The sequence below is a fragment of the Coenobita brevimanus genome, chromosome 40, assembly GCF_032717465.1.
Source record: "Coenobita brevimanus isolate Jiangsu-jjx chromosome 40, ASM3271746v2, whole genome shotgun sequence".
NCBI classification, from domain to species: Eukaryota; Metazoa; Arthropoda; class Malacostraca; order Decapoda; family Coenobitidae; genus Coenobita; species Coenobita brevimanus.
Genome location: NC_136993.1, coordinates 59,849,228 through 59,993,406, shown reverse-complemented (window position 1 = coordinate 59,993,406; position 144,179 = coordinate 59,849,228). Strand labels below are relative to the sequence as shown.

The following is a 144,179-nucleotide window of genomic DNA, read 5'->3' as shown; positions in this document are numbered from 1 at the left end:
TAGAGGACAAGATTTAAATGCTGTATATAAAAAATTTTGTGAATTTTATGAAATAGGAGTCCAGAATTACATCCCACAGCACAAAGAAGCAGATAAGAAAATACAGAAATGGTTCAATACAGAATGTAAAAAATCTAAAGAAAGAAGAGATTTGTTGTGGAATAGATACAGAAGACACAATAGTGAAAGGGCATATAATAATTACAAACAGGCAAAAAACGACTATACAAGAATAAGGAGGGAAGCCCAAAAACAGTTTGAGGAGGATATAATAAATAAAAGTAGTGATCAACCAAAGCTGTTTTACAGCTATATCAGAAGCAAAACCAAAGTAAAAGATATAATACAATCCATCACGGACGAGGGAATCACTTATACACAAGAGAGAGATATTTGCGAAGCACTAAATAAGAATTTCCAATTAGTTTTTACAGAAGAAAAAAATTTTGAGAGAGACTATGTGGAACACGCATGTCCACACATACTACCAGATATACAAATAGCAGAAAAAGTAATACAAGAGGAGTTAAATGGATTAGACAGAGGAAAAGCAAGTGGTCCTGATGAAATTTCATGTTGGGTGTTACGAGAATGTGCAAATGAGTTAAGTAAACCATTATTTTTAATTTTCAAGAAATCTTTGAGTCAAGGGAAACTACCTGATATTTGGAAAAAAGCAAATACAGTCCCCTTATTCAAGAAAGGAAATAGACAAAATCCTCTCAACTACCGACCAGTATCACTGACTAGTGTTGTAAGCAAGGTATTAGAAAAACTTATAAGAAAAGCTTGGGTAAATCATCTAGAAAAACACAGTATGATAACAGAAAGACAGTTTGGTTTCAGAAAAGGAAAATCATGTGTTACTAATCTGTTGAGCTACTATGACAGAGTAACAAACACAATACAGGAAAGGGAAGGATGGGTGGACAGTATCTATTTAGATTTCAAGAAAGCTTTTGACACAGTACCACACCAAAGACTTTTATGGAAGCTGTACCATCAAGGAGGAATTCGAGGCAAACTGTTTTGTTGGATGCAAGACTTTCTCATAAAAAGAGAAATGAGGACAGTACTAAGAGGAAACTACTCATCATGGAAAGAAGTGACTAGTGGAGTACCACAGGGTTCGGTGCTGGCACCAATCATGTTTTTAGTGTACATAAATGATATAAACAGTAACACTGGAAATGAGAGCTATCTGAATATGTTTGCAGATGATGCAAAAATACAAAGGAGAATTACTAGCACAGACTCTTGTAGGGAGCTACAAGAAGAATTAAATAAACTTCATGAATGGAGTAGTACATGGCAAATGGAATTCAATGTGGACAAGTGTCATGCAATCAAGTTTGGTAAAAGTGGAAAAAGACCTGATTGGGATTATAAGTTAGGAAATAAAACCCTATACACATCAGAAAGAGAGAAAGACCTAAGTGTGATTATCAATAACAGACTATCTCCGGCTGACCACATCAGCGAGAAGGTACGGAACATGTATACACTGCTTGCAAATATGAAAATAGCATTCACATACATAAATGAAGACATGCTAAAAAGGATAATAACATCATTCATTAGACCAACCCTGGAATATGCATCAGTAGTCTGGAGTCCTCATCTCAAAAAGCATATAGACAAGATTGAAAAAGTTCAAAGGGCCGCTACAAGATGGATACCAAGCTTAAGGGACCTAAGCTATGAAGAAAGACTAAATAAACTGAATCTACCAACACTACAGGAGAGAAGGAAAAGAGGTGACATGATAATGCTATATAAGTGCATATCAGGAAAGGAGAAAATAGACATAAATGATTACTTAACATATGGAGAAGCATCAGCAAGAGGACACTGCAAAAAACTGCATAAGAAGAGAGGTGATAAAGACTTAAGGAAATTCAGTTTCCCAAACAGAGCAATTGATCAATGGAATGCACTACCGAATGAAATAGTGTGTGCCAAAACAATTCACAAATTTAAGGATATGTACGATAAATATGGTCTAAGACACGGGACAATACGAGCTTGACTCATTCCTGTAAAGATACAATTAGGTAAGAACAATTAGGTAAGGTAAGAACACACACACACGAGCGCTCTTCCTCAATCTTGCCAATGACGCCCTACAAGACGCACAACGTTGGAAGTACGTCGACGGCTCCACCATAGATACAGCCATCAATAATATGCACCAGACTACACTCTCCTTCAGAACAACCTCGACACTCCTCAGGGCTGGACACGTGACAACCACATTACCATGAACGGACACAATACAAAAGTCATGCACTTTGACCTAGCCATAGCACCAACACCACCTCAAACACTCAAACGCGTTGATGATAAGCCTTGCAGGGACAGCCACACGAATTCAACTGTCTCTGTTTGCTTCATACAGACTACACATGCTTCGCACGCTGAAGAAATCTGATGTCCTCGCGCTGGACCTTACACATCTGTACGCTACGTTCATTCTTCCCATGCTGAGCTATGCCTCCCCATTCTGGTCCTAGTCCCTCAACATTACTAAAAGAAACAAATTCACAAGAGTTAAGAAAGAAGTGATGAGAATCATCCCCGGTTCGAACTTCATCGACAACAATGAAGCTCTCACCCAGCTGAATCGTTTGACACTCGCAGATCTTCATGCTCACCGACGCCAACAGTTCGAATTAAATTAGTGATCCACGCCATAAACACCTGCCTTCCCCTGAGGCTCCCAGTCCCCACCCAGCCGTTTGCCAAAGGCTTCAATGTACTGGTACCCATCAGAGCCAGAACGGACCGTTAAAAACATAGCACAAGCCAACATTAGTTAACTTCCTTAATATCTAGCTTTTATATATATGTAATTTACCTGCAGATATCACCCTACCTATTTCACTTTTAATTAGTTCGTTTTCTACAAACACTTAGCCCATTAGCTTTTCGTAAATGTATAAATTGTATTTTTATGTATATTTTCAGCCCCGGCCTGCATGTCTGTATCAATTAACCGTTTATTATTACAATTATCATTTTGTTAGTAAACACACAGAGTATCGCAAACATTCACACATAAATTTAAAAAAAATTCACACACCAATAAACACACAGACACAGACACACACACACACACACACACACACACAGACACACACACACACACACACACACACACACACACACACACACACACACACACACACACACGCACGCACAACTAAACGCAAAAAATATAAAAACAAACGCATAAACAAATAAACACAAATACAAACAAACTGTCAAAAAACACACACATACACAAACAAACAATGACAGACACAAATAAGCACAAACACACAGTACTAAACACACATACACATTGTCTTCTCCTTCATCGTCTTCCACTTCATGTCTTCTTCTTCTTCGGTTTCTTCAACATCATCATCATCAACTTCATCTTCATCTTCTTTTTCTTCTTCATCGTCTTCTTCTCCTTCTCCTTCTTCTTCTTCTTCATCGTCTTCTTCTTCTTCATCATATTCTTCATCGTCTTCTCCATCGTTCTTCCCCTTCTTCTTCTCCATCGTCTTCTTTTCCATAGTCTTCTTCTTCTTCGCTATCGTCTTCCTCTTCTTTTTCTTATATTTCAGCTTCATCTTTTTTTCTCTTCATCGTCTTCATCTTCATCCTCTTTTTCTTCCTCTTCTCCATCGTCTTCCCCTTCTCTACAATCTTATACCTCATCATCGTCTTCTTCTTCTTCTTCTTCTTCTTCTTCCTATTCTTCTTCTCCTTCTTCTTGTTTCCTTAGATGTTGTTTTTAATTACTGGGTGGCTACAACAGAAGCTCATAATGTAAGCTTCAATAATAAAATATAGTAAACACACTTCTGTATACATTCTTTTAGCCCTTTGAACCCGAAGACGCCATGTGTAGCAGGCATAAAAAATCCTGTTGTCTCTCCTCTTCTTCTTTTCCCCTCCATGCTCTGTGAAAGTCAGTGCGGTGAATCTGCAGCCACTAACACTGATGACTTCATTTGGCCTCAGATCAGTGTCATAAGCGTCGTTTGTTGCAGGTCCACCACGCTGATTTTCAAAGACCATGGGAAGAGAGAGAGAGAGAGAGAGAGAGAGAGAGAGAGGGAGGGGGGGAGGCAGGAGAAGAGAAAGGACTTAGATGCTGACTGTATACCCTCTAAACAATTATTCGGTACCCATGTGATGTGATACATCATGATATGTGGACCAAGCATTCCGAATTACCTACACTGTCATATGAAGAATATTTCACGTCTGCAGTTAAATTCAAAGCTCATCCCACTTAACGGAGCCGAATAATTTTCTAATGCACGTGCGTAACAATCTGACCAAACGTTTTTATGATGAGAGTCTTTTTGAAATAGAATTTTTGAATGCAGGTCTCATCAACTGCCTTACTATACTCCATTTCACCAAGTTTGGCGCCATCAGTGATGTCCTGAACGCCTGTAGAGTTGGTGCAAATCGTCGGCACTAGGTGCACGTCTATGTTTTACCTTGAGGACCAATATATAATGGCAATACAAAAAGGTATATCCGGTTCTGAGGACCATTATTAATGCTACAGGTATTTAGGACATCACTGATGGTGCCAGAATCGGTGAAATGGAGTATAGTATAGGTCTACTTGTTGTTCCTGGGCTCTATCTTGGCATACATTATCTTGCTAGCGGAGACCCTGATATATACTCGCTCGTAGAGATGGTGAAACACTTCCTAATTCGCCTAAGTGGTGTGACGGTGTTTGTACAGTATTTCTAAGCATAATAATGTCGCATAATTTTATATATATATATATATATATATATATATATATATATATATATATATATATATATATATATATATATATCATCATCAGCCGTTTGAGTATCCACTGCAGGACCGGCCTATCCCGACCGAAGTTGGGACGATGCAGCCAATGTATCTCTACCAAGTGGCTTAGGCTGTCTGGTATTGTGTGTAGGGTGAGAAGTGCTTGTAAGAGTAATTGTAGTGTTGGAGTGCCTTTGGATGTGTGTGAGGGTCTGTGAATCAAGTGTAATCGGCCCGCACAAGCCGACTGGGTGCAAGCATACTTTATAGTGAGCGACACTGGTTCAACCACAGCACCCCTTGTGTCCTCCAATGCAGTACGCGGCCAGGTGAACACTCCCAAAGTTTATTACCCTGGCGGGGCACGAACTCTGACTCACCTGTGTACAAAACGCACTCAACCACTGTACCACAGAGGCTCCATATATATAATAAATGTACTCTACCATATGATGGTATTAGGGATTCTGCATAATTACCGAGATACTAGACATTATATATATATATATATATATATATATATATATATATATATATATATATATATATATATATATATATATATATATATATATCCCATTGGAGCCCAGTGTCCGGAATATTGGACAGAACTGGGATTTTTCAACTCTTTATAAAGTAGGGAAACCCCGGGTAGGGACCTATGAGCTTCACGACTATGAGCCGATAGGCAGAGGGCGGTACGCTTGGTACCCACCCGGTGCCATCCTCGCCCAGCAGCCCTGGGATCCAACGGGTTAAATATATATATATATATATATATATATATATATATATATATATATATATATATATATATATATATATATATATATATAGAGGGTGGTGCAGAAATACCTTTTAATAATCTCAGAACGAATAAGTCTAACAATAATAAATGTACTCTACCATATGATGCTATGAGGGATTCTGCATAAATACCGAGATATTAGACATCCTACATTAAATAAGTAAGTCTAGGGGATGAAAACGATAAAACTATCATCACCTCAATTACTTTATTCTGACATGGATTTAATGACATCTGGACTGTATTTACAATAGGTGCTCGAAGTTTCTCCCTCCCACGTTAATACAAGCTTGGGCACGGCGCACAAGCGACTGACATACTCATTCAAATACCCCTGGTGTGTTACGGACCTTCCCGCAACCATCTTGAACTTGATGCCACAGTGCCTCACAGGTGTTGATTCATGTTGCGTACACCCTGCTCTTGAGATGATCCCAAAGACAGAAGTCAAGTGGATTTAGGTCAGGTGATCTATGTAGCCAGGTGACGGGACCACCACGCCCAATCCACTTGTCAGGGTACCGAACATTAAGATAGTCCCGCATAGCACGTGCGAAGTGAGCTGGAGCACCATCATGCATAAACCACAATTGGTTACGGGTTCTGAGGGGCACATCCTCAAGCAGTATGGGTAGATCATCCTGAAGGAACCTGGTGAACTCATTGGCTGTCAGTCGTTCAGGTAGCAGAAAAGGTCCAATTAAATGGTCACTAAGAATACCTTCCCAGACACTGATCGAAAATCGTTCCTGATGTCCCCTAGTTGTTGCTGCATGTGGATTTTGCGCTGCCCATGTGTGTGTGTGTTATGAACGTTTACCATGCCGTCTCTTGTGACTGTACCCATCAGTAAACATTACCAGTGCAGTAAAACCGTTGTTCTCTCTCTCTTTACCAAGGAGCCATCAGCAGAACACCATTCGCGGGAAGCAATCAAATTCACTGAGTGAATGGATATTTTGGTGATGGTATGGGTGCAGGCCATTCCTGTGTACGATCCACCACACAGTTGCATGATCAATGCCAAATCTTGCACCAAGTCGACGAGTGTTTGTAGACAGATCTTCTGCACTGGCATCAAGAATATCCTCTTCTGCATCAAGTAGTTGCCCATCACGTGGCCTTCCTCTGTCTAATGGACGTGCGTTCAGTATGCCGTTTTCCCGTAGTCAGTTTTCAACATAAAGGAATGTAGGTCTTGATGGCATTCTCCAGATGGGATAGCGTTCTCCATAAACCCTTACTGCTTCGGGTGCATTTCCTCCCTAAGGTAAGAAGCATGTTCATGTACCCAGCAAATGTGTATGTTTCCATGTCTGATGCTTCCTCTACACTGCTGGTACTTTGCCGTGATCTCTCCCCTTCTCGCGTCTGCTACTCTTGGTGTATCTTTATCCGGTTTCAAAAGCATGAAGCACCTTGATCTCCTGGTCCAGGTTCATCATTCATCTTATTCAAGGTAGTGTAGGGCTCCAAATGTCATAAATCCACGTCAGAATGAAATAACTGAGGTGATGGTAGTTTTCTCATTTTTATCCCCAAGACTTACTTATTTAGTGTAAAATGTCTAATATCTCGGTATTTATGCAGAATCTCTCATACCATCATAAAGTATAGTATAGTGCATTTATTATTGGTAGATCTATTCGTTCTGAGATTACTGAAAGGCATTTCTGCAACACCTTGTATATATATACCCTATATATATATATATATATATATATATATATATATATATATATATATATATATATATATATATATATATATATATATATATATATATATATATATATATATGTGTATATATACATAATATATAGATAGATAGATACAGATATATAAATATATATATATAGATAGATATAGATAGATAGATAGATATAGATATAGACAGATAGATAGATACAGATAGATAGATAGATATAGATAGATAGATATGTAATTTCGCGCATATATATATATATATATATATATATATATATATATATATATATATATATATATATATATATATACTGTATATATATATATATATATATATATATATATATATATATATATATAGTTATAGAGAAGGGGGGGAGTAGAGGGTGGTCTAAAAAAGTTACCAATTCTAAATTGTTGGTATTGCTGGGAAAGTTAATATTTTTCTTATAATTTCAGGGTGAACTATAGGTGGGGCCTTAACTTTCTATAAATCAGCATCAATGGATCCAAACTCTCGATATTCAGTGCAGGAGAGGGTCAATATTGTCGAGGCCTATTAAGAGACAAAATCAACACTCCTCACTCAACGGCAATTTATGAGGGTCTTTCTTGGAAGAACTGCTACTAGTAGACTCATAGTTAGAGGCCTGTCTCTAGAGAGTCAGGAAATCAGGATGGTTCCTTGTGAAATGTTGGACAGGATTATCACAAACTTTAACGAGCGAGTAGGAACTGTGATTCAGTGATGCGGCGCTTGTATTGAACATGTTATTAATTAATGGCCTGTGTTCAGAAACTGTGATGTGACTGAAGACAGACTGCATCAAACAAAACTTTCATCCCTCTGTGACAGATTTCTTACAGTAATTTCAAAAGTATCCACCCAGAATAAAATGTGTTTCATTAGAAGTGGTAACATTTTTTGATCCACCCTATAGAGCTGTAAGCATGCTACCAAATCACACAAAATTCAATACAAGAATTACCCCGCTAAAGTGGTTTCTGATGCCAGTGAGAGAGTTTGGGTGTTTACATAATCGAGCCGCTGTATGGGGAGTGACATTACCTTTGCGGCCGCGTGTTGACTTCCTCCCCCGTCTGCAGTGCTTATAAGACGCTCCACAACACCAGAGACATTCACTCCATACCTGAGTCCCACGGTGTCTGCAGTTCTGGCCTCTGCAATATACATAAGGTAAGGGGAGTTACTCGTGAGCCATGGTACTTTCTATGCCTGCACTTTTATCCTTCTATAAGAGGCGCTCCACAGTACACAAAATCAGCCACTCAAGACGTAACTTACCTGATAAGTGGCGTTTTGTTCACTGCATTATAAAAGGTGAGAAGAGTTGCTAGACGGAAGCATACTGGCGAAGTAATTAACAGCTATCCCTCGAATTTTACCCTTCTACCGCCAACATAATAGACGCTTCGTCAAACCAATGACTAGCCACTGTAGACGTAACTCTCGTGTTAACTGTTGTTCTAACTACTGCAGTATACAAAGTAAGTTGAGTTACCAGATAAAATTGCAGACGTACACTCGTGTGTCAAAGTATTTAGTAACCCTCTGCCTCCTTCATAAAAGGCTCCTGCCAGACCTCAAGATCAGTCACTCTTGACATAACTCTCGTGGTGACTGCTGGTCTGTCCACTACAACATGTAAGGTAATGGGTGCCTACAGACATACTATACATATATACGCTAGTCATATGTTCTGTTTACCCTCAAATCTCTGGCTGAAAGTCACACTCATCATTTCCCACAGAACAAAGATCTGTTTTTGGTTGTCTGAAGCAAGTGCAGACTATGGAGGTGACACTGTCGTCACGAAATACTCCTCGGATGGTCTAGGAAGGCTTCTAACAACCACCTAATATTGCATAACAAGTTGTAATTCGACGTGACCTGTCGGCACGACTTTCTTTTAGCCAGTGGTACTGCATACTGTACCCCTGGTCTATCTGACCGAGCAGGCTCGTCGAAAACAGTTAAGCTACTGCCTCTGTGGCACCATCCACTGTATAGGTATACTACAATATAAATACCGTGAAGGGATCCGGCTCCCCCTTGTGGTAGACAGTACTTTACCAGTGTAGGACCAGAGTATTTTCCACGGCGGCGTGAATGGAAATATGAGGAACATTGTCTGCCGGATGGGACACCGCAGCTGCTCCACTACAAGTGCAGAGCGACAGTGTGTGTGTGTGTGTGTGTGTGTGTGCTCCTCCCCAGCAATTAACAGGTCTCAATAGGGGTTGTGACTATCACAGTTAATTTTATTTGATAATGTTTTTCCGCTTCAGTATTCACTCTGATTCTCAACTACTAAGCAGGTGTATTAGTCAAGGTAAAGGAACAAACAGGCAACCTCATGCACAGTATAAGCTCTAGAAACTATATATGATACACACACTGTACATGACGTAGACGTAACTTTGATTTGTTTTTACAGTAAAGGGAAAAAGGGAAAGTGTTAGACGTGCCTTTGCTTTGTCTTTGATTTAATTACATTAGTTTACTGTACAATCCACTGTCTGTCGTAATCAAGATTTAAACCGTGTACTATAAGGGCTATTTCATTAAGCTTAAGAGAGTCTTATAAAGTGGTGGATTACTTGTATAATTAACCCATTGATTACCTCGACCAATGAAGTTGGAGGTATTGTATTCACCTATGTTTGTCTGTCTGTTTGTTTGTCCACAAGACATAAAAAAGTTACCAGTAGATTTCAATGAAATTATGTGAATATTTGGGTGATGGCCCGAGGAAGACTAGATTAAATTTTGGTGGTGATCTGAGTTGTCTAGTATACAGTAGATGTTGGTGGGGGTATGCACTCCCTCAGTGCAATGTATTAGTTCCAACTGTTTTGTTCAGTAAGGCACAGCGTCCCTATATTGAAAGATCATGGAATGTATACGTAACTACTACAGTTCGATGTGGCTCCCTTAAATCGAGTAAATTATCTGCAAGTAGCTAGAACATGGTGAGAAAATGCATCATCGGATTCAAGGGACTGAACAGGAAAGCCACTGAAACAAAGTACAGGAAAGTGCAGTCCCTATGTAAGAAAAGACCACCATATGCTGATGTTTATGAATCACAGGGCATTGATGGGTTGTGCAAGAAGTCTATTTTATTATGAATAAAATCATCTTGAGGCAACAACAATATACTGAAAACCACATTGACTAGGAGAGTAAGGGAGAAAAGGAATATCAATATGGTATGAAAGGACATGCGGCAAATGAGTGAGGGGGTGCGAGTTGGAGAAAAGGCAGCCAGATGACGGAGGATAGAATGACATGGTAATTCGTTTGTGGCCACCCTTTTTGGGATAAAGCGCCTTGATGTCGATAGACAGACATGTTACTGAACTGAAAGGTTTGTTTCTAATCCGCCTGGTGGAGAAGCCTTTTCTACGATATTTATATTGTTATACTGATGTAACAAGAAAGTATGAAAAAAAAAATGCCTGTGTGTACCGGAAAGGTTAATGGAGACAGTTTCTAACCTTTTTTTTTTACTAAACGAGAGCTATTATTACCTCCCTCAAATGGAGGGCAAATTATACCCTGTTCGTCATTATCCAGCTTATTACCTTCAGCTAAGTGGATATATATATATATATATATATATATATATATATATATATATATATATATATATATATATATGTATATAGAGAGATAGATAGATAGATAGATAGATAAATATATAGATAGATAGATAGATAGATAGATAGATAGATAACAGCTGTTCATCCTTTTCTGAGCTTTGTTCGTGACTATCATCATATTCTGCTGCTGATTTACTGTTAAAACTCACCACTGAACATGGAGGGTTGACAATTTTTGGCCAACTTATAGAAAAAGTATAGTTTACTATACTTTTGCTCACCCGTGTCCATCTTATTAAGGTTGGTAGAACATCATAAAGAGTGATAGTGATAACAGAGTTTAAATCAACCCTCATTGGGAAAAGTGTCTGTAAATCTACAAATTGTTATCTAAAGAAAACAGAAATGGAAAAAAAAAAAAGGTCATACTAAACGGGATGTTGTGTATGAAACAGTTTGTGGACAAGAGGAGTAGCCCAAATTACGAGATCACTGCTCTATATGGGTGGTATTGAAAGGGTCTTTCATAAGGTTAGTTTTAAGTGGTGTACTTGTGATGGCTAGTACTCTCGTCGAGTAAGGAGGCTTCCTAGCACCTCTTCCATATAAACTAATTTTTTGTTATATCTGGTTAACATCCTTTGTATGTCACTTATGCTGTGTATGGCGATGCTTGAGTAATTCATATTACAGAATAGGACGGCAATGTGTAATAATTATAATGTATCATTTAGGAAAAGGTGTTAGGGAGCTTCCTTAATCGATAAGAATACGGGCTATAGTCGCAGAGATATATTTTTACCTGCTAATTGTCTGTCTAGCAATTATTCTTTGTTATGTTTGTGCCTTATTGTGGTAAAGATGACATTCTATCACACACTCTTGCCCCCAACCCAGCTATTTTAATTTAATCGGGAAGCGCTGGTGATTTATGTATAATTCATCTCAGGCTGACGTATAGTGCCATGCCCCGTTCTTTTTTTTATTTTATTCTGTTTTCCTGCCACAAGGTCTTTCTATTTAGCTTCAGAAAGGCCATTCGCAGTGACTGAGTTAGGTATGGTACTGTTATCTCCTTGGCTGAATGGCATTTTGATTTTATTCTTACTGCCGCAAGACTAGTATATTTAGAACTAGTACGGTATGTTTAGAAATCCCAAATGCATTTCGATAGCTGCCGTAGCAAGTTGAAGTTTGGATTTTTCTTAGAGTAATTCATTAGATTGGGCATCCGTATAAAAACAAAATTTGTCACTTCGGTGATGAAAATTGGTACATAAATTTCGATAATATTATGAGACATTATGTGTGACCGATTTTGTTTGGTGGTCTGGTACCGCTTTCGCCACACGAAAAGCAAGCAGATTGGAGCAGCAGGTACTGGCCTTCTGCTTATACGGCAGCTGTTCTTTCCTTTATCTCATTGCTGGTGTTGCGAATTTTTATTAAACAACTTCTTATCTAATCACACATATCACAGAGTCCCATATAAGATATTTCAGTTGACTGAACATACAGGACGTTCACAGCACTAAGCAACCTAATCAGGATTTACATTTATTTATCATTTAGTACTAGTATGTTAAGATCCAGTAAAACAACGGTAATGCTAGCATATATAAGTATTGAATATATATATATATATATATATATATATATATATATATATATATATATATATATATATATATATATATATATATATATATATATTGTCCGCGGACAACACTTCTTCCTTTATATATATATATATATATATATATATATATATATATATATATATATATATATATATATATATTACTTATCAACATCAGATTACTGCAAGTTACTTTGATAACTGATTTTCCCGTGTAAATGTCTCCTTTTTGCCTGAATTTTATAGATGTCCCAGAAAAATGACATTTAGTTCTGCTATGTTGGTAAAGAGTTTGGGAATTATGAGCTTAAAATCAGTATGCCACTCTTCCAATACATATATTTCCTTCTCACTCTTACTCAGTTGCAGCATACAAAAACAACAACAACAACATTCACATACGTTGGGAACAGCAATGAGCCTCACTTAATATTTAATACATTGAGTTTTGTTATTCGACCCACATCGTACATCGTATGTGGTAAACAGAGTTATTCAAACAATATTCGAGGCTCCAGTAAACAGGTTATTAAATATACCAACCTAATTTTGATAAGGTTTTGCCTGTTTAGAATTCAGGCAGTGGAGATGGCCCATTTCACGGAGATCAGGAGAAAAACATCTAAATTTTGACGAGGTCACAGATTACGGTAAGATGCAACAATGTATGTTAACTATTCATGTGATCATATATTCATTGTTTTAGATAATGTTTACTCATGTATTTCAATCAATTGCCCTTTACTGAAATCCTGTTGTTTCGTTCTGTTGATACGTACAGGTGAAGGGTAATATCAAGTCCCATATTACCCATTCCGAGGGGCTGAGGCCCAGAGCTAGACTACAAAGAGGACATAAAGGGAAAAATGGAAAAGAAACCAGTGAGCAATCAGATCGTTCCAGCTGATCGAGCGAAAATTGTGTGGTTGTGGCTGAATGGCTTTTCCGCCAGAGAGATATCAAAGAAATCTCGAGCGAGTGTATCAACAGTGTACCGGTGGGTCAGGCGGTGGCAGGAGGAGGGCACGGTGGAAACCAGATCTTCACGTGGCCGTCCCAGAACCAGACTTCATCATAGACTTCCATACCACCTTCTACAGCGCGATCGCCAGTCAGTTCTTAGCACTGCGTTCCTTCCGCACATACGAAGTTTGGGAGCCACTGACTACGCGGAACACTGCAGCGATACATCACTTATGCCTCACTTATATCCTCCATTATTTCCTCAGCAAAAGGTTCCTGATGACAGAATGGAAAGGTATGTGGATATCTACACGAGAGACCTGTGGTCACTGCCAGTCTGACACTGCTACACTCTGATGACATCATTAATATCTTGTTTCCCCTACCTTCAAGATATTTTATTCAACTTACGAACTTCGTAGTGGAGGGGTTAAAAGCATACATTGCTTTTGACGGTGACTGTGTTGCAAGATTATATTATGCTCTACCAAAGAGAGATAATAGGGTATGAATATAGAATGCAAAAAAAAAACACTGACATAGATATATGGAGTATTAGCTCTAACATAATACTCTCAGGGTCTCCTCACTGTTATTTTCCAGGGCTGATGCTCTGGAGTCAGCTGTCAGGTAATTGAATCTCAATGAGTATCTTTCAGTTATGTTTACCACTCAGGAGTTGATGTGACAAAAGTGACAACCAAATCTCAAGTAAATAAACCACATTTTATTCGTTAAATTTATGAAAACGTAAGTTTAGTCTTCCGAACCTGAGGCAAAGGGTTGTACAACTGTAAATGAAGCACCAGGCGGTGTTCCTCCTTTCTGAATGTGTAAAGGCTGTTTCTCGGTTTCTCCTTCCGACCGATATACTCGTGTGTGTGTGTGTGTGTGTGTGTGTGTGTGTGTATATATATATATATATATATATATATATATATATATATATATATATATATATATATATATATATATATATATATATATATATATATATATATATATATATATATATATATATATATATATATATATATATATATATATATATATATATATATCACATTAGCCTGAGTACTTTTTTTTTCCTATAAGAGGGATATCTCACACTGGATTAGTTAGAAATTCCTTATATAAGATTTTTGAATTTTACTTTGTAAGTTAATGTAACAAGAAATTTTATCCTTTATACTTGGTCTTGTGTTTCTTATCAGCTCTGAGTTATGCTGTATTGAAATAATATGATAAACAACAAATAAAATTCTCATTCATTGATGTTTCATTAATATTATCCTTTCTATGAAAAAAATGCAGCACCCTAGCACCTCATCTTTGGCCACGATGGTTCTTAGGCAATTGTTTTATAGTTAGTCTTAAGGTAGTGCTGAAAAATTTCCTGGAAATCCTGAATCGATTTTTTTGAATAATCAGTGCAATGACAGGACATTAATGGTAAACACATTCGAGGGTAGGACCTAAAATAACTCGTTTGGGCTTGACTCGATCTGACAAAGTTTAAGGGAAGTAAAGGGACGTGAAAACCATTAACTGTTATTTTTTATTAAGTAGAGGTCAATTTTGGTACACGAATTCAAAGTATGACCTGGCGATCAGTAGTGCACAAAATCGACTTCATAGGACAAATATGGAGTGAATTCTGAGCATCACCATCCAGCCAACTTTGGAAATGAAATTCAGGAACATGCAATGCTTGAACGTTTCCTGTGGAAGGCAGATTAGCTGTTCTTAAATACCTCTGCGATGGGAAATGGGGCCCGTATTCTCGATGGTAATGGAAGCTCCATGACACGTCTTCCTTAGCGATTTGATTTTGGATGTGGCAAGTTAATATCCTTTTGCGCGTTATTTATGCAGAATATGGCAATGCTGAAAGGAATTTTGTATCGCACAAAAGGGCAGTGAGGTGTAACAAAAAGAAATCGCTTAGGAAAAAGTGGTCTGGAGCTTCCTCAGCCAACAAGTATATGGGTCTGGGGTACCATAGGTTACAGTGTGCAGAAGGTACAGTTAGATGCTTTAAAATTTGTCTGAGGATCACCAACTATACTACAGAGGTACACAGGAAGAGACCGATCAAGTTTGATGTAGTATTATTTTAGAGTATATGAGAGTATAACGCCTTAAAGTAAGTCTGACTAATAAATACTAGATGGATTTAATCTAGATAATAAGACTCAGCACTATCATGTGAGAAGGAAACAACAGAAAAGTTTTCTGAGTACGTAAGAGAGAGAGAGAGAGAGAGAGAGAGCATGTTTGTCACAGGAATATTTAGTAAACAAGTGGCAAGAGTAAAGTGTGTAAGATTCGAAGAGTTTTTGCAATGAGGAATTTGAATACTAGCAAGGAAATGTTAGTAGAATTTGCAGAAAAGAACTGCCACTGGGTAAAGAATCATTTCTTCCCAAACTAGAATGGCATTCAGTAGAGTGCATACCTCCGCCAAGGCCCAACATGTGGTTCCTTTTAATCCTGTCAAGTCTAATAGAGTATGAAGAAAGACTACCCCCTCTATAAAAGCATACTTAAATCCGCTAGATCCGAAATTTTATATGGATCCGCGCCAAACTGTACACATTCGTAGACACCAACATCCTAAATATCCCCGATTTTTTTTTTTTTTTTTTTCATCAAGATCCACGCAATATTCACTGAAAAATATACGAAAATATCGAAAAACGCCCTATTTCTCAGTGTTAAAGAAAAAAAAAAAATCCTGGATCAGCACCTTTATACGGATCCGTAGCAAAATTTAATGGAGTCCATTCTGGGTCAAGGCTCATTCTTCTACCAGGTTTCGTGGAAATCCGTCCTGTAGTTTTCTGTAATCTTGCTCACAAACCAACCAACCAACCAACAAACGGACAGGCGGGGAAACATTACCTCCTTCGCAGAGGTAATTAAACAAGAAAAAAAAAAAAAAGGAAAAATCACATAGAAGCCAATGGTGAAAGTGACAAAGTAGGGATCGGACCAGGAAGGGGCCAAATGGTGGAACATTGAAGGAAATTAATATCACTCTCACTGACAAAACACACATCGATACAGTGAAATGCAACTGTACTGAACGCAGTAAATGTAGAAAGTAACCACCACATGGACAGAAGCCAGGTGGTACTTGATCACAGAAATAGAAGTGACAGGCTAGGTCGAAGGAAACAGTCAAACGCTGTATCGTAAAAGAAAAGGCATTGCAGGTATCGTAGTTGAGATATATATTAAATTAATATTAATTAACAGTAAGCAAAGATGATAAAAAAGAAAGAAGTAGGCAACCCCAAAAGAACTACCATAAAATTCCCATTATTAAAGAATGAACGTACATAATCATAAGGATAAGGAGAGATCAAACAGAAGCAGCCGAACTAAAAAAATCCACATACAAGTAAAAGCAACGATATCTGACAATGTTACCCGGGCTTCAAAAGGATTGAATGCAGTTATGTGAAGGCTTAGTGTAGGAAGAAACAAACATGTTTGCTTTAACTTAATAATAAATGAAGTGATAAAATAACAGTCAGTAAAACTTCAGTCACAGCATCATGATCGGAGAATCACTTGAGGCTCAGGAAATGAGAAGATAAAGATGATTCTTAGCATTATTACTGGGAGAAATGAACAGTGGTAAAGAAGGGGGTAAATTGATGGTCTCATCATCAGCCCTATTTAGGATGTATGTGACTTTTCATTGAGAGAGAGAGAGAGAGAGAGAGAGAGAGAGAGAGAGAGAGAGAGAGAGAGAATTTGCCTGTCTGTCTGTCCTTTTTGGAAAGGGTGATGCATATAGAAGTCTTACTACATAGCCAGAAAATATGACTGGAACGAGGTGTTAGACAATGGGGCGCAATATTACTCTTCACAATAACTACATACCAAAAGAGGATACTTTCAGAATTTTAGGATGTGATGACACATGTCTTCATATAACAGTGAGATAGTCAGCAGTCTGCGAGAAGACTTCAAGGGAAAAAAGTCGAGCTGTACAGGGCATATCTGAAAAAAAAAAAAAAAAAATGAAAAAAGTAAGAGCAATATGACGAACACAAGGATACCCTTAACAAATGTTCAGTTGCTTCCACTTACAAAGTGTGAAGAACTATTACTTATTATAGAACATACATATCTATAGCAGGCAATTCAGGCAGCTCAGATTTTTTATAAGGGAGTTAAGCGAAATACTGAAGTGGGATGGAGGATTAATGTTAAACAAATGAACATAATGGTCCATAAAATAAAAAAAAATGTACAAAAAAAAGATGGATATATACTTAGTGCGTCCTTCTTGTTCTGATTTATGGAAGCGAATCCTTGAGTACAGCAAAGTGGGAAGGACTGTGTTATGTATCAAATGGGGAGATAAGAGAGCTTCTTGAACAATGGAATAATAACAAATGGATTTAATCACCACAATCAAAACGCGGGTGGGCAGGACACAGACTCTGCAGCTCAGACAATACATGGAGAAAGGAAGGAGAGCAAGGGAATACCAAGTGCAAAGACGAGATTTCCTGTTTTACTAAGACTGGTTGGAACAGGTTGGCAGCCATGACTTCATAGGACAGATCGATGAGACAGGTCTTCGTCCATCAAAATACTTGTTATTAACAGAAGTACATAGCTTCTCAACACTCAGCCTCGGAGTCCCCAGGGGGGGAGGGACCATAAATACCCCCACCTTCAGCCCCTCTCCCGGTGATGACTAGAGCTGCCTGGAACCGCTGTCTGACTCACTTCTTCTTCAAATCTGCAACATTCGCGGCCTTTCCTCTAACTTTCGCTCTGTTGAGCACCACCTCTTCTCCTCTAAACCTCACCTTCTCTTTCTAACTGAGACTCAGCTGCCTGAGGCAACTGACAGCAAACCCTTTTCTGTATCCTCCTACTTTCTCTGTACCCATTTCAAAGCCAAAGATGGATGTTGTGATGAAAGGATGCGAAGATGTGTAATGGATGCAAGAGCTCATAGAGGTTGGGGGAGTGGACTTTCTGACCACTACTTGGCGGTGGCCAGAATTAGAATTCAAGTAAGATGGAGGAATAGAAGAAGGGAAAGACGAGAGGAAGGAGTAGTTGCAAGGATAGTGGAAAGGTTACAAGAGGATGAGAAAAAGGCAGAGTATAAGAGAGAAGTGGAGGAACGATTGGGCAAATATGAATTGGAGCAGATGGGAGACGTGGAAGGTGTGTGTAGGATATTTACAGAAGAAATATGTGCAGCATGTGATGTGGTGTGTGGAAGGAAGAGAAGACGGAGGGGGGTGCAAGGAACAGCGTGGTGGACTGAAGAGGTGAGACAGGCTGTGGCACAAAAGAAGAAAGCATACAATAAATGGATGAGAAATAGGGGCGTGGAAGAAGTTGAGAGGCGGAAGAGAGAGTTATATGTAGAAAGAAAGAGAGAGGTGAAAAGATTAGTAAGAGAGAGTAAGAAGAGAGTGGATGAGGAATTTGGAAGGAATTTGAGTGTAAAGTGGAGGGACTGTAAGAAAATGTTCTGGAAAGAGGTGAAAAGAGTAAGACAGGGTGGAAGTGAAGTTAGCAGGGGAGTGAAAGATAAAAATGGTAAATTACTAGTGGAGAAGGGAGAAAAAGTGAGCAGATGGAGAGAACACTTTAAGGAATTGTTGAACATAGAGGATGGAAGTAATGCGAGTATAATGGCTGAGGAATGGCTGGGAGAAGGAGGGAGGTGAGAAGACAGGAAGAAATCAGTAGGATAGAAGTTGTGGAAGCAATGAAGAAAGTTAAATTTCGGGGAAAGCCCCAGGAATTGATGGAGTGTGTGGTGAAATGCTGAAGCCTGGGGGAGAGATAGTAGTAGAATGGATGTGGAAGATGTGCAGATTGGCCTAGGAGGAAGGTAGAGTCCCGGAAGATTGGAAGTCAGGTATAATTATTCCCTTGTACAAAGGAAAAGGGGAAAAAGAAGTGTGTGGTAATCATAGGGGCATTTGTCTTCTTACTATGATTGGAAAAGTGTATGGTAGGATACTTATTGACAGAGTTAGAGAAAGAACAGAGAAATTAGTTGGAGAAGAACAGGGAGGCTTTAGGAAGGGAAAAGGTTGTGTAGATCAGATATTCATTCTTAGATCTTTAGTGGAAAAGTTTCTAGAGAAGGGAAAGAAGTTGTATGCGGCTTTCATGGATTTGGAGAAAGCATATGACAGGGTGGATAGATAAGGATTGTGGAAAGGGTTAAGAATATATGGAGTAGATGGGAAGTTGCTGAATGCTGCAAAGAGTACGTACGATGGTGCGAAGGCTGCAGTGCGTGTGGATAGTGAACTAAGTGAATTTTTCTCTTTGAAAGTTGGGTTGAAACAGGGATGTGTCGTGTCTCCATGGTTGTTCAATCTGTACATGGATGGGGTAATAAAAGAGGTACAAGGTAGGGTAGTGGATGTTGGAGTGGATCTGGTGAGAGAGGATAGTGTTTGGAAACTCCCTGTACTGTTGTTTGCAGATGATACTGTGTTGTTGAGTGAAGACGAAGGGGAGCTGCAAGGCTTGGTGGATGAGTTTGGGAAAGTGTGTAAGAAACGGAATCTAAAGGTGAATGTAGGGAAGAGTAAAGTGATGGTCTTTGAGAGAGGTGAAGTCAGTGAATGTACAGCGAGGTTGGATGGTGAGGAATTGGAAAATGTGAGTACGTTTAAGTACTTGGGTAGTGTGATGAGTAAGGATGGAGGTTTGGGGGGTGAAGTGCGTGAAAGGGTACAGCAGGGAAGAAAGGTTGCTGGTTCTTTGAAAGCAGTGATAAGAAGCAGGGAAGTGAGCATGGAAGTGAAAAAGTTACTACATGACAGTATTGTGATACCAACTCTAACGTACAGAAGTGAAGCTTGGACGTTGTTGGAAGGACACAAGTCAAGAGTGAGAGCAGTGGAAATGAGTTATTTAAGAGGAGCCTGTGGAGTCACATGGAGAGACAGGCTGACGAATGAGGATATAAAGGAGCGTTGTGGTGTGGATGTGGATGTGATAGGAAGCGTTATGAGGAACACACTGAGGTGGTTTGGCCATGTGGAGAGGATGGAGGGTGAAAGACTGACGAAGAGAGTGTATATACGTGAGTGAGGTGGAGGGGGGAAGAGGGAGGGGGAGGCCGGGGATGAGATGGAGGGATGGGGTGGAGAGGTATATGAGAGAGGGGGGTGTGAGTTGGGAGCAGGGCAGTGAGATGGCGGGGGACAGGGCGACTTGGAGGCGATTTGTTTGTGGCCACCCCAAACGGGATTGAGGCATCTGGCAATAGATAGATAGATAGACTTATCTTGCTCTCGTGTTCCTGAACTTGATTCGTCTGAATTATCTACACTCTGGCTTTGGTTTTCCTGTCATTCTCTGATTAAATATATCTGTGCTGGTTACTTATCCCCTAATTCTACTGACTATCAAAAATTCTTCGACTATCTTACTTCTGCGATGGAACACATTCTATCCATTTCTCCTTTCTCTGAAATCTCCATTCTAGGAGATTTCAATGTTCACCACCACCTTTGGCTCTCCTCTCCTTTCACTGATCCACCTGGTGAACAAGCCTACATCTTTTCTATCCTTAATGACCTAGAGTAGCTTGTACAGCACCCTTCCCGTATCCTAGACCGCCTTGGAGAGAGCTCCAACATACTTGACCTCTTCCTTACAACTAATCCTTCTGCTTACACTGTTAATCTTTTCTCTCTGTTGGGCTCCTCCGATCACAACCTTATCACCTTAACCTGCCCTATCACTCCGGTATGGCCTGTGGACCCTCCAGGGAAACGTCATCTGTGGAACTTTGGAGCCGCGGATTGGGAGGCCCTCAGGCAGTACTTCTTTGATTTTCCCTGGAATGATTATTGCTTCCATGGCCAGGAGCCATCTGAGTGTGTCTTGCGCATTACGGAGGTTATTCTCTCAGGCATGGAAGCATACATTCCTTTCTCGTATCCTTTGTCTAACGCAAGAGAGCCTTGGTTTAATCACGCTTGTTCTAATGCTGTCCGCAACAAGGAGAGGGCCTACAAAAGGTACCGGAGCCAACCCACCCCGGAATCTCATCATCTTTACCCTTCTGCCCAGATTCACGCTCTACTAAAAATAATTTCATCCATACTAAATGCTCTCAATTCTCCAACTCGAATTCTTCCCGCTCCTTCTGGCACCTTGCCAATAACCTTTCTAACAACTTTACCTCACCATCCTTCCCTTCTCTTTTCTACTCTGATGGTTCTGTAGCTATTTCTTCTACTGATAAAGCAGATCTCTTCGCACAGACTTTCTCCTCCAATTCCACCTTAGACGATACCGGTGCTGTTCCTCCATCACTTCCTCCCTCTGACTTCCTCATGGCTAACATTAAAATTTCTTCAACTGATGTATTTTCTGCCATCGCTGGGCTCAATACTAACAAGGCATATGGGTCTGATGGGGTCCCTCCTGTTGTTCTCAAGAACTGTGCTTCTGTGCTTACACCCTGTCTAGGTAAACTCTTTCGTCTTTTTCTGTCAACTTGTTCCTTTCCTTCTTGCTGGAAGTTTGCTCTCATTCAGCCAGTTCCAAAGAAGGGTGACCATTCCCAACCCTCTAACTATCGTCTAATTGCTTTAACGTCCTGAATTTCAAAAGTTTTCGAGTCAATTTTCAATAGAAAAATTTTAAGGCATCTTTCCTATCACAACCTTGTTTCTGATCGTCAGTACGGGTTCCGTCAGGGACGTTCCACTGGTGATCTTCTCACCTACTTTTCAGACTCCTGGTCATCCTCCTTTCGGGACTTTGGAGAAAGCTATGCCATTGCATTTGACATCTCAAAGGCTTTTGGTCGAGTCTGGCATAAATCTTTAATTTCCAAACTGCCCTCTTACGGTTTCTATCCCTCTATCTGTGCCTTCATCGCTAGCTTCCTTTCTGGTCGTTCTATAGCCGCTGTTGTAGACGGCCATCATTCTTCTCCTAGATTTATCGACAGTGGTGTTCCTCAGGGCTCCGTCCTATCACCAACTCTCTTCCTTTTATTCATCAAAGGCCTTCTAAGCTGTATATCTAACCCTATCCACTCATAAGCTGATGACTCCACCCTTCACCTTTCCATTCAGTTCCCACAATGCCCATCTCAGTAGTTACTTCAACAAACAAGGGATGAGGCTATGGCACACCTAATGTCTGACTTGGCTTGTATCTCTGACTGGGGTAAAAATAATATGGTTGTTTTTCATGCATCTGAGACTCAGTTCTTACACCTATCAACCCGACAAAATCTTCCACAGGTATACCCACTAATGTTTAATAATATTCAGCTTAATACTGCATCATCCTTGAACATGCTTTGGGTTTCACTTACTCGGGACTTATCTTGGTAAGATCATATAACATCTCTTGTAAAATCTGCTTCCAAGAGATTGGGTGTGCTAAGCCGACTCCGCTCTTTCTTTACCCCTGCACAATTGTTGACTCTAGACAGGGGTTTTATCCGCCCCTGTGTGGAGTACAACTCTCATGTGTGGGGAGGCTCCCCATATACAGCTCTTCTCAATAAGGTGGAGTCAAAGGCTTTTCGTCTCATTAACTCTCCTCCTCTTACTGACTCCCTTCAACGTCTTTGTCTTTGCCACACTGTTGTATCTTTGCATCTTTTCTATCTCTGCTTTAATGGTCACTGCTCCTCTGAACTGTCTGCATGCATTCCTCCACCTCTACGACAGGTGCGTAGCACTCGTCTAGCAACAAACTATCATCTCTTTTCTGTCCAACTCTCTAATGCAAGAGTTAACCGTTACTCCCAGTCCTTCATTTATGCAACAGGTCAACTCTGGAACTGTCTCCCTCTGTCTGTATTTCCTGCTACCTATGATCTCCAGTCTTTCAAACGCAGTGTGTCCAGGCATCTCGAAATGATCGGATCTTGAATTTGGCTCTCTCTGGTATTTTGTTTTTCTCTTGCAGGGAACTATTATTGCGGGCTCACGGCCTTTGGTTCCTTCTTCCTCGCATTTAAAAAAAACATTATTATAATGTGTAAAACTCTAAGCATGGGCTTCACAGCCCATTACCATGGCCTAGTAGTCCTCCTACGTCCATACACCACCACAAGTCATCACTTCGGCACTAACACCCACCGTCCAAACTGAATACATTCTAGGACTGCCTCGTACGGGACTGGTGTACTGGTATTAGTGGGGGTATTTTTACGACATGGTAGATCAGTAAAGTCTGCTTTAATGGCATTCAAATTCTTAAAACTGTTCCCTGCCCCAGCGGGGATTCGAACCTGGGTCCATTAAGACTGCAGGCCAGCATCTAAAGCGTGCGTGTGTGTAAGAATTAGTTGTGCATGAAAAAGCCATGGTATCATTCCACATAAATCACGTGATGCATAGCACATCAAACACTCTTTATTCATGATGGTGACAAGACTCCAATTTCCACTGCCATGTCGCATGGCACAGGTCGCATGGCGCAGGTTTGTCCATTTGCACAAGGAGACAGTAAAGTATCAGGAATTTCTGGTGTTGATAGGTCCATCACTAAGTTACTCATTTTATCTCCATGTTTCGTAACAGTATTTTTACCTCCGCCAAGAAGGTTATGTTTTCGTCCCTGTCCGTTTCTTTGTTTATTTGTTGGTTGGTTTGTGAGCAAGATTACACAAAAACTACTGGACGGATTTCCACGAAACTTGGTAGAACAATGGGCCTTGGCCCAGAATACACCCCATTAAATTTTGGTGCGTATCTGGATAAAGGTGCGGATCCAGGACTTTTGTTTTTTCACTTTAACATTGTGAGCTAGGGAGTTGGCGGAGGTATGCGCTCCTCTGAGTGCCATTCTAATTTGTGCTGTGATTATTTTTTACATGGAGGGTCTATTAAAAAAAAAATACTGTGACTCATGTCCATTCATTGGTACCTTTCGCAATTATATTTTTGAACATTTATTTATTTTTTTCAGACAAACATGGAATGCTGTCGTAATGGAATGTGGTGGCATATGGTAGCGATGGCTATTATGGCGGTGAAGGCAATGAACGTGAGTGAGCAGGAGGTGGGCATGGGTATTGATGAGGTGGGCGTGGAACAAGTGAGCGAGGTGGTGGGTCAGGTGGTGGAGCAGCACCTCGCCAGCTGTCACCTGATGCTCCTTACCACCACACCACACTCACCTATCGTATCCACAGTTGTCAGGTAAATGTTATGTTACGCTAGTAAAGTTTACACATACAAGAAATCAGAGGAACTGGCAGAGAATTTGTTGCCGGTTGATGATGTTTACCTGGCTTGGGGATGGGGATAACTACAGGAGCACCCCAACAAGCCAGAACCTCACCAATACACCAAACCTTATTAAACAATGACAGCAAAAACGAAAGGGGACCAGTAAGCATGTGATGTCAAAAGGCAAAAGGATTATCATCAAAGCCAGGAGAGGAATCACGGCAATGCAACAAAATTGCCTGACATTCAGGTATAGAAAAAGGGACATTATAAGACTCCCTTACCCCCAGACAGAAGAGGCAAAACTAAGACCATGAGATTCTAAGTGTGGATAATGGCATGCCGAAGGTGAATCTGTATCTATCTGTGATGCGCTGGCAAAATGACTGAGAAGAAACTCTGCAACAGCAAAAAGATCAGCCAATGTTCCACCTAATGAAGATACCCAGTTCCACCAAAGAATTGGATCTTTAGGAAACTGATCTTTCGTTCTTGGAATAGGTAACAGTGTCGCTGAGCACAACACTCAATGAAGTAAGACACTGCCTAATTAACAGAGCCAAATGGAACTTGATTCCATGAAAAGGGGCACATCTGCCCTATTCAGATGTCAGAAAGGAAGTGTTTTGCCAAATCTGGCAAAACACCCCAGATAAAATCTAAAAAAAAAAACGCTGGGCCCAGGTACAAATCAATATCAGTAAAAGCTCCAGTCTGGCTATGGAAATGCATCATCTCACTGAAATTCAAAACACCCAACTTCTCATCAGCCATTGAAGGACGCCAGCATAGCACCCTGATGATTTGCCTCATTTTCACCACACAGTGGATGATGACCATTCAAATCACCTAGAAAGAGAGAGAAAGAAGACTATGAAGCTTGTGTTCCAGATCTACACTTTCGACAGTAGCACTTGGGGGAAGATAAAGACTACAAACTTTATATCAACAGCATTGAAAAATCGTGACGGCAATGCCTTGCAGATGAGTAAAAAGGTCCAAATGAGTGAATGGAACATCATGACGAAGGAAGATAACAGCACTTCCATGATGACCTTGGCTTGGAATAGGACCAGAATAAAAGGCACAGAACCAAAAGGACCTAAAGGAGCAGATCACAAATCACGGTCTCCTAGACGGACATGCATACTGGTGAAAATCATGCAACAACATGACGTGATTCCTCCCAGCTGGCACGGTATCCTTGACAATTTCACTGAATGATAGAACATATACTGGAGGGAGGATCAGGAAAAGATGCAGAACTGCATAGCCTCTGTCGAGCAAGCAAGTTTGGATTGATGCTTAGGAAGGCTCTCAGAAATAGCTTGCCTAGTACAATGAACCCATACATTGTGCCGACAGTCAGAAGGGAAACGTAAGGAAGAGGATTACAATAGCTTTACAATACTTCTCTTTTGAACTGGAAGAATAGGTCATGGGAGGCGGCTTGCAGGCAGCCCTAGGTGAATTCGGGTTGCCAGGTCCACAAGCAGAAGCTTCAAAAGTTGAAGCAGATTCCACAAGAGAAGATACCTACGAAGAGAATATCCTATGTAGCAGAAATGAAGCACCAACAATCTGTGCATCACCATTCCCAAGTCGAAGCTGGAACACCAGTGAAACACCATCTTCAGCCTGCACCTGGCTGGACTCCAGAGCAGCAGAGAGGTCCACACAAGGCTCGACAATAGAGACTTTCAGCAGACACTTCCCAGGCTCAGAGAACTCTGAAGAACCATGGTGACTCTCACCAGGTACTGATGGTCCTTTGGGGAGGCTGGACATGGCAGTACAAGGAGATACATCAACGTGGCCATCTGCCACCACCACAGATGTAAACAAACTTTCAGCCACCCAAGTGGAGGCAGAAACAGTCAGACAAGAGGGTGGTCAAACACCAGTCTAACAAGCACTGCTAACCTGGGGAATGGCATCCTGCAAATCATCAGGTGGAGAAGTGGGCAAGGGTATAGATCGAGTCAGTTTCTGAGACACAGGACAGGACACAGGAGCACCAGAAATGATAGAAGCATAAGTAACCCCATGCTGGAATAAACGAGCCTGGACCCTCCTCTTTGCTTCAGGAAATGAAACCTTATCATGTACAAATGAACAGAATCTCCTTCAGGCAGTGAGTACAGCTTCAAGAAGATACATCATGGGGACCCCCACAATGATAGCATTTGAGGGATCCTGGACAGCCACCAGCATGGCTTGAGCCACCACAAGAGACATGGAAGGTCAGCCTGTGAATTGCGGCAAAAGCAGCTAACATGTACATACCCTTGTCAGTGAAAACTCAACTTTGGTCGGCACATATGGCTTCACAGGAAGTGATAACCAAGCGAGTTTCACAGAATCAGGCAACGTTAACTTGGAATAAGGTGAAATTTGGGGTCAGACTCCTATCTGTTTTCCTCTACAGGCACTCAACAGTCATCACACCAAAAGATTGCAGTTCCTCCAACAACCACGGTCTGAGTATCGAAGTAGGTCAAAGGAAACAATGACACCTTTACCATGGTTATAGGTATCATCAGGAACACAGGAAACATTACCAGAAACAAAGGTCAGAGTTGGTAGACAGGAGGTCTCCTCTGGAGAGGGCACCTCTACATTGCTGCTTCCATCCCTCTGAGAGGAATTTTAGGTCCAAGACCACAAGCAGAAACAATCACATGATGCAATCCAAAAATGTCAAATTTTAACACGAATCCATCCACACAGAATATCATCACTAGATATTTCACATATGAAGCAGGCATTGTTTCGTCAAAGTCTGACTCCAAAGCTGCACCAACCCGATGTGAGCACCTCCAAGTCCCGGATGGATGGTAGGGTAAAAGAGGGCAGACCCCCAACTTTTTTTTTTTTTTTTTATGCAAGGAAGAAGGAACCAAAGGCCATGAGCCCACAGTAACAGTTCCCTCAAAGGGAAAAACGAAATACAATAGAGAGCCAAATTCAAGATCCGATCATTTTGAGATGCCTGGACACACTGCGTTTGAAAGACTGGAGATCATAGGCAGCAGGAAATACAGACAGAGGGAGACAGTTCCAGAGCTGACCTATTGCATAAATGAAAGACTGGGAGTAACGGTTAACTCTTGCATTAAAGAGTTGGACAGAAAAGGGATGAGAGTTTGCTGCCAGATGGGTGCTACGCGCCCGTCGTAGAGGTGGAGGAATGCAAGCAGACAGTTCAGAGGAGCAGTGACCATTAAAGTAGCGATAGAAAAGAGATAGAGATGCAACAGTGCGGCAAAAAGACAGAGGTTGAAGGGAGTCAGTAAGAGGAGGAGAGTTAATGAGACGAAAAGCCTTTGACTCCACCCTATTGAGAAGAGCTGTATGTGGGGAGCCTCCCCACACATGAGAGTTGTACTCCACACGGGCGGATAGAACCCCTGTATAGAGTCAACAATTGTGCAGGGGTAAAGAAAGAGCAGAGTCGGCTTAGCATACCCAATCTCTTGGAAGCAGATTTTACAAGAGATGTAATATGATCTTTCCAAGATAAGTCCCGAGTAAATGAAACCCCAAGCATGTTCAAGGATGATGCAGGATTAAGCTGAATATTATTAAACATTAGTGGGTATACCTGTGGAAGATTTTGTCGGGTTGATAGGTGTAAGAACTGAGTCTTAGATGAATTAAAAACAACCATATTATTTTTACTCCAGTCAGAGATACGAGCCAAGTCAGACATTAGGTGTGCCATAGCCTCATCCCTTGTTTGTTGAAGTAACTGTTGAGATGGGCGTTGCGGGAACCGAATGGAAAGGTGAAGGGTGGAGTCATCAGCTTATGAGTGGATAGGGTTAGATGTACAGCTTAGAAGATCATTAATGAATAAAAGGAAGAGAGTTGGTGATAGGACAGAGCCCTGAGGAACACCACTGTTGATAGATCTAGGAGAAGAACGATGGCCATCTACAACAGCGGCTATAGAACGACCAGAAAGGAAGCTAGCGATGAAGGCACAGATAGAAGGTTAGAAACCGTAGGAGGGCAGTTTGGAAATTAAAGATTTATGCCAGACTCGATCGAAAGCCTTTTAGATGTCAAGTGCAATAGCAAAGCTTTCGCCAAAGTCCTGAAAAGAGGATGACCAGGAGTCTGAAAGGTAGGTGAGAAGATCGCCAGTGGAGCGTCCCTGACGGAACCCATACTGACGATCGGAAAGAAGGTTATGATAGGAAAGATGCCTTAAAATTTTTCTATTGAGAATTGACTCGAACACTTTTGAAATACAGGACGTTAAAGCAATTGGATGATAGTTGGAGGGTTGGGAGTGGTCATCCTTCTTTGGAACTGGCTGAATGAGAGCAAACTTCCAGCAAGAAGGAAAGGTACAAGTTGACAGACAAAGGCGAAAGAGTTTGCCTAGGCAGGGTGTAAGCACAGAAGCACAGTTCTTGAGAACAACAGGAGGGACCCCATCAGACCCATATGCCTTGTTAGTACTGAGGCCAGTGATGGCAGAAAATACATCAACTGAAGAAATTTTAATTTCAGCCATGAGGAAGTCAGAGGGGGGAATTGATGGAGGAACAGCACCGGAATTGTCTAAGGCGGAATTGGAGGAGAAAGTCTGTGTGAAGAGATCTGCTTTATCAGTAGAAGAAATAGCTACAGAACCATTAGAGTAGAAAAGAGGAGGGAAGGATGATGAGGTAAAGTTGTTAGAAAGATTTTTGGCAAGGTGCCAGAAGGAGCAGGAAGAATTCGAGTTGGAGAGTTGAGAGCATTTAGTATGGATGAAATTATTTTTAGTAGAGCGAAGAACAGACTTAGCACGATTCCGGGCAGAAACGTAAAGATGATGTGATTCCGGGGTGGGTTGGCTCCGGTACCTTTTGTAGGCCCTCTCCTTGTTGCAGACAGCATTAGAACAAGAGTGATTAAACCAAGGCTTTCTTGCGTTAGTCAAAGGATATGAGAAAGGAATGTATGCTTCCATGCCCGAGAGAATAACCTCCGTAATGCGCAAGGCACACTCAGATGGCTCACGGCCATGGAAGCAATAATCATTCCAGGGAAAATCAAAGAAGTATTGCCTGAGGGCATCCCAGTCCGCGGCTCCAAAATGCCACAGATGACGTTTCCCTGGAGGGTCCAAAGGCCATACCGGAGTGATAGGACAGGTTAAGGTAATAAGGTTGTGATCAGAGGAGCCCAACGAAGAGAAAAGATTAACAGAGTAAGCAGAAGGATTAGTTGTGAGGGAGAGGTCAAGTATGTTGGAGCTCTCACCAAGGCGGTCAGGGATACGGGTAGGGTGCTGTACAAGCTGCTCTAGGTCGTTAAGGATAGAAAAGATGTAGGCTTGTTCACCAGGTGGATCCGTGAAAGGAGAGGAGAGCCAAAGGTGGTGGTGAACATTGAAATCTCCAAGAATGGAGATTTCAGAGAAAGGAGAAATGGATAGAATGTGGTCCATCGCAGAAGTAAGATAGTCGATGAATTTTTGATAGTCAGTATCCAAAGTGGCCATCAAAGATGGAGTGTCTGCAAGTCCAGGGTCGCATACAAAGTCCTCAACAGAATCAGCATGCACACACAGCAAAAAATACATTGTTCCCCACCCCTCCACCCACAATGAATCCCAACGAAGGGAGCCAATATCCTATGGATAGCACTCTAGGCAACCCCAGAGACAGTGACCGAGTATACGCAAGTAACCACCGGGGAAACCACACAAGGGTGATTCCTGGACGATAGGAATCACCAAGCTCCCCAGTGCCCACTTAACTCTAGCCAACAAATGACCGATTGACTGACCTGGTTGAGCCCGACCAGGCTGATTATCTAACCAGAACAGAAACCAAAGAGGTTAGCTGGTAGCTGCAGGGTGCATCGTGCAGCATCACTCAGTGCCCAGGACTTCCGTTTCCTACCATAATGGGATGCCATGTGTGGCAAACAGGTGGGGAAGCAAAAACCCTGCCACGATGGCTGATGGGCCTGAATGAACAAGATCACCAGGAGGTCACCTCTACCAGTAATGCAAGGGGAGGGAGGGGTGCTTGGTCCATCAGACCAACAGATGCTGAACCCTAGAAATGTAAGCAGGCCACTAGAGCAGGTGGCATTGCAAGTCACATTTCAAGCCCAGCCACCATGTTAAGGTGACCTCCCAGAGTGTGTGTGTGTGTGTGTGTGTGTGTGTGTGTGTGTGTGTGTCTATGCGCAGTCAAAACTGGAAATATATTTTCAATGAAAATTGGCAGGATGGTTGAAACTGGGTCACAGGTGGGCCTGCTTCAACATCATGTTGATTGATTGATTTTTTTTTTTTTTTTTTTTTTACCCCCTAATAACTGTTCCCACTGGTGTTACATTACGCTGAAATTACGACGAGGCATTTCTGTGGGGTTTCATGCATTTGTGCAGCTTCAAATGCTTCATGCACCAGCACATAAACTGCTGGGTTTGAAGAAAGGAAAGCATGGTTTGGAAATGGCTCTAATTTCTGCACGTCCTGAGCTGCCCGATAGGGCCTCAAGGTGCTAATTGTCCCTTAAGAGTAGCGCTGTAACTGTTCAGTTCTATTAAGGCTTTTGCTATACAGTATGCAGGGAAAGAGGAATTACTACCTGAGTGAAACTAATCTTTACAGTACGGGAAAAGGAGATAAAGAGGAAAGAACATAATTATGTAGAACAAAGAAAGGGACTGCACTAGCCTACTGCTAAAAGGCATGTTGTGGGACTTTGTGTGGGCTTGTGCAAAGAGGTTGTATGCAGAATTTATGTACTGTAGGCTATGATAACAGTAATCAGTGAGGTGGAACATAACCAGTTTCTCTGGGCAATGAAGTGAATAAATTTTCGAACAAGTGATAAAATACGGAGGGGAATGATGGAAGTGAACGTAAATTGCTTTTGGTAAAAAGAGTGGGTAATGGTTGTGAGGGACTTGAATGCAAGGTGATAAAATAGGACAATGAAAATGGTTTCTCAGGTAAATGAAACAATACATAGTGCATGGATTGGATGGGCAGAAGTCACTGATTGACTTTATGTTGATAGACAGGTGCTTGAATTAGTTGAAATTAGGAATTAATTTAAATGCATAGTGGTTTTAGATGAAGAAAAGGACATCAGTGGGGGAAAAGCAGTATAAGTAAGCAAAATTTCCAAAGAGGTCTGTATGTTGATATGCTCTGAAAAAATTGAGAAAAGAAAAAATAATATTTTATGTCCTTTGGATGAAAAGCTAAGTGGAGCAAGGTGTAAATAAAGTCGTTTGACCTTGTGTAACATTCTCTGTTCCAGGCGTGTGGGTGTTGGAGTGGTGGTGGTGGCAGGGCCAGTGGAACAACAGAGCCTCCCCCATACACTGTGGGGGGACACCAGGACAATCTGTCGGGCACTCATCATACACATCAACAATGATAATGACAACTCCACCAACATGGCACTTAGGTAAAACACCTTAGCTGTATATAATATTACATAAGGGTGGTGTAAGTGTACATTATATTTTAATCCTGGCAATGTATAATTTTTCAATATCTTGTTTGTAAGTAGGACCTCCCTTAGTGTATCAGATACAATCTCCATTAAACCCTTCAGTATTTGTATTAGAGCAAGAAAACCTACACAAAACTATTATATGAAGAACAACCCTGTTCTCCACCTCTCCTTCACTATGTAACTCCCAACACCATGTCGACCAGCTTGCTTCGACACCAGAATAACCAACCTAAGGCCCCAGCTGCACTTCAGGTACGACTTATCGCAAACCACCCGTGACCTGCAAGTTGTGGGTGGTTTTGGTGAGGTTTATGACTGGTCTTCATATGTCTCAGTCTAGCTGCAGGCCATCATGGCGACCAAAAAATCCTCGTGAGGTTATTCGTGCTCCACGAAAAACCTCCCCGCAACCACCGATGTTGTGGCACAGAAGCCGCCCAGTGGGCGCCTGGACTGCATCTGGCTGGCTACCGGACTGTGACTGGTCGGCAACACCTGATTTTTAAGCGGTGGTTGCCATCCGGATGGAGGCCGGTCGCTGCCCGCTCTCTGCGGTGGCTGTCTGCACTCCGTCAAGGTGATGACTGGTCTGCGGTGGCCACCGTCCACAAGCCTCCTGTCCAGGATGGTGGCTGAAGTCTGGCCGCCGTCCAGCCGGCGAATGGTCGAGCGACAGGTGGTGGGCTGGACCGAGACCAGCCGCCGGCCAATCTGTGCCAGGTGTTGGTCTAGTGGTAGCGGTCTAAACTGCGACAGGATGCAGACCGGCCGCCGTTTGTCGACGGCATGCCAACGACCGGCTGGCCACCCATCGGTGTCTTGACCTGTGTGTACCTGGCCATGATTGCCATTCGGCTGCCTACTGGACAGACGCTGGACGGACACTGGACGACCACTGGTAGCTAATCGGTGTGGCATGATTGCTCGGAGAACTCTGTGGTTGGGGACTGGTTTCGCTATTTTCAGGTTTGCGACAAGTTGTACCTGCAGTGTGACTGGGGCTTAAACACAGATAACAGCTCTGCTCACGAATCTTCCTGTACTTCCACTGAAGCAAGCACCAATAGTCCTGCCTTAAGATCAAAAGAGGTATAAACTTTTATAAAAGAGAAAGCTACTGATGCAATTATTCAATCCAAGATAATAACTTTCAATGGAACTGGGATATGGCAGCTTACATGGGGCTTATTGAGCATCCCACGGAGTGGACAGGCATAATATTTGCACAAGGTAAACCTTCCTGCAAAGAATGAGCAGCCAGAAATCATAATAAGGGATTGTCTTCTGCAGGTGGTAGGATGGTATAAAATCTTGGGTAGCCACAGCTCTCACCGCTGATGCAACCAATATGGTTTTAGTGATCCACTGAGTCATTTATTGTACACTCCAAAATTCACTACAGTTCACCTGGCCGCAAAGACAACATGTCTGTTGTAATCTCCAATTCATGAAGACAGTGAGGGCCAAGCATCATCAGGTCAACCTCACTTGCAATCAGTCTGGAGACCTCCTCCTTCAGCAATGTCATATACTAACATCTGAACCATGACCAGGGCTGGAGTAATTGTAATTGTAATTTAATTGAAATTTAATAAATTACAGAAATGTAATAATTGTAATTATAATTGTAATTGAAAATAAAACTGAAATAATTGTAACTGTAATTAAATAATTGATAAGTTAATTGTAACAATAGTAACTGTGAAAGGAGAGGAAAATGGTACTGGTAAGGTAACCCTGTACCAAGCTGTCATTATGGGATTAAGATGCCTCGGGATTAACCCACCTAAGCCGTGTTTTGACAGTCCTACTGACTTTGTCCCGAACACCTGTTCTCTCATGGGACCTGACCCAGCTCCTTGTCCCCCGTAGATTGGATATGCCGAGGCCCAGGATCTCGTGGTGCAAGAGGGGTATGGTCCAGAGCCCTTGCTTCTCCCAAATCCTTAGATTTTACCAGTCACTGATGCCAACATCACTAGAGAACTCCTCCTATTCAGGTTGCTTGGGAGAGGCTGGACTGAATAAAAGGCGCAGAGAGAGAGAAGGCCTGACGCACTCGTTCACACTCTCTCCTAGACACACATTCCTCACAGCCCACACACAGAGACTGGGAACTGAAGTCTCATGCCCTTGGTTGTGATAATTCAGTATCCCGACACACAGCATTTAACACTGCATCTGCCTGTGAGGAAACTGTCAATCGGTTCAGTATTCAAAGGAAAGTAATTTGTAGCTGATAATGCATCTTAATAGTGAATGATGACATTTCCTTGCCAAGTTTCTACATAGATCAGGAAGAAGAAGGGGCTGGAAATTCATGTGACCCCAACATCATTGCTGAGGATATTTGCTTAGAAGATGTTCTGACTTACCTCCCTCAAAGAATGGGATGTTTCACACATACTCAGTAACTGTGTGTGAGGTATGGGTTTACCTACCCAAATGTAAAAAATTCACTACTCTCATCAATGCTTCAGAAAATTGCATCCTTGATCAACTCAATGAGGATATCAACAGTAACTGCTCCATACCTTCGATCTAAAGAGACTGTTCTCCAGACACAAAATGTGAGAAGATACAGTAGAATTCACAGCTGAAAATGGTGAAATCTACTCAAGAACCCTGTTGAGGTGAATAATGCAATTGATCTTCTGTCCCAGAGAAAGCACATGAGTAAGAAAATCATGCCAGTGGAGATTTCTGCCTTAAAGGAGCTTGTGATTGTCCTCATACCTTTCCCCTCCAGGCCTTGGAAGTTGTGGAGGGACAGAAGAGAGTGACCATGACCGCTACTGGACCGGTGATTCTGGGAATTATTCACTCTCTGGAGAATCTAATTCATAATACCAAATTACAATACTGTGAACAACTGGCTAAAATGCTATTGGACTCTGTGAAGAAAAGGTTGGATCGATACTTGGAAATGAGAGATGTTCAAGTGGCGGCTTTTTTGTATCCTAGGTTCAGATTGGACTGGCTTTCACTACAAGAGCAGAAGGACCAAGTGCTGGCATATGTCAAGGAAATGCTTGAAGAATTGGAGGTGGTTCACGAGGGGTCAACAATGGATAAAGAGTGTGAGAAGGATGACCTAGCAGAAGGATTACCGGAATCAAAAAGACCCCGACTGTTCTCCTTTATACCAAAATGTTCATCAAAGCTCCAAAATCACCAGGGATCAGAGGGAACCACAGTTCCAGTGAGTCCTTTGTTAAAGCAATATGTAGAGGAAGGAACTTTGCTATTTTCCAGTGGTCCAGTGCTGTACTGGAAAGAAGTGTCACAAGCTTTGCATCCACTGAAGAACCTTGCAAGAGAGGTAATTGGATGTACTGCTGGATCTGCTCCATCAGAGCGAGTTTTCAGCATTGCCGGAAATTATTTCACTGCAAACAGATCTCAGGTTGGTGTCACTTCTTTCCATTCAATGTTATTACTTAAATGCAAAAGTGAATTGCTTGAAAAACTAGAGGCTCTTTACTTACTTCTGCAACTTGTACAAAAATAAAATCTTGATTTTTATTTTCAAATTAGTTTGTGCCATTGTAAATAAAGGACAACCTTTCAATGCCAAATATGTATCTTTCTTTACCATAAAGATTTTTTTTCCAAAATCGGGAACTTGTAATTATAATTGATTTTGTTTTCCAGTAATTTTAATTGTAATGTAATTGGTATTCTCAAATGTATTTATAATTATAATTGTAATTTTACAACAAAGAAAGTAGTTTTAATTGTAATTGTAATTACATTTTTTAATTGTAAATGCTCCAACCCTGACCATGACTGACTACCAGTGGGAAAGGTGTCATCGCAAAAGAACAAGAGCTTCAGCTCCTCTTCCAGTAACACGTGAAAGAGGAAAGTTTGTATACAACATTAGAACTCGATGTTTACACTTGCCTTCACACTGCCTTTCAGGTGGTGTTTCTCAGGCAAAAGTTTCAATTACTATATTTAACTTACGCTCACAGTATATTCCAAGCGACCGCATATTCACTTATCACACCTTTAATTTAACACATGTTGTGTACTAAGTCTTTATGGCAACACTAGCAATTTCGAAAGCTGACTTCCCTTCCACACTGTGCGGTTATTTAGACCCACTACATGGAATAGTATCGTCGGACAGATGGCATTTCCATCTTGCAGAAGTCCTGCCTGCTTAACTGAGAGCCCTTGTAGGTCTGTACATACATATTTTCTTGGCTTCAGCTGCCCTTGTGTTTTCAATAATAACATCCCTGTGTGCAACAAAGTTACAGGTGAACCTCACCACTGTCCATAGATATAACTTCCATACACCTTAAATTTTCTTTCTGCCACCAAGCCATTATATTTTTTTGGTAAGGAGTACTTAGAAATGGGCGGTTAAAACACTATCCCAGGTATAAGATTACAATAAAACAGTCACTTTTCCCAAACATTGTGCAGTATCCATTCCGTCTCCATCTTTGACTCACCTTATCATGCACAGATTGGCCCATATACTCAGCTTAAGAATATTATGTGTGTTGTGGAACGGTTTAGTCAGTGTTGCCCGCGTTTATCCTGCATCATTTGCTGCTTTCCATAACCTTTCATTCTTTAGAGTGTCTCATTTTTTTTTAAAGCCAATGCATCGTTTACTAAATTATTGAGATAGCGTTGTCGTTTTGATGTTGTTGTTGTTAACCCCAGAATGTCTGGCCGAGCAGGCACGTCGACCACAGGTAAGCAACTGCCTCACTGGGGCTGTCCTTCAGATATACTACAGTACATACACGAGTAAGGATCCGGAGTCCCGTTGTGGTAGGTAGACAGCGCCCTACCAGGGTTGGTCCAGCGTCCTTGTCACGACAAGTTACAGGGATATATGACTGGGTTTACTCCCAGGTGGACGCTGCAGCCGTTTCCACCCAGGATACACAGCGCCACCATGTGTAGGCTACTCGTCAACACCATGACAGAGGGCAAACACTGGTAACAGAGACATTTCCATCCCTCAGCACATTACAATCCGACAGTTGGGTGACAGGGTATGGGCAATACGAGTATATGGACCATCGTATGTGTTTGCAATACATACACTACTTTCGCTTCACACTGCCAGGGTAATCGAAATGGCCCATTTTCCCTCAGCACCCCATACTCTGTGTTGATTCTGTAGTCATAAATTCTCTAAGCCTTCCTTATACTGCCACCTGAAATAAATAATTTCGCACCTCGTTCTTTCAGATATTATAACCATATATTTACAAGTATTTGTAGTAAACACACAAAGTTCCGTGCGCCTGGGGTTCAGTATGTATGATCCATTAACCTAGTACATTAGACTATACAGCAATTTTATTGTTCCGATTACTTAATCAGGAACGAGCACACACACACACACACACACACAAAGCCAAGGATGTTATTTGCAAAAATATCAATCACAGAGTTCCCCTAGTTATATAACCATGGCTCGCCCACGTATCAGATTTTAGTGGCGCAATATGTCCCGCGATACTTGTGTTTATTGCATATATAGTTTCCCAGTCTTCACCTAGAAATTTAATAGTACTCTCGTCATACGCGCATTATTTGATGCCAGACATTCTTACTGCTCTTTCATTTAGGTTGGTGGAGCATAGTGGTTTGTGGAAGCTGCCTGAGACGCGAGTGGTGGTGGTGGGTGGGAAGGCAGGAGTGGAGGCCGTCCTGCTCCACCCAAGCCTGCGCAACACCATCCACGCCATATACCTCGCAATACACCTCCCAGTTTATGAACCACACCCTTCCTTTCCTCTCCGAAACCATACTAAATTAGGTATGTTATCTTTGTTTGTTTAGGGCTTAAGGAACTTTTTGTGCGTAACATAAGATGGGAAAGTAATAACGCACTGTCAGGTAAAGGCTTAGCCCACACTTCATACAAGTCTATAGTTGTTGCAGTGTCTTGCCGTACATGATATATTAATGTTAACTCGTTTCGTTGCCAACTGTCATAGAACCTCAGTGACAGTTCATCTCACTATCACGGTAAGGAAGTGACCAAAAGGATGAGAAAATATGTAAATGCATTTAGACAAAATTGATCCTAACCTACCTAGTGAGGTCATTATTTTTACTGACAATTTTTCAAAACACTCAGGCAGACATGTTATAACTTTTCCGTATTACTTAGAACAGCGATGAGCCAAGAGGTACTAGTGTACTGTAAGTGTCTACACTGCAGCCGTGGAGATCTAAGTGTCCAAATAACAGGCCACTGGAATGACAACACATACAAAACAGTGTTCAACATTCCCAAAGGTATGTATTATCATTGGTTTTTCTTATTTCCTCCCATAAGATGAGAAAGATAATTACTCTTCATTCTCAAGTTAAAATAACGCTAAACCAAATAGATATTGCATCATACAGAGGTTATATTACCCTTTTCATTTTGTACATGCAGGACAAAATATATTGCACCCGCCACATCCCATTATTATATTCGTACCGAAGTATGGATAATTTTACACCCAAAGTATACTTCATTCATTATTTGCTGCATAAATGTAGAATTAGGTATTAAAAAAAAAATCGTCCTTTTAGCTGCATTTAACACAATGTGACCATTATTTAATCCTAGCATAGAAAGGTTCTCAAGATTTCTGACTTAGTATGTTATTGAGCATACTGACAACCTAAGTGGCTGACATATCACGGTCTGTTAAAAAAAATCTGTTGCTTCCAGCTAGAGCTGATGTGTGGAACCTAATGGGTCGGACGCTTAGGGTTGTGTCGGTACCGTATTTTCCTTACATGGATTACGTCCGCAGACCCGACGTGAAAATCAACTCCAGTGTGGTCGCCAGAGACTCTTTGGACTGGAGGCTCATTACAGAGTTTTCAAAGAGGCTCAACTTTACGTACGTTATCTGTATATATTGTTAATAGGCACCATTCTCTTTATAATGTAGACTGCTAAATTATATGAAATCCGTATATGAAACAATTGGGTTCTTATAGGTCACATGATGTAAGGTAAGCTCTTCCTCTTTTGGAAATGCCATATCAAGTTGGACGACCTAGAAGTGTTCGAAAAATATGTGTTGAAGGCTTTAATATAAATTTAAGCATTTTTAATAAACTATTTCCCGATGGTTGTAAGAGCTCTAATAAATGTATAATCCAAGGGGTACTTAGGATCGTTAGGCTGAGATGGGGGGGATGGTTCCAAAGGATAAACATCTTCGGATTAGGATGTTAAGAAGGTTGTGAGGGAATGACGTAAGGATATATATATATATATATATATATATATATATATATATATATATATATATATATATATATATATATATATATATATATATATATATGGAGCCTCTGTGGTAGAGTGTGCGTTTTGTACACGGGTGGACCAGGGTTCGCGCCCCGCCAGGGTAATAAACTTTGGGAGTGTTCACCCTGCCACGGACTGCATTGGCGGACACCAGGGGTGCTGTGGTTGAACCAGTGTCGCTTACTGTAAAGTATGCTTGCACCCAGTCGGCTTGCACGGGCCGATTATACTTGGTTCACAGACTACACATACATCCAAAGCCACTCCAACACTACAATTACACCAACAAGCACTTCTCACCCTACATACAATCTCTACTAGACAACCTAAGCCACTTGGTAGAGATACATTGGCTGTATCGCCCCGACTTCAGTTGGGATAGGCCGGTCCTGCAGTGGATACTCAAACGGCTGATTATATATATATATATATATATATATATATATATATATATATATATATATATATATATATATAAACAAATCGCCTCCACGTCCCCCTGTCCCCCGCCATTTCAATGCCCTGCTCCCAACTCACACCCCTCTCTCATATACTATATATATATATATATATCTATATATATATATATATATATATATATATATATATATATATCTATCTATATCTGTGGTAGAGTGTGCGTTTTGTACACGGGTGGACCAGGGTTCGCGCCCCGCCAGGGTAATAAACTTTGGGAGTGTTCACCCTGCCACGGACTGCATTGGCGGACACCAGGGGTGCTGTGGTTGAACCAGTGTCGCTTACTGTAAAGTATGCTTGCACCCAGTCGGCTTGCACGGGCCGATTATACTTGGTTCACAGACTACACATACATCCAAAGCCACTCCAACACAATTACACCAACAAGCACTTCTCACCCTACATACAATCTCTACTAGACAGCCTAAGCCACTTGGTAGAGATACAGTGGCTGTATCATCCTGACTTCAGTTGGGATAGGCTGGTCCTGCGGTGGATATTCAAACGGCTGCTGATATATATATATATATATATATATATATATATATATATATATATATATATATATAAACAAATCGCCTCCACGTCCCCCTGTCCCCCGCCATTTCAATGCCCTGCTCCCAACTCACACCCCTCTCTCATATACTATATATATATATATATATATATATATATATATATATATTATCTATCTATCATCTATCTATCTATCTATCTATCTATCTATATAGATATAGATAGATAGATAGATAGATATAGATAGATATATTTATATATAGATAGATAGATAGATAGATATAGATATAGATAGATAGATAGATAGATAGATACTGTAGATATATTTCATTGTGCAGGAACCCTCTCTAAACCGATGTTAGGATTTGGAATCAAACTGAAAGTAGTATATACGGTTAGTTGTATGATATTCTCATAGAGATGCAAGCGAAGGGTGATTCCTGACCAAAAATATGGAAACGAACAAATCCCGGCATACACCCGTGCAGCCAAGAAAAGAATTTTTGCCACAGGTTCAATAAAGCTGAAGCTGAACGATATTATTCTACGTGTTGCTGTGTGTGAAGACATCCAAGTAACTGAGTCAGATCTTTCTTTGTTACTACAATGAATGATAGACTATTGTATGTAATTACTGAAATGTAACATCCAGGCCAACAGCTTCTTTATAAGGTCCACGTCTTGTATTACCACAATAGCGCCCCTTTTTTCACATATCGCAGGCATAAAACAGACGCAAGCCCACAGCTGGGTTTAGGTATTGTGGGGTAGGTGAATGAATTTTGTCTGGCATTGTTTTCAAGATACTGCTGCTTAGGATATGTTTTAATAGGTCAATAGTAGCCTATATATGTTAACAGAAGATGTTTGTGGCGTTTCATAATTAAAAGCAGTTCTTCACTGTTTATGAAAAAATAAAAATAAAAATTACATGACTACAGTTCACCTTACATTCATGAAAAGGGGAGGCCTGGGACCCTCGTCCCCCCCATCACCCCTCCCTCCCGGCCTGACCCCAAGAACAGACGGTGTTTCATTCAGGTCAGCACAAGAGAGGTTTGTGTACTGAACTTAAGTTCTACAAATGGTCAATGGAAAATGTTTGTAATCCCTTTCCTGCGAGGTGTCTCAGCCACGCTGAACCAAATATTAGGTCTGCACACCGTAGTGTGAATACCTGCCGTATTTGGTGTGTCTCTTTTTTTTTTTTTTTTTTTTCCCAAACATTTTTCACTTTGGTGCCATTCCTTTATAGACTCCTGAAATCGATTCAAACTTGGTACAATGTTCCTTGGGCAAATATCCGCAGTCCATTCTTTTTTACTTTTTTTTTAAAGTGATTTATTGGGTCAAAGGTCAAACGACACAAAGAAACAAATTTGGGGATAGTGTGTTTTTGCATATTCATTAACTCGCATTGTAACTTTAGCTGTATGGAGACCATCCTGGGTTTCCTTCCGAATGCTGGCAAACTTTATCGTGATTTAGGATATTTGCCATACTGCAGTGTTTATTAGAAATCACTTTAACCCCATTACACAAGTTGCAACCAAAGTAGATAATCATTCAGAGGCAGTATCAAGCCATAGGGAAGTCAGGTTCTTTACAACGATGACATAATACCCAGAAAGGGTTCTTCACCTAATAAGTGCTCCAGTCATTGGAGAGATTGATGTAAAGTAACAGTTAATCACTCCAGTTTCAAACAACTTTCACTGGATGATTGTAATTTCATCTTTGAGTACAATATCAAGAATAATACTTTACGTTTAACGCTGAGAGATTTCCTAACCCACAGTCCTGACCTTCACGCTGAGCCAGACCGGTACTTCGGTGATGAGAGAGGCGGCCAGTTCACGGGCATGATCGGACAGCTGCAGCGGGAGGAGACTGACTTCAGCACCATTATCGGTCCCACACCTGGCAGGCTAAAGGTCGTCAATTACCTAAGGTCAGGAGCTTGATGGTGTAGTGGTTTCATTATAGCAGGTCAGTCGTGGTGACATTAGAACACACCTCATTGCACCATCATCCAGATGGCGACGATTAAAAACCACTGTAGTTGTACTCAGCACTCTGCCGAGTACTTTATAACTAAGGGCCTTAATTTTATTCGATTTATTGACTTAGATTATACTAAGCTGAAGCAAACATCTTGTTCTCTAAAGGGATGATAGTGCATATACGCAAACAATTATTCAGACTCATAGCACACACTCAGATAATCCTGTATTCTTATCTGGTGGCGATTTCTGTTTAAATAAAATCTTATGGTGGGATATAGTGTCATTGAGGTTATTTGTTTGTGGCCACCCTTCTGCGGATTAAATGTCTGGCTATATATAAACTTGTTAAGATCTAAAAAACACCCCCCAGAGCAAAAATGGATTGTTATAATTACGTCGGCTTAATGAAATTTATTATTTTTAAATGTGCCCAAAATGAATTATTACCCATAATATTCAAGCAAACAACTTGTATACACTGTCAGACTTATAGTAATACATGATGAACGTCTGCCTTATGGCTGTCCCTGTAATTTTTCGGAATTAGGCAGGGATAATTTAGTGAATGCTGTCACGTGAAATATGTGGATTCAACAGTAGGCTGTCGAAGCGATTGGTTTGTATTAATAAGTTCGTAAATAAAATAAGTATTTTTAATAGCCTGACTGAATAACAAAGCTAGCAATATCTTAGAGATAATATAAATTCATTCGTCATAGAAGTAAATAATTTTATCTTGCACTTTGTGCTCACCGTTCTTCCCAATTACATGTGTTATATATGGTGAAGTATTATAAAATAAAAAATAGTTTAGTATTCAACTACAGAGATCGGCAAAAGTTCATGTCATTATTATTTTTTTGCATAATCATTCCTGGACTACGAGAAAATTCTGTACTGCACAGAATATAGTATACTGTTTAATATTTTCTATTATATATGTATATATATAGAGATATATATATATATATATATATATATATATATATATATATATATATATATATATATATATATATATATACTGTTCTGCTCAGTACGTGGTATATTGTTATACATTTGCCATAAAATTTTCAACTTTTCATATTCATATAGTATAGTTTAGTAATTATTGTCAGTCAGCGAAAACTGTACAATTAACAAATTCACATACCATAACAATGTTTTGCACTTAATTTGTGGTGTTGGTTTGTTTAGTCATAATACCTTCAAGGAATATATAATTGATCTGGTGTTCATTATAAGCAAAAGATGAAAACAATATCTGTCTGTTTCTGTACCAGTCCATATTAGACCCACTTCAGGACCGGAGCTTCTCGGTGGAAGAGAGAGTCAGAATTAATCTTTCCTTATCTTAGCGAAGTGTGAATGTTTTTTTTTTTTTTTTTTTTTTTTTTGTAGGAAAAGCGATCCAAATGAAGGTTAAAGTATTGTAATGACTGTTTATGTGTGATTAAGTCATTGGTAGAACTAACAGGGCACGATCATATGCAAGCATCAGGAAAGACATTCTACCAGCATACAGTTGCAATATCCGGCCTGGGCTCGAACCCTAGACTCGGGGCACGCTCACCATGAGATGAATATGTTAACACTGAGCCTCCCCTTGCTACTAATGACTATTTGGAACCTGTCCTTTACCCACTCCTTTACTGCCCCATCGGGAGCATAAAAGCCTGAAGCGAGGCTACTTGGCTCTGATATTTAAGGGAAGATTTACTAGTTGTTCTTCCTTGAATGGCACTGTTTGAGCAGTGAACCAAAGCCACACTTTCGATATAGCTGAATTGCCATAGGCCACATACACACTAGGATTATAACTTTTTGATTTTTTTTTTCAAATTAAAGGTAGCCTGTATCAAAAATTTATGAACTTTTGTTTAAAAGCAAAGGAAAAAGACCTTATTCGTCTCAGTTTAAAAAAAAGGTCACCCCCAAATAAAAAATGGATTACCATATATTTAATGTTACCACACACAAGTTATATCACTTTCTTAATCTTGCTGTAGATTTTTTTTTAACTCTATGGAGTTGCACAGATTTTAGAACGGTTTAGAACTTTCTAGAACAGTTTGTACCGTTCTAGTATGATTTAACATTGTTTAGAACATTCTAGAATAATCTCAATATAAAATGGGATGCAGTTTTCAGCATCTAACAGTTAATCTTCGCAGTTTGCAGCTGAACAGTCAGCAAAATAATTGCTTGGTGTGTTACTGTTATATACTAAATATTTTTGTTTTTCAGATAATCATGATGTCAAACAAAAGTGATACTATCATGCAGAAGAACAAGGATGTCTAGACCAATAATTTGGTGCAGTTCCAGCAGTCACACAGAAGAAGAGGAATTGTGTCTTTAGAAGAATCTCCATTAGAAGAAAAATGCAGAATGCCAAATTAAATGCAAGTTGTTGGACGTTACCAGTTTCTTCGAACAAAAATCAAATTAAGAAAAGAACGAAAAGTCGAAATTTCCAAAGAAGTTACAAAATTATGGGAGAATAAATTGAACTTTCCACAAGTGTCAGATCAAGCAATATAAGCAAAGCTTGACAGGGTGCTAAAATCTTACGATGAATGTGTCAAGAGGGGAAAATATGATACCCTAAATAAACTTTTTGATATCACATAAGTAAATGGTCGATGGTTATCCACTGAATATAAACAACTCTACCACCTACAAGTGCAAAGCAAAGGAGAAATGGGATACTCAAAAGGTCAAGTTGCAAGTAAGGAAACCATTCACCCTTCAAAAAGACAAAAACTGCCTGATGAACCCAGATTACCATCAACATCTTACGATCTTTCATCTAGTGGTAGTTGCACCGAATCTGATGACAGCGAATGTAAGGATGAAGATGAGACTAATCATCCACCAACCAGAAAACACAACAGACGTAAAGTTGCAACTAACTTGGTGACATCCGCTGGAGTATCGACAAATAAAGCTGCTAAAATATGCAAACAATTGTCACATGATGGTGCTGACATTCCAGCTCCAAGTCAAGCAGCAATTTACAAGTCAATATACAAAGAGGCTGCTACACTGAAGGAGGAAATGATTGAAAAGTTACAGTTGGAAACATGGTCTTTACATTTCGATGGAAAGCGGATTGATGAAAATGAGTACCAGGTAGTACTACTTAAAATGAAAGAACCGAAATAAAATTGGATGTATTGCATTTGGAAAATGGCAAGGCTGAAACTATTGCTGAAGGAAATGCAAAAGTTATTGATGAATACAACTTATGGCATGGAATAAAAATGATCATTGCTGATACAACCAATGTTAACACTAGGAACAAGAGTGGAGTTATTGACAGATTACAACAAATGTTCTCGATAAGAGTTTCAACAAACCACAATTTATCGGTTGACAGCATCACATTCTGGACAGGATTCTCCGTTTGGTGATGGATGAAGAACTTGGCGCCAACACCAATTCTCCAAACATCGAATATCCATTTGTGTCTCAAGTAATAAAAAGTTATGAAAAACTAAAATCACAGGTTGTTAAGGGAACAGAAGAGATCCTCGATAAGTCAAGATGGAAAGATGACATGAAGTTTTTGTACCATTTAACACAAGTGTTTAGATTCCTCACTCTCATCTTAAATGTCGGGACCAACTGCCTAGCCCCGGGCTCCTACGCTCCTCATGGGGCAATGTAGGATTGGATGATAGATGGATGGTTTAGATTCTTTGAAGAAAAATGGCATTTTCCTTTGATTAACTTTCACAAGATACCAAATACCAGTAATGCGAGGTGGAATTCAAGAGCAATTCTCGCTATCCTTGCATTCATTCTTATACCTACAACAAGGAAGACTTTGGAGAAGATATGCAGATTCATTTCGTACGAATGGGCGGAGTACTGGTTTACTAATCAGATGTATAATGAAAATGACTTCAAGAAATTGTCAGCATTAAAAAAAAAAAAAAAAAAAAAAAAAAAAAATTATTGCAGAATCACTGGAAGCAGGAGATATCCTTACTCAAGATACCAAGGAGTAATCAGTGTGCAAAACGTGCAACCAAAGTGATGCAGGAACTTTATGCTACCTGCAGAAACAAAGCCAAACTGCAGCTTAGATTTATTCTGGGTAATAAACAGTGGTTTTAAGAATTAATGCAATTGTATAAGCTCTTTTATTATTATTATTATTATTATTATTATACATGTAAATAATTATACGCTTGCAAAAATCGATTTTTTTTTTTTCGGGGTGACCTTTTTTTTTTTTTCAACTGAGGGGAATAAGGGCTTCATTCTTTGTTTCTAAGCAAAAGTTCATCTACTTGAGGTACAGGAACATAAGGCTGTAAAAAAGTTATAACCCTAATTCATACACATAAAAAATGCCTTCTGTTGGCTATATGGTTACTACCCAACGGAAGAAATAGTGTCCTGATCTACTAGAAACCACTTGATTTATCATACAGTGTGGAATCACTTAAAGGTAACACAATATTAAGTCAGTGGCTGACAATCACCTCAATCTACCTCCAGTTCTTTAGAAATATGAAAAAGAAGAGTGTAATTCGTCCCACATATAGCTCATAATTAGCATGTTTCTTTCTTCCTCAGAACGTACCCATCAGACGTCTTGGTTATCACGTCACTGAAGCCAGCACGTCTGCCTGCACACCTCGCACTCATAAGACCCTTCTCTGGTGAGTATATCCGCTGCATCACCCAGTTATCGTTACTCTCCTTGGTTTTGCCATGGTACTCATTTTAACTAGCAAGCTATAGAGGGTGGATGCACACTTGAATCGAGTGGCATCAAATGCATTCACCAGGATTCAAACCCACATGCTACTAGGCTGGTACTTTCATAGCTAGCAATGCTAACAACTTGGTCACCGTTGGAAAAGGGTAAGCTAAGTAGACATGCCATCGACAGTGTTCATTGACATGACCCATGCTGTATAACCACCCACTTCCTAAATTCATTTGAAGTCTTTATTCCACCCTTGTTCTGATCTTTATTCATTTACAGTTTTGCAGCAGCAGCATCTCTGAATAAGATGTAAGCATCCACATCTTGATTCCATCCAGTGTTGTTTTATGACTGAAGCTTTTTTTTTATTTTTTTTATTAAACTTACTCTTAGGGGAAGTGTGGTTGAGTTTACTTGTGGGCGTGGTGGCATGGGGAGTGACAGTGTGGGTGCTGCAGAGGGTGTGGGTGTGGGCGGCAGGTGGACGTGTCGCCGAGTTTAGCACTACCCTCCTGTATGGCTGGGGCGCCCTTGTGGATAGGCCGCCATCAGACCCTTCCGTCAGTGCTTCGGGACAGGTACTACAGGAAGCACATCATTGACAGCTGTAGTAGTAAAAGAATAAATGGTAATTGTAATAATAATAATAGTAATGTGAAACTTTCTTGGGAACACACTCCCTATCGTTGGATTTATATATATTTAGGCAAAATTTCTAGTCGGGTTAAGAAACGCCGATGTAGAGTTTTCTTAATTTTTCGAGGATAGTTTATGGTCGATTATCGGTACTTTAAATTCAAGTATCACCAGTGCCCCACCACAGTCCATAAATGAAGGCTGAATGGCAACTCACCCAGGCAGTGTACAGCTCAGGCGTCTTGTCAGTAAGTTTCTTCTGGGTAAGTCAGCTCCATAATATAATTACAAAGCGATACGTGAGTGTTGATGTTCTTATCACAGGGACGCCTTTATTTTATTCTTGTTTCCTCCAGGCGATTTTATTCAACTTATGAGGGACAGTCTTAGGCTGAATGTGTTAATAATTGCGAGTGTGTAGGATTCCCCTATATTTTTGACAGTGTATGGACGTACTACGCTACCAAATACAAGTGTTAATGGCCTTATTCCACCCACAAGAAGCTAAAGTAAAACATGTCATATAATGTGACTAAACAATGTGAATACTTAGCTAAAGCAAAAAATAAGTCATATTATATTTCTAAACAATGCCAATACTTAGCTTTCACTTCATGCGGCTAAACTTATTTCTTAACTTTTGCAACCCCTTTTATACTGGTTAACATCAGGTTCCTCAACTAATGTAGTTTAAAGGGTGCTGCTAGTTTGTCCCTTCAAAATCTCTCTTAAAAATTAATGTAAATCGACTGAAGGTAGCAGGAATAAACCTAGCAAGTCCCTTACGCTTTACAGATGCTGGTGGGTTGGTGGCTGGTGTTCTGTCTGATCATCTCCACTGGGTTCAGATCCTCCCTCATTGCCCACCTCACCGTGCAGGGCAAATCCTCAACCTTAGACACCTTCCAAGACCTCGTGAACCAAGACAACTGGAGGTGGGGCACGGAACCCTGGCTGTACAACGGTGCGGCTCTGGAGTACTTTGCCAAACATACCGACCCTGTGGTGAATGAAATCTACCGTGGTATGGAGGTAAGGCTGAACAAAGAGCCATATTCTCTCGGTCAAGGAAGCTCCCTAACACTTCTTCCTTGGCGATTTATAGTTTAATACGGCAGGAGAATAGTTTAGATAGCAGAAAAGAGGACGGCGAGGTGTAATAAGCAAAATAAATCGCTGAGAAAGAGGTGTTCTTGAGCATCCTTAACGACCAGAATAAGGGCCAAGGAAGCTATTTACAGTCGTGAGTCATTGGCCTGAATCCTCGTGGCATAAGAGGCTTTTAGGCCTTTTTTTTTTTTCGTAGAGATTTGTTTTGAATTTTGCTCCCCAGGATTGTATTATGGTATTTGTATGTTAATAATATCGATATACATATTTGAATAGCATACACGAGTGCATCAGTGTATCAGAAATAGAAATAAACTAGTAAGGATGAGGTGCTAAGATGTACTCTAATTTAGCGAGAAAACAGATCATACACCCGCATTCTCGTCGGCTAAGGAAGCTACTTATGACCTTTTATTAATAGATCTGTTTTGCTTATTAAACCTTACCACCCTCCTGTATGTTTACGTTATTCCAATATCGTCGTACAGTGTTTAGATGACGTGAAGTCTATTACCCAGCCAAATCCAAAAATACATCGCTAAGGTAGAGGTGTTAGGGAGCCTTTTTAACTAACGGAAATACGGATCCTATTTTTAGCTCACGCTTCACTTCTCTTGTTAGCTGGAAGAAAGGCTTAGCCAGGGTTTAACACTCAAGAAAGTTCAGTTGTTGGCTGTTAGGAGCTTTTCAAGATTTATTTATTTATTTTTTTTTTACCAGTCAAAAACGCAATTGAGCTAAGGATCTAAAAATCTGAGAAAGCAAATTCCATGATATCATTATTTATATCTGATTTTAAAACATGAATATGATAGGACACCATTACCATATAACTTATCAGAGACAACTTGAATTTATACCTACTGTTTCTCGAGTAGTCTACAAAAATTTGAACTCAGCAACAGGCAGTCGCTCTAGAGACAGAAGTTTAGCAAAAATTATATCTCACCACCGAACAGAAAGCCATCGATTAGGGTTGAGCCTTTTAACTCCAGATTTTATTATATATATATATATATATATATATATATATATATATATATATATATATATATATATATATATATATATATATATTCTAAGTTCTTGGAAAGTATCTGGTGGAGTACCATGATATGGTTTGATAATGTGGAGTGAGTGAAGAGTAAATGCATGACTGGGAGGGTGTATGTGAGTGAGGTAGAGGAGAGAGTGGAAGGGAGAGAACCAGGATATGATGGGTGTATGGGGTGTGGTGGTATATCGAAGAGGAATGTGAACTGGAGAGAAGGCTGCCTGGTGACAGAAGACAGGGTGACATGGAGGCGATTGGCATCTGGGAATCAGTCGTCTGGCTATATATGAAAAGATAAGTGCTACAGAATAGTTACTTCTTAAAGCTGGGCTTTTACATGTACCAGAAGTTTGCCATAATTCTCCAGTTTACCGAAACATTGGAATGGAAAATGCTGTGATGTTTTATCCCTGACATATAACTAGAACTGCCACTATTACCATCGCATCATCATAATCCAGTGCACATAAGGTACACCTTCACTTGGTGGCATCGACTTAACTAGGCAGTGGGGCTGCCTGATTATAGGAACGTTCCTCATTCCCCTTCCTATCTCTCCAAAGAAAGATGGTGGACTGTAGATTTATGGCAGCTTTGGCCTGAAACCCACTGGGTATAATTCAGATGAAACTGGAGCCGCAGCTACTACTGCTATCACCATAATCCTGACGAAAGGTTTGTAGGTGAAGTTAATAAAGTTAGATATTATAACCAATAAAGTGCACTTTGTGAGTACGTGACGAGCGACGGAGCGTTTGTACATAAACTTATCACCATAATTTCATCTTGGTATAAACTTTGAACAATTCTGGTGAGGTAGTTGAACAATAACAGAAGAGGAACTGCGGTAAGGAAGAAGAACAATAGGAACTTAGTGTCAAAATCCAGCACAAAGCAGGATCATCGGGTACAAGTTGTGTACCGGTACGCTGGATGGGCCGGGAGCACAGATACGGCGTCGTGAAAGAAGCGGGTCAATGGAAGAAGTATATCATATCATAGATGAGGATACTTAAGTAAGGAACGGAATTAGATATCGGAAAGAAGACCAATAGAGGTAAGGAAGGACATGATGTTATGGAGGGAAAAATACGGTGATTCTCGGAGAGTCAGCAAGAAGAGGGGGGAGGGGCGTTGGTGACGAGACAAAAAAGGAAATGCAACACGTCGCTGCATAGTGTAAAGAGGACAATCAAGGAAAATATGCTATACGGAGAGAATGGTATTGCAATGAGTACAAAGGGGAGGACAACTGCCAGACATCAAATTAAAGTGGGTAAGTCTAGGATGACCGATTCTAAGACAAGCTAATGCAGTCTCCCACCTCCTATTACGGTGGCAAGGGGTCAACCAGGGGGAAATAAAAGGTTTAACAACACGTAGTTTATTTTTAGTGATAGAGTCCCAACAAGACTGCCACCGGTGTTGAAGGAAGGGAGATAGACCAGGAAGGTCAGAGACTGGAATGAGGAAGGAAGGAGAGACATCTCTGGTAACAGCCATGCGAGCCAACTGATCAGCATGTTCCTTGCCTGTGATGCCCACATGTCCTGGGACCCAACAGAACTGGACTGTTTTATGACAAGAGGAGATACGGAACAATGATTCCAAAATACAATGGACTAAAGGGTGAGAAGCAGACGGTGACTGTAGAAGGGACAGAGCACTATATGAATCAGAGAATATTACAAATAAGGGAGAGGTGGCACGACAAATATACCGCAATGCAAACAAGGGGGCAGATAACTCTGCTGTTAAAACACTTGCATAAGTAGGAAGGCTAAAATGATAAAATGTGTTAGGAGAGATAATCGCAAATCCAACACCTGCAGAGGATTTTGAACCATCAGTGTATACAGGTACTGCAGAGGAATGGTGGAAGAGATGGTCAGAAAACCGGAAACGGAGAACGAAGGAAGGAGAATTGGGCTTGGAATAGGGGAAAATGGAAGGACAAGCGTGGGGTCGCGGAAGTAGCCACGGAGGAAAAAGATATGTGCAAAAAGAGAAAACATTACTAACAGTAAGGGAGGAGTGCGAGAGGAGAGCACGAGCTCGAACTGCAAAAGGTGGCTTGGTCCTAGAAGTGGAAAACATGTCTAAGTCAGGACAGGGAGGAAGTAGAGAAGGGGTATGAGGAAAACAGTGCAACTTAGCATAGGCACGAAGAGAGAGTACAGCATGACGGCGGAAGAATGATGGAATTCCTGATTCAGCATACAGACTCTCAACTGGGGAGGACTTAAAGGCGCCAAGAGCCAGATGCAAACCGTGATGATGCACAGAATCAAGTTGTTGGAGGACGGTGTCTGAAGCGGAAGAATAAACTTGGCGAACGTGGTCAAGTTTGAAGAGAACGAGAACAATATGGAGACGAAGGAAAATAGCATGATCAGCACCCCACGACACGTGAGACAAAGTTTGTAAGTGACGGAGGAGTTGCAAGGCTGAGGTTTTCAAGGAGGCAATATGATCCTTCCAAGAGATGGGAGTCGAAAAGAAGGCCAAGAAAGGAAGCAAAGGTTTTGTATGGGAGAGAGGAGCCATAGAGAAAAAGAGGTGGTTGAGAAATAAGATGAGACTAAGTAAAAGTAATAGCATGAGACTTAAGATGAGAGAACCGAAAGCCATTAGAAGTAGCCCATTCTGAGGCAGCAGAAACTGCATGATGAATAACATCACCAAGGTCACAGATATCAGAATTTCAAGCATATATTGCAAAATCATCTACATAAAAAGAAGAGCAAACACCAACTGGGAGACAAGAAACAGTCCCTACCCTGAGAGTAGGGGGGGTTTTCAAGAATACTCCCCCAGTATCCCTGCTTGTTGTAAAGGGCGATTAAAAGGGTTGGCGGAGGGTTAGTGCCCTTCCCCAGAAAACAACTAACTAAAAAGACAAACAATAAGCCCCGGACAATGACTGACCAAAAGACGACGACCAAGGACCGGACAAAGGACATGGTAATCGGAACTTGGAATGTAAGGGAAGCGAATGATGAGGTGAAAGAGAGGGAGAGATTGTCCAGGTGCTTGAGGGTGCGAAAGTTGATGTATGCGGAATAACTGAAACGAAATGGAGAGGTGAGAGTGTATGAGAATGGGAGTATGGATGGGGTATATGTGCAGGAGTAGGTGAGAATGAGAGGGCAAAAGAAGGAGTATGTATAGTTGTGAGTAAAAGATGGAAGAAGAGCATAAGAGAGTATGGATCAGTTGGGTCAAGGATTGTGTGGGTAAGATTGAAAGTTGGAATACAAATGTGGGCCATTGTGTGTGTGTATGCGCCAACGCAAGATCGTGCAAGCAGAGTGAGAGAAGAGTTCTGGACAAATGTGGAAGTGTGCATGGAAAAGTTTGGAAGGAATGAGAGAGTGTTTTTGATCGGTGATATGAATGGTAAAGTAGGGAATGTGAAGGTGGATGGAATAGTTGGTGAGTGGGGTGTGCCTGCTGAGATAGATGAGAATGGCAGTGCGTTAGTGGACAATTGTGCTGGGAGGGGGTTGGTGATAGCCAATACCCTCTTCAGGCACAAAATGATCCACAGGTATACATGACGAGTGATGAGAAGGGTGGGTGGTGAACTGAATGAAAGGAAGGCAATGATTGATTATGTGTGTGTGAATGAAAGGATGCGAAAATGTGTAATGGATGCAAGAGTTTATAGAGGTTGGGGGAGTGGACTTTCTGACCACTACTTGGTGGTGGCAAGAATAAAGATCCAATTAGAATGGAGAAATAGAAGAAGGGAAGGATGGGAAGAAGGAGTATTTGTAAGAAGAGTGGAAAGGTTACAAGAGGATGAGAAAAAGGCAGAGTATAAGAGAGAAGTGGAGGAAAGATTGGGCAAATATGAATTGGAGCAGATGAGGGACGTGGAAGGTGTGTGCAGGCTATTCACAGAATAAATATGTGCAGCATGTGATGTGGTGTGTGGGATGAAGAGAAGATGGAGGGGTGTGCAAGGAACAGCGTGGTGGAATGAAGAGGTGAGACAGGCTGTGGCACAAAAGAAGAAAGCATACAATGAATGGATGAGAAATAGGGGCATAGAAGAAGTTTAGAGGCGGAAGAGAGAGTTATATGTAGAAAGGAAGAGAGAGGTGAAAAGATTATTAAGAGAGAGTAAGAAGAGAGCGGATGAGGAATTTGGAAAGAGCTTGAGCGTAAAGTGGAGGGACTGTAAGAAAATGTTCTGGAAAGAGGTGAAAAGAGTAAGACAGGGTGGAAGTGAAGTTAGCAGGGGAGTGAAAGATAAAAATGGTATATTACTAGTGGAGAAGGGAGACAAAGTGAGCAGATGGAGAGAACACTTTAAGGAATTGCTGAACATAAAGGATGGAAGTAATGCGAGTATAAGTGGCTGGGGAATGGCTGGGAGAAGGAGGGAGGTGAGAAGACAGGATGAAATCATTAGAACAGAAGTTGTGGAAGCAATGAAGAAAGTTAAACTGGGGAAAGCCTCAGGAACTGATGAAGTGTGTGGTGAAATGCTGAAGTATGTGGAAGAGATAGTAGTAGAATGGATGTGGAAAATGTGCAGATTGGCCTGGGAGGAAGGTAGAGTCCCGGAGGATTGGAAGTCAGGTATAATTTTTCCCTTGTACAAAGGAAAAGGGGAAAAAGAAGTGTGTGGTAATCATAGGGGCATCTGTCTTCTTAGTAAAATAGGAAAAGTGTATGGTAGGATACTTATTGACATAGTTAGAGAAAGAACAGAGGAGTTAGTTGGAGAAGAACAGGGAGGCTATAGGAAGGGAAGAGGTTGTGTAGATCAGATCTTTAGTGGAAAAGTTTCTAGAGAAGGGAAAGAAATTGTATGAGGCTTTCATGGATTTGGAGAAAGCATATGACAGGGTGGATAGACAAGGATTGTGGAAAGTATTAAGAATATATGGAGTAGATGAGAAGTTGTTGAATGCTGTGAAGAGTATGTACGATGGTGCGAAGGCTGCAGTGCGTGTGGATGGTGAACTGAGTGAATTTTTCTCTTTGATGGTTGGGTTGAAACCGGAATGTGTCATGTCTCCATGGTTGTTCAATCTGTACATGGATGGGGTAATACAAGAGGTACAAGGTAGGGTAGTGGATGTTGAAGTGGCCCTGGTGAGAGAGGGTAGTGTTTGGAAACTCCCTGTACTGTTGTTTGCAGATGATACTGTGTTGTTCAGTGAAGACGAAGGAGAGCTGCAAGGCTTGGTGGATGAGTTTGGGAGAGTGTGTAAGAAACGGAATCTAAAGGTGAATGTAGGGAAGAGTAAAGTGATGGTCTTTGAGAGAGGTGAAGTCAGTGAATGTACAGAGATATTGGATGGTGAGGAATTGGAAAATGTGAGTACGTTGAAGTACTTGGGTAGTGTGATGAGTAAGGATGGAGATTTGGAGGGTGAAGTGCTTGAAATGGTACAGCAGGGAAGAAAGGTTGCTGGTTCCTTCAAAGCAGTGATAAGAAGCAGGGAAGTGAGCATGGAAGTGAAAAAGTTACTACATGACAGTATTGTGATACCAACTCTAACGTATGGAAGTGAAGCTTGGATGTTGCTGGAAGGACACAAGTCAAGAGTGAGAGCAGTGGAAATGAGTTATTTAAGAGGAGCCTGTGGAGTCACATGGAGAGACAGGCTGACGAATGAGGATATAAAGGAGCGTTGTGGTGTGGATGTAGATGTGATAGGAAGTGTTAGGAGGAACACACTGAGGTGGTTTGGCCATGTGGAGAGGATGGAGGGTGAAACTGACGAAGAGAGTGTATGTGAGTGAGGTGGAGGGGGGAAGAGGGAGGGGGAGGCCGAGGATGAGATGGAGGGATGGGGTGGAGAGGTATATGAGAGAGGGGGGTGTGAGTTGGGAGCTGGGCAGTGAAATGGCGGGGGAGAGAGCGACGTGGAGGCGATTTGTTTGTGGCCACCCCGAACGGGATTGAGGAGTCTGGCAATAGATAGATAGATAGAAAAAAAGAATAGTGCTAAGAACGCTGCCTTGGGGAACACCTTTGTATTGTGGGAATGGATCTGAGTAAGTATGCTGAACACAGACTCTAAAGAAACCAGCTGATAGAAAATTCTTCAGGAAAACACCAAGGTTACCATCATTACCACGAGAACAAACTGTGCGTAAAACATGGTAGTGCCAGGCTGTGTCATAAGCCTTCTCAAGGTCAAAGAACACTGCGGCAACAGATTGTCGAGAGGTGAAGGCTGAACGGATATAAGTCTCTAGATTTAGGAGGGGAGTTAAGGTGCTGCGAGCTTTTCAAAAAACAAACCGTGAAGAGGAAAAAGCTGCTTGGATTCTAGGAGCCACATAAGATGATTTATCATATGCTCGAACAATTTGCAAAGACAGCTAGTAAGAGCAATGGGGCGATAATCTTCAGGGGCATGGCCAAGCTTTCCCGGTTTAAGAAATGGGAGAATGACAGCATTACGAAAAGAGGGAGGAAATACACCCTCTGTCCAGATACGATTACAAATAGCTAATAATAAGACCAGGGCCTGGGGGAAAAGGTGACGGAGCACATTATACTGTATGCCATCACGACCCTCGCAAGTGTTCTTACAAAGATGAAGGGCAGAGGTCAATTCATGGAGCGTGAATGGTGCGTTATATGAATGACTGGACGACAGCTTGAAGACAACAGGTGTACATTCAGTAGCAGCTTTAAGGGCATGGAATTCAGGTGAGAGATGAGAGCCACTATTAACATTACTAAAATGAAGACCTAAGCCATTAGCAACTAGATGAGCATCTGCAACTGACTCCCCATCTAAATGTAGGACAGGGGAAGGCATGGGAAGATGCATACCGGCTATTTTGTGTTTACGTTTCCAGACAGAAGCAATGCGTATATTGGTAGTAATGGTGGAAACGTATAATCTCCAACTACATCGTTTAGCCTGTTTAATAATCCTACAAAGAAGAGCATGGGCCTTTTTAAACAGTATAAATGTACTCTGTTCATCTGGTGTGTTGCGTTTGCACAGGTTACTCTTCCAACCTGCATGTTTAACATGGAGTGCCACAGTACAATCCGAATTCCACCAAGGCACACACTTCGAAGTAAAAGGATGGGACGACCTAGGAATCGCAGTCAAGGCTTCACTTAGAACTAACACAGGTGAACATATCTAAAATAGTAGAGAAGAAAGACGGAGGTATAGAAGGAACAGTTAAAGAAGTAAATGATGGCCAGTCAGTTTTCAGAGAACCCCATCAAGGGGGTCTGAGTATGGGACAGTATGTAGTAAGAGTAAGTTTGACAGGAAAGTGATCACTATATACAACGTCTGAAAGAACATACCAGTGGAAATCTAAAGAAAGAGAAGGGGAGCACAAGAAGAGATCCAGACAGGAGAAAGTACGCATTTTAGTATCAAAATGCGTTGAAGTTCCTGTATTCAATAGGGATAAATCATTATTAAAAATAAAAGATTCAAGGTGGCGGCCACGCAAATTGGTAACGGCATCGCCCCATACAGCATGACGACAGTTAAACTCTCCCAAAAATAAATCTAGGGTGAGTAACTGGGATAATAAAAGAGATAAGGCAGAGAAATCAATAGGAAGGGAAGGAGAGAAATAAATAGAAGCCACCGTAATCCAACGGCCAAGAAAAACACGAATAAAATGACATGGAACAGTGGTGTTAATGGATAAACATTCAAGAGGAACTGAATGGTGGACTAGGATAGCTGCAACAGAAAGAGTACCAGGACAGAACAAGAAACAATAGCCGCGGATAGGTACCGGAGGGGAAGACAAACGGGGTTCTTGTAAAAAAATTAAGGACGGACAGTGAACTGAAAGAAGATAGCGAAGATCATTGCGATGGGCCGTAAAGCTACGTATGTTCCATTGTGAAACAGACATATTTAAACTTTAAAACACCTAATAAAAAAAACAACAGAAAAATACAATCTGAGAAAGATACAAGATAATTAATATTAAAGATAAAATATAATAAACAGGAAGCAAAATATAATACTTAGGAAGTAAAATATAATACACAGGAAGTAAAATATATAACATAGGAAGTAAAATATAGTACACACGATGTAAAATATAGTACAGATTAGTAACATATATTACCGAGTCGTTACGATAGTAGGAATACGGGCAGAAGGTGGAACTGGTGGACGAGAGGGACGGTCACCATAGCCTGGAAGCATGGGGAAAGAGAGAGGGGAAGGAGTACTGGAAGAAGTGGAAAAGGAGGGGGGTAAAGAGGAGGAGGGGACAGAAGGTGAAGGAGGGGGAGATGAAGGAGGAAGAGGAGTAGGGAGGTCAGGCGAAACAGGGTGAATTTCAACAGAGAGGGTGGAAGGAGAGGGTACAGCATAATCTGCTGAGTCTGGTGTGGAGGTTAAAATATAATCCATAATCTTAGGGATGGTTTCATTGTCGTCATCGCCAGAGGGTTTTGTGTCACAAGTAGCCAGCAGTGGAGAGGGGGACCGTGACTGGGGAAACTGCTTAGATGTGGGTTTCGACAAGGTAGAGTGTATCGATTTGGCGGGGGGGGGGGGGGTATTCGTCGCACGGACTTTACGAGCCGGAGAAGCTGGAGGATGGGCAGAAGAGGTCTTAGAGTTCGACGTGGTGGGCAGTCTTCACTTACCACTTGAGGAAGATGGGGGTCGAGTATTACGTTGGGCTAGAGGCACAAAACGGCTGGTATGAGACACAGAACTGGAAGAGTGAGAGGAAGGACGAGGTTGGAAATGGGGGGAAGGATGAGAAGAAGGAACACATAAGGAAGGGGATGGAGAGGAGGCAGGGGTAGAGGAGTCTAAATTAGAGAAAGAATTAGAGACAGGAACAAGAGCAGTCTGTAAGGAGAGGGCTGAACTAGAGGAGGGTTTAGGAAGAGAGGAAGGGGAGGTGGAAATAGAAGTATTGAGGGGAAGGGAAGAGGGGACAACAGTCACAGGGCCAGGGACAGAGTGAGAGGTGGAAAGACGAGAAGTGGGAAGAGAAGAAGGGATAACAGATACAGAGACAGGTACAGAAGGGGAAGAAGAAATAATACGTTGTTAGAAGCAGATGGAACAACAGGAACAGAAGGGTAAGTAGATACAGACAGATGCGCGGAAGAAGGTTGCGAAAGAGAGGAACGAAGACGGCTGGTATAAGTGGCGATACTTTGAAAACCCTGACGATGAACACAAGTACGTCCGTCACGAAGAGACAGCCCCTCATAGTAACGAACTCGGGCAACTTCTGACTCATATTTATAGGTCAGACAGTTGCAATGAAAGGCAGCATGTGCTTGATCACAATTTGGCCAGCAATAGACAACAGCAGGGCATTCAGCTTGGGAGTGACCAGGTTGTGAGCAAAGAGGACAATGTTGGGAGGAAAGGCAATACTTTGGGGGATGGCCGAATCTCCAACACGAAGTACATTGACGGGGGAAGGGGATAAACTCCCCCACTGGAAGTCGTGTACCTCCAAAGATGACAGTGTCTGGGAGGGTGTGAGAGTCGAAGGTAATCTTGGCTATATTGGTAGAACGTCGGCAGTTACCTCGTGGAGGGACAGAATAACATGTCACGGTCTGGACTGGACAACCCTGTTCGGTGAGTATGTCAAAGATTATTGGGGAACACTCTAGGAGAGACCTGTTTCCAAGTTTAAGGGAAGTTGGTAAGACAACCTTGCTAGTACGTGAGTTATGAAGTTTATCACATTGAACAGGGATAGGGACTCCTGATGGGTCAACAAGTTTAGACATGGCTGCAGCTTGTTGTTCAGAGTTACCGGTAACTAGGGATTACTCATCAAAACAGGAGTGAAAGAGAACATTAGGACCAACCTGACGGATGAGTTGTAATTAAAAGAGAAGGTCATCAGAAGAGAGAGGAGAGACAGGTGGGATACTGAAAAACTTGGTCCAAGTTCCAGGGTCAAACAATGAGGAAGAAGGAAGGGGAACGGTAGAGAAGATAGAAGAGCGGGGGCGGGAGGAGATGAGGAAAGGGGATGAAGAAGCAGCGATAGAGGTAAACGAGGAATTACCGGAGTAAAGAGAAGAAGTACAGGAAGGGAGTGGAGACTGAGTTGCAAATGAAGTAGAGGAAGCCAGGGACGTGTTGCTAGGGGGGGTTGAAGACCCTGTGATGTCATTTGGAACCTGGAAAGGTTTTAGCATGATGATGAGGGAGGGTGAGGAAAAGGGAGCTGGAGATATGTGGACGTCAGGGAGAGAGGCAGGTTGGGGTAAAGTAGATGGTGATGTAACTATATGAGGAGAGGAGGAAGAAGACGAAGTAGGAGGAGAACAGGAAGAGAGGGAATGTGGCGGAAAAGAAGGGGAGGGGGAATCCGCCTGACCAGGAGAAAGTCCAGGAAGAGAGGCCGGGGTTGTCGTTGGGGTCAAACAATCGGCAGAACCTAGGGAGGGGGAACCTGTACCAAATTCCATTAATTTTTCACTAAGGAAAGGAAAAAAGCTCATCGTGACTGTAGAAAAAGAAAGGACTGTTTGGGCGGAACGCACAGTCTAGAGACCAGACCAACGACCCAAGTAGAGGTCAAGCTCCGAGTATGCACTCCCTACCCTACCCTAGATGGGATAGCAACATTGTGCGGGAGGACTAAGTCCTCCAGCACAATGCTGGGCCACTGGCTATTGGCCATGAGTTCTACTGCCAAGTGACAGCATCCCCAGAACCGAAAGATGCTGCCTAGCGGCAGTTCCGCCTCTGCAGAGAGCTACCTCTGCAAAGGTCCACATACTGGGGTGGTGCCAAACCACCATGATCTCCACAATTGGCCAGACCAATAGCCCATGAACACACCCATATCCTTCCTGTTGCATCTTACTCGAGTCACAGATGAGAATTTTGATGAATGTGGAAATTTCCACATTATTTAATGCCAAAGATAGGTTAGAGAGGATAGGAGAAAAGGATAGAAGAAGCAATAGTACAAGAAAAGAGCTTTGCAAAATTAGTTGAGACAGTGACAGGGACTCAAGGAGAGGGGAGAGGGTAGAGCAGAGTGGAGGCGTATGTGCAACATCCACCTAGCAACCAGACTCCCACACTTTTGGAGTGCATTAAGGTACCCTGCTATAGCTCCCCTACACATCGACCCAATCAACGTCTCCGAAACCCCCCCACGACGACAACGAGCAAGGAAACGGGGGTGGAACTGAGGTATATTATTTACTTTCTCACGTTTTCTCTCTGGATGTGCATATAGTGAGGCGCCATAGCATTTATCATACGCTCAGTATTCAGTTCTCTGCTTCTGACTTGCCGCGTCAGTGAACTGTATTGGTAAACGCTTGGCTAATGTTCGAATTTAAAAACCCAGAAATGGGGCGATTACCCTTGCTGATTTCACCCCCAAACACAGAGGGAACGTTCATGTAAATTTATGCGCGTAATGTCCGATATTTAATTGTTAGAATTCATGCAAGAAAACATAGTGTTACTGTACAACAGGAAACAAATTTTAATTAGATTTCATAGTGGAGCATGTTAATTGAAGTCCTCAGTACATTCCCTTGGAAAGCTGAAATTCCAAAGGGTGTCTTTGGTCTCATGAGTAAATATATAGCTAAAAACAAAATTTATTCAGTGTATCTTTTGCCTGCTGGAAGAATCTCTTCTCTATCTCACAGAGCACAAAAGGTTATTAGCCTCTGAAAACCATCGCGGTCGGGCCGGGCCAGGCCCGGTCGTGTCGGGTAGCTCATTTCTCAGCTGAACATAAACATCACTTCGCTACGCTTGCTCGCTCTCTTGTAATAAAAACAGGCTCCTATGGCTCTCCTTTGACTGATTACAATAGTCTCGCATTACTTGAAATATTTTTCCATTTCTCCCGATTATGAGATAATTAATGGTCACAGTATTAATACCCTCTCAATCCTGTGAATCACTCTTAGCTAAATAAAATCGTCTGGCGTACCTGGAATAGAATAATAGAATTGTCCTGACTGTCATATGACATTATGGTGTCAAGGATATATATACCAAGTGGTTTCCCCCTCCCCCAACCTATGATCCTAGATAAGCCTATGGTAATTAACGAAATCGTAAAAACGAAATACCGAAAGCATGTGTTGCGTGAGAGAGAGACACAGGACACAGTGTGAATTTTCCATATTCTTTTCAAACGTTTTGGGAGAAACAAAATCCATTAGATATGTTGGAGAAAATAAGACTTCGAGCTCTTTACTGTGTTTCCCTCCCAAATAAAAAATCTACTGGTCACAATGGATCAGCCGCAGTAAGGATAAAGTTCTTCCTTTTTCAGGTCATGGTAGCAGATAAAGCACTGGAGAAGATCAAACGTGGTGGCTTTTCGCTGATCGACTTCAAGAATTACATTAAAGTCGTTGTGGCCTCCAGATACACAGACTCCAAAGGCAACACTCCTTATTACATCAGCAGCAATGGTATATCAGTGTTTGCTGCCTTTGGATGGGGAATACGGTAAGTACTAGGGGTCACAAAAGTATCGGTGCACAGGGTGTCCGATGCCTACCGATAATATTCGAACAACTGCTTTTATTAAAACGTCTCATTGTGTATGAACAATGTCTGTTCTTATAAATATAACATCTGCTATATGTCTGCAAGAGGTTATTGCTAGTTGGTGACACATGACACCTCCTAGGGCTACCAACGTGTGGTAGGTCGAACACTAATGTTTCAGTGACCTTCCTTCTGTGGTCGAAAATGGTCCATGTATATTGTGCACCGATACTTTTGTGTTCCACAGTATACATATCCCTTCATCACCCTTCCCTGTTACGAAGCCAACATAACACAGAACCCAAGGACTATGCCCACATTGTACTGCAACATTCCCACCCACATACACCAAGCACAACAAACATCATACACCACAGTATCACTCCATAGATAATCCATCAACATAGCCTCAGCAGAAGATCTTTGGGAGCGACTGGCTAAAGTGGCCAGTATCCTGCAGTCCACTGGGTTCACGTCCAGAGTAGCATGGGGTTACAAAAGCAATGACAACCTATATGACATCTAGTGTAATTTATTGTTGCTGTCTATGTGCCATATTATTAAGGACAGGGGATACTTTTAATCACTCAGGCTCGAATAACTCAATTTCAGATGAATAAAATCGTTTGACGTTAGCTAGAACAGAACAGAATAATTGCCAAGACCACGACAGCATTAATAGTCACAATAATAACAGTATCAAGTTCCCATGATTCACTACCATTTCATTAAATTTTTTAGCAGCAGATTATACTGTACTGACGAACTCGGGCTGAACAGGGAGCAGTGTGTACCAAGTAAACAGTTAAATCGCTGAAAAAAAAAAAAAAAGGATTTTGGACAAAGCGTCCAGCGAAATTTTTGAGAGACTTCAGGACGTTATACCAGGACAAATTTTGGTTAAAAAATACTACAACAGGGGGCCCATTTCTCAACATTAAGGAGTTGTAATTACTAATTTCTTTTTAGCGAAAATTGTTTCTTTCTTAATTAAACAATAAGGTCATCAATAACTGCAGCTCCGTGTCAGCTGCGATAGGGATCATTTCCCCCTTTAAATTAGGCATAGAATAACCTCCTCGCGTTTCCTAAAAATAAATAAATAAATAAATAAAAATCTCACGGAAACACTGTATATAAAAATGAGCAATAACGATATTTCAGTCTCTTCGCAAGAGGTATTGGGACTGTCAGCCACTATGCAACACGTAATAATCAAATTCATGCTGGGTGAACTGGGGCAAAGGTGAAGCAAATTTTAACCCAGAGTCTGAGCAACCTGAAAATCAGGCTCGGGTTCTCCACTTAAGAGCTGAACGTGCTAAGTCATGCACTACTGGGTCACCCTATTTCAAGAGACTATAGCAATTCCGTAAAAAGGCACCATAGCACTACTACTACTAGCACTACTACTCTACTACTACATAGCAGTAGTACTGCTACTCTACTACTACATAGCAGTAGTACTGCTACTCTACTACTACATAGCAGTAGTACTGCTACTCTACTACTACATAGCAGTAGTGCTGCTACTCTACTACTACATAGCAGTAGTACTGCTACTCTACTACTACATAGCAGTAGTACTACTAGTACTACTACTCTTCTACTACCACTGCTACATAGCAGTAACACTACTAGTACTATACCTAGTACCTTGTACTAGTGCAAGCACTTCTATTACTACTGCTACTATTACAAGTAGTAGTAGAAGTAGTAGTAGTGGTAGTAGGTATACTAGCAGCAGCAGCAGTAGCAGATTCATCTTACTGTGAACCCAGTGATCTTCAAGATGAAACTGTCTTTCTCCTGCAATCCAGCATCCATCTTTCGAGGGATTAAGAAGGAGTCTGAGAGATATTTATATATCTAGGCAGCTGATCAGTCTGGTGATATCGATGCGACCACATGAAGGCGTCCCTCTCCAGCACTACCAAGACGGAATTACATGGTTAGATGGCTGATCGTCATAGCTGAAGCTTGTTTTATTAAAATCATCAGCACTGACGGGATTTCAGTTATACCTGCTGTGTCTTGCTAAAAAGGGGTGATTAAATACTAACTCTTTTGGAGTCTCTGGCACTACGGAAGTTAATATTACTGGTTATAGTTAATGACTCACAATTGGAAAAGTCTCCCCCATGCTAAAGAATAATGGTCTAAAAGTAGCACGATTAAGTCACACACACACACACACACACACACACACACACACACACACACACACAGGCCCTTATAAACTGGTTATATTGTTATTGTTTTTCCTTCCTCAGGCAAGGTGCACCATTCTACCGTCCATTCCAAACACTGATGACCCGACTGGAAGACGCTGGTATTATAGAGCACTGGACTGTGGAAGTTATTGATCAGCGGGTGAAGGAGAACAGGCAGAGTGCTGACCTGGATCCTACTGTTCCTGAGGATACTAGAGTAAGAATTGAATAACTTTACCATTTTAGTAAGTTAATGTTTTTCATATGACATTCCTTCTGTAATTCTGTCCACATTACCAGACACCTTAATGCCGCAAAAGTTGGCCACAAATAAATCGCCTCCATGATACCCTGTTCTCTGTCATCTGGCTTCCTTTTCTCCAACTCACACCCCTCCCCCGGTATAACCCACCCCATCCCTCAGCCTCATCCTCGGTCTCCCCTTCCCCTTCCAGTCCACCTCAGTCACATACACTCTCCTAGTCAGTCTCTCATTCTTAATCATTTCAACATGGCCAAATTTCCCCTACTGATTTTTATTCCTGGTCTCACTTCACTAAGATCACATTCCTGTTTTTTCTTGAAATCTCCTGACTATTTAATCCGGATCTGAAAGAATCCTTATGAATTGGCAGGATTAGGTATAGCCATCATGAAACCCTCACAACGGGGATTGGGAGGGGGGTCTCACAAAATGAATAAAATACGCCTCGTAGTAGGAAAAACAAACTACTAACGGCGCCGTCTGGAAAGGGATTGTTTTACTCCCTATTAGAATGCAGGCCGACGATATTGATCTGCAAGTGAAGGAAAATGGGCAAGGTGGTGCTGAGGTGAGTCCTGCTGCTGCTGGTGTCTTTACAGTAAACCAAATAATATTACTTTTAGTTCAATATGCTGTTCAATATGTGTTCTAAATTAAAAGAGTATTGCATATCCCCTTCACTATAATGCCACCGTCCACATCACATTCATGCTTGTTTCAGATTTTGGTCGACAAAGGCAGACTTTTTAGGCAGTGGGGTTCGATGCAGCTTTAAAATGCCTTCGGTATAAAGAGTCCTTTCCTAAATTAGTAATATCATGAGGTAATAACAAGCGTAAATCAATAAAATACATCATCTGAGTCAAGAGGTTAAACATTATTTCCGTGCAATATCACTGTCGTTTCTCTGCAGTTTTCTGAATTATATCAGTCTGTCTGTCTAAATACCTAGGCTGTTTCCCCTCTAACGGGGGGGAGCTAAGACAGGACGACACACTCACCATACTACTCATCCACCAACCCATCCACCCACAAGCACGCATGCACGCGCACGCACACACACACACACACACACACACACACACACACACACACACACACACACACACACACACAATTACTCGTATCTAAGCCTCTAATAATGGGACACTTGCAGATATTCTAGATTTCTTCTTTGCAATATATATAGCATAATCATCCTGACCAATTTTCCCACCTAAAGATGAGGTGCGGTGTGGTAGGGTGAGATCCAGGAAGAAGGAAAGAGAATCTACGAATCTGCAGAATTATGAACAAAAGATCCACTGAAATTAGAAACCTCTTTCATTCACTCACTCACTCAAGACCCCTTCATCCTGGCTCCACCTCACTCCCTTAATCATCACATTATTTGTTGATATTATTGTGGTCACTTCCGTTGATGAAATTTGTATGGTCTATAAAGATAGTCATGTCTTGTAATTGTATAGGTGCAAATTTGTTGTTGTTACCCAACCCCTGTCTGCTTGGCCGAGCAGGCTCGTCGACCAAGAGTAAGCAGTTGCTTTTGTGGGGCCGACCTACTGGTACAGTACAATACATACACCGTGTAGGGATCCGACGTCCTCTTGTGATAGGCAGCACCTCACCATGGTCTGACCAGGATCCTTCCCACGGCAAGGTGCAGGGAACTATGAGGAGGCTGTGCCCCAACCAGGGTGCAGAGCCACCTCTTGTAGGTCCCTCATCAGCGCTGGTGGTTTCGAGCTATAGTGAAATCCTCCAGAACTGCTTCTTTAGTTGAATGAATGAGATTATTATTATTTTTATTATTATTATTATTATTATCATTATTATTATTATTATTGTTTCTTCTGCCTACGGGTGACTTTACACTCCCTCTTCTGTCTTTCTTTCCTCTTTCTTCTGCCTATGGGTGACTCTACACTGAGTGACAAGCCAAATGGTTTCCTGTACACCAGGAAACCATTTACTACGCTGGGTGGTAACCATATAACCAAATTATGGCGCCTGGTGGTTTAGTGGGTAAATGAGGTGTTCCAATCGGAACGAGCCGGTGCAGGTTTATTGCTCACGTAATGCCACTCAGGGATGAGTCAGGCTGGTCACTCATCTTAAATGTCAGGACCAACTTGCCTAGCCCCGGGTTCCTACGCTTCTCATGGGGCAGCATAGGATTAGGTGATGGATGGATGGATGGATTATTATTATTATTATTATTATTATTATTATTATTATTATTATTATTATGGTTATTATTATTACCATTATAATTATTAGTATTAGTAATAGTATTACAATTATTAATATTATTATTACTATTATTAGTATTTGTATTAGTATTGTTCTGGTTGTTGTTCATATTCCTGGTTTGTTACTATTGCTGACGTTGTTGTTACTGATGTTTAGTGTTGTAGTTATTGTTGTGTTCTACTTCCAGGAAAAGTCTCGCGAGCTGCCGTTGGGCCTGAACCACCTGCAGGGCGCCTTCTACCTGCTGTTCCTGGGCTGCACGCTGGCTGCCGTCATCCTACTGGCGGAGATCCTGGCTCATATCCACTACAGATATGAGTGAAGTCGATTCATCTTTGCCTCCATGCCGTCCATTGGCTGACAGTGTGGTGATATGACTGTCGATCAGTGACGTGGATGTTCTACTTATCTACCTATTGTGTGACGGCCTGGGATGCCAGTGTCTCAGTCTCGACGCATTAACCACCCATTTTTCCACGGGACATTACTCCTGCATTCTATAACTGTCTACAGGAATGCGCGAAGAAAAATTTGCCCAACTTTAATATACCTTGGAGTCTGTACTGATGTCTGGTTATCCACTCCCTTGATGTAGTGCTGCGAACTTCTTCCATTACCTTTATGTGTGTGTGTGTGTGTGTGTGTGTGTTTTTCAATATCTGTCCCCCTCCCTCCTTATTTCTTTCATCCCTTCTCTCACTTCAGGTGGCTCTGCACTTAGTGACAAGCCTTTTATTACTTGTAACACAAGTAGCCATTTACAGTTGTGGGTGATGACTATATAGCCAGGCAATGGGGTGATGCGAAGCCTGCTGTGCTGTACCTGCTAACTGGGTGGAGGGACAATTTCGGTGTCCATCCGGGAGCCAAACCTCTCAACTCCTTCCCGCGCCTGGCTGTGGCAAGGTATTGTCCACTGCAAGGGGGCATCGGCTCAATGCACCGGTTGGCTTGAGGGCAGTTGCTTACCTGTGGTTGACGGGTCTGCACGGCCAGACTGACTGGGGTTACTCTACAATAACAGCAACTCTTGTAGAAACCCAGCCCATTAATTAGTGGGAAATGGGTTGGTGTGATGGTGATCATGATGATGGTAGCAAATATTATCTTTGTTTTATTGATGATCGTCAGTTTGATAATGACGATGGTGATGATTATGATGACGGCCAACAGATACATACTAACTAACCTTGTTCTAAATATGATCGACAGGGAAAATGTGGTAAAATGATACTCACCGTGAGTACGACTACGATTATCAGTTTGCTAATGATGATGATTCCCTGTAGAATCAAACAAATCACACTGATCTTTTGATGGTGATGAAGATGATGATGATAATGGTACGAACCTTTTGGCATCTATCTTTTTTTAAGGATAAAGAACTATTATATATATATATATATATATATATATAATTTTTATATATATATATATATATATAATTTTTTTTTTTTTTCAATATGAGATGTGGTATATACAGTTGTGCTATAGAGCGGCAAGGCATTGGTGGAAATTGTTTAGAACCTCAAATGGATTAAAGTTCTTATGGCGTGTGTGTGTGTGAGGTGAGATGGGTTTAAAGAGACAACTGACAGGGCAAGAGAAAGGTATAAGGTGTCGTAGTAGGATGGAAACAGCTGATCACGGTGTCTTATAACTTATGTTGATGGAATGCGTACTGAGTCAAAAGGAAATATAACAAACGGAAAGGAAGGGAATGAGATGAAAGGGAAGCCAAAGAGGAGATGGGAGACTGATTGGTGACACAGTCTGAATCATAGTAGTTAGAGCATTCAAGATAGTGCAAGAGTATGAGAGGTGCTTAACAAACAGCAATTGGAAATGTAATAGCTTATGAAGTTCTGACACCCTGCTAGTGAGTGGTCTGTAACAGAAAAGGATTGAAGCACGTGAAGTAATCATCGGGGTGACCAGCGGTGTTTGAATGTGGATGTTTCAGCTTATTTTATTTTGTTGTAATTATATATTCTGTGTGACATAATACAGTGAGGATAAAGACTGATGGTGATTTTTCTCGGTGTTGGGCTCCTGCCCACTTGAGTGGGTACAACAAGATTGAAGAGAACACACACACACACACACACACACACACACACACACACACACACACACACACACGAGGTAGCAAGGAGGAGCAAGAGAAAGCTTCCACAGCTGATGATATTCACGACAATGTCATCGCTAGAGGACATAAGTGACGGAGTAGTAAATATCGTTTTCAAAAGTTTAAATCACAGATACATTATTCTGCTGTTAGGAAAGTTTTGTTATGCTGGATCAGGGTGGTTTGTCTACCCAGGTCTAGGATATCCCTCGATGTCTTGCGGTCTGTGGTTATCTAACACAAGGTATAAGCCACTTAAACTCAGCCAAAGCTAATTGCGAAGCAGTGGAACTGGGACTTAACAATATTCATACCCATGTTTACTGTCCTGCTAATTGTTTCCTTAAATATCGAAATTTCTTTAGCTTCTCCTATTTGTTCATGGAGATGTGGTGGTCATATTGTTACCACAACTATCACTGGGAAACTTAGTACTCGGGAAGGGATGAAGTAATGGAAAAATCTGTTTCCCTCAAGACTACAGTGTGAAGGAGGGGGGGAAGGATATGGCAGATGAACCACTGATCTATCAAACACATTCCACGTTTCATATAATTTGTATTAGCCTGAAATGACGATCATTTCTCATTGACAATAAAATATTATCAAGATGTCTCTCTGTTTGTTCTCATTATGTATTTCAAAACCTTTCGCACTTTGAAATAATAACAGAATTTTTAGATGTATAGTTTTACTGATCTCATAAAGCAATAAACTATTTGTCCAATTCTGCAGAATTGGTTGTATGTGAGAGCGTGGGAGGAAATTTGTTAATGATGTATGTGTGTATATATGTACATACATATACCCGGTATAAACACATAGTTTGTTAGATTATTTAGTTATCAGAAGTTATTCCAATCATGATTCAAAACTCCTGTTGCTGAATTGGCACGAAACCCATTGTGTTACTATGATTCCCAATCCAATGGGTGATTTAGTGTGGGGTGAGAGCACTGCGCAAAAGTGGCAGCGCCCTATCACCTGTATATAAATGCGAGGAGCCGCCACACCCTCACCGTCACACTACGTATCCTGCTTTCAACATAGGTGACAGTGCTACTACGGACCCTGCTCTTGTAGAGCAAGGAGGCTTTGTAACATCTGCTTTTAAGCTATTGGCTTTGTATAACAGGTTGTGTTTTTAATGTACTTTAATATCGATAAAGATTACGAATCTAAAATATGAGTATAGCATATGCAGAGATACAGTGGTAATGAGTGATTACAGAAGTCAACGAGATGTGCCATTGAGTCAGTATCACAAGATCTCATTACTCTGGAGTCCACATCAGTCCAGAGCAATTAAACTTTTATTGCTGATTTACTGGAGAGTCTCAGGAAAATTAAAAAGTTTTCTATCGCCAGTATTTAAATAATATATTAACCATAATACTTATCTCCCCAAAAGATAATGCTTGTCTGTGATTAGAGACTTTCAACATTCCCAAGGCAATGCACGATGGCCTTTACAAAAAAAGAAAATATCGATCATTCAAAGAGGTGATTGTTCCATATCTCTGCGCAAATGTTGGAAAAGTTTATGGATTCGTGTTGCTACATTTCACGAATTATGTGCTTGTATCGCTTGTATGGTCGACAGCTGCTTCCATAAAACCCGTCAAAGGGCCTGAGACTATACAGAATGAAAAAGGTATCTGGAGGTATTTGTCCAACGATCGATTGCTCCGAGTTTTAAGTGAACTGATGAATATGAACGAATGGCCTTCAACTAGAAGATATTTAGAAGCAAAAACTGAGTAGTTACACAATGGTATCCACCCTAATGTGGATGCCATAATTAACAGCCTACCCATTACCGCCGAGTGGGCTTAGTGGTTAGCATCATTGACTGATAAGCTGCCGGACCGTTACCTGCAGGGTTCGAATCCTTGTCTAGGTAGATGACATCGTTTGACTCAGGTGTATATCCATCCTTTACCGGATGGCAGGTAAAATGAATCCCTAGGGGAGATAACTATGGTAACCTGGATGATGTAATGGTGTTGTATCCCAGGACAGTAGGTGAATAACTCGCCGTGTGGCGTATATTACACCACAAAGTATTGTACCTCGCATTTCATCTACAGACGTGGTTTCCTTCCATCGTGGCTTTTTCCTCATTTCATCTACACACGTGGTTTCCTTCCCTCATGGCTTTTCCCCACCTTGTTCTCGGAATTAGCATCGCTATTGGTGCCGCTTCCAATAGAATTCAATTTCTCTTCCCTCCTCACCTGTAGTGGTGCCTAAACCAATCAAATTTGTGTATTCAGGCAAGCTAGCCTACCGGTGCTCCTCCCACCTCATTAGGGGGCTTAAAACCGAGCGGGCGACCTAGCTCCGGCCATCTTTCAACTCAGAACTTCACCCGGCTACTACCTGCCTTGTTCTTCGTCTCTCCTGGTAAAATCTGGCCACGAGGTACAACTTTACATATACGATACACATAAACACAACAGCCCGGCACTCCCGTTTCTCACTAAATTCATTACTCATATTCTTAGTCTGTAACTATTCATTCATGTAATTGATCTACACACGCCGTACTGTAGTGGCCTTGAACTATTTTGATATCATGCAACAGCTCTGTATTGTTCCAAGTCAATAATCACTGCCCTGTCTATTTCTTCCCAGCACATTGGCGTTTATTTCCTAACCATTTGCCTTGGTGTAGCCCCTAGTAAAATATATATCCCTATAACCAAAAATGACACAGTGGTGACCCTAACCCCTTAACACGCCACAGCCACACACTCAAAGGCCCATGCTACAAAAATGGGCACCGCGGCTAATTGCCTTTTGACGACTACCCTCACCTTTACATTTACTTAGTGATAGTCGGACAAAGCATACATGGGTCGCATTAGGAGAACCAGTAAAAGAAGCTATATATTTTGGGGTAAATGAGGGCCTTCTATTGAAAGCCTCATTTTTTGTACGGATCTCTAGGGGTGAATTATAAATGAGTGAATGAAACGACATGGAAGAATGAATTCGCGGAGATAGAAATATAAACGTGTGGGAGTTTTAGTCCCAGGAGGTTCTAGTTAATCTAAATATCTATGGCAAAAATTTATGAGTCTGACAGGACGAAACTGCATACCGAATAATAAGGAGAGTTAACATGACCTCTAGAGATAAAAGTTAGAAATCATTATCACGTGAACTGGAAAAGAACGAATGTAACAGCTGTTGCAAGACGTAAAAAAAAATGTCGACCAAACTTACCCACACGCAGGAATAATATTTGCTTCTCCAGGATGGTATAAATGAATCATGTACCTGCTTAAAAAAAAAAAAATCTTTATTCTGAAGCCCGATGGCTATCACTTTAAAGTCTCCGAAGATGCCTAGGCTCTGAGAAAGGAATCAAATAATTTTTTACTGAAAAAAAAACAAAGGAAGAAAAAGTAATAATTTTTAAAAATGACTGATTACAACAAAATTTTTCATTTACCTGAATAAATTTAGCTTACTGTTTCAACGAAAATCAGCTGACGATTTTACGGTACTGGAAAGAGGCCACAACACTGACGATTCCATTCTGGCTTTCTGTCATTGAAGTAGAAGCTACTTTTCAGATCTCTTTATTTAGAAAGCTTCCTGAGAGTTATGAAATAGAAAAATAAAAACCAACTTTGGAGAATTTAGAGACAACTGTAATTTTCTCTTTATTTCTACGTTGCTGTGAATGACTTTTGAGGTACACTTTCTCATAGGGACATGCAAATCATGAAGATGTAAATTTTCGACTGTTTCGACCAACCTATTCATTTCCACACCACGGCAATTTTTTTACTACTTTATGACGGTTTCATGACGCCAAGTTGGTCAGTCGCTCAACAAACGTTCTTACTTAAAGTACTTTTTTAGTGTCTTTGAATACAGTTTTAAATAATGATATTTTTTGATTCAAAGATCCATTATATTCGATGACAAAGCACGAAGTATTTTTTTTATCTATGGCTCAAAAAGTATGTAAGCGATTACATTTCTGAAAGCACATTCTAAAAGCTTGATATCTATTAACATTTAGAACATCGGAATTTTAGTAAAACTATTTCGCACCATATTTTTATCCAGTAATACAATCTATCCATCTATTGCCAGACGCCTTAATCCCGTAAGAGGTGGCCACAAACTGCCTCCATATCGCCCTGGCCCCCTCCATTTCACTGACCTGCTCCCAGCTCACACACCCCTCTCTCATATACCTTTCCATTCCATCTCATCCTTGGCCTCCCTCTTCCTCTCACCCCTCCACCTCACTCACATACACTCTCCTCGTCAGTCTCTCACTCTCCATCCTCTCCACATGGCCAAACCACCTCAATGTGTTCCTCCTAACGTTTCTTATCACTTCTACTGTACATCCACACCACAACGCTCCTTCACTTCCTCATTTGTCAGAGTGTCTCTCCATGTGACTCAGCATGACCCTCTCAAATAACTCATTTCCACTGCTCTCACTCATGACTTGTTTCCCTCCAACAAGATTCAAGCTTCACTTCCATTTGTTAGAGTTGATGTTACAATACTGTCAGGTGGTAACTTTTTCATTTCCATGCTCACTTCCCTGTTTCTTATCACTGCTTTCAAGAAACCAGCAACCTTTCCTCCTTGTTGTACCCTTTCAAGCACTTCAGCCTCTAAACTTCCATCCTTACTTAAATGCACTCACATTTTCCATATCCTCCTCATCCAACCTCGCTGTACATTCACTGACTTCACGTCACTCGAAGACCATAACTTTACTCTTCCCTTCATTCACCTTTAGATTCCGTTTCTTACACACTCTCCCAGACTCATCCACCAAGCCTTGCAGCTCCCCATCGTCTTCACTTAAGAACATAGTATTATCTGCAAACAACAGTACAGAGAGTTTCCAAACACTGCCCTCTCTCATTAGGGCCACTGCCCTACCTTGTATCTCTTTTATAACCCCATCCATATACAGACTGAACAACTATGAAGACATGACACATCCCTGTTTCAATCCAACCTTCAAATAGGAAAATTCACTCAGTTCATTATCCACACGCACTGCAGCCTTAGCACCCACATACAACTCTTCACGGCATTCAACAACTTCCCATCTACTGCATTCAACAACTTCCCCAATACTTTCCACAATCCTTGTCTATCCCCCCTGTCATATGCTTTCTTCATATCCACGAAGGCTGCATACAACTTCTTTCCCTTATCTAGAAACTTTTCCACTAAAGATCTAAGAATGATCTACACTACCTCTTCCCTTCCTAAAACCTCCCTGTCCTTTTCCAACTAATTCTACTGTTATCTCCCTAACTCTGTCAATAAGTATCCTATCATTGACTTTTCTTATTACACTAAGAAGACAAATGTCCCAGTGATTACCACATACTTTTTTTTTCCCTTTTTCTTTATACAGGTGAATAATTATACCTGACTTCCAATCCTCCAGGACTCTACCTTCCTCCCAGGCCAATCTGCACATCTTCCACATCCATTTTACTACTATCTCTCCTCCATGCTTCAGCATTTCACTATATACCCCATCAGTTCCTGGGGCTTTCCCCATATAAACTTTCTGTATTGCTTCCAAAACTTCCATCTTACTGATTGTTTCCTCTCTTCTCACATCCCTCCATCTCCCAGCCACTTACACTCGCATTACTTTCATTTTCATCTTCATCAGTTCATGAAAGTGTTCTCTCCATCTGCACCCTTTTTCTCCCTCCTCCTTTCACTCCCCAAGTAGCTTCTTTGGCACCCTTTCTAACTCTCTTTACCTCCTCCCAGAACATTTTCTTACATTCCCTCCACTTTACCCTCAAATTCCTTCCAAATTCCTCTTCCACTTTCTTCTTACTCTCTCTTACCAACAATACAATGACCTACTTAAATGGAACACTCCCTTGCCACGGGGAAAGAAAGGCCACTGAATCGTTGTGGTCAGTAGAGCCATAATAGCAAAATGGAATTATGATAGGCAGTTTCTCTGTTTGGAATATGGCGAACCGCGTTCTGCTTGCAGCCACTCCCTGTACTGGTCCTGCAAAGGGTTGGCTACCCTATGATAGGTTTCACCAGTCCACTCAGTCCAAACATCAACAAATACAGTTGACCATGGTGGCAGGCAGACCTAGCAAGAAAACCTGATATTCTTTGTACGTAGGTATAAATTTTATTGCTTTTCTTTTACTTTCCGTGTAGTTTATAAGTGAATTCATGACTCTCCTGCTTTTTCCTTATTTGTATACCTTAGATATTAGTAGCTCCATTGTCATATGCTTTACTCTTCATTACCTCTTTCAGCTTTCATCATACTCCTTCCCTCGAATTTGTTCCTAGTTTTTTCTTTGTCCTTTTACCTATTCACTTTTATAGGACTATCATCTTTCCTCCTTGCACATTCATCCTCAGATCAACCGGAGATCTCTCTTACAAATTACTGCTGAATCCGTCGTCTTGTTACCAGATCTTAAGAGACACTCTCCTGTCTTCAAAAAAATCTTGAATTGGTATGAGGGAGATGAGCGTTAAACCTCTTCACTTGTGCTCATTTATTGTACTGGCAGTCGAGTTTCTTCAGTTAAGGCGAGACTTTTTGAGCCACAGGGATAAAATACAGCCTTCTTTAAGTCCACCACCACGACACGTCTGGAACTAAAAAAAAAAATGGTGGTTTGTCGATATACAAACGCCGGGTCATAAATAGTTCTTGCAGTATGAATATAAGTACCAAAAATATAAAACCGTCATCTATTTCGGCAGTTGTAATCAGCCCAAAATAAATGGCTTAATATTAATACTAGGTATTACTCCTTCTTGTCTTCGTGGCTGACGACTTTATCTCGTAGAAAAGAAAACCATTGTATCAGTTCTGAACCGCACCACAGTAGTTTACCGTCATCTATTTCGGCAGTTGTAATCAGCCCAAAATAAATGGATTAATATTATTACTAGGTATTACTCCTTCTGGTCTTCGTGGCTGACGACTTTATCTCGTAGAAAAGAAAACCATTGTATCAGTTCTGAACCGCACCACAGTAGTTTACTGGTCTGCAGAACCACCTCTCCCTCCTAAGTACGATAGATTTAATTTTTCCTGTGTCTAATTACCATGAACTGTAATTCACACGAAGTTTACACAACTGAAAAGATCTATCTATCTATCTATTAACAGACGCCTCAATCCCGTTTGGGGTGGCAGAAAACAAATCGCCTCCACGTCGCCCTTTCCCCTGCCATTTCACTGCCCGTTCCCAACTCACACCCCCCTCTCTCATATACCTCTTCATCCCATCCCTCCATCTCATCCTCGGCCTCCCCCTCCCTCTTCCCCCCTCCACCTCACTCACATACACTCTCTTCGTCAGTCTTTCACCCTCCATCCTCTCCACATGGCCAAATCACCTCAGTGTGTTCCTAATAACACTTCCTATCACATCCACATCCACACCACAACGCTCTTTTATATCCTCATTTGTCAGCCTGTCTCTCCATGTGACTCCACAGGCTCCTCTTAAATAACTCATTTCATCATGCAAATTATGCTGTAAACTGCCAAATGCACTGAAGGGACTTTACACAGTGGCAGATTGTGCTGAGCATTCTTGAATCATCTAACAAGAATTCTGTGAAATTTACAGTATACACATGTGGCATCATACATTAAAACCCAAGTAATAAAAAAAAAAGAAGTATGCGCACTTCTTCCTTTAGTAGATCAGAACAGTAAGGTATATCTGACTTAATTTAATGATGGCGTGTTACAATGTCTATAAGCAATAACTATTTTTAGTATCTAGCAGATCCGATTCAAATGGAGATGGGGTACACCAACCACGCTATCCTAAGAGCTTTGCGGGTAAGGATGGTGCTGCTGTGGGTGAGTGGGATGTCTATGAGGGAGATCTCCTACTACACCGGGTCCAGTGAATCAACGGTGTACCGCTGGGTGAGGCGCTGGCAGGATGAGGGCACACTAGACACCAGATCAAACAGGGGAAGACCATGCAAGAAGACTGAGCAGAAGAGTGGCAAAGATCCAGAAGTGGATGCCAACAATATTGATATTCAGGAAAGTGTGGAATGTACTGAATATACTGCTCAGGAAAACGTGAATTATTCTACGATGTCCTCAACCGGGCAAGAAAAACGCACATTGGAGACTCTGTCAATATCTGAACAAAAGTGTGATGGAGAGGAAGAAGTGTGTGCCAACACTAAAAGTGCTCAAGAAAATGTGCAAAATTCTCTGATGTCGTCAGGAAGGCAGAGCGAAGGCACGGTAGATGCCACACCAAATAGGGGAAGGCCACAAAAGATATCTGAACAGCAGAGTCACAGACAGATGGAAAAGAGAAAAAAGGTTGCCGTTGCTAGAAGTGCTCGGGAAATCTTGGGATATCCTATTATACTAAACGATGCTCAGGAGAACGTAGGATATTCTATCATAGATAACGATGCTCAAAACAATGCTGAATATCCTGTGATGCCCATAAACTGTCTTCCTGGTGCTTTACTGAATTACTCACATGTACCCTACTTTCATTTCCTATTCAACTGCTATGCATGGAGTCTTGATTTTCACACTCATAATGCATGGCATCCGGGATCTCAATAGCACTAATTGTAATGTGAATGAAGTTTTATATTTAACACAGATCTTACTCGTTTTTAAAGAAACTGGCCTTGATTACTACTTTATTACATTTATGCAACTGCTAATTATATTGTCCTAGTGTCACAAAAACAGCTTTACTTGATGATGTAATGTTAGTCTTCACTTGCTACATTGAGTAACGTTAATGCTGTATATTTTCAGTTGTGTAAATATACCGTTGTCACTATTTTTCCATTCCTCACAACCGTGTCAGGTAGGTATTATGCAAATACTGATTTCTAGGAACGACAAGAATCCTAAATCAGACTGTCTTTCTTTCCCGTCATCCAATTTCCAACTGCCATTTGATATTCTCCTGGTAACAGACAATCCAAATACTCAGATAACAAGGAGAAACTGTAATAATTAAACTCGACGACAGATTGTAGGACAAAAACAAAAATGATGTTGTTAACGTAAATTTTGAATTAAGAATGACGTGAATGCATTAATATGTCCGAGGTTATTGACATATTTACTCTCAGTAGAAAAAAAAAAAGTATGTATTGTATCGTTAGTTTATTCACAAGCACACATCAGTTCAGTCCATTCCGTGAGTTACAAAACATTCCATAAATATATACAGTTGCTATACAAACTAACACTTCTCACACGATGTGAAATCTCACTTCAGTATTTCGGAACCCAAGCTATGTAAAGGATGTTTTTGTCACAACTGCACCGGACGACAAAAAAATAAATAAAACAATGATAATATACGGCAATCCAAATGCGGAATAGGAGGAAGATGTAGGTATAGAACCAAGTGGAAGGATGTCCGTAAAATAGCTTGGATAGCATTTAACATTCTCAGATTCCCATGACTTCCACCTGATTAGTATTATCTGGCATTAGGTGGATCAGAACAGAAGTGTTGTCCCTATCATGAGAGGATCAATTTACTGTTAAAGAGTTGCGGAAAATGGCGAAGAGGCATTGATGATGATGACTGACGATGATGATGACTAATGGATGACTGATTGATGGATTATTGACTGATGAATGATAATGATGAGTTTACAGGGATGTGTTGTGAAAGGAGTTGTTTTAGTATTCAGGAAATGACTAAAATGATGAAGGATTAGACGAGGAAGAGATGGTGATCATACTGTATGGTTGAGTATGGGCACTGAAAGCAGTCAAGATAAGAATAAAAGTATAGAAGTAAAGTGAGTCATGGAAAAGTGGGTTTGTCACGAATTCGCGACTTTGTATTATTATTGGAGCTCGCGATGTTATTTTGCGAGTCTATGAGTGTAGTGAGAAATCCCAGATAATGTCACAAATTCGCGACACTGTATTATTATGGTGTCACGGAGTTTTGTAATTTTTATATTAAAAATTACTTTAAAATGTTGCTTGTAAATATGGACAATGAATTGACTTGTGAAAATCAAGCAATGATTACTTTATGCCGGCTTACTTCGCCAATTCTTTAATGACGAGAATTTATTTACTTTCTCAGCAGTACACAGCAGAGACTAATTACTCACAAATGCTGTTTGTTAGTACTGCTAGCCTCACGAGAAAGTGACTCCACCCCTGACAATCAATAACTAATGCTATGAATGATAATACAGGTTCTTGCTGATGCATTAACTCCAAGTCGGCACAACGAATTTAAGTTGATGCAAAAGGACTGGCCTATGTACAGTCGCCAAACTTTCCACCTGGGCCACCCAGCCGCGAGAGGTGTGTAACGGGTGCTGGCAACAGTGTATCTGTTTGTTCTTGCGTACATGCTCGACGAAAGTTCGGATCATCAACTCTCTTCGTCTGTAGTGAACCTCAGTCAGAGTCAGAGTTCATCCCATAGATGGCTGGGTACGTTGTTGGGTGGAGAGAAAAATGTCTCAGGAGTAAGGCGGCTCTCCCATCGGCTCAGCCAGTTGCATGAAACTGGTCGCACGGAAAACTGTGTGCCATAGGTCGCGCTGACCAAGGCCAAATAAATATGATTATTAATTATCTAAGGTAATATATATAATATGATATAGATATATACTCTTATATATACAGTAATACAATAATATATATTATACTATACTTATTTGGCCTTGGTCCGTGCAACCTATGGCACGCAACAATTCCATGCGACAGGTTTCCTGCACCTGGTCGAGCTGGTGAGAGAGCTGCTTAAGGGGGGAGCTTGGCATAGTGAAGGCCAGGGCAGGCCTGGACGGGGGGAGGGGGGTTACGTTATTCATACCGCCAGTGATAATAATTGCCGAACTAGTCTTTGAGATCCATTAGCATTCTACTAAATATTGCATTCTTAACAACACTAAACATTTTATTTTCTCTGTTGTTTTTACATTGTTACCATAACATGTTAATGCACTATATACTGGAATCGCTCCAAGCCTTTCTCTCTCTCACTCTCTCCTTATATCAGTAATTCCATTTCACAGGGTTATCACTGCTAGCCTCACGAGAAAGTGACTCCACCCCTGACAATCAATAACTAATGCTATGAATGATAATACAGGTTCTTGCTGATGCATTAACTCCAAGTCGGCACAACGAATTTAAGTATAGGTTGAAGAGGAATGCAGTTACCTAACATCTATGTCAAGTTACAAGTAAGATACCTTCCATATTCACATCATGAATGACACTGACCAGTATACGTTAGAATGATGTTCAGATACTGTTAACGGTTGCTTATTTCCTCGTTGGTAGTACTTCAGGTAGATGTTTTTATGTGTTCTGTGGTGCACCAGGAAGAGGTATGTTAAAACAGTGTCACCTCAACAGCCAAAGAGTTTATTTATACTGCTGCGGAACATGGCTATTATATCAGCTATGAAATGACTTACCGTATCATATTTCATATGCCTATGGTCATAACAGCACACCTTTATAGTCATTTCACATGACTGATTTACACATTACACGGAAAATTGATTGTGAGCAGTGCCGCTTTTGTGTGAGGTCACACATTTACACGCTCATCGAGTCTTCACCAAACAACATTATCTCACATTATAGCAAGATGAAGACTCCACCGTTACATCACAGTATGCAAAAGCTTCCAGTCATTTGAAGCACAATTGCTACTGATTCATGAATAGCTGGGACATTTATATCACCATTGCCTGTCATCTTACTTATGTGATTGGTAAATGCAACATAACGAACATAAAATTATCATTACAGGCTGGAACACTTTTTTTTTTTTTTTTTTTAATCCCATGACCCTAGGCGCTTTAGCGCCCGTCACCGAGGCCCGGGGTGCGAGGATATGTGATTTTGGTTGCTGACTGCCTGCTACTAAGACTAGGTCATAAGATAAGGGCATGGTATTTAACAGGAGAAACCCATCTCTTCTAACTGGGGTGGAACCACGTCACACGGATCGGCTGGCGGAAGCGTTAATTACCACGTCATCCACAGTACTGTTTTACATATTTAATATATATCAACTGTTAAAACAATAGCCGTGTTTGCATTGCACAGTGATCCACGTAATGATTAAGTGATGAGCCATGGGTTTATCATATAATAATGTAAATGAATACGTTTATAAATATGTAATATATGTAAAGATGCAATTTTTTTAGTTTATTTTACTTACTGTTTTCAATACTCGCATTATCCAATACTTTCAAGAAGTTCCTTTGACATTCTTCCGGCTTAAAATTGTCGACCGAATATTGGGATGAACTCTGACTGAGGTTCACTACGGAAGACGAGAGTTGATGATCCGAACTTTCGTCAAGCATGTACAAACGAACAAACAAATACACTGTTGCCAACACCGTTACCCACCTCTCGCGGCTAGGTGGCCCAGGTGGAAAGTTTGGCGACTGTACAGTCGCCAAACTTTCCACCTGGGCCACCCCGCCACGAGAGGTGGGTAAGGGGTGCTGGCAACAGTGTAGGCTATCTGTTTGTTCGTGTGTACATGCTTGATGAAAGTTCGGATCATCACCTCTCGCTTTCCTTAGTGAACCTCAGTCAAAGTTCATCCCAGTAATCAGTCGACAATTTTTAGGCGATAGAATTTCAGAGGAGCTTCTTGAAAGTATTGGATAATGCAAGTATTGAAAACAATAAGCAAACTAATTCAAAAGACCGCATCTTTACATATCTATTTAAAAACGTATTCTTTTTCATTATTACATGATAAACCCATGGCTAAAAAATGTCCACTGCATATTGGGGGGGAAGAACCGTCGTGTGACCGGCCCTTATGGTTGAAAAGTAGATACCTGTGTCTGACTGTTCGTTTTGCATTTAGCCAGTCCTGGGCCGATCTCGATTAAACCTATTGAAATACCATTCTTGATCCGAGACATGATTAGACAAGTTAGGTCATTAATCGTTACAGGATTACTCATTGGGAGGATATTAATTTAAACTAAGTAGGAGAGTTAGGAGCTGTAGATGTCGGAGGTTGAAACTCGTTCGTTGAGGCAGAATACTGCCTCGAGTCAGCTAGTCATGAGTCAACCTTTCGTTAACAATAGAAAACCTAAGCATCTCATCACTTAATCATTACGTGGATCTCTGTGCTTGCAGTGCAAACACGGCAATTGTTTTAACAGTTGATATATATTAAATATGTGAAACAGTACTGTGGGTGACGTGGTAGTTAACGCTTCCGCCAGGCGATCCGTGTGACGTGGTTCCACCTCCGTCAGGAGAGATGGGTTTCTCCTATTAAACACCAAGCCCTTGTCTTATGACCTAGGTCTTGGTAGTAGCCAGTCAGCAACCAACATCACATATCCTCGCACTCCAGACCTCGGTGACGGGGGCTAAAGCGAGGTTCGCGGGATTTAAAAAAAAAAAAAAAAAAAAAAAAAAAAAAAAAAAGTGTTCCAGCCTGTAATGATAATTTCATGTTCGTTATGTTGCATTTACCAATCACATAAGTAATATCACAGGCAATGGTGATATAAATGTCCAAACAATTCATGAATCAATAAAATTGAGCTTAAAATGACTGGAAGCTTTTGCATACTGTGGTGAAGAGATGGTGTCTTCATCTTGCTATAATGCGAGATAATGTTGTTCGGTGAATAATCGATGAGCATGTAAATGTGTGACCGCACACATAAGCGGCAACGCTCACAATCAGTTTTCCTTGCAATGTGTAATTCAGTCATACGTTAGACGAATGGACTCTAAAGATGTGCTGTAATGATCATAGTCATATGAAAAATGGTACGGTGAATCATTATTATAGCTGATATAATAACCACATTCGACAAAAGTATGCATAAATTCTCTGCCTGTTGAGGTGACAGTATTTTAATCTCCTATCTCTTCGTGGTGCACCACAGAACACATGAAAACATCTGCCTGAAGTACTACCAACGAGGAAATAAGCAACCGTTAACAGTGTCTGAACATCATCCTAATGTTTATTGGTCAGTGTCATTCATGATGTGAATATGGCAGGCAATCATACTTGTAACTGGACGTAGATGTTAGGTAAATGCATTCATCTTCAACCTATACTGATAATGGTATCAAGTGATAACCCTATGAAATGGAATTACTGATATAATGAGAGAGTGTGAGAGAGAGAGAAAGGCTTGGAGTGATTCCAGTATTTAGTGCATTAACATGTTATTGTAACAATGTAAAAACAACATAGAAAATAACATGTTTAGTATTGTTAAAAATGTAAATATTTGGTAGATTGCCAATGGATCTCAAAAACTAGTTTGGCAGTTATTGTCACTGGCGGTATGAATAACGTAACCCCCTTCCCTCAACGTCCTGCACCTGCCCTGGACTTCACTATGCCAAGCTCCCCCCTTAAGCAGCTTCCCCACCGGCTCGACCAGTTGCAGGAAACCGGTCGCATGGAATTGTTGCATGTCACAGGTTGCACGGACCAAGGCCAAATAAGGATAGTATAATATATATTATTGTATTATAAATAAAAGTTTATATTTATATAAGAATATTATTTATATTACTTTATTATAAAATTTATATAGTCATATATCTTTGGCCTTGGTCAGCGCGACCTGTGGCACACAACAATTTTCCATGCGACCAGTTTCATGCAACTGGCTGAGCCGATGGGAGAGCCGCCTTACTCCTGAGACATTTTTCTCACCACCTAACTCCGTATCCAGCCATCTATGGGATGAACTCTGACTCTGACAGAGGTTCACTATGGACGAAGAGAGTTGATGATCCGAACTTTCGTCGAGCATGTACACACGAACAAACATAGACACTGTTGCCAGCACCCGTTACCCACCTCTCGCGGCTAGGTGGCCCAGTTGGAAAGTTTGGCGACTGTACCAGTTATGAATAATACAAAGCGTTTATGCGAACTAGGAGCGGCAAGTAAAATAAACTTAATGTGGAAAAATAAAACACGAGTTTACATTACATTAAGCTCAAGAAAAAGAACTGTAATTTATTAATTACAATAAAATAAGTTTACGTTACATGAGTCTCAAATGAATTCAAAATAAGGAGAACACACTCACTCGCTCACTCAAAAGCTAAACTTAAACCTAGGAAAAACGAAAAGAAATACTGGTCAGAAAAGGGGGCTAGGCGGGATGAACTGGGCGTCGTTACGTAGGAAGGGCGCTGCCACCACGCTGAACTGGATCACACTGAGTGGAGATTTCAGGAGCTCGCTGAAGAACGACATGCTCTCACGGCGCAGAAGTCTGACTTAATTCAAACTGCGAGGCAAGGTCTGTGGCCGGCCGCCCCCGCTAACTGCCAAGGGAAATAATGAGCGAAACACGCCCACAATAAATCACTCAGCGAAGGCACCAATGTCGCGGGCAAGGACGATCACTTATGAAACAGTGAAAATTGCTCTGAAAACCGTCCCAATCGAACGAATGCGTGGACGGTTGAAATGAGCGATACACAAAGAGAATTCCACTATAATTCGCGGTTTCACTCTGAATAAGATGTTACGAACTTATAACACGCTCGCGCCAATTCGTGACATATGGGAACCTGCGAAACTATATTACTATACGAGCCTACCATTTTAGTGGAAATTCCAAAAAACTTCGCACAGCTAACCATCCTACAGCAGCATTCTGATCGGAATGGATTTTCAAAATATGTCATTGTTTCAGGAGTAACTGTCTTCATGCACAGACGTTCATGTATCACTGACCGAAATTAGTATGTGTGTACCGTTCAAGTCAAGAGTGAGAGCAGTGGAAATGAGTTACTTGAGAGGAGCATGTGGAGTGACATGGAGGGACAGGTTGACGAATGAAGAAGTGAAGGAACGTTGTGGGGTAGATGAGGATGTGGTTGAAAAGATTAGGAGAAATACACTGAGGTGGTTTGGACATGTGGAGAGGATGGAGAATGAAAGACTGACTAAGGTGTATGTAGGTGAGGTGGAGGGGGGGAGAGGGAGGGGTAGACCGAGGATGAGGTGGAGGGATGGAGTTGAGAGGTATATGAGGGAGGGGGGGGTGAGTTGGGGGGAGGGGAGTCAAATGGTGGGTGACAGAGTGACTTGGAGGCGTTTTGTCTGCGGCCACCCTTTGCGGGATTAGGGCGTCGGGCTATAGATAGATAGATAGATAGTACCGTTCACCCCACCACGTAACTGCCAACAGAGGAAGCTCCAACCATTTCTCATGCTCATAGCCTGTAGCCTGTGAGAAAAGAAGCAGTTGTTGCCCAGCAGCCATGAGAGACTGACTTATTTGACAGAGCAGCGCAAGAGAGCAGTAATCACCAAAGACTACTCCTTGCGTATTGGCGTGTTTTAGCGGCTACACTACCCAGTCATCTTGCAGCTCTGTGGCTCCATATCTCTCCAGCCGACAGCCCCGACAGTTGGATGTAGCAGAAAGCACTGCAACCTCAGCAGTGTTCAGCAGATCACCCGAGTCTCGTTCCAGTCCCTTGACTCCATATCTCCTTCCATTTACCATTATTTTCTTTTTGTTTTCTAGATTCAAGAGGGTTTGGTAGCTGGATTGCATGAGTGAGTGAATTTACTTGCTTAAGTGTCTTTGTAACGTAAGCATTCATTTAGTTGTAATTAATAAACTTACAGTTTTCCTCTTGAACTCAGTTAAATGTAATATCCTGTTTAATTTTTCCAAACTGTTTTTAATCTGTTTACTCCGACCTTACACAAACTTTTCTTAATCATGACTGGAAATTAAGCCAGTTCTTTCATATTAATTCTTAATAAAACCATTCGCGCAAGCTATGAGAGACGAAAGCAAGAGCCTGGTTTAGCATGTCTATGTTGAAGGGTAAATTATTAACTATCAGGGAGCAAGGTTCATTCTTTCTCTTAGAGGCCGACAGTATTTCTTATTTCAGCAGCCATCAAGAATTATTTCTCATTGCGCCCTGTTTGAAGAGAAAGTTTATAAATTCCTCGTTTCCAGAGAATCAGTGACGTAAGCCAGAATAAAGTAAAACTTTAAGACTTTTAATTTATAGGCCAAAACTTACTTAAATTCCCCCAAGACAGTGTTATAGAGGTGAACAAGTGTTCGTGGGCCCTTCGGGCCCGAGTAGACTCAATTTCTAAAAGTCCCGGTACCGAATAAACTGTTTTCCGAATCAAACTTTGATCGCTCTGAACTCTAATAAAAAATCATCAGTCGAGATGGAACTAAGTTTTTCGACATCAGCGAATATCTGCGATTGTCATGCCAATTTTGGTGCACAAGGACGCTTCCGTACCGAAGAAAGGCGCCCTCACCTCGCTTCGGGAATGGAACCCAAGCTGTCCGAACGCAAGTCCGAGATATTAACCACTCGGCCACGGCAACCGACCGGGTGCCGGGAGTGGCGTTTATTGGTCAAAATTTGATCGCTCATTACATATAGCAACAATTTTTCAATCGTGATGGGACCAAGTTTTTTCACATCTGAATTTTTTGCGATTAATGTGCCAATTTTGGTGTGATTTGAATGTGTAGTTTTGGCTGCCCAAAATACACACACACACACACACACACACACACACACACACACGGCTACTGCTATAGTATATTAGATGGAGATTATGACAACAGAGAGCTCGGCCGATATCGTCAGACATGAGTAACTTCATGTGTGTACATTGAAAAGACAATTATAATTATGAACACATACGCAGACAAAAAAATGAAGGAGCATTCTAGAGTGGATTTAGGAGAAATACACTGTCGGCAACAAACATTCTCATGCCTTTTCTGATAATTTTTCCATGGACTTTGAAAATCAGTTTGGAGGATCTGCAACAATTGTCTAGACTGACTGTTGCCATAATGACATCGATGGTACTCAAAGGACTAATTTTCATTATCTGTACAAAGACAAACATTATAAGTGACAGGACTTTTGTGACCCGCAGTTCAGCCTTGTGCAAACTTCTGCCCATCCCGACTGAAGAAATATTGAAGATAAAGTGACATACAAAGTATTACATTATTTTTATCTCTGATGATAATTGTATCATCAGGAGGAAAGGCGGGGAAGACAGTTGTCTGGACGCCTAAACATTCAATAGCCTTGGCTTGGGCTTTGTTTAACTTGAAATGGGGAGATACTTTGGCGTTTGACTATACTGAAAAAGATGGTTTAAACACGCAAAATGCTAGGATAATTACAAAATTATACAGAGCTGGGAAAGTCAGTCAATGGTTTCTTTAGGCTATGGCTGTGGCTAGTTGATCACTGAAAGCCATAGCAGAAAGGGTAAGACTAAATATAATAATTCTAAATACATTATAACTCAGTTTTGATTACAGCACCTAAACTTGTCAAAAAACAAGAGATTTTTTTCTTTAAATGTATTTATAAATGTAGATGACATTCATACATTCATAACAACAACACCTGACCTTGACAAGGAGTATTTTTTCTGTCTAAGTTTATTTACATGAATGTAACAACGTTCTAGTAAAATTACAATAGCCTCTGAACTTATGGATTTCCAGCGACATTCATGCTCATTTGTAAATAAATAGAGTAATTGCAGATATTCGAAAATATTAATATTATAATGATGCTGATCACCTTTAACCCGTCACGTCCCGAGGTATTCCGCACCTCCGACATCCCCCAGTCCCGAGGTATTTTCGATTTTTTTTTTTTTGGCTAAAACCTTCGCTTTTGGTGAGAAACATCGAAAATTCATAGAGAAATCGCACACCTGAGATTTAAAGTGCCCAATCCAGGTAGGAGTTCCTCCTTACCTGAGTGGGTTTTCTAACATGCTAGCACCAAAGAAAACGAGTTCTATGGGAGGGTAACTATTTTATCCACTCATAAACAGTATTTATTTATTTACTTGGTACGAATGTATATGTAGTATGACAGTATATTGGTTTTCAAGCAGTAATAAAGGCATTATAAGCATTGTTTCACTCACTAACTAATCACCATACCTGACCTATTTTTGCCACACTACCTGATCATTATTTCTGGCTGTTTCTTCTTCTAATGCTATGTAAACATTGTCCTCCACATTGTCATCGATTGGGGAATCACTCTGGCCCTGAATAACTTTACTAGCCAGGTCACTGGTAACAGGTCCTTTGCCAAGACAATGGCGTGAGGGGGGGAGGGGGGAGGTTATGCAGTGTAAGGCATTGTCCCTGCTTGGTATCTTGTACAGGAATAGAGGAAGGTGTCCCGTGTATACATACGAAAAATCACGTGCGAAAATTGAAAATTGTGCAAATTAGGTACCTTGCAATTGCACGACGTACTGGTACGTCGCCGGGACTGGCAAATGCAAATCGTGGTGACGTACCCATACGTCGTCGGGACGGGGCGGGTTAATGTGTTCGTGACACATATTTGCGAAATGGTCAGATGTGGTCTTTAAAATGGAATATAATCTATCGGTAGTTCATGACAATGGGAACATCCCATGAGGCTCAAGAAGAGACATCCCATGAGGCTCAAGAAGAGCCTGTGGGACTGAGCCAAGAATAGAAATACATCAACAAAAAGTGCAGTCTATTTACAAACTGCAGTAAGTATAGGTACTGCTGTCTATCTATGTATCTGTTTAATGCCATACGCAATATCCTCTGAACGGTGGCTTCGACAACAGGATTCCCAAGCGTTTCTGTTCCTACTGAGTAATGACAAGTCTTCTTATGTCAAATCACCCAACTTTTCATGTTTTTGCACCTAATATCACCATCTCGTTCATGGTTTCCCTCTCCTTCCCCAGCTACCAATCAAATTCTCATATATATTCGTCTATCTCTCACTCCCAAGTAGCTCCGGACAGTCAAAACTCCTCCGAGTGGTTGTCTGTACTCTTCCAACAACATCAGTCTCTACACCACATTCTTTACGAATCCCTTCATTTGTCTATCCTTTCCTCCACGTCACCTGACTGACACTTCTGAGATAACTTGTTTCATCATTTCTCATTCTTGATTTATATTCCTTAAGCATCCTGTACGTTAATGTTTGAGCTAATATATTATCATGTGATGCTTCCATGTATCCCGCGATTCCTTTCTTGTTTCTTGTCGTCCTTAATGCCCCTCCCACCTACAAAAAAAAAAAAAAAAAAAAAAGTCCTGCAAACTCTCAGTCACTTCGCCATCCTTTACACATTAGATCCTAAGTACTCGGAGGTTAGCGCTTTTTCTCTTGGAACAGTTCGGCTCTGAGCTTCATTCAACGTCATTATCTTTTTTTTTTTTTTGTTCTATCTACAATACCTTTCAGCTTTCGTTTTTCACACACACTACAAAGTTATGTAATAGGCTGCTTCTTCGTCTCCATATATACTATTAACACTACATTATCTGCAAGTACGGGAAGCTGACATTCATTTCTTCCCCTCTTCATAACCACTCATGTACAACATGTCCTCGATGTCACGTTTCGTTACTCTATCCGCATACTGTGCACCTTAAACAGTTACTTCTGTTTACATATATTTTATTATGACTTCTGGGACATACACACTCAGTGTACAACTCCGGCCAAAAATCCCCTTAAATATTAGAGATTCTAAGGTAAAGGGGCAAGATCTAGCCAATATGATTACTGACTTTATAAGCTAGAACCTATTATACGCTGATAGATTTCAGGATTCTGTACAGGATATGGTGGCTAATACCCAACGTCCAGGCTTGGGATAAAACGACGAACTTAATCCCTGTAGTCAGAGGAAGTTAGTTATATATTTTTCCAAAATACTGAGGGATGGTTTATTCAACTGTGGAAAGACTTCTCACCCAGACGAAATAAAAAGAATCTAGATCAATCACTTATATCAGAGAATGTCTTTCATATTTTATTCTGGTTACATTCAAATGACATTATTCATCTTAAGGAAGACATCCCTGACAGGTGTTAATAATTTTTAGTGGACTTGCTCACACTTTTCAGGTAATGCTATGGGTCTGGGATACTACTTGCTATTCTTGGTCCTGTTTATAGTAAGGGCAGTGTCCGTGGATGCACAGGAGGTGGCTGGGGATGTGGGCTTGGATGAGGTGGGTAAGATGGTGGGTCAGGTGGTGCAGCAGCATCTAACTGGCTGTCACCTGGTGCTCCTCACCACCACACCACACTCACCACTGACTGCAGCTATTTTCAGGTGGGCATGTCAATCTCTGTCAGCATAGGTAAAAACAAAAGAATCATATCCTTAAAAATTTTGGAGGCCCCCTAACATGTTTCTTTTATCTTTTTATGTATGCATGTGAGTCACTGACCTTTTTAATGACACATAAACTACATGCAAATTACCTTGAAGGTGAAGAAAACTTTATTTATTTATTTATTTTTTATTTTTTTTCATAATAAGCATGGCGGCGCAACTGCCAGGGTCATATGCCGCCGTATAACAAAGAAGCAAAAAAAAAAAAAACAGAGGATAAGCCAGACAATCAAAAAGGAGAAATTCTAAATATCATTAAGAAGTCCTGCCTCCTTGACAAAGGAGAGGGTTGCCCCTCCCAAGACACAGGCATCCTCCCCAAGCACGGAGGAAAGATGATACACACCACCATCCGTTTGGTGGTCAGAGAGGAACCGACGCCGCAAATCCTCAAGACTAGGACACTCCACCAACAGGTGCCGAATAGTCAAGGGAACCAGACACTCATCACAGAATGGAGGAGGAGCCCTCTCCATTAAATAACCGTGAGAGAAACGGGTGTGGCCAATGTGGAGGCGGCACAAAGCAGTCTCCCATTGACGAGGGAATCCCTGGTAACTGAATGAGCCCACCTTCTGGCAAATCGAGCGCAACTTATTGGCATCCACAGCATCCCAATGCTCCTGCCAACAGCACCAAACCCTGAAGGTAATAAAGGAGCGCATATCTGCAGCAGGCAGACGATACAGAGGGGACTGTGCAAGAGGGGGACGAGCCGCTGCCGCCTTGGCCAGCTGATCAGCTCGTTCATTCCCTGCCACTCCTACATGAGCTGGAACCCAACAGAAATCTACACGACGTCCACGACGCCCTAAAAGGAAAAGCCACTCTAAAATGGATAAAACCAAAGGATGAGAGGGATTAAAAGACTCCATTGCAGAAAGAGCACTTCGTGAGTCACTAAAAACAGTAAAAGCAGTGTCGGGGAGAGTGAAGAGAATCTGAAGGGCAAATAAAATAGCAGTCAGCTCAGCCGTAAAAACAGAAGCAGTCACAGGGAGGCTCCCACCTCGACAGAAGGTGGGAAACACCACACCAAAGCCCACACCCGCATCAGACTTAGATCCATCAGTATAAACTGGTATGGAGTCCCCATGAGAAGAGGCATGCTCTAAAAACAGAGAAAATAAAACCTGAGAAGGAAGGGAGGCCTTACTGGATGAGAAGAAACGACAAAATGTCACCCTGGGGAGAAGCCAGTAGCCCACCCTCGGGACACGGTGGGGAGTGATCGGCACAGAAGGAACAGAGAAGCTAGACATAATTGACTGCACCCTGAAACCAAAGGGCTTTGGAAAGGATGGCCGAGTGACAAAAATAGGTGACCGAGAATCTTGAGAGACCTTGACAAAGGGCACAGAGTCTGGGAGACGAGATAAGCGATACCAACATCTCATCAAATGGGAAGAGCGGAGCAAGTCTAGAGGAAGGACACCAGCAACAGCCAACAAACTTGAAATCGGGGAAGATCGGAATGCCCCAGTGGCGAGACAAACACCAGCATGATGTATGGAATCTAAAATACGAAGCCGGGCTTCTGAGGCAGAGGAATAAACTTCACATCCATAATGAAGTTTGGATAAAATCAGAGACTGATGCAAGAGGAGGAGGGTCTTGCAATCAGCTCCCCAGTATGTGTGCGCTAAAACTTTCAAGAGACCCAATGCTCTGAGACACTCAGCTTTTACGTACCTCAAGTGAGGGACCCAAGTCAACCGGCTGTCAAAAATCAGCCCTAAAAACCGGGTTTCCTTTAAACACGAAATACGACGCCCATCTAAAAAAAGGTTTGGGTCAGAGTGGACTCCACGAACGCGGCAAAAATGCATGGCAACGGTCTTCTTGAAGGAAAATCGAAAACCTCGTTCATCAGCCCATCTAGAGACACGGTTGAGAGCCATCTGCATCCTCCTTTCTGCCATTGACATCCGTGAGGCAGTGACAGAGATTGATAAATCGTCAACATAGAGAGAGCCACGAACATCATCAGGGAGCACAGAAATAACGCTGTTAATTGCCACTGCGAAAAGGGTAACACTTAGTATGCTCCCTTGTGGCACACCATCCTCAAGGGGACGTGCAGTAGACAGCTCACTCCCAACTCGGACCCGAATAAAACGATTAGATAAAAACTCCCTGATAAAAGTGGGGAGTTGCCCACAGAGACCAAATTCATAAAGAGATTGCAATATACCATGACGCCAGGAAGTGTCGTACGCCTTCTCCAAATCAAAGAACACTGTGAAATGATGCTGGTTAGTTGCAAAAGCCTGGCAGATGGAAGATTCTAAAGAAAGGAGAGCATCTGTGGTCGACCGCATCTTCCAAAACCCATACTGGACTGGAGACAAGTAACCACCCTTCTCTAAGTACCACACGAGCCGACTATTCACCATCTTTTCGAGGACCTTACAAAGGCAAGATGTCAGCGAGACAGGGCGATAATTAGTGGCCTGCAAGTGATCCTTACCCGGCTTAGGGATGGGAAGAACCACATCAACACCCCATGAGGTCGGAAACCCACCACTACCAAATTCTGTTATACAGTGACAACAGAAAATGAAGGGCTGCATCAGGCAAGTGGTGTAAGAAGGCATATGGGACATCATCCAAGCCTGGAGACGAGTCGCGACACTGCGACAATGCCGTCTGAAGTTCAGAAGCAGAAAAAGCAACATTATATGACTCCTCCGCAGTAGATGGAAAACTAATGCCCAAAGATTCCAGGTGCCATCGGCGGCGTGCCGACGGGGATGAGGTGTCCTTCCTAGAGACATTAGCAAAATGAGCTGCAAATATCTCGGCAACAGACGAAGAATGAGCCACCACCACACCCGCATGAGATAAAACAGGAGGAGAGGGAACGGGAAATTTCCCTGAAATCTTCCTCACCCGTTTCCACACTTTTGTGAGAGGAGTCTGTGAAGAAATTGAAGAAACAAATGATGCCCAAGACTTCCTCCTAGCCTCCTTCATAACCCGCCGGGCATGAGCTCGGGCCCTCCTATATGCTGCTAAGTAACCAGGGTCACTTCGGTGACGACGAAGTCGGGAGAAAGCAGCACGTTTAGCCCGAACAGCAGAAGCACACTCATCAGTCCACCAGGGAACTGGACGGCAAGGAAAGTGACCAGCTGTTCTCGGAATACTCTGCAGTGCCGCCGAGTGTAGTAAGTCTGTGAAATACTCAACAGCAGCATCAGTGCTGACAAAATCCTCCACACATCGGTTCGGGGAACACAGCTCCTCAAAAACCGGCCAGACCGCCCTATCCAAGCGCCAGTGGGGAAGACGACGCTGAGGCGCACTCTGTGTCAATCTTAATAAAATAGGGAAGTGGTCACTGCCATGTAAGTCCGGTAACACAGCCCATGTAAAATTCAGGGCTACTCCTGCAGAGCACAGAGACAAATCAATAGAAGTAAAAATACCCGTTTGACTATGGAAGTAAGTAACTTCACCAGAATTTAAAATGTACAGGTCCACATCCTCCACAATGGAGGTTAACATAGTACCTCTAGCATCTGCTGTGGAGCCACCCCACAGGGGATGATGACTGTTCATGTCGGCCAGCAAGAAATAGGATGAGGGAAGTGCACGAATAAGATTTTCAAGATCAACCCTCTCAATAGTGGCACTAGGAGGGACGTACAAAGAGCACACAGTATAACGACGGGGAAGGAAAATCTGGAGAGCAACAGCCTGCAGTGGAGTGTTAAGACTCACAGCAGTGAAAGGTATGTCACTGCGCACTAGAATAGCCACACCCCCACCATGACCCTGTCCAGGAAGAGGATCTGAATAAAAAACCTGGTAACCAGGTGGACTGGGAGGCGCAGCATCACCAACCATTGTCTCTTGTAGGCAAACACACACAGGTGAATACTCAGCCAGAAGCCAACGGAGTTCCTCCCAGTTGGCTTGTAAACCACGGCAATTCCATTGAATAATATTAGCCATTAAAACTATTGAAATAAAAAGGGGCAGGGGAGAGGGACAAACAGAAAACCATAAAAAAATAATAAAAATATTAAAATGGAGGAACTATATACACAAAAGAAAGGGTCACTTAGTGGAAACCTCTGAGCGACCCTGGGAGACAATCTTCTTGGGAATGTGGATACGCCCACTAAGGGGCTTGTCACGGGCAGCAGCATGGCAAGAACGAGGGCCTGGGGTGTGCGAAATGTTGGGAGACTTCACAGACACCCGTCGCTGCCCAGCAGGAGAGGAAGAGCTACTCCGAACTCTGCCCAGGGCCCCCAGTGAACCAAGAGGTCGAGCAGGAGGGATTGGGGTCCTGGCCTCCAAACGTGGAGGGGGCAGGACAGGATCCTCCGAGGTAACCGGAGGAGGAACATCCGATACCCCGGAGGAAGAGGTGCCAGACTGACCTGACACCCCAGAAGTCCCCAAAGACCCAGAAGCAGGGTCCGAGGGCTGTTGCACAGATGGACTAACTACAGAGGATGTGGACTCCACGACCAACACCTTGCTTGGAGGATCTTCAAGACTCAAAGACTCTGAGGAACCACGATGACGTTTAGCAAATGAAGAGTGTGCACCATGACTACCAGGGGATACCATAGATGTAGAGGTCGAGTCTTGAACTGTAGCGTCAACCATCTCAAGTGCGGGAGAGTGTTGCACTGACATGGAATCAGCAGATGAAAGCATAGGAGCTGACACAACAGGAGGAACTCGGGTCTGCTGCTGGACAGGACGACGAGGACGGCTATGACCGGACAAAACTGATGCATAAGACACTCCGTTACGGAAAACAGATGACATGGCTCTACTCCTGGCCTCAGGAAAGCTTATTTTATCCCGATTACGGATGAGGAGGATCTCCTTCTCCAAGCAAAACCGGGAACAGTCTTTAGATGAAGCAGGATGTGCCTCGCCACAGTGCAAACAACAAACAGGTCCAGGACAGTCCTGTCCTGCATGAGTGGATGCTCCACAACTGACACACACCACTGGGAGGCCCTGTTGCAAACGACGACAGACTTGCCCAACATGCCCGTACATCTGACAGTGGTAGCAGCGTCGTGGATTTGGGACAAAGGGTTTGACCCTAAGGGACAACCAAGCCACCTTGATGGATCAAGGCAGAACAGTACAGTCGAACGTCAGCAACAAGGATGGAGTTGGGGTAAGAACACCATCAACCTTCTTCTGAAACCTCTCCAATTTAACCACCCTGTGGACCTGGAGTTCTTCAAGCAGCTTCTCTTCACTGTAATGCAATAAGTCTTTTGAGAAAACAACACCTCGACTATGATTAAAAAAGGCATGGGGAACACAAGTGAACAGTACATCCGGGTCCTTACACTGGGCAGCCAGCCGGGAACCCTCCTCAGGGGATGTAACCTCCACTAGGAGGCTACCATCCCCCTGAGGTGAGATCTTCGGCTCTCTCCCACAGATTGACACAATGCGCCGATGAATAGTAAATATGTCCAGACTACCAATAGGCTGACCATCCAAAGTACGAATGGTGTAGTACTTTGCGAAATCAACCCTCTCAAAGACACCCGGCAGGACCTCACGGGCATGTCCACAATATGTTGTCTGTTGCCGGCTCTTCTTTGTAGTGGCCACTGACCATAAACCACTGGAACCAGGAAGGTATGGTTCCAGGGTGGCAATATGGGCCTCACCAGCCAGAGGCACAGGAGGCACACAGGAGGGAGACTGTAATGGATGGTCAGGGACGGAACCAGGGTCGTCAGCTGCAAAAGATTTATACGAAGCCATATTCAAAATAAACCACCTTCATTTCCCCACCCCTCCACCCACCATGGAGCCCAACAAGGGGAGGCCATATGCCAGGGAAAGCACCACTGGCGACCCCAGAGGTAGTGGGAAAGTATACGCAGGTAACCACCCAGGGACCCTGACAAGGGTGACTCCAGGACGATAGGAGCCACCAGGTCCCCCAGTGCCCGCTTGACCCTAAAGCCACTAGGTGACTAGCCTGGATGGCTAGCCAGTGACCAGCCGATTGACCTGGTCGGGCCCAACCAGGCCACCCGTCTAGCCAGAATAAGGGACCAAAGAGGTGTATTGCTAGCTGCAGGGCGCACCATGCAGCATCGCTCAACCTCCAGGACTCCCGTCTCCCAGCATTACGGGACGCCACGCACGGCAAACACGTGGAGAGGCAACAGTCCCGCCCTAGATGGGAAATGGGCAGGGACTGACATCACCAGTAGGCCTCCTCTACCAGTGATGTAGGGGGTGCTTGGTCCACAAGGCCGACAAATGCCAAACCCTACAAAGGTAGGCTTGCCTCCCAAGTAGGTGGCACTGCCAACCATGCTTCAAGCCCCACCACCACGTCAAGGTGACCCCCTACAGTGGGGTGAAGAAAACTTATAAATACGCAAATCCTGCCGTCAGAATCCAATTATTAATGATACAGATTAATGCAACGTAAATTCTTACAAACCGTAATAGTGCCTCAAGTGGGCCTCCTGGGCATTACGATATAATATTACTTTCCAGACAGATACTCACCTCTTACTCAATCTGTTACCCCTGAAGTATAGTTTAATCGCGTCGTATACCTACACTCCTCCCATGACGCCAGGAGACTAATATCAAGACCTAGCACAAAAATACACAGGAATAGTATTTCCAGTGATGAAAAACTGATCATCATCATCATCCAGACCTACTTTCCTACCCTGGAGTCGGGGTAGGGCAAAATCCAGAAAGATGAATAGTTTCGTATTATACCACACCGTTAAATAATATGACAATCCAAGCACAAACATTAGGAGGAATACCATTTTCCCTCAAAGATCGAATTATAAAAGTGATGTGTAGGATGATCATTATTTTACTTTTGCCCAGATAAATAGGGATACTTATTTCTGTGATTCCTGTCTTCATCAAGACCATTATTTTCACAAGATCATATCATAAAATATCCATTATCCTACTGGAGTGGGTGCAAAAAAGGTATGGTATGTAAGAAAAATCTAACGATCAGAGATATTCTTGATTTGCCATAGGCATGTGTGTGTTGGAGCTGTGATAGTAGCAGGGTCAGTGTGGCAGCACGACCTACCCCAGGGGGTTTGGGGTGACACCAGGATTACCTGCCGGGCACTCATCATACACATAAACGACACAACCAACACCAATACCACTGAAATGGTCCTGAGGTATGTGACCATCATCCGGGAAATACTGTCCTCATATTCTGAGAACAGATGGGGAAAAATAATGATGGGGACTGAATGCACAAGGATATTCGTTTTTTAACAGGTAGTGGGTTGAAATGCTTGAAATTTAAATGCCATGACACCATGACAGGCACAGCTTGCTTTTTTATGATATAAAATAATAAGGGACTGAAATGAATACTGGCAGGTACTGTATATACCAGTATATGTCATTTTCCAACCTCCAGGGCGCCATTATTCTGCTTTAGATAGAGGTATATAGACAGAACTTTCTGAGGCTAAAACGTGAACTGCCTGGGATACAAACTGGTATAAAGTGTGATCCGTGAAATTATTGTTTCAGAAGTAGTGTCTTTTTTTCCACTCCCCATGTTGTAAAAGATAAAACCATAAGATGATCCAAGAAACGTATGTAATGTAAGATATTACTGCTCAGCATCCTGGAGCATGCTGGTCTGTGGAAGCTGCATGAGATGCGGGTTGTGGTGGTAGGTGGGAGGGCAGGAATGGAGGCCGTCCTGCTCCACCCTAGCCTCCGCAACGCCATCCACGTCATATACCTCGCACTGCACCACGCCATATTCGGTCCCTCTCAACAAGGATCTCATTTCTACACACACACGCACGAAAGTTAGTCGCATCGTCTATTTTTCGGAGGGAGTTGCTATCATGATGGGCTGAATTCATAAAGTACAAATATTATACTCCACTTTCGAATGTGGTACTTGGACAACAAAGACTATATAGAAATATAAAGAATGAATCTAGTTAAAATGGAAATAGTGTTTTTCTTAAAATAAAAACGATTAAGTATATACTTGATTTTAAAAATCCAGAAACATCTTTAAGACAGATTGGGACTCGTTTCCAGTGAAATTTTGCCACAGTCACCTGGAAAAATGCTTCGCTTCCCTTTACAAGTCTGACAGTTTTTTGTTTACAGTGATAGAACATACAGGGTGTCGTGCGTGGTGTTAGTATGACCGACTTGCATCTAATGTCCAAATGTAAATAAACAAGTATAAACATTTTTTTCTCATTCACATCATCATAGCTTGGTCAAATTTCATATTGTAAGATGAATCAACATAGATGGTGCAGTAGTGCAATGCACTCTAAACAGCCTTCCTACGGTGTTTATTCCTCTTCCTGTTGCTCCATCACAGATTCCCTCACTGATTTCATTTGCAGATAGTTCTGATCTACGTGTAGTGGTTTTCTGATGGTACTTTCTTTTCACCTACTTTCTTCCTCTTACTTTATTGTCGTTCTCCGAGCTATATATCTAGCGCTGATGTATCCACCCTTTGCTTTTCCACCCGACATTCGCAGTGTCCATCCCAGCAGTCTCTACAGTAACCACGAGATTAGGCTTTGGCCACTCAGCTATTAATATGTCTCCCATTTGTGATTCAGAGAAAAGAAACCTCTGTAATTTTCGCCCCTTAACAATGCAGTTTTGAAGCTATGCGTCCTCCGTTATATATTTCATATAACACCGGTGACAACAAACAATGGCGTCATACCTCCACGTACTCCCTATGACCTTCCAACTCAGTGTCACGAAATAAAGGCTCATCTTTATTAGCCTATAATTGTCATTTTGTCCTTAAATAGCGCCGTGTATATTACGTACGCTGTTGCTATCACTTTGGTCAGCTCAATTGCATATAACGGAACTAAAGTGGTGGGAGTGTGGGTGAAGCCACATACTCCCACCTCGGAATCTAGGAAGGTACTGAGGGGAAGGGGGATCCGAACCAGGTTTGCTTCACGGCCAATAATCATACAATATCCAGGGAACTTTTTTTTTCTTTAATTTGTGGCAAAAATCTGAGTTCAAATTGGCATACAATTTTATGAGATTATATATGTACTTTATAATCTACAGTAACCATATATCTCAGGTGTGAAATCTTTTATTTTGCAAAGGTTAATGGTGGCTATAAATGAAATCACCTACAGTTCGACAAGTCTGTCCGAATTGAAGTTAATTGTCTGGAATTAATAGGAATCGTCATCATCATCATCATCATCATCATCATCGCTTTGCATCTTAAAATTATGCTGAGGTAAAAATAAATTGTAAAAGATGTCATCGTAGAGGAATAGTTTAATACGTTCAGACTCCTCGTATGTAGACATACTGAACCATTAACCTTCTAATTTTGGGGCAGCTATAATATTCTAATCCAGCTGACTGAACGATTTTATTCAACTGAGAGAGAATATAGGAGCCTGAGGGTGTTACCTAACCTTACTCATTTGCTCCATTATACCTTCCTTACGAACTCTACTTGTGCAGCAAAGGTGGGTCAGCTGGTGAAAGTGTACCGACGGTGTCTTTACTGCAACGCCGGAAAGGCAGCTGTTGCCTTTGTCACTCAGGCCAACATAACTTTACTCAGTCTTCCCTCTCAGGTTTTTAATGGTAAGTAATACATGAATTTTATCCCACAGAGAACCCATCGTTTTCTAACTCCTTTTCTCATCTGACACATTCTCTCCATACCCCAACTAGCAGAGGTACCCGGCGTCCCCCTTCCTCTTTATTTATCTTCCTCCTTCTGTTCCTTCCCCCCATCTCTCTCTCTCTCTCTCTCTCTCTCTCTCTCTCTCTCTCTCTCTCTCTCTCTCTCGTTCCCCCTCCTTATTTATGGCTCTTACTACTCTGCCCCCCTCCCTCAAACCAACGGTCTTTTTGGTCTTAAAACCTTCCTTGGGTCATAAGACCAAAAAGACGAACACTCCAGTCCTATTTGTTCTAGTTCAGTCTTTCTTTCTACGCCAGAAAGACCATGTACAGTACCTCTCATGCTTCTGAAGAGGGATTATAAGAGGTCCAGGAACTTTCTTTTTCAGCTTTCACAGATTAACGCAGAGTATTTGTGCATTCTTGTTTACTATCACCGATGACCTAAAATGACCTCTGATCGGTGGCCTCAAATGACCTCGGAGTCAGCCTCACATAGCCTATGTCCGAACTGGAGGTCATGTGAGTCTCCATGCCAAAAATTGGGGTACAGGGGTACCCGGCGTTGTCCGGGCCAAAAAGGCAAATACTCAACCCAGATCTGAATTTTTATCCGCCTAAAACCTTCCTCTGGGTCATACGGATTCCAGATATGTAGGTTAAGGCCACGTAAAATGAAAATTGGGGGAGTAGTTCGTGAACAAACAGACAGACAGACAGATAGTGCCCTTTATATAGTAGATTTTTTGGGAACGTATATCCTTTATTGTCCCCTTCTGCTACATTCCAACCGAGTTCATCCCGTACTCTAACCGCTATGGAATCCAGTAGAACAAATATGCCTTTACTGGTACAATTGTTTTGTTGTTTGATAGTACCATTCCTGTCTTTTGGTGGCACTGCGTCTAATGTTTTTGTTTTTTTTCCTCTTTAGAATTTCTCTCCAGTCTTTTTTTTTTTTTTTTTTTTTTTTAATAGAGTCTTGGAGTTATAAAACCATTGAAACAACCTATACACATCAGGGCCGTTTACACGAAGGGGGAATGTTACCCCCCATTTGGAAAGTATGAAAAATTCGAATGAAACTAATACCAAAAACGCAATTCATTAAATTAATTGAATCCAGTTAAGAATGTTACGAGAGGAAAATAATAGAAAAGGAGTTTAAAAAGTTCTACAAAAGATGAGAAAGAAAGAATAGGAGTGTTCACAAACTCCAAAACGTTGCCAGTCTTTACCTAATAGCTATAGTTAAAAAGAAAAAAAAATCCTTTCATGACATATTTTGATGATCTGTTGTGATATTTTCCTTGGTAAATATTAATTCCTCAGTACACTGCATACAGACTTTACTGATATATTAATCTTCCATTGCTACATGTAGAGCAATTTAGTGTGTTGGTTGTTAGGGCAAAGTTGTGATATTCTGAAATACCTCCTATATTTGTAACAGACTCTCACTCTCTGAATTGCCCTAACTTCCAAGGTGCTCTGTTCACTGATATCCACATTACTGTCTCTTCCAAGGTTCTGTAGAGTTCGGTATGTAAATTACCCTGAGTTTGTACCCTTTTGGTACTTTTGTCAGTCACAGTACCTAAGTTTACCGTATTGCGTTACTTAGATTAGTGGGTAAATAGGGCGCTCCAATCGGATTGAACCTGTGCAAGTTTACATTCTAGGGGTGGTTGGGGTTTATTATTTTTCTTTATTTTTTAACGCGAGGAAGAAGGAACAAAAGGCTAGGAGCCAGCATTTACAGTTCCTTCCAAGAAAAAAAACAAAATCAATACAAAAGAGAGCCAAATTCAATTCACGTAATGTCAATCAGGGATGAGTGAGGCTGGTCACTCTGATCTTAAATATCCGGACCAACTTGCCTAGACCCGGGCTCCTACATTCCTCACGGGGCAACACAGGATTAGATGATGAATGAATGAATTAATTAATGAATTATTGTGAATAAACTGAATAAACTATGTTATGAAATACTAGTGTTTTTAACCTTCTCTTTCAAAAATTCTGCGCATGGCTCGGATACGGACTATATAGGACAGGTGTTTCGAGATACTGTGACCAAGTACACTACACAATTTGAAAATTTTAGGTCAGTCTCCCTCCCAAATATTATACTCGTGAGGCTCTAGCATCGAGCGTTGGTATGAAGTACGAAAACACCAAAATCTAGAAGGAAGAGGGAAAACCACGAATAAAAATTTGTGGGCAATGCATGAGATTTGCTATTGATTCTTACTGATTATTTCCTTGTATTAAGACTTATATGATAAACCCGAGAGAAGATTCTTTCCAGAATGTGCTGGAAGGTGAATACGAGTTGAACATGTGCCTTACTGGGATGATTGTTTGACGTCCGATGGTTACTCGCTCATTTCGCTTTTTTTTTTTTATTTGTTCTGTCAAAATATTTTAAAAGCCTGAATCTAAAATCTGAGCAAATCGTTAAGAGATGTGTCCAGGCACAGGTATAGTAATTTTCAGACCACTTGGCCCAGACTCATATGCCGTAGTCTCGGTCGTTGGTAAGAACAACGAGAACAGCGCTTAGAAGAATCAGAAATAAAACACACAATTTTTTTTGTCTGGAAATGTAATAATTGAAATATGGGAGGGATGTAACTTGAAATAAAATAAATGAATAATAATAAAAGTGAACTCACAATATTTTGTGTGCGCGGAGAAGTACAGCACTTTTTCTTTAACTGTGTAGTCGACTGATTGGCTTTCCCCACAAGCATTAGAAATGCCAAATTAAATGGATCGTTTGGCCTGTGAATGGGAATCAAGAATTCGGAAGGCTTGGTTGACAAATGAATGGATTCGTGGCCTTTCTCGCTGGGTGTTGTTTGATAATTTTGTTTAGCTTTTGTTCTCTCCTCATATTGTTTCCAGCACCTTTCCATCTCAGAGAGTACTGGGAAAGAGGATTGGGATAGTATACAGACAGACAGGCAAACAGACAGATAAAAGATAAATGGACTGACTGATAAAAGTCCAGTGGGCAGGATATGTAGCTAGAAGAAAAGGTAAAAGATGGAGTAAGAGATTAATTGACAGTCCTCCAAATGACAGACGCAGCAAAGAAAACATGCAAGAAGTGGGGAGATGAGGTAAAGAAGTCTGTAGGGAAAACATGACAGTTGCGGGACTTACTGAGAAAGTTTGGCAGAGGCCTTTGTCAGCTAGGGACCTTTAATGGTGCTGGTGCAGGTCTTTGCTCATCAATAGGCCGTTAATAGCGACCCTTAATGTTGATGATGACGATTGTGATGGTAATGTCATTGATGATAATAATATAGTGTAGTACTGTAAGGGACTCATTTTCAGATCAAATGACGTCCCTGAATGGCCACCGCCTTCGCGTCATCACCCTGCAACTCTTCCCGTACATCGACTTCTCTGCCATAGAGGGCGAGCCACAAGGGGGACGGGTCACACCCAAAGATTCACTAGACTACAGGATGCTCGCTGCCTTTGCTGAAGCCCTAAATTTTACGCAAGTTACATTTGCATAAGGTTATTTTATGATGATTCCTTAAAGACTCATGTTGCTAAGGTACTTGATCATCGTCAGGCAGAAATATGAGTTCTTTAATTATGACAGTATTTGCTCTGTTTGCCAGACCCTTCAAAGGCATGACACCCTGCCCTTGAGTGGGAAAGGAGGTCCGGATGATGATGATGATGATATATTCTTGTATATCATTTAATATTCTTGTATATCAAGAGTACTTCCCCAGTATCCCTGCTTGTCGTATGACGCAACTAAAAGGGTTGGTGGTGGGTGGGTTAGTGCCCCACCCCTTAAAATGAACTAACTAAACAAGCGAATAAAGGGCCTCGGACCAGGACGGACCATACGTTGACGACTAAGGAATGGACAAAGGACATTCTGGAGGTTGGGACATGGAATGTGAGAGGAGTGAATGATGAAATGAAAGACAGAGAGATTGTTCAGGTGCTTGAGGATGCAAGAGCGGATATATATGGATTAACTGAAACCAAATGGTAAGGTGAAAGGGTGAGAGAATAGGAATATGGTACTGTATAGGAATATGTGCAGGAGTTAATGAGAATGAGAGGGCAAGAGAGGGAGTATGTCCTATGATAAGCAAGAAGTGGAAGGAGAATATAAGACAATATGGAACAGTGGGTGCAAGGATTGTATGGGTGAGGATGAAAGTAGGTATACAAGCGCGATTATGTGTGTGTGTATGTGCCGACAGAGGACCGAGTGGCAAGAGTGAAAGATGAGTTTTGGGCAAGTGTCGAAGCATGTATGGACAAGTTTGAGAGGAGCGAGAGATTGTTTTTGATTGGAGACATGAATGGCAAAATTGGGAATGTACGAGTGGATGGAGTGGTTGGTTAGTGGAGTGTGCCAGCTGAAGTAGATGGGATTGGAATTGCTTTGATGGACATCTGTACTGGTAAGAGGTTGGCAATATCCACCACCTACTTTTGGCATAAGATGATCCACAGGTATACATGGAGAGTCATGAGGATGATCGATGGTGAACGTGTTGAACGAAAGGCAATGATAGATTACGTGCATGTGGATAAGCGAATGAGAAGACAAGTGTTGGATGCAAGAGTGTGGAGAGGGTGGGGGAATGGAATCTCGGATCATCACTTAGTGATGGCCAAGGTAAGGCTGCAAAGAAAATGGATGAAGAGACAGAGGGGAAGACAGGAGGAAACAGCTCCTGTGAGAAGAGTGGAGAAGTTGCAAGATGGTGAGAAAATGGCAGAGTATAAGAGCACAGTGAAAGAAAGATTGGGAAGGTATGAGTTAGAGCAGATGGAAGGGGTGGAAGACGTATGAATGATAATCACGGAAGATAGGTGCAGCCTGTGAGGTGGTTTGTGGAGTGAGGAGGAGATGCAAGGGTGTGCAAGGGACAGCATGGTGAAATGATGAGGTGAAGCGAGCTGTGGAACAAAAGAAGAAGGCATATAGTGAATGGCTAGCAAATAGATGTAGGGGAGAAGATGAGAGAGAGAAGAGAGAGGTATATGTGAGAAGGAGAAGGGAGGTGAAGAGACTGGTGAAGGAGAGTAAGAAGAAAGTTGATGAAGAGTTTGGGAGGAATCTGAGTGTGAAATGGAGGGAGTGTAAGAAACTGTTTTGGAAGGAGGTAAAGAAAGTAAGGCAGTGTGAAAGGGGAAATAGTAGGGGAGTGAAAGATAGTAATAATAGATTGTTGATGGAAAAGAAAGAGAAATTGAGGAGATGGAAGGAGCACTTTGATGATTTATTGAATGTAGAGAGTGAGAGCAATGCGAGTATAAGTGGCTGGGGAATGGCTGGGAGAAGAGATGAGAGGAGGGAGGAACAGATCAATAGGGCGGAAGTAATGGAAGCAATGAAGAAGATCAAGATGGGAAAGGCCCCAGGAATTGATGGAGTTTGTGGTGAAATGCTGAAGTATGGGAGTGAGATTGTAGTGGAGTGTATATGGAAGTTGTGTAGACTGGTGTGGGAAGAGGGAAGGGTTCCAGAGGACTGGAAATCAGGTATAATTGTTCCTTTATACAAAGGAAAAGGGGGGAGAGAAGTATGTAGTATACATTAGGGGTATTTGCCTTCTTAGTGTGACTGGAAAAATATATGGTAGAATACTCATTGATACGTTAGGCATATAACAGAGGAGATAGTTTGAGAAGAACAGGGGAGATTTAGGAAGGGAAAAGGGTGTGTAGATCAGATTCTAAGATGTTTAGTTGAGAAGTATCTAGAGAAGGGAAAGAAAGTGTATGCTGCCTTCATGGACTATGAGAAAGCAGAATAGATAGGCAAGGTATGTGGAAGGTATTAAGAAGTGGAGGGGAAATTGTTGAGCGCTGTGAAGAGCATTTACGAAGCAGCTAGGGGTACGATGCGAGTGGATGGTGACCTGAGTTCTTTGATCTCAATGTAGGACTGAAACAGGGTTGTGTGATGTCTCCACGGCTGTTTAATATATACATGGATGGGGTTGTAGAGGTGGTGCAAGGTAGGGCAGTGGATGTGGGGGTGGCTCTAATGAATCAGGGTGAGATTTGGAAGATTCCGGTGTTGTTGTTTGCTGATGATACAGTCTTCTTGAGTGAAGATGAATGGGAGTTGCAAGGTTTGGTGAATGAATTTGAGGTAGTGTGAAGGAAGAGGAATCTGAAAGTTAATGTAAACAAGAGTAAAGTTATGGTGTTTGAGAGGAATGAAGTCACAGAAAACACAGTGAGGTTGGACGGTGAGGATATGGAGAATGTGAGTGTATTCAATTACTTGGGTAGTGTGATGAGTAATGATGGAACTTTTGGGGATGAAGTGCTTGAAAGGGTACAACAGAGAAGGAAGGTTGTTGGTTCACTGAAAGTAGTGATGAGAAATAGGGAGGTGAGTATGGAAGTTAAGAAAGTCACTGCATGATAGTACAGTATCGTGATCCCTACCCTGACGTATGGAAGCGAGGCATGGACTTGCTAGAAGGGAACAAGTCAAGAGTGAGAGCAGTGGAAATGAGTTACTTGAGAGGAGCATGTGGAGTAACATGGAGGGACAGGTTGACGAATGAAGAAGTGAAGGAACGCCGTGGGGTGGATGTGGATGTGATTGAGAAGATTGGGAGAAATACACTGAGGTGGTTTGGACATGTGGAGAGAATGGAGAATGAAAGACTGACTAAGAGGGTGTAGCCTATGTAGGTGAGGTGGAGGGAGGGAGAGGGAGGAGAAGACCGAGGATGAGGTGGAAGGATGGAGTTGAGAGATATATGAGGGAGGGGGAAATGAGCTGGGGGGAGGGTAGTCAAATGGTGGGTGACAGAGCGACTTCGAGGGGTTTTGTCTGCGACCACCCTTTGCGGGATTAGGGCGTTGGGCTATAGATAGATAGACAGATATCATCAATTAGAAGGCACTAGGGGATTCGAGGGAAAGATGGCGAGGAATAGTTAATGTCTCCAAACCCGGTTCAAGAGAAAGAGAGAGAGAAAGAAAGAGAGAGATCAATTGGATACTCGGTGTTCTAGCAATGTGATGCCACAGGTTTAGGAGCTGAAAAACGAATCACATTTATTTGTGTTTATTTAATTGTCTTTTTCGCTGCATTTTTGATACATGTATACTATACATTTTGTTTATGCATTTATATATCTTGAGGCTCAAAACATGACGTTCACATGAGAGACTTGCTTTTATTGCCTCCGCCAACGAAGTTGGAGGAAGTTATATATTCACCTATGTATGTCTCTCTGTTTGTCCGGACGATATTTCCTAAAGTTCTCAATGAATTTCAATGAAATTTGATGGAAGGGTGAGCCATGGGTCAAGAAAGAATTGATAAAGTTTGGGAGCGGATCCGGATCCTATATATCCCGCACAATATCTCCGAGAGTTCTCCATGAAATTCAATGAAATTTTGTTGAACGGTGGGCCATAGGCCAAGAAAGAATTGATTAAATTTTGGGGCTGGGCTGGAGCCTATGTACTCGTATATCATTTTTATGTATCATACGCCAGCCAGCTTGACGCATGTCTGCTGGCGGACCTTTTGCGGCCATTTCATGCCATTTTTATCATATGCCAGACAGCCTGGTGCAAGTCTGCTCGGCCGAGACCTAACACAGCCATTGCAGTCTATACTGTCTTAGTACAAGAAAACACTCAGAGAGTGCATACCCTCCGCCAGTGCCATTAAAACGTATCCGGATCCGGATCTGTGGAAATATTGTGTGGAATACTCGTAAAATGACCACAGAACGACAAGCTAAGACAATCTGTGACAAGCTAAGACACGCTAAGACACGCTAAGTCACTGCTAAGGGAAATGACAGTACCGTCACGACATGTCACATTCTCCTCCTTGTCGGCACCCACGCCAAAAAATTTTTAACATTCTAAAAATTGTTCTAGCGCACCAAGAACCACGAAGAATGACCAAGTTCTCCAAGTCATCGCTACGTCATCGCTGAGTCACGCCACTTTACTCATGACGACATGCGGAGACACACGAAGACATGAAGATCGTGGCGTGTCGTGGAAATGTTCCTGACAGTGGGACATAGGCTTAAGAGACTATCACATTCCTAGGCCGGCCCTGCCAAGAGCAGGGTCCAGCCAATACCAGGAATCTGGTAAAGAGTGTTCCTACGTATGGATTCAACTAACTTGTGTGTTATGTTTCCGTACTGACAGTGAAATGATACCCTGGCAAATAAACACAATTTTATTCGTCATTGATAAACCTCACGAGGTCTGAGGGTTACGAAACCAGATGAGTCTAACCCTTAAACTTTTATTACTTATCAATATAACTATGGATAACGCCACATAGTATTACTTGCCAGTGAGAAACCTCTAGTGTTTTGGGGGTAGATGGCAATCAGTGGCAGTATGATATCGATTGCCGGTGTGAGAATAAATACCAGTAATGGTACTGATACAGTAATGATGATTATTAGTAATGCTCTTGATCTTTTAGTGTCTGGCTTATAAAGAAGCAATATAATCACAACTGATCTCTTTCCTCAAGGTATGAGTACTGGGCAGAACCGAACAGACTGTTTGGTGACGAGAAGGTTGACGGTCAGTTCACAGGCATGGTGGGACAGCTGCAGCGGGAGGAGTGTGACCTCACCACCATCATTGCACCAACGCCAGGAAGGACCAAGGCAGTAGAGTTTCTCAGGTTATTATTATTATTATTTTTTTTTTCACACATCACTACATTTTATATCTATCCAACACCCACTAAGACATTATTATGAACCATTTTGCATATCTGTGAAACTCTTTTCTTGCTTAGTGCAATTCGTGGTACAGTTTTCAAGCAAGGAACTCAGATTGGATACATTAGTTTTCTGTATTAGATACCAGGACAAGAACATGATATTCCCTTCAGGGTTACCATCATTCGTCATCTTCAAGATGTCAAATGTTTTGGCCTTCTTGGAGATTGTTTTATCAGGATCGGTTAAACGAGGAACTTGTGGTGATATCATAATTCTATCTCTCTATCTGTCTATTGGCAGACGCCTTAATCCTGTACGGGGTGGCCACAAACAAATCGCCTCCATGTCGCCATGTTCCCCGCCATTTCACTGCCCTGCTCCCAGCTCACACCCCCCTCTCACATACACTTCTCCACACCATCTCTCCATCTCATACTCGGCCTCTCCCTCCCTCTCCCTCCTCCAGCTCACTCACATACACTCTTCTCGTCAGTTTCTCACCCTCCATCCTCACCACATGGCCAAACCACCTCAGTGTGTTCCTCCTAATGCTTCCTATCACATCCACACCCACACCACAACGCTCCTTTATATCCTCATTTGTCAGCCTGTCTCTCCATGTGACTCCACAGGCTTCTCTTAAATAACTCATTTCCACTGCACTCACTCTTGACTTGTGTCCTTCCAACAATGTCCAAGCTTCACTTCCATACGTTAGAGCTGGTATCACAATACTGTCATGTAGTAACTTTTTCATTTCCATGCTCACTTCCCTGTTTCTTATCACTGCTTTCAAAGAACCAACAACCTTTCTTCCTTGTTGTAACCCGTCAAGCATTTCACCCTCCAAACTTCCATCTTTACTCATCACACTCCCCAAGTACCTGAACGTACTCACATTTTCCGCTTCCTCACCATCCAACCACACTGTACATTCACTGACTTCACCTCTCTCAAAGACCATCACTTTACTCTTCCCTACATTCACCTTTAGATTCCGTTTCTTACACACTCTTCCAAACTCATCCACCAAGCTTTGCAGCTCTCCTTCGTCTTCACTTAACAACACAGTTTCATCTGCAAACAACAGTACAGGGAGTTTCCAAACACTACCCTCTCTCACCAGGGCCAGTCCAACATCCACTGGCCTACCTTGTATGTCTTTTATTACCCCATCCATGTACAGATGAACAACCATGGAGACATAGCACATTCCTGTTTCAACCCAACCTTCAAAGTGAAAAATTCACTCAGTTCACCATCCACACGCACTGCAGCCTTAGCACCATCATACATACTCTTCACAACATTCAACAACTTTCCATCTACTCCATATATTTGTAATACTTTCCACAATCCTTGTCTATCCACCCTGTCATAAAGTTTGTCCAAATCATAGTTGATTTCACATTATTTGAGTAAAACAAAAAATTTTGAAGAGGACGAGTTTCCTCAGCTTGAGAGAAATATTACTGACCACTTCACTGAAAGGGAATTTTAAGCTGCCTAAAAATCATGTGGTAAGCATAAATACAGTAATGTAATACATACAAATTACATCTATGGGCTGAGAGTTATACCAAAGGGTTTTTGCATGGACTCAGTGCAAGTATAGTTTCATCGCATGAGTTATCATGAATTAAATACACGGAACTCACATAATTTCACTTAGGGAATCTGATCATGATAATTCACCAACAGATCACGTGATAATTAAACGAACCTACTGTATGTTCTAATATTTTCCTTAACCACCAGGTGAATATAACTGCTGAGGGTGGGCTATGATTGATCAATTCGCTGACTGAATAAACGAAATGAAAAACTGGGGGCGCAACTCCCAGGGTCATATATGCCATTGGACGTCAAACCAAAATACTACAACAAAGAATAATAGCAGACAAGAATCTACAACACAAGTAAAAATACAAACACTAAAAGCAAACTAAAATCACTAAAAACATTAAAAATGACGCAATAAAAACTGAGGACCGTAAAAAAAACATAATAATAAGTCTTACGATGCAGTCCAGCTGCCTCTCCAAAGTTGAGAGAGTCCCCTTCCATACAACAGGCAATCTCACCAAGCACCGATGAAAGATGGCACAGGCCATCACCAGTCCAGTGCGCAGAGAGGTACTGACTGCATAAATGCTCAAGACTGGGACACTCCACCAACAAGAGGAGAACAATCAGGGGGACCAGGCAATCATCACAGAAAGGAGGAGGAGTGCCCTCCATTAAAACACTGGTCAACATTTTGAAAAAAAAATTTCCGTTGATTTAATGCTTCATGCTGATTTCGTACAATTCGAGAGTGCTGATTTCGAATATTTTCAAAAATTATGTAGAACGTCAAAATTGTTCACAAAACACATGAGTATATTTATGCAATAAAGGAAAGACGGCCAGCATTAAACACCACTGTAATGGAAGTTCACTGGAACGGCTACCCCAGAAATGCATAAATGTAATGCGCAAGACAATTGATTAGCACTGGTAGTTAATCTAAGGCTGGAATTTCCTTCTCTTAGATTTCCTAGCGTAGTCTGTGTCCGAACAATTGCGCTGCAAGCACCAGCCATAGACTGTTGTCATGTTGGCATTCCATCTCCCTTGATACCTGTGTTCCATCGTCTTGATGTCCTGCTGAAATCCTCACCTTGTTCTCCATTGATTGTGCCGATATTCCCTGGGAAAATGTTCATGTGACTTTCACGCTCATGTTTGCCCCCACGTCTCTCCACGATGTTAGGAGAGTTTCCACGATGGATTCATAGTTTTCTGCTTTCTGGTTTCCAAGAAAATTCGAAACTACGTTGGCAAATGCAGTCCAGCAATCATTTTCACCCGGTGTCATGGATTTCACGAATTCCTCATCCTTCATGAGCAGCCTTATTCGAGCCATCGAATATTCCCGCCTTGAGTTTTTCATCCGAAAGTGTGGGGGACTTCAAGCAAATGTATTGGACACATGTTTTTTCCTTGTCAAGAATTTTCACAAATTGTCTCATCAGACCTAAATTTATATGTCTTTGCATGGCTGTCCCAGAGACATAGAAAACAAGGAAACTTTGTGTATGCTGCCCTAAAATCATCGATAGCACCTTCAAGTCACTGCACACCATCAAGCTTTGATCACCTTATTTGATTTTTTTCAAGAGCCAGTTTCATTGTGTCGTATGTTTCTTTCAAGATGACTGATTGACCGATAGGATTTGAGGCAAGTTTGTTGCCGTTGTGCAGTAGCACACACTTGAAACTTCTCTTCGAACTGTCAATAAAAAGCCTCCATTCATCTGGCCGTATTCACATCCTATTTTCTCTATCAGCCCTTTAATACCAGTACAATAAATAAAGCCATTTTCCATTGTGAAGTAATGCGGTAAATCTGCATCTCGGTTGCGGTACTTGATGTTTGTTCCAGGTGACAACATGTCCTTATCCTTAAGCCTTGACCCCCAATAATTCTGCAGATAACTTTTGCAGGTTGGAATCCTTTACCAAATCGTTCAGTTCAGCCTGCGTGAATAGCCTCGTACTCTTGATATCGCTACTTGAGTCAGTATATTCATCATTAGTATCAGATAGTTCAGGCGTTGAACTTTCATCCGAACTTACAACATCCAAAGTGGTGAAAGTAAGCACAGGGACTTCATCTGAGTGAGGAACAGGCCGCAGTGCTGGGAGATGATTGGAATACTCAATTCAGGTCTTCGTCTTCGAGGTGAAACCAGACACAATGACCATGCAAAAACAGCAATCGGTCAGGTGGTTTTAGGGGTTCCTGCCATGCCATCGGAACTCCAAAACTGAGACTCTTCCTCAGATTTTGTCCAATGCCTGAGGTTCTCAGCACATGTCCTGCATACTTTATGGAGGGCCCATGGTTTCTCCTGGTCACCAAGAGGAATATCAAAGTTTGGGGTGATAAAAGATCCACAGATATAGTAAAACACATCAGGATCGGTTTTACATTTTCTACAAGAAGCCATTGTCTTCTGTGATAATCAGTATAAATGACGCAATAGCTGGCTCGACCGACTAGCACAGCACCAACACTGCAGTCATCCAACCAACAACTCTCCCCTACCTACCAGGTGTTCTTTCGTCGGCTGTTGAATCATACCAGCCAGAGGCACTTCTGGTCCCCCCTTCTCGGACTGACAAAGGTGTAAATACCGCATGTACACGGTAGCAACCGAAATATTGGGGTAACAGCATAATATATCATTTTATCTTCATCTACCTCAGCCTTATATTACAATGAGACCATTTCAGTGACGGCATACAGCATTTTGTGGGAAAATTTGACATTCTGGCTGAAAGTGATTGTGATTTTTGGAATCAGCATGCCAGAAATACCCTTAATCTAGTATGAGCTGATGGTCAGCCAGAGTGATGTAGACCAATGAAATCCATTAGAGAATGGATGTGTCCAAGTCGCAATTGACATAAAGCCATCTCTCACTCGTTAGACATATCTCAGTAAGTTAAGGGGCCCACCTTGCCTCAAATACCATGCATCTTGTTAGCCCCCACCGCATCCCAGCAGTTTTGCCAACAACACCAAATCCGTCCAGCAATAAAAGAGTACAAATCATAAGCAGGCAGCTGATGCAGAGGAGAATGGGATCCCACAGTAGCAGGAGGGCGAGCCGATGCTACCTTAGCCAGCAGATCAGCCTGCGCATTCCTGGACACCCCCACATAGGAAGGAGCCCAACAAATCCCCACACGATGACCACGACGGCTAAGGAGGAATAGCACTCTAAAATTGATAAAAGCAGTGGATGAGATTAATTTAATAGAATCATGTGCAGATAGGGCACTGGGGGAGTCTAAAAATCACAAAAACAGAGAGAGAGAGAGAGAGAGTAAAAATGATTTAGAAAAGCACATAAAATTGCGCTCAGTTCCGCTGTGAAAACTGTAGCCATATCAGGAAGACTAACGCCCTAACTGAAGGGAGAGAAGATGACACCAAAACCTAATCTAGTATCAAAACTTGAACCATCATTATACCCGTAGACAGGAATATAGCCATCATGAGTAGATGCATGTTCAAATAAAAGAGAGGTACACCTGAGAGGGAGGTAATTTCTTTCTAATAATGATGGACCTACAGAATATCACACAAGGGAGTACCTCAAAACCCACCTCCAGGATCCAGTGCAGACAAACTGTCAGTCAGATAATAGAGATAGCTTTCTCATAACAGAGATAGCTTACATATCAGACCAGACTCTGTAACCAAAAGGCTTCGGGAAACTAGGACGAGTGTCTTAAACAGAAGATCAGGAATCCTGTGAGATCCCAGCACACGGCACTGAGTTCAGAAGGCGGTGAAGATCATACCATCACTTCATCATCAGTGGCTGGCGACGTAAATTTGAAGGGAGGGGATCAGCATCCTCCAACAAACTAGGAATTGGAGGTGATCTGAATGCCCCAGTTGCACGAAGAACAACAGCATGATGAACCGAATATAATATCCGGAGATGGGTATCTTCAGTAGAGGAGCAGACCTCATACCCGTATTTAGGTTTAGAAAGAATAGGGGATCTGTGTACGAGAAGGGGAGTCTGACAGTCAGAACCCCAAGATAGAGGAGCCAACCCTCAGGAAACTCAAGGTCGTAACACAGTTCCTCATGTATCAAATATACGACTCAGAAACAAAGTCTCTTCCACAGAAGGGATCTGCAACCACAGTTACACAGATAAGGGTCTGGGTGAAACCCATGAAGGAAAAAATGCATAGCCACAGTCTTTGTGGAAGAAAAATGGAAACCACGAGACTTAGCCCTCTAAGAAACTCTTTTAAGAACCAGCTGCAACATTCTCTCAAACAGAGACATTCAAGATGCAGTGACGATAATCATAGTCATTGACTTATAGTGAACTACATACACCATTTGCGAGTACAGTTATTGAAACAGTGATGACCACAGCAAAGAGAGTAACACTGAGGATACTCCCTAACGGAACTCCATCTAGAAGTGCACGGACATAAGAAAGCAGCCCCCCACCTGGTTCCCTAAAAAAATGCTAGATAAAAACTGGTGAATGAAAATAGACAAGCGTCCACAAAAACCAAACTCATTAAGAGAACGTAAAATACCATGATGCCAAGCAGTGTCATATGCCTTCTAGAGATTGAAGAAGGCCGTGATCTGATTTTGGTTATTGGAGAAAACCTCACTGACAGAAGATTCCAAGGACAATATGACATTAGATTGCATTTTATGAAAATCATACTGGACTGGGGATAAGAAGTCACCTTTCTCTCCATAAACCACACAACCAGCCCATTCACCATCCTTTCCAAGACCTGACTCATGCAAGAAGTCAGAGAAATGGTCCAAAAATCTGTCGTCTATACATGATCCTAAGTTTCACTCCGCATACAGCTTACATCTCTAATTTTATGCGCTAATACAAATATACAAATCTCCTCCTTACATTTCTGTTTTCTTGCCTATACTTTTCAATAACCTTATATCTTATTTCTATGTCATTTATCATTATTTCACTTAATTTCACTTAGGAACTTTTTCTACTGACACAATGTATACACACAGTATTATATACACACACTATTATATACACTTGAGAAAGCAACACACACTTACGCTATACACACACTATTATATACACTTGAGAAAGCAACACACACTTGTGCTGTGCACACACTATTATATACACTTGAGAAAGCAACACACACTTGTGTTTAGTACAGAAAGTTATGAGCCGATGATATTCGAACCTGAAACGCTGTTATAATACCTATCATAACTTCACTTATAATTAATTTTCTTTTGAGTACTTTCACTTATACAGCTTATTTCGTTACTCTTATATGCTAATACATATGTACGAATCACTTCCTTACATTTCATTTTCTAAGCACTACTGATCAGTAGCACTAGTTCTAATTTGCTTAATATTAATTAACTTAATTTTACTGTCGTACCTTTTCTCGGTTTACACACACTCTTATATACGCTCTTTACAAACCATTACACACCTGTGCTTAGAAGATTGCGAGCTGATATTATTATGAAAAGTACACATGGTAGGGGTGATGCAGGGTGCTGAGGCAGGGTGGAACAGTGAGGGTGTGTAGGTGCATGCACATGTATCACATGGCAGATATTTTTATCTTAACTTTTGTCTTCCCCACCTTCATCTTCACCCCCAGACTCCTTATATGACTCCTTTTACTCATCGAGGGGGTAGGGAGATGCAGGGTAGACTGCAGGGTCGTCGGGGTCACTTTCCATGGTTGGCATGAGGCATAAGAAAGACAGAGGAACAATATCAGAGAAGCTACTGTATAATTAGAGCTCATCGTCCACATGCAAGCACTGCACTCAGATGACTAACCTTGGCAACTTATAGCCACCCCAGCACCTGGGAGATCGTGATGGTGAGAAAAAAAATAGCAAGAACTTCATATAGCAGCAGAAAAGCGCTGACAGATCGGTCCAACACCGGGGAACATCTGGGACCCTGCGTGCAACAGACCACTCCGACACCTGAGGTTAACAATGCCATATACAGCAAAAATTCTCTCACCCCTCCACCCACCATGAAGCCCAACAAAGAGAGGTCATATGACAGGGCTAACACCCCTGGCGATCCCAGACGTAGCAAGGGAGTACATGCAGGTAACCATAGGGCAACCCAGACCTAGGACGATATGAGCCACCAGGTCCTCCAGAGCCCACTTGACTCTAATCAACAAATCGCCAGCCGATTGACCTGGTCGGGCCCAACCAGGCCACCCATCTAGCCAGAGGAAGGAACCAAAGAGGTGTGTTGCTAGCTTCAGGGTGCATTGTGCAACATCACTCAACCTCCAGGACTCCCATTTCCCACTGTTATGGGACGCCACGCACGGCAATCGTACTGGGAGACAATTTCCCCACCCAAGATGGGGAATGGAGAGGGACGTGCAACATCACAAGCAAGCCTTCTCTGCCGGTGATATAAGGGGGTTCTTGGCCCATGAGGCTTACAGATGCCGAACCCTACAAAGGTATGCAGGCCTCCAGAATAGGTGGCATTGCCAGCCATGCTTCAAGTCACCAACATTATCAAGGTGGTTTCCCTCAGCGGGGAGGATTGACCCTGGTATCTTGTAATCGATGATAACTTTAGTATGAGGTACAGTTAGGAGGACACATTTTATTTTCTAAATTGTCTAACTTTCCAGTTAAAATTGGTGCAAAAGAGAACCCAATATGGTCACAGTTTTTCATATCCACGAATAATTTGAAAAATATTATAATAATCTCAAGACAATGCGAAGAATCATCTACCTCCCTCAGCTCTTTGTTGAATATTTCTAGTCAAATTGTGGTGTACAGTGAAGCCTTGCATTTTAATTCTGATGATTAGTTGGAAATAATTTACAGCGTCTCATTGTAAGAATACTAGCCTAGGTTTCTTAGCATCATTTTCAACAACACTTAATGAAACAAAAATGTTATACAGTTATAAATTATATACTCAAGATTATTATTGTGTGTATGTGTGAGAGAGAGAGAGAGAGAGAGAGAGAGAGAGAGAGAGAGAGAGAGAGAGAGAGGTCCTTCTCCCACAGACTATACCCTAACGACGTGATGGTGGTTACGTCACTTAAGCCAGCACTACTACCAGCACATCTGGCCTTGGTCAGACCTTTTTCAAGTAAGTATAAATCATTTGTGTGTGTGTGTGTGTGTGTGTGTGTGTGTGTGTGTGTGTGTGATATTTACATGTAGATGTGTACTCATCCATCCATCATCCAATCCTATATCGTCCCGTGAGAAGCGTAGGAACCCGGGGCTAGGCAAGTTGGTCCTGACATTTAAGATGAGAGTGACTGGCCTTACTCATTGTCACGGGGGGATGTGAGTTTATGTATTAATAATGCTTAGATGTTGCTTGAAAAAAAATAAAGCAGTAAGTTTTACTTTATGCTGGATTACTTCACCAATTCTCTAAAGACGAGAATTTATAAACTTTCTCAACAGTACATAGCAGAGACTAATTACTCACGAGTGCTGTTTGTAGTACTGTTAGCCTCTCGAGAAAGTGACTCCACCGCTTACAATCAATTAATGCTAATAATAATAAACAGGTTCTTGCCGGTGCATTAACTCCTGGCTGGCACAATGGATTTAAACTTGATACAAAAGAACTGGCCTAAGTACCAGTAATGAATAATGTAAGGTGTTTGTGCAAACTAAGAGTGGCAACTAAAAGAAGCTTAACGTGGAGAAATAAAACATGAGTTTAACTACATTAAGATCAAGGGAAAAAAAATGTAAATTTATTAATTACAATAAAATAAATTTACGTTATATGAGGGAGGGGGGGGTGAGTTGGGGGGAGGGGAGTCAAATGATGGGTGACAGAGTGACTTGGAGGCGTTTTGTCTGCGGCCACCCTTTGCGGGATTAGGGCGTCGGGCTATAGATAGATAGATAGATAGACGTTACATGAGTCTCAAAAATGAATTCAAAATAACAAGGAGAATACATTCACTCGCTCATTCAAAAGCTAACACACTTAAACCTAGGAAAAAATGGAAAGAAATACTGGTTAATGGAGGGGAGCTGAGCGAAAAGAACTGGGCACCTGTGCAGGACATCAGATGCTGCAATTCGCTAAACCCTCTTCGCCAATTCACCTTCTAGGTGGAGATTCAGAAACTCGCTATACAATGGCGACGCTGCCTTACGCTGGGCACAACGATCTTACTCTCGCGACGACTCAAAGCTGACTAACTTCAAACTATGAAAGAGGGCGAGGGATGGCCGTGTTCGAACTTCGACGGTCAACAGAAAGAATGTGAGCGATATACGCTCACAATAAATCACTCAGTGAAGGCACTAATGTCGTGCATAAGAATGATCACTTGTGAAACAGTGAGAAATGTTCTGAAAACCATCCTGATCGGAATGAATACGAGGACGGTTGAACTGAGTGATGCTCAGTGGGAATTCCAGCAGTGTTCTTGGTTTTCCCACTTAGGTACTATGTCACGAATTTATAAAAATACACTTGCGCGAATTCGTGACACTCATCCCTGAGTGGCATTACGTGAACAATAAACCTCAACCACCCTGTGAATATAAACCTACAGAGGCTCAATTCGATTGGAGCACCTTAGTTACCCACTAAACCACCAGGCGCCATAATTTGGTTATATGGTTACCACCCAACGTAGTAAATGGTTTCCTGATGTACAGGAAACAGTCTGGTTTGTCACTCATTGTAGAGTCACCCATAGGCAGAAGGAGAGAAAATAATGAAGGAAAGGAAGACAGAAGATGGAGTGTAAAGTCACCCGTAGGCAGAAGGAAGAAAAGAATGAAGGAAAGAAAGAGAGAAGAGGAAGAAAAAAAGAAAGGAAAGCAGCGCTACATCGAGTGAGTGGATGGTGAACACCCCCACCTATTTGCATTATACAAGAGTTATACTGTTAGTTCGTAGATGTACACCTAGCATTCAAAGTCTGTATGCATGCAGAATTTAGCTGAGTCTATTCATAGGGGAATATTGGTTGGAATGTCGATGGTCGAGTGTCCATAACAGCAAGATGTCTTTCCTGAGGATCTGAATAATGTGAAAAGGTGTGGGTGGGTGTTAATCTGATTATTCTTCACCAAGGCACTGTCTTCTCTGCTGAAATTAAAAAAATACAGCTGGTTTGTTTCTAGGCCTCACTGTTAGATCAGATAGCAAATGATGGCCCTTGCCACTGAATTCATAGTGTTATTATAAGAGAACTGGTGTAGCCTACCCAAGTGCCTCTCCATTGCTACTAAACTCCAAATCTAACAAAAATAGCGACGATGATAACGATGACGCAGTGACGATGACGACGATGATGATGAGATGATGATGACGTTGATGAGTTATTTAAATTATTTATTTTATAGATGAAGTATGGCTGGGTCTGCTGGTGGGCGTGGTTGTGTGGGGAATGATCCTGTGGGCACTTCAGAAAGCGTGGGTGTGGGTGGCAGGAGGACGTAGCCTCCAGTTCAGCACAGCCATTATTTATGGTTGGGGTGCTCTGTTGGATCGCCCACCATTAGACCCTTCAGTCAACATTTCAGGACGGGTGAGGTTGCTAAAGGTGGTTCTCTTGATTTTCAAATTGATATTTTAATAGTGTATGACCCTTTATCTGCCCAACAGCGACCCTTTTATGCTAAAAATTGGAAAGGCATCTTAGGGCTTATTAAGTTAAATGACAATGTTTCTAAGTTTTTAAAAGAATATTCATGGGGTTTATTATTAATGGACAAATGTGATTGAACTCCGATGATTATTTAATCATATAATAGCAAGCTCATAAATTAAAGAAACCCTACTAAAAGAACTCCCTCAGCCACCACTTAGATATGTAATTGCCTAAGACCCTTTGTTGGGACCAAAACATGACCAGAACTTAAAAAAGCCCGTTGAATTTGCATTTTCAGATGGTTTTCATCAAATGTTGTTATTATTAGAATCTTCAGAATAATGCTAAATTATTGGCTGAGGTGTTGATTTAACTGAATTGTTCCCTGCGGCGGATGTTATTTTCTCCTGAAATGATGCCAAATGTGTGAAATTGGCAACTCCAGTGGCAGGCACTCTATCACTTCCACGGAGTTTGAGTTAAGTGAGACAGTCTGGCGGCTTAGCAAACATGGAATATAAAGGCTGACCCTCATTATAAATGGATATGTTGTTTGATACAGATGCTGGTGGGATGCTGGCTGTTGTTCTGCCTGATCATCTCCTCGGGGTTCAGGTCCTCCCTCATCTCCCACCTCACCGTCAAGAGTACTTCAAAGACCATAGAAACTCTCCGTGATCTGGTGGAGAGGGACAACTGGGCTTGGAGTACTGAGGGATGGTTCTATAATGGGGCTGCTCTTGAATATTTTACCAAACACACAGATCCAATTGTGCAGCAAGTGAGGGAAAAAATGCAGGTAATTTTTTCTCGTGATGTGGATATATTAATATGATTTGATTCACACACACACACACACACACACACACACACACACACACACAGTGGTAGCGTTCTCGCTTGCCATCTGGCAGACGGGAGTTCGCGCCTCGCTCAGGCTGCGAAAAGTTTCACTGACGAAGTGGGCGGTTACTGTCCCCCTAGAGCAAGGGGACGGGTGTGTGAGTGTGTGCAGGTCACAGCCTTGCCCTCAGATCGGACTATATGAGCTCTCAGCTCCCTTCCGGGAGGGTAAAAGCTGAATATCACGACCATCAATGATTCTGACCGACCCGGTGAATTACACACACACACACACAACACTGCATGGGATTAGTGTGTATGTGACAGGAGGTGTGGAACAACAGACAAACACAGCTGGTGTAAGTTGAGAAACCCCGCCACGAAGATATTTCAGTTTATTCAAGACAGCGGCTGCAACTGCTACACGTCCCACTGGTAGGAAGACTTCTCTGCTACTGAGTTCTGCATCCTGAAAGCGAGAGCGTGGGAGCAGGCCATGGGGCGAGCACGCTCTGGTCACGCGTCGCTAACGTTTGACTAACTTGCAAATTAATACTTTGTTCTGGTCACACCAGGCTCTCAGCAGCTATGTTGTGCATTCCTACAACTGCATCATACAAATGCTATATATTAAGGTGTATATATCTTCAAACAACTAGCGATATTTCAAAAGATATATATGTTATCCTCTCTCTCTCTCTCTCTCTCTCTCTCTGTCTCTCTCTCTCTCTCTGTCTGTCTCTCTCTCTCTCTCTCTCTCTCTCTCTCTCTCTCTCTTGAATCGATGGATGGCTTGATGAATGGATAGTGAATGGATATTGGATGATTGATGGATGGATGATAGATGTAAGCTGGATGACGAATAAATGCTGGAATAATGGATGGATGATGATGGATGAATGTTGAATAATGGTCAAGATGTGGATGACTGATGACTATGATGATACGGTTGACTGACTATGAAGGAGGATAAGATGATGACGATAATGAATTATCGTATATATGTGTCCACACTTATTTTTTAGGCCAAAGGGAAGATGCTAGATGATGATGACAGAGAAGATTAAGAAAATGACGATGATGATTATGATGATGATAAAGTCCCATCACTTTTCTCTTACAGGTGATGCCAGCAAATGAAGTTCTGGGGAAGGTACTAGAGGGAGGGTTCTCTTTCATTATCACGAAGAACTACATCACGGTCTTGGTTGCCTCTAGGTACACAGACAACAAAGGCCAGACTCCATTCTATATCAGCAAACAGGGCTCTTATATACTCCCCTCTTTTGGATGGAGTATGAGGTTGGTAGTTATAACCTCTCTCTCACTAAATATATGTAGAATCTAATTTACTTTTTTTTGTACTTGCACAACTCTTATAATGGAACATCAACTTGGTTACGTTTTCCCCACAAACTGGATGATAATGAAAACACTGAAAACCACAAACTGGTGTAAAACCGGTATAAGTAAATGCAACCGTGAGCCTGGGATCAACAGTACACCACTTCTCACACGTGTAAATTTTTCTTGCAGAAAAGGTTCACCTTTCTACAAGAAGTTCCAGACTATGATGCACTGCTTGGATGACACTGGGCTCATCCAGTACTGGACTGACGATGTGATTGCCAGGCGGGTGAGACAGACCAGAGCAGCTGCCCAGTCACAGACATCCACCATCAGTTATGGCTCTGCTGATGTCAGTTACTTCTAAAGTACTTTGACCCTTGTATACTGTGGGCACCATGTAGTCTAGAGATGAAAATCCCCTAGTTGGAGTGGTGGCATTGCCATGTACATTGCTTTAATTCTCAGCAGGTGACTGGGTATTTCTCGGTTATGTAAAGCCACAAATGACATACTGGAGTATCTCATATGCTGCGTAACTTTGGGGTCCTAAGGTCACCTTACGCTGGTGTCCTCGCAGTTGATAATATGGGACTGCATGTTTATGTTGCGTCTATATAAATTGTTCTTATAATGGTCTGATATTTCAGTTTCACATCACCAAACAAATGCATAAAATAATTGGGCAGACATTTTGAACAACAGAAATTAGAAATAGCTTACAGTAACCTCATCACAATAATAGCCCACTCCCAAATGAATTGAATAGTCTGGGAATAGCAAGAAAAAATAGAATAGACGTTCTGGGGCTACAATTGTTAATAAAGGACGACACAAGATTTCTCTCTCTCTCTCTCTCTCTCTCTCTCTCTCTCTCTCTCTCTCTCTCTCTCTATCTATATATATATATATATATATATATATATATATATATATATATATATATATATATATATATATATATATATATATATATATATATATATATATATATATATATATATACTAATTTTTTCTCGTACAGGAAGAGAACCGAGAGGTAGTGTTGGGCCTCAACCACCTGCAGGGCGCCTTCTACCTGCTGTTTCTGGGTTCCACCCTGGCCGCCCTCACCCTGCTGGCAGAGGCTTCAGCTCACTCACGCTCTTGATTCACCTGACTCACACGTATGCTTAAACCTCAACTCGTTAAGACGGGGACAGTCCTCTAATGTTTTCTCGATAATTTCTGATGTACTGTTGCGGACATAAATATAGATCTTCACCTTTAAGATATATACCTGGTCAATGAACAGTCACTTTTGAAACTCACTGATGCGCCAGGTTAGTTAGCTAGAATGGATTTACGCCTAGTGAGTGCATCATGCGTCATCAAGGCAGGTAACCACTCTGGGCTTAAGATTGTTGATGGGAATTCTGCAACCTGCACGCCCCACCTCTCCTCGTAAAGCTAGAACGTGCCAGGCCTCATGGCTGGTGACTGCACTGTAAACAGGGATGCAGGATGATCAAATGGAATACCCATAGGCTTTTATGAAGGTAAGTAAAAAAATTAGGATGCTCGGTATATATCGATGTAAGACTATTACATCATGTAGTCGTACAATATCTTAATACAAAAGCTAATATACATTTCGTAATATCGTCTTTTACTTCTAACATTTCAAACAATTGGAGTGGATTACCTCTTGTTACGTTTTTTTCTGACTTTATAATTACTTAGTGTTTATTTTGAGCTTGTGAATAAATGAATACATGAAATTTCTTGCTCCATCTCTTAATATTATTACTCCATAACATTTCCTTCATAAAAAATGTTAAATCCGGTTAGCTTTAGGAAATATAAATCAACGTGGAGAGCGCCACAGTATTATGAAGGACTTTAGTTGTACTTTCTGATTTTCCATTGTTGTTATTGTTGTTGTAGTTGTTTTTTGTTATTGTTCTTGTTGTTCTTGCTTGTTATGCTTGTTCTTGTTGTTCTTATTCCTTTTTGTTTTTGTTGTTCTTGTGTTTGTTGTTCTTGTTTGTGTTGCTGAAGTTCTTGTCGCTGTTCCTGTCGCTCTTGTTGTTGTTGTTGTTGCTGTTGCTCTTATTATTATTATTGTTATTATTGATGTTTTTGTTATTATTATTATTATTATTATTATTATTATTATTATTATCATCATCATCATCATCATCATCATCATTCAAGCCTCTTTTTGCAGCCATGAAGTAACTTGATATATTCAGGCTAATATTAATTCATGTTCTTCTCTTTTTATGGAAATTCGGGCAGTTAAAGGACAGAGACAATCAGGATTAGAACACTGCTTACCCTGGGCTTTCTCAGCTTCACCTCGATGGACACTATTATTAGTTTACTACTCTTTCAACTTTCCTCCTCCCTATCTCTCCTCCTTCCTTTCCGTTTTTAATATTGCTTGACATTACTTTAAATTCCTCTTCTAACTCATCTCTTTCCCTCCTTTCTTTCTTTCCTTCTTCCCTCCTCCTCTAGCCCTCTATCCATCTTCACTTTGTCTCCCTTTCTTGACGGACTGACCTTTTCTTCTCTCATGCTCTCTCCCCTCTCCCCTGCTCCTTTCTTTTCCTCTGTCTCTCCTTCCTCTTGCTGAGAGGGGACTGAGCGCAAGCGTACCTCGCCTCCCCCTCCCAGCATTACTATGTCATAAATACAGGGGATGAACGCCGCTGCACCTCAGGCCGTCAGCTCTCGCTGCTAAAACAACATACACTGGTAAGTCTCTCCTGAACATCTTGAGTGGCTTTCTCGCTGCGCAGGTGTGTGTGTGTGTGTGTGTGTGTGTGTGTGTGTGTGTGTGTGTGTGTGTGTGTGTGTGTGCGCGCGCTGGGTAGTATCTCCTTTAGGCAGCATTCAGACACCGTATAACTCGGCCAACACCTAGGCCGGACAGCTCAGAGCACCACCAAAATTTATTCACCTCTTTGCCCCATGACCCACATATCCACAAAATTTAACTTAAATTCATCAATAACGTTTTAAGACATCTTGTGAACCAACAAACAAATAGACAATAGGGGTGAATACAAATACCTCCGCCAACACAATCTGCCTTCCCGTTATATTTTCCAGGCTATTCTTGGTATTAATTCAGCTGGGAGGAGATCATTCCAGGGTAGTTGCTGTAGATGTTTATAGCTGGGATTAAAAGCAGTGCAGGAGCAAAGGAGAAGGATGGTAGGATATTTGTGAAAGGAATGAGGTACTGAAGATATAAGAGGTGGGAACACTTCAATCAGCTGCTGAATGTGGTGAATGACAATGGGGCAGTAAATCAAATACTGGGATAGCTTTGCTAGCAGGAAATAGAGAGAGAGAGAGAGAGAGAGAGAGAGAGAGAGACAGAGAGAGAGAGAGAGAGAGAGAGAGAGAGAGAGAGAGAGAGAGAGAAATGGTTATGCTTTCAAAAATGAAAAATTAAATCTGAAGCCGAGAACACACTTCAAACACAAAAGAAATAATCCCATCCACATCAACATTTGAAACTGAAATGGCTAATTTGTATGTGGTCCACAGTATTTTTGTCATTTCTTTCTATCTATTGCCAGACGCCTTAATCCCATACGGGGTGGCAACAAACAAATCGTCTCCACGTCTCCCTGTCCCCCGCCATTTCACTGCCTTGCTCCCAACTCACACCCCTTCTCTCATATACCTCTCCACTCCATCCCTCCGTCTCATCCTTGGCCTCCCCTACCCTCTAGCCCCTTCCACCTCACCCACATTCATCCGCCCCGTCAGCCTCTCACTCTCCATCCTCTCCATATGGCCAAACCATCTCAATGTGTTTCTCCTAACGCTTCCTATCATATCCACATCCTTACCACAACGCTCCCTGACTTCCTCATTTGGTAGTCTGTCTAACCATGTGACTCCACATGCTCCTCTCAAATAACTCATTTCCACTGCTCTCACTTTTGTGTTCCTATAACAAGAACCAAGTTTCACTTCCATATGTTAGAGTTGGTCTTACAATACTGTCATGTAGTAACTTTTTCACTTCCATGCTCACTTCCCTGTTTCTTATCACTGCCTTCAAGGAACCAGCAACCTTTCTTCCTTGTTGTACCCTTTCAAGCACTTCACCCTCCAAACTTCCATCCTTACTCATCACACTACCCAAGTACTTAATCGTACTCACATTTTCCATTTCCTCCTCATTCAACCTCACTGTACATTCAATGACTTCACTTCTCTCGAAGACCATCACTTTACCCTTCCCTACATTCACCTTTAGATTCCGTTTCTTACACACTCCTCCAAGTCATCCACCAAGCCTTGCAGCTCCCCTTCGTCCTCACTTAACAACACAGTATTATCTGTAAACAACAGTACAGGCAGTTTCCAACCACTGCCCTCTCTCATTAGGGCCACTCCAACATTCACTGCCCTACCTTGTATCTCTTTTATAACCCCATCCATATACAGATTGAACAACCATGGAGACATGACACATCCCTGTTTCAACCCAACCTTCATATAGAAAAATTCACTCATTTCACTATCCACACGCACTGCAGCATTAGCCCCCTCATACATACTCTTCACATCATTCAACAACTTCCCATCTCCTCCATATACTCTTAATACTTTTCACAATCCTTGTCTATCCACGCTGTAATATGCTTTCTCCAAATCCATGAAGGCCGCATACAACTTCTTTCCCTTCTCTAGAAACATTTCCACTAAAGATCTAAGAATGAATAGCTGATCTACACAACCTCTTCCCTTCCTGAAACCTCCCTGTTCTTCTCCAACTAATTCCTCCGTTATTTCTCTAACTCTGTCAATAAGTATCCTACCAAACACTTTTCCTATTACACTAAGAAGACAAATGCCCCTATGATTACCACACACTTCTTTTTCCCCTTTCCCTATGTACAAGGGAATAATTATACCTGACTTCCAATCCTCCGGGACTCTACCTTCCTCCCAGGCCAATCTGCACATCTTCCACATCCATTCTACTACTATCTCTCCCCCATTTCAGTATTTCACCACACACTCCGCCAATTCCTGGGGCTTTCCTCATTTTGACTTTCTTTATTGTTTCCACAACTTCCATCCTACTGATTTCTTCTTGTCTTCTCACCTCCCTCCTCCCAGCCATTCCCCAGCCACTTATACTTGCATTACTTTCATTCTGTATGATCACCATTCCTTAAAATGTTCTCTCCAACTGCTCACTTTTCTCCCTTCTTCATTAGTAATCTACGATTTTTATCTTTCACTCCCCTACTAACTTCATTCCCACCCTGTCTAACTCTCTTTACCTCTTTCCAGAACATTTTCTACAGTCCCTGCACTTGACACTCAAATTCCTTCCAAATTCCTCATCCACTCTCTTCTTACCCTCTCTTACTAATCTTTTCACCTTTCTCTTCCTTTTTTACATATAACTCTCTTCTGTCTCTCAACTTCTTCCACGCCCCTATTTCTCATCCATTCATTCTATGTTTTCTTCTTTGTGCCACAGCCTGTCTCACCTCTTTATTCCACCATGCTGTTCCCTGCACCCCCTTTAGTCTTCTCTTCACCCCACACACCACCTCACATGGTGCACATATTTCTTCTGTGAATATCTTGCACACACCTTCCACAACCCCCATCTGCTCCATTCCATATATTCCCAATCGTTCCTCCACTTGTCTCTTATATTCCGCCTTTTTCTCATCCTCTTGTAACCTTTCCACTCTCCTTGCATCTACTCATTCCTCCCGTCCTTCCCTTCTTCTATTTCTCCATTTTACTTGGACCTTGATTCTTACCACCAAGTAGTGGTCAAAAAGTCCACTCCCCCAACCTCTATATGCTCTTGCATCCATTACACACCTTCACATCCTTTCATCCACACACACATAATCAGTCACTGCCTTCCTTTCATTCAGCTCACCACCCACCCTTCTCATCACTCGCCATGTATACCTATGGATCATCTTGTGTTAGAAGAGGGTACTGGCTATCACCAACCCCCTCCCGGCAAAATGTCCACTAAAGCACTGCCATTCTCATTTATCTCAGCAGGCTCACCTCACTCACCAAGTACTCCATCCACCTTCACATTCCCTACTTTACCATTCATATCACCAATTAAAAACACTCTCTCATTCCTTTCAAACTTTTCCATGCACACTTCCACATTTGTCCAGAACTCTTCTCTCACTCTGCTTGCACGATCTTGCATTGGCGCATACACACACATAATCGCCCACATTTGTATTCCAACTTTCAATCTTACGTACACAATCCTTGAACAACTGATCCATACTCTCTTAGATTCTCCTTCCATCTGTTATTCACAACAATACACACCCCTTCTTTTGCCCTCTCATTCTCACCATTCCTGCACACATACCCTATCTATACTCCCATTCCCTCACTCTTTCTTCTCCTTTTAGTTTCAGTTAATCCACAAACATCCATCATCTTAAATACGCTTTGTACATAATTAATGTAACAATTCTTGTAACTGTAAAAGTGTAAATGAGTGACGGGTGCTAGTAAATTTTTTAGGAATAACTGGCTCTTTAGAAAAACAAAAAGCAAGATTATTATTATTATTATTATTATTATTATTATTATTATTATTATTATTAACTCGCATGAAACTCACTGTACAGGATTATATAAGGTCCGTCACGCCGTGGCACCTGCTAAGTACTTTCACTATGAAAACTTATTACAGGTGAGCAACCTCAGCAAGCGAGGCGAGCAAACGTACCGAAACGATGTTTGTTCTACGTTCAGCAGAGAAATGAGCGGCCTGACATGATACGGCCCGACCACGATGGTTTTCAGAGGTTAATAACTTTTCTATTATGTTAGATATAGAGGAAATTCTTTCTGAAGGTAGTAATCACATTCAATAAATTCTGTTTTTAGCTATACATTTACTCATGAAATTAGAAGAAAAGAAAACTAGCAATCCCAGCTTTCCAAGGGAATATACCACGCGCTTTAATTGACATGCTTCACTATGAAATTGAATTAAAAATGATTTCTTGTTGTAACGCTATGCTTTCTTGCATGAAATCTAACAATTAAATATTGGACATTACGCTCATAATTTTACGTGAACATTTCTTCTATGTTTAGGGGATGGAAGCAGCAAGGGTAATCGCCCCATTTCTGGGTTTTTCAATTCGATCAATAGCCAAACGTTTACCGACGCAGTTCGTTGACAAGGCAAGTCGGGAGCAGAAAACTGAATTGCGCGTGTGATTAATGTTGCGGCCCCTAGCTACAGTATATGCACATCCAAAGAGAAAACGTGAGAGAAAGAAAACATGAAAAAGTAAATATTTTTAGGTCAATTATTCTTCTGTCATTGTTCAACTACCTCACGAGAAATGGTGAAAGTTTACACCAAGATTAAATTATGATGACAGGCATATGTACAAACCTTCAATCGCTCGTCACGCGCTCACAAAGCGCACATTAATGGTTTTTAATTTATTATCTCTACCACCAGGTGGTTTTATTCAGTGCGGGAGTCGCACTAAAGGAGGTAAAGTGCCCTCTCTAACTACTTCACTACAAGAGGACTCTCCTAATTAAAATAAAAGACACACATGTATCAGAAGGAATATAGTCAAAGAAACATTCTGTGGTTCTTGTTGATAAGTCATTTGTTTCCACATAAAGTGCCACATTTCATACCAAACGGTCCCAAAAGGCGTAATATGTTTTGCTGGTGTTCCAAAGGTGGATGGTGTCAGTGTATAAATGCGAGTAGGAAAGGCAGTAAAAGTCTGGTCCTGGATGCTTCATGGTGTAGCAGGGATTAAGGAAAGTGTGTGTGGCAAATCGTAACAAGGTATAAGTGAAAATATACAGTAAGTAGAGAGAGGAAAATCTGTGACAACAGCTCGTACATTTGTCGAAAAACAAGGCTCAGGATGAATACACAGTGGAAACACGAAGGTCATCAAGGCAGATATTCAGTTTTTGCCAATTCACATTTCCCCTATATAACGACCTGCAATAATCGGTATTACACTTAGGTTTCCAGTCATCATCATCATCATAATCATTATCATCATCACCATCATGAGCATCTTACATTCCACTGCAGGACATAGGCCTCTCCCAAACGTTCCCATTCATCCCAGTATTCTGCTATTTCTTTCCATCTAAGATCTCGAACGAATTTTCTGTTTCCGTCGTTTGCACTTTTTTTTGTCTGGGACTCTGTATCTCCTGCTGGAATACTTTATTTCATCGCACCGTCGCCAATTATACAGATAGTCTAAGCAGTTTCATTCCTCAGATTATTAGAAAAGGCTTATGGTAAAGATAATTAGAAAAGGCTTATAGGTGAGAGCGTTAGCAAAGTTTTATGGCTGAGATCATTAGAAAAGGCTTATGGTTAAGATCATTAGAAAATGCTCATTGGTGAGATCATCAGAAAATGCTTATGGCTGAGAACATCATAGAAGCATTGTGGTTGTGTAGTGTTGGAAGAATGAAGGACTGAAGCTGGAAAATACTGAGCTGAAAGCAAATTACTCAAAGATATGTTGATTACGTAGCATGGGTATTTATTTCACAGTAATGGTACCATTTATAGACGGCATTATATTCTTTTTAATCAGGACATCTTATTATTCAGCTTAGAAAAGAGTTTTCGAAGTGCAAAGATGAGAACTGCACTTCATTACACCACTGTAAGAAGTATAGCATTAACGAAATGAAAATCCACTGAATGTAAGAAGAAGAAGAAAGAAAAAAAAAAGGCCACTGAACTAAAGACCTTACAAGCAACTATGAGAGTAGATGTTCCGCTGAGTGGAAGATTTACCCTGAAAACTTAATTAAAACGGGATTTATCACTTCAGAATTGCCGTCATTGTGCATGTGGATTGCTGAGGGAGATTAACTCCTTCAGTATTAACTGCGACCACAGACAACCTATTTCTGACACATCAAGACGCAATAGTGTAAGGACAAATTTTTCAAACTGTAAGAGTTACTTTTTTTCTATATTCAAATGTTTTTATGCTTGTAAAGGAGTTAGGAGAGACTTTTCGAACTGAACGAATTAGACAGATCTTTCACAAAGCATCTAATACTACAGGCTGTTTCCAAGTTCAATGTAATCATCTGAACTAGCAAGTATAAAACTATGCAATTAGATAGAAGGGGTTACAGTGACAACATCTATTACAGGAGTGTCACTGAAGAAGGTAGCAATGAGAGACGTTAGGTAAATACAAGATGAAGGCTGGGAGTTACAGAATCTGTCAGAGAAAACTCGTAATGTGTGAAAGATGCAACGTACAGATATATACCAGAAAAAACATATGGATGGTTTTTGAAATAAGTAACACTGTAAACGAAAGAAAAGTTGATATTTCATGGTACAACGAGGGAAAATATATTTTTGGTTAGGTATTTGGAATGAACTGTAAAGAAAACGTGTAGCCTTGGAAGTGAATTGATGGTCAGTGAACAGTGGCTTTGAAAACAGGAGCAAATCTGGTAGTAAATATGGAAAAAAAAAAAAAAATGGTTTTACGCCTGGTATCCCCAAACGTCCAAGGCGTTGCCCCTGGGTAGAGCACTTTTGGATTGGCGCGTGTAGCATTTTATGACCGGATGCCCTTCCTGATGTGTAGCAATAACACTCGGGTGGATTCGATCCTCCCACCCTTCGGTCACAGCGCAGCGCTCCACACACTGAGCCACGGCTATTACTGATAGTAAGTGGTAAGCACTAGAGATTTCAGTCGACGTATACAAATGATGCTGTACTAACTGCTAATACTCAGAGAGTTGCAGTGGTATATTCAGAAGTATACTCGACCATAATCGAAAGATCTGAAGGAGGATTCCCGAGTCAACTACGGAAGTTTTGAGAAGGTTCTCAGAACACCAGTCTGTATAGTCCATTAACGGCATTAGGGACCTTGTTCTGCAAATCGATGGATGTTATCTTGTAATTAGGGGGAATGTTTGGTGGTACTTTGCTTTTCAGTGATCCTTGTTAATGCTGAGATGTGCATTATCAGATTGGTCAAATTTGTAAATGCTTGTAACTAGTGACATTTGAAAGCTATGAAACGATGCTGTCAATTCCAGTTTCATTCATCCTACATAGTTCATTCACCTCATCTTGGCCAATGAGTTACAATATTATGTTAATTCTACCGACAAAAAATTACATAAAACTTAGGACACACTTCTCACAGTAAAAGGGTGAAGCCATAACCTCTGATTTCTCGTCTGCACTAATGTCGTAATTCTTTTATTCCTCTGGTTACCGAAAGACTTTTGTTTTGGGACAGCCGTGGCATATTTACGAATTTAAAATATGCCGTTATAATCTTTGGTGCGATCATACCTCCTTCCCCTTTATAAACCTTATTCCTACTATTAGCAAACATTACTTTAAGCCCTAAAACAGTCTCGCATTAAATGTGTTAATCAACACTCTCACACTGGAATGATTTATTTATTGATTAACTGAAAATAAAAACTGTCATTGCAACTACCAGGGTCTTATGCCACCGTACAACTTAAAAAGAGAGGACAAAAACAGACAAGAAGAATTAATGTAATAAGGAAAAAAAATACTTAGGCACCCAAAGCACTAATAAAACACTACAAACCCTAATAAAACTCTAAAAATGCTAATAGAATACCACACACACACACACACACACACACACACACAAAATTACTGGACGATGCCAGTTACGCTGGCTTCTTTTCTACTTTATTCCTGCTATGTAAAGATCGGAACAGCCGAGTGGTTGCTGTGGGTAGCAACAAAGCTGCCGGCCTGTTAGCGCCAGGGGTCGTATCCTTCTTCTGTCATCTGACGCCTCTCGACTGATGTGCCCATCCTCACTTTGTGGGCTGGTTGCTAGAATGAATACCTAGGGTGACTTGGACGATGCAATGACTTTGTATCCCAGAAAATTGCCTACAATCGCCAAAGCTCAAAGGCCTTATTATGGAGATGAGCACCGCTTTTAAGCGCCTCACGGCGTCTGCCCCCAGCTTGGCCTTTACCCTGTGCTCAAGAATTTTTACAATGATTAAAGATTTTTTTGTTGTTCTAGAGATTATTACATATACCGTACATCAGTCTCTTCCCTTCTGTTTTCATTTAAAATTGTTAAAAATGTTCTTCTAGGAGATGAGTGATGTGAAAACGGTGTTGAAAATGTGATGGTGCAATACTATCAAGCATTGTCTTTTTTTTTCTTTTTGTGCCTAGTGTTTATATCCATCTTGGGGTAGTCTTCTTGCGTGATGAGTTTATAACAACAATCATCCGTTAGAAAAATCTTCAAAAGACACCAGAGCACAACAGCGAAGCCTGGGGTCCATCTATGTCTCAGACATTGTTTATCTAGATGGGTATGACATGGGATTCTCTGTTACCGTATTTAATAACCGGCAGAAAAGGGTGTCAATGGAGCGGAGACCAGCAAATCTTGTGGTGGCCAGTGCGTTACGAGCCAGGATGGTGTTTCTCTGGCTGAATGGTTTGTCGGCCCGGGATATCTCGTACTACACAGGGGCGAGTGTGTCGACCGTGTACCGCTGGGTGAGGCGGTGGCAGGAGGAAGGCACGGTGGAGGCCAGACCGAACAAAGGCAGACCACGCAAGATATCACCACACATAATGAAGATACAACAGAGGAGTTTTCACGAAAGTGCTTCAGATTCTATGGAAAGCTCATTGTTGTCCCGAGTGTGTAAGCCTGCAGGCGTGAATTACTCCCAGTCCCATTACTTCCCTTATTATCCCAGTCCTTATCACTGCAGTTTTGACTTACGAGATGAAGAGTTTTGGCATTCAGTTTACAAGTACTATGAAGGAGTATAGTTTTAGATTTGGAAGGCTACTCTTTGCTGTTTATGGAGTGTCATCGTGGAACTGTAAGCGACTCCTCTTATTCACTCCACCTGCCTTAACACTTCAGCCTAACAAATGCAACACTGAAGAGACTAATGAAGGTAATATCGTTGACTCCCAGTTCGAAAAGCTTCTCTAAAGTAAATCAAGTCATTTGGAAATAGGAAAAAGATATGTTACGACAAATTAATGACGGCCTAAATCTGTTTAATAAGATGGTAAAGTTGGTCACAAATCAACCTGGGACAATGTATGTGTAAAGTGGAGGTTTAGCTACAATTTCCGACGTTCATGCAGCATAGTTATTTGGCAATTTCAGCCAATATTTGACACCTCCATACATACATGTCGGTGCCTCCAACAAACGTATGATTATATCAAGGTTGTCAAGTGTTTCCTCTGCAAAACAGTGATGCTGTCCCAGTTTCATAAGCTGGTAACTTTATTTTATTTATTTATTTATTTATGCGATCTTTCGAGGATTTTCTTCAGTTCAGAGAAGGCTCTTTCGAATGTCATTAAGTCCTTCACTGCTAATGAGTACTCCTAAGCTGAAGAAAATTGCATGGTAACAGCAAGACCAATGTGGAAATTATGTCCCCTGGTTCAAAGGATTAAGCAGAAATTTTACAGTTTGACGGGTACAGACTATGCAGGTTTGCCTTGCTTTGATATTATTGTTTTTTATATTCCATGAATTTTTAAATAAACTCTGTGTATGTACTGTATTTTCATTTATCCTGGCGACGTAAATTATATTCAGCGATGTTTAAACCCGTCAATCGCTGGTGCCTTTTCCTTGTTAAATTTGCTACCTCAGACAATTTCGCTAAACTCTTTTTGTCCGTGGATGTCATGTTTACTGCATTCTTGCTACCCACAATCTTTTTCAGCACGGAAAAGGCTTTTCGAACATATAGGGTAAGATATGGGCTTCATTAATTATATCTTTTCGAGAGGTCCTTCGTGCAGGTAGCACGAATAAAGAACGAGTGTTAGGGACGTTCTGAGGCTGGAAGGGCTAAGAGCGACTCAAAACTTAATAGGTTAACTTTAGTCTTCACTGATCCTTTCATCAAAGAAGATCCCTCAGTAAGTAAAGCAATTATAAGGGTCACACAAAGGTTTTAAAACTCTACTCTCCCTAATACCAGATTAAGACTTAACTTATGTTGGATGTTAGTAAAGGCGTTTTATAGCAATAGGTTTAATTCCTTTACTCCTTTTCATTCACTAATAGAAGTCTCACGTAAACTGAATAAATTTATGTGGCAATAGGATGAATAAAGTAGAACAAAGAAAAACTCATCACACTTTTGGGGTTCAGTAGCTCTGGAACTGACACAAATGTCATTAACAAGAGCCACATTGAGCGGTATGTAAGTTCAGATCAATATCTTTAATAATATATTCTCCATCAAGTCACTCCCATTCAACACACTGTTTATCCTTGGAAGCAGATATTGAATTTGTTATTGCATGCAGGGTATACCTTTTTTTGCGTCATATGACAGAGATCCTGCGGGGCCTAGTTGTTATTTAATCATTCATTCATTCATTCCATTCGTCAGTTAAATCTACTTCGCCTGATGTCTGTTTCTTACTTTCTTAACACCGCCAGACGATTTTATTTAGTATAGGGTAGACTTTCCGAACATGATGGGGTGGATAAAGCCGGCATTGTCCCTTTCATGATTGAAGATTCATTCTAACTTAAGTAAAATCATTTGGAGGTAGCCAGATAGAATATATATATATATATATATATATATATATATATATATATATATATATATATATATATATATATATATATATATATATATATGGAGAGATTCAGCATTGGGATGTGTCCAAAGCATATTATGAAAATATGGAGTCTTGGACTAATTAGTTAAAGGAAAGTTAAAATTATTGATGAAGTAAAAATTTGTGGAAATTTAGGTACTGTCAACTACTTAAATCATTTTGGCAATATTCAGGGAGTCTTAGTTTCTTCAATGTATTTGTGACAGCAAGGCATACAACACAACTGTGAAAGACCGAATGTAAGTGGAAGAAGACAGTGAAAGTTGAATATCTGACGAGAAGACCAGTCATGAAGAGCAATGTGTTAAAGCCTCTCACAGTTAAGACATTTACCCTAACTTCATAAAATGTTTCATGGCAATAGTTTCCGCATTTGCACCTGAACTATGATTGTGAAGTGTAACGCTGCCATACCAATACATATCTTTATCAGAAAGGTTTATCACTTACTGCCTTATAATTTGTACTTAAACCTTCATTCTAAGTTTCTTTTTCTTCTGCCAGCGAATATGGAACTCATTAATACCGTCTTGGTGGTGATGGCTGTTGTGGTAGCGAAGGCAGTGTACGTCGCTGGACAGGATGTTGGTGAGGTGAGCGAGATGGTGGGTCAGGTGGTGGAGCAACACCTCGTCAGCTGTGATCTTGTGCTCCTCACCACCACACCGCATTCTCCCATTGCAGCAACCATCCACAGGTACAGAAGCTAATACCAGCCTATCTACATATAAACTTTTACGATTATGTATAAATCTACAGAATTCCTTCTTTTGTATTTCACTCCCATGAAGAAGGGGAATGAAGAGAATGAAACTGGTAATTTTGAGTATTTAATTTTTAAAGAATATTGGTTCTGTGTATTGTAACTAATGTGTTTTAAGGCTTCTACAGACGCTGGAGAGACAAATAGCCAGAGGGTTATGCAGTATACCGTTAATAGGTTGGGTCACGTGAGTTATGAAAACGTATTTTGTGTGTGAGTATCGGGTGTCTGACGAGTTAATTGCCACTGGAATCTTGTCCTGTGAACAAGAGAGGTAGTGCAGCCGTCATGAAACCAGGTTCTAATCCAGGCTGGGGTAGAAAAGAGTTTAATTATTTGAATTTCATTAAAGCAGTCTTTACTGATCCACCAGAAGACCGGCTGACATATCGTAAAAACATCCTCGCCAGCTCCGTTACACCAGTCCTGTATGAGACAGTCCTAGCATGTATTCAATATAGACGGTGGGTGTTAGCGCTGAAGTTGTGATATTTGGAGGTGCGTAGTACGTACGAGGATTGCTGGGCTTTGGGAACTGGCTGTGAAGCTTCTTCCCAGAGTCGGATTAAAAAAAAAAAAAAATAAGATGTCAGGAAGGTTCACACAGACTTCTTTAGCCTCGGGTCTCATTGTGTCATGAGAGAGCAGAAGACGGAAGCAACAGCCAGCACCAGGCAGCAAGATACTGTAGAAGGGCTGACGGAAACTGCTGATGAGTCATGGTGAAGCTCGACTCGCGGCTGAGCCTGGATTCTTGAACGTCAGAGCCGGAGGTTGCCCTTGGTCCCAGTGTCCCATGGACATTCAACAGGCCTGCATATGATTTAAGACTTTTTCTACTGTGCTCTATTAGCTTATTCGACAAGCCTGTCTTTGATAAAGCTGGATGTGTATATGATTTACTGTGTTAAAAATGTTAATCCCCCTTGACGTCAGTCGTAGGTGAATTCAAAATCTTGGAGTGATTTTCTGGCAATATATTAAGTACCACCTTATAATCTCCACACAGCCGTATGAACACGACCCTTACACGTCCCCAGGCCGTTGCTAACTCCTCGATTCTCACCAGCAAGGGCTTTGGTGCGGCCTTAAACTCATGGTTCAGCAAAATATAAATCAGGCCAGACTTTAGTAAGCGATCAATTGCGCCCAAATTAGACCACACTTACAATACACTTACATGCTACATATTATTACAGATGGTTACAACAATTTTCTCCCGCGTTAAAAAGCATGCCTCGTAACACAGCGGTGGAGGCATCAAATCATAATGTGGCAAGAGTGTAACTGGACAGGTTATACAGTTGACTGGAGATTACAGGGGAGTATAATAATAAAAGGAATCTTATAGTACAATGTAAGAAGTTGCATACAACAAAGAAGAAATATATTTACAGTACATGACCATGTTGGAAAGGCAAGGAAGGTGATAATTATTAATAAATGCAAAAGCAGAATGCAAATAATGCACTATCGTCGTATAGGCAACGAATTAACTAGGCATATAGTATATGATAAGTGTAGTGATACCATACGTATATAGGTTTGGTCAAATTTACAAATGGATGTCTTCATATATATATGATAAGTACCAGTGATCACAATGATACTTCCATGAGGAATATAGCAATTGAATGTACCACTTTATACACTCCAGTTTATCTTACATAGAAGGAACTGTTTGAGGGTGATCATATATTCACTTCCCATAGTTTTCATGTCCTTGACTCACTGTGTAGTAATTATACTGATATTATTACATTTTGTTTCAATTAGCTCAACTTTCAATTTTGCACAGGGATTCTTTTTTCTTTTTTTTTTTTCTTCTTCAGTATGATCTTCACGGCTTCACCAATCATAATGAGTGTTACTTAGAACTACCAGTTTCCAGGTCTTTTGGTTGTCGCACGAACCTTGTTGCTACACGGATCTCGTGCAGTCTTTTGTCCCTTCGCTTGACACAACAGTTTAGGATACATACAGTTACAAGAAATCCAAGAAGACAGAATACCACTGGAGGAAATACAAAGACTGGATGTACCCAGGAGTGGTTAAAGGCTGAAGAAAACTGGTTCATAAGGAAATTAGACTGATTCAGAAAGTTCAACATACGTAGGTTGTCTGATGTGATGGAAAGATTGTCTGGTGGTAGATGAAAGGTAGTATTAATAGGTTTGAAGATGTCATATTTGTGGGAGCGAAGTGCGAAGTGATCATGCGTAGCATGGGCTATTACAGACTCAGACTTTACTGTACAGTAATCAGGGGCCCTATACAAACCAATTGCTGATAGTGAGCGGACAGGGGTTCCTGGACAAATAAGACTGACAGAAGTTGAGCCACTACAGAAGAAATAGCGGATGTGATTTAGACGAGCATGGTGCACTTGGAGCTTGGGGACCGGAACAAAGGTAGAGACAGGTTGGCAGATTCGCAAGGGGCAACGCTGCCAGGAAAGATTGTTAGGAGGTATGCAGCACAAACTGGAGAGTTGGGTGTGAGGAAGACACATCTGTCAAAGTCAGTGAAGGAAGAGAAGATGATATAGAAATGGGCATGGGAAAGAAGGAAGTACTCTGAAGAGACAGAGGCTTGTACCAGGGAATTAGTGTACCACAAGGGAAAAGGGAATGATGCGCAAGAGGTCGAATGTGATAGAAGAATGAAGAGGGATATGAACAATTATATCTTTAGTAAGGAATGTGGCCTCTAGTATTGGGTAGTAGTTTTCCAAAGAAGAAAATGAAATCATAGGAGACAAGTCGAATGCTGAATGAGCTCATTCTAAAGTAGAGTGAAGGTCAGAGATACATACTAAATCTTGGGTGAGACGACCATCAACAGCATTGACTAAAATACGAATTAAGCTAGAAACTTGGAAGACAAGAGAGTCCAGAGAAACTTGCAAATTATCTACATATAATTTTGCATACATTAACTCTGATGCAATATTTACCTTCGATACTTCATGCTTAAGAATTCCCATAAAATTATTTAGTGTTTGTAACATTATTTAAATGGTGTGTTATCTCTTGTAGCACAGAATGTTGAACACTTAATACCTTTTCTTGGGACTCTAGAACATTTGCTAATTGAAACAAGTCTTCCTTAACCCGCCCCATCCCGTTGACGTATGGGTACGTTGCAACATTTTGCATTTCCCAGTCCCGACAACATACTGGTATGTTGTGCAATAGCAAGGTCCCTAATTTGCAAAATTTTCAATTTTCGCGCGTGATTTTTCGTACGTATACACGGGACACCTTCCTCTAATCCTCTACAAGATGCCAAGCAGGTACAATGCCTTACACTGCATAACCTCCCCCCTCCATTGTCTCGGCAATTCACCTGTTAACAGTGACCTGGCCAATAAAGACATTCAGGGCCAGAGTGATTCCCCAATCGAAGACAATGTGGAGGACAAACTTTACATAGCATTAGAGGAAGAAACAGTCAGAAATGAAGATCAGGTAACGTGGCAAAAGAAGGTCAGGAATGGTGATGAGTTAGTGAGTGAAACAATGCTTATAATGCCTATATTACTGTTTGAAAACCAATATACTCTCGTACTACATATAAATTCGTACCAAATAAATAAATAAATACCGTTTATGAGTGGTGTGGAATAGTTATCCTCCCATAGAACTCGTTTTCTTTGCAGCCAGCCTGATAGAAAACCCTGTAATGTAAGGAGGTACTCCTACCTGTATCGAGTATTTTAAACCTCAGGTGAGCGATTTCTCTATGAATTTTCGATGTTTCTTACCAAAAGCAGAGGTTTTAGCAAAAAAAAATTTTTTCCAAAAATGCTCGGGACTGGGGGGTGTCGGAGATGCGAAAGTGCTCGGGACGTGACGGGTTAAATCCAGAAAGGTCACGGGCAGTTGCTACGCCAAATAATTCGCTCAGAATTTCTCCTCCAAGATCAAAAAGTCCACGTTTCACTCGTGAACGGCCCACATGTGTTTGGTTAGGGAAGGAATCTTGGAGATGGTTGAACTGATAACAAATATAATCCAGTTTCCAGAAGATGTGTAGGTAGAGTGGGTACCAAAATGTGTCTGTGGGATGTTGATATTTAATACCTGACAGGAGTCCCTGCAGGCCCTCTAGCTGACGTGCAAAGTCAGGTAGGGCGATGGCCATAGCTGCCAGTGGCTCTAGGTCGTAGCGCAAGGAGACTACATCATTCACCACCATTTCCTCGCCTTCTGTGCCAACCAAGGCCCAGGGCTGTATTACACCATCGTCCTCACCCGACCCAGACCCGACCAGAGTCAGTACTGCCAGCACGTTGACCCACAACATCTTTCCTACAAAATGAGTTGATGTTAGAGGTGATGTAAATGCAGAGGATGACGAGAGTATGAGATGATAGCATTATGCAAGAGACTTGGTGGCAGAACGCAATTTGGCACGATAGTTATTAACAGTTGGGGAACGTTGAGTGGAAGTGTCAGAAGAAGGACTTGAAGAAGAAGAAGAATCTACTTGCTGTGGAGAAGATGTGGTCTCTCCCAGTGGCTCCTCAAAGACTATGCGCTTAGATGCACGTTTGAGATCATCTGCATTCACCCATGTTGTCTCTGCCATGTATGGATCTTTCATTTCGAATTTATTATGCTTACTATATATGACACGGAAGGGACCCAAGAATTTACCATCTAGTTTTTGATTCTCTGTCACGATCTAGGGCAAAAACTAAGTCACCTACTTGGATGGTAACGCCTGAGGTGGCGGCATGTTGGTTACGTACCATTTCTTCATTTGTAAGGGCCAGATTATCCTGAACGTATTTATGAATCTTCTGGAAGTTGGACAAATGGACTCGCACATAGTCATCGTAGTTGTAGATCAGATCAGGTTTGGATTACACCAATGAATAAGGTAGTCTGTTGTCAAAGCCATAGCCGACAAAGAATGGTGTTTCACCAATTGACTTATTGATGGATGAATTAATTGAGGCAGCTACCTGAGGAATCCACTCATCCCAAGTGAAAGTCTGAACTCCCACTATGTGATGCAGACTGTCCAATATCTTTCTGTTCTGGCGCTCTACTAGGTCATTTGAGGCTGGATGATGGGCCACTATATTGCATTTCTTAATTCCGTATCAAAGACAAATGTCTTCCAGTACTGAATTATTGAACTCTGACCCGTTATCAATGAAAATAACTTCTGGTGTTGTGAAAGGGCAAATTACTTAATTCATAAACGCATGTGCCACTGTGTTAGCAAATTTGTCATGCAATGGAGCCAAGATAACAAATCTGGAGAATGATTGACTACCACTAATACATAGACGAAGCCAGATTCTGTACGAGGCAGCTTCAGAAGATCAAGAAAGACAGTTTGCTAAGGCTTTGACAGTTCTGGGTACTGCAATATAGGAGCAGGTTGACAGGTGGTTCCCTTATGATGGGCACATGATAAACATGCATTGCAGTGCGCTTCTACATCCTTTCGCATAGTAGGCCAGTAATATGAAAGACATGCTTGCCATAAGGTTCTGTCTTTGCCAGGGTGTGATGCACGAAGGGTGTCGTGGATTAACTGAAGGGCAGCAGGAATTAAGTCTGTTGGAATGACTAGTTGCTCAGCTTCACGATGAGGTACGTTGTTACCTTTCAGCACTGAGTGTTTATAGAGCAGTTCATTGTTGGGGAAGAAATCAGATACAGGGACTGGTAACTTGGTCAAGGAAGAATCATCGCCTGACTCAAGAAAATATATGACCTGTGACCATATAGGGTCCACACACTGGAACCCATGTAGTGTGTCATAACTGAATGCCAAGTTTAAATCGTAACCAGTTGAAACTGTGGCTACATGCCACGAGAGGGCATCGGCTGTGACATTGGACTTCCCAGGAACATATTCAAATGTCGGATTATAGTCATTCACAGTGACTACCCAACGTGCAAGTCAACCGGTAAGGTTAGGTCCTCAAAACAGGTCACGTAAGGGATGATGGTCTGTTTGGACGTGAACAGGATAACCGTAGATGATGTCGCGGAAATGTTTTAGAGACCAGATCACGGCTAGAGCTTCCCAGTGAGTTACACTGTAATTCTTTTCTGCGGAGTTTAACACAAGGCTGGCATAGACAGTGACACATTTCCTTCCTTTGGAGTCATTTTGGACGAGAACAGTACCTAGGCCTACTCTGGAAGCATCAGTACAGAGAAGAAATGGTTTTGAATAATCAGGGAATGCCAAAACCTGGGCTTGTGCTAGGGTATTATTCAGTGTTGTAAATGCAGTTGCTTGTTCATCAGCCCACACAAAAGGCGCATTCTTCTTTAGCAGTTTTGTTAATGATGCAGCTATCTGGGCGTACCCTTTAATAAATCGGCGATAATAGCCACTAAGACCGAGGAAACTGCATACTGCATCGGTGTTGGTTGGAGTAGGGAAGTTTGTTATGGCTTTGACCTTGTCATCTGATGTATGAATTCGGTGAGGATCAACAACATGTCCTAGGAACTGGAGTTTCTTATGTAAAAATTCACACTTTGATAGTTTGATCTTGAAGTCCAGCTTGTTTGAGTCTAGTGAACACTTCGGCCAATTTTTCTAAGTGTTCCTCTACTAGCATTGATGACATCGTCTAGGTAAGCAAAGACTGAGTGACCAATCATGCCGGCGAAAACTGTATGAATTAGCTGCATGAACGCCGATGGTGCATTTCTCAAACCGAATGTAAGTCTACAGAATTGGCAATGCCCGGATGGGGTGCTGAAGGCAGTGATTGGACGAGATGATTCCCCCAGTTCTACTTGCCAGTAGCCACTCAAAAGATCTAAGGAGGAGAAAACAATTGTTTTCGCCTAAGGATTCCAGCATATTAGTGAGTACAGGAATTGAAAATCTGTGTGGGACAGCCACCGCATTCACGTGTCTGTAATCTATCACTGGTTGTAACCCACCACCTTTCTTTGGAACGAGAAATAGTGGGCTGTTCCACGGACTATCAGAGTGTTCAATGACCTCGTTGTCCAACATGGCCTGAATAAGATGATCAGCTTGTTGACATTGGCTGTGTGGTAAACGGTAGGCAGGTATATATACTGGCTGAGCTCTGGGCTGTAACGTAATTTGATACTTTACTAAGCCCGTTTTTCCCCATATACTCACCGGGAAGGGCTATGACATCACGATAATCTCACAAGAGATTAAGCAAGTGACTTCTACATTCCCGGTAATCACTATGTTTCACATGAGATTAAGATTAGA

At 41.6% G+C, this 144,179-nt stretch overlaps 2 protein-coding genes across 2 annotated transcripts; both read left to right on the top strand.

Moving 5' to 3' along the window:
- The first annotated feature begins 35,149 nt into the window (after nucleotides 1–35,149).
- LOC145397149 (glutamate receptor ionotropic, delta-1-like) lies at nucleotides 35,150–67,677 on the top strand. Its single transcript, XM_080270346.1, has 11 exons — nucleotides 35,150–35,470; nucleotides 37,160–37,233; nucleotides 38,471–38,547; nucleotides 38,975–39,149; nucleotides 42,360–42,512; nucleotides 47,158–47,243; nucleotides 47,687–47,871; nucleotides 48,725–48,961; nucleotides 62,364–62,542; nucleotides 64,858–65,014; nucleotides 67,503–67,677. Exons 1-11 carry the CDS (start codon nucleotides 35,150–35,152, stop codon nucleotides 67,635–67,637), a joined length of 1,779 nt encoding a protein of 592 aa, XP_080126472.1. The 3' UTR covers nucleotides 67,638–67,677.
- Nucleotides 67,678–77,259: 9,582 nt separating this feature from the next.
- Nucleotides 77,260–123,625, top strand: LOC145397148 (uncharacterized). The gene is made up of 14 exons (XM_080270345.1): nucleotides 77,260–77,871; nucleotides 78,259–78,310; nucleotides 90,427–90,637; nucleotides 97,723–97,875; nucleotides 98,333–98,526; nucleotides 100,202–100,327; nucleotides 103,715–103,883; nucleotides 108,903–109,058; nucleotides 117,712–117,797; nucleotides 120,038–120,222; nucleotides 120,848–121,084; nucleotides 122,252–122,430; nucleotides 122,665–122,827; nucleotides 123,500–123,625. The coding sequence occupies exons 1-14, from the start codon at nucleotides 77,260–77,262 to the stop codon at nucleotides 123,623–123,625; spliced, it is 2,649 nt and encodes an 882-aa protein (XP_080126471.1).
- Nucleotides 123,626–144,179: the final 20,554 nt, after the last annotated feature.

Coding starts and splice junctions, on each gene's coding strand:
- LOC145397149 (XM_080270346.1), top strand. CDS start 35,150: ATGCTATTGGACTCTGTGAAGAAAAGGTTGGATCGATACTTGGAAATG. Junction 35,471..37,159: donor CAGAGGGAACCACAGTTCCA/GTGAGTCCTTTG, acceptor TGGACGCTGCAG/CCGTTTCCACCCAGGATACA. Junction 47,872..48,724: donor CCGTCAGTGCTTCGGGACAG/GTACTACAGGAA, acceptor TACGCTTTACAG/ATGCTGGTGGGTTGGTGGCT.
- LOC145397148 (XM_080270345.1), top strand. CDS start 77,260: ATGGGGTACACCAACCACGCTATCCTAAGAGCTTTGCGGGTAAGGATG. Junction 90,638..97,722: donor CTGACTGCAGCTATTTTCAG/GTGGGCATGTCA, acceptor GATTTGCCATAG/GCATGTGTGTGTTGGAGCTG. Junction 121,085..122,251: donor AAGTGAGGGAAAAAATGCAG/GTAATTTTTTCT, acceptor TTTCTCTTACAG/GTGATGCCAGCAAATGAAGT.